This window comes from Trachypithecus francoisi, unplaced genomic scaffold (genome assembly GCF_009764315.1).
Source record: "Trachypithecus francoisi isolate TF-2019V2 unplaced genomic scaffold, Tfra_2.0 Contig00294, whole genome shotgun sequence".
NCBI lineage: Eukaryota > Metazoa > Chordata > Mammalia > Primates > Cercopithecidae > Trachypithecus > Trachypithecus francoisi.
Window position 1 is genome coordinate 1 of NW_022680550.1, and position 135650 is coordinate 135650.

Consider the following 135650-nt stretch of genomic DNA (forward strand, 5'->3'; position numbering starts at 1 on the left):
TCAGGTGATCGACCCATCTTGGCCTCCCAAAGTGCTAGGATTACAGGCGCGAGCTACCACACCTGGCCAGACTTTTTTTTTTTTTTTAATTAATCTTTGTAGTCTGTCTCTGTGTCAACGATCAGCCAAAGCTATAAACTTAAGGTCTTCTCAAGTCTTCTCTGAATCTGTGCCTTCCCTGGGGCACTCATGGTGACTCTCTAATTTCCCCCATATATGCAGTTGCTTTTGAATGTCCTGGTCTTCAATTTCTGCCTCCCAAGAGGGGAAGAAGAGAAATGTGAAATGGGTGGGGGCAGGCCCACACTCCTTAAATCCTCTGGAAGTCACTTCAGTCAGAGGGGGAAGGGCTTACAACATTGGGGGCAGGTGCAACTACAATAACCACCACCTCTTTGTCTGCACCTCAGTGATCAGAAGCAGCAATCTGTGAGCAGAGCACAGACCTCCCATATTTGAAGGAGAGGGTCCTTTTTGTTCACCCGGCTCCCACCCACCAGCTGTCTGCAAGCTGCTCTAGGAACGTGTGCACAGCTGCCTGCCAGGGGCATGGGATGGGGGATAGATGGCTGCTGCCTGCTGAAAGCTGAAATTGACCCAAATTAGCCACAATTGGAAGCCTTCAATAGGCTCCAGAGTTCCAAAATAGTTACATCAGACAGATTCTGCCAGCGCAATTGTAGTCTAGGTGAAGAGACAGATTTCTGGAACTTGCTACTCCACTGTCTTAGAATCTTCCTCTCCCCAATTTTTTATTTTGAAAAATTTTGGCCAGTAAGGTTTTTTCAAAGGAAAGAAATTGGCTGGAAGATACTCATATACTAACGTGCTTTGGGAGGAACTTTTCTCACTTCTGAGGCACTTGCTTGTCTCTCAGTAAAGACTGGCCTAAAGCAAGGTTGGGAAGTGACTTTCTCCCCGAGAAAATGTCAAGCTGGCGGGAAGTCTCCTCTCAGGAATGTCTGTGAGAAGAGGCAAATGACCACAAGCTGGTGGATGCATGAGGAGCTCTTGATCTCGGGAGTGGGAACGGACCACCCCCATCTGCACCTGGCGTCTCACTGTTTCCCTGGCTTGTAGCATGGAGATTTATGGGCATGTAACTTTTATGAAGTCACTTTTTTTTTTTTTTTTGAGACAGATTCTCACTCTTGGCCAAGCTGGAGTGCAGTGGCACAATCTCAGCTCACTGCAACCTCTGCCTCCTGGGTTCAAGTGATTCTCATGCCTCAGCCTCCTGACTAGCTGGGATTACAGGTGCGTGCCACCACGCCAGTCTAATTTTTGTAATTTTAGTGGAGACGGGGTTTTACCATGTTGGCCAGGCTGGTCTTGAACTCCTGACCTCAAGTGATCTGCCCACCTTGGCCTCCCAAAGTGCTGGGATTACAGGTGTGAGCCACTGCGCCCGGCCATGATGTCTCTTTTATAGTAAGAGGTCTCCTTGTCTGTATTCAAGTCGGGGGAGGTAGAATGGGGAGCAATAGGTATGACTAGAAAAGAGTCTCCCCACTCCGCCCTCCCATCTCTTTCTCCATCCCAGGAGGGTCCTCTGTGGCCTGTGGAGGGAACAGTGCCCCACACTGAGAACCCTTTTCCTCCCAGATCTGAGCCCCTTCTGAAGGGGTGGGAAAAGTTGAAGGGGAGCTGCTCTGGTATTTCAGGAGGTTGAAAAAGGAAAGTGACCCTACATCTTGTGCAGGATTTCCTGGGCCTGGAGAGGACAAAGGCCGTGGAATCCACAGGGACAAATGCTGGAGCCCACTCAGACCCTGCATTCTCGATGCAGGAGTCCCTTGGGGGTGTTTGTGCCCAGAAGGACTGGTGAAGCTGGCATTGTGTGTGGAACCATCCTATTCTAGAAGCTTATGCTGCTAGTGATGTCATTGCAAGCAGGAGGACAACCCTCAGTAGCAGAGCTTGGTGGCCCAAGCTCTGGTGGTCTGAGATGCGCTGGAGTTCTTCCCTACAGGACAGGAAATGTTCAGAGTACTTTCCTTCCTCCCTGCTTCTCTCCCATCCTCTCTCCCTCCTTCCACAAAACATTTCATATATACATCAAAGAATGAAGAGAGCAATAAACTCTCTTGTACCCATCAGGTAGCTATCAGCCAGCTACAGTGAGCATCTCAGGACCACGTGTTTCATCTTTTTTTTTTTTTTTTTGAGATGGAGTCTCACTCTGTCATCCAGACTGGAGTGTAGTGGCACAATCTTGGCTCACTGCAACCTCCGCCTCCCTGGTTCAAGCGATTCTCGTGCCTCAGCCTCCTGAGTAGCTGGGATTACAGGCGCCCACCGCCATGCCCAGCTAATTTTTATATTTTCAGTAGAGATGGGGTTTCACCATGTTGACCAAGCTTGTCTTGAACTCCTGACCTTAAGTGATGCACCTGCCTCAGCCTCCCAAAGTGCTGGGATTACAGCTATGAGCAACTGCGCCTGGCCTCTTGTTTCATCTTTATCCACTCACATGATCAAATTATTTAAAAGCAAACCCAGACATTATAGTATTTTATCCATAAATACTTTAGGCTGTATCTCTAAAGGATAAAATTTTCTTCTTAAGAGATGGGGTTGGCCACGTGCGGTGGCTCACGCCTGTAATCCCAGCACTTTGGGAGGCCGAGACGGGTGGATCACGAGGTCAGGAGATCGAGACCATCCTGGCTAACACGGTGAAACCCCCTCTCTACTAAAAAAATACAAAAATTAGCCGGGTGTGGTGGCGGGCGCCTGATGTCCCAGCTATACAGGAGGCTGAGGCAGGAGAATGGCTTGAACCCGGGAGGTGGAGCTTGCAGTGAATGGAGATGGTGCCACTGCACTCCAGCCTAGGCAACATAGCGAGACTCCGTCTCAAAAAAAAAAAAAAAAAAAAGAGATGGGGTCTCACTCTGTTGCCCAGGCTGGAGTGCAGTAGTGTGAGCTTGGCTCACTGCAGCCTCAAACTCCTGGGCTCAAGTGACCTCCTTGAGTCAGCCTCCCAAGTAGCTAAGACTACAGGCACACACCAGCATGCCTGGCTAATTTTTGTGTGTGTATATATGATCTTGCTATGTTGTCCAGGCTGGTCTTGAACTCCTGGCCTCAAGCAGTCTTCCCACCTCAGCTGGGACTACAGGCACATGCCACCATGAGGATAAGAATTTTTTTAAAAACCCAATCCCACTATCACACTTTGGCATCTTTTTTTTTTTTTTTCCTGACAGAGTCTTGCTCTGTCGGCCAAGCTGGAGTGCAGTGGCATGATCTCGGCTCACTGCAACGTCCATCTCCTAGGCTCAAGTGATTCTCCTGCCTCAGCCTCCCTAGTAGCTGGGATTACAGGCACCCACAACCATGCCCGGCTAATTTTTGCATTTTTAGTAGAGATGGGGTTTCACCATGTTGGCCTGGCTGGTTTCGAACTCCTGACCTCAGGTGATCCACCTGCCTTGGCCTCCCAAAGTTTTGGAATTACAGGCGTGAGCCACTGTGTCCAGCCACTTTAGCATCTTCTAATGCCCAATCCTTATTTGCATTTTCCTGATTTTCTCAAGTACGTTTTCTTATACAGCTGTCCCCACTTCTCCACGGGGTATATGTTCCAAGAGACTGTGGATGCTGTGAAACCACAGATAGTGCCGAGCCCTTCTATACTGTATTTTTTCCTATACATACACACTTATAGTAAAGTGTAATTATAAATGAGGCACAGGAAGAGTTTAACAACAATAATTGATAATATACTGTAATAAATGTTATGTGAAGGTGGTCTCTCTCCCTAAAAATATCTTATTGAATTGTACCACAGGCAACTGAAATGCTGGCAAGTGAAACCATGGATCAAGTGGGACTACCACAGTTGGTAGGTTTCAGTCAGAATCCACCTAAAGTCCACACTCCGCATTTGGTAGATGTGTCTCTTAGGTCTATTTTAACCTACAGTGACCTTCTCTGAACTGTGCAAGGCTGGGAGTCTCGGGATGAAGGTGTGCTGCTGAAGCTCTTCTCATGTAATTTCAGAAGGCAAGAGGAGTTCCGTGCTTTGCATCATGAGCATAGATTAGCTCATATGATTCTCACAATAACCCCATCAGGTAGTAATTAACTATGCCCATTTTTCAGATGAAGAAACTAAGTCTGAGGGCGGCTTTCCAAATAAATAGAAGTGAAGGTTTCGCTTATTTCATCTCACAGACCATATCTATTTCTCTTCGGAATTTCTGGTGACCCTGGGACAAGCCACAGAGGTTGGTGCCACCTCCAACAACACAGGGCCCTCTTGCTGGTGGGTCCCATTTGGGGAACTTCTGAGATCCGAAGGGTTTGATGACGTGCAGACGACAGGCAGTAATGGCTCGCGTGCTCCCCAGCTCTTCTGGAGCATCAACAAGAAAGCATTTTCATTTTTCATAACTGCTGCAGATACAGACAGCCCTCTTTTTGTTTAGATTAGATTTTTTTATGAGATTTTATTTTTCATATATATGAAGCATATATATTTCTACATGCATATACAAGGTGTGAAAAATAATGAAATGAGCCCTTATGCACCCAACAGGCTGCTTAAGAAATAGAATGCTGACTGGGTACAGTGGCTTACTCCTGGAATCCCAGCACTTTGGGAGCCTGAGGCAGGAGAATCGCTTGAGCCCAGGGATATGAGACCAGCCTGGGCAACATAGTGAGATCTTATCTCTACAAAAATTTTAAAATTAGGCTGGGCGCGGTGGCTCACGCCTGTAATCCCAGCACTGTCGGAGGCCGAGGCGGGAGGATCATGAGGTCAGGAGATCGAGACCACGGTGAAACCTCGTCTCTACTAAAAATATAAAAAATTAGCCGGGCGTGGTGGCAGGCGCTTGTAGTCCCAGCTACTCAGGAGGCTGAGGCCATTCGGCGTGAACCCAGGAAGTAGAGCTTGCAGTGAGCCAAGATCACGCCACTGCACTCCAGCCTGGGTGACAGGGCGAGACTCCGTCTGAAAAAAATAAAAATTAAAAAAAAATTTAGAAATTAGCTGGGTATGTTGGTGCATGCCTTTATCCCAGCTACTCAGGAGGCTGAGGTGGGAGGATTGCTTGAGCCCAGGAGGTCGAGGCTGCAATGAGCTATGATTGCATCACTGCACTCCAAACTGGGCAATGGAGCAACACCTTCTCTAGGAAGAAGAAAGGAGGAGGAGAGGGAGAGGGAGAGGGAGAAGGGAGGAGAGGGAGCGGGGAGGGGGAGGGGGAGGGGGAGGGAGAAGAAGATCTTTGAAGCTACTGTTAGCCCCTCCCAAATGCATCCTCTCCCTCCTTATCCCCCTAGTAATTTGCTCTGAGCTTTTATTGCTTCCTTGCTTTTCTTTATGTTTACCACATTTATGTATGCATGCATACATATTGTTGAAGAATATATTGGTTAGTTTTGCTTGTTTTTGAACTTTATACAAAGGTATTATATATTTTTTGTATTCTTCTGTGATTTGCTTGTTTTTTCCCTCAACATTATGTTGGAGGGTTCATTCATGTTGATGTGTGCACATATGCAGTTTCATTGGGTATTGCAATTTACTAATCCATCATCCCATTGGACACTTGGCTTGTTTCCTATTTTTATTTTTTCTTAATTACAAACAAGGTTACCTTGGGCCCTCCTACCTATCTGTGGAGCACATGAGTAAGAGTTTCTCTAGCATATATCATTAAGAGTGAAATGAAGGATATAAACGTGGCTAACACGCACAGGAGACTTCCAGTTGCTGTATGTCTTTACTGACACAGGATACTGTTGACTTTGAATTTCTGTCAATCTGTTGAGGATAAATTGGTATCTAATTATGTTTTTGAAATTTAATTTTATTTTTTTTGTAAGGTCTCATTATGTTCCCCAGGTTGGTCTCAAACTCCTGGGCTCAAGTGATCCTCCCAGCTCGGCCTCCTAAGTGCTGGGATGACAGGCATGAGCCACTGCGCCCGGCTTGCTTCTTATTATTTTCATGATTGTTTCCTATAAAGAGGGAAATTCTCTCTTTAAGTTGCCATGTTCAAATCAGAAACGTACTCCCTTTTCATCTCAGCTTTACATTGCCTTTTCCTTCTTCCCCCTTTGATTAGTGTTGCTAAAAAATGTGTCGATTTTATTAGTCTTTTCAAAGAGCCAATTTTTGGCTCTTTTGATTCTCTACTGCTTCTTTTTCTTCTCTTATTTTGCTGCTCTTATCTGTGTCTTCCTTCCTTCTACTTCTGTTCCTTCTTTTCTTTCTTTCTCTCCTTCTCTTTCCTTCTTTTCTATTTCTCTCTCTTTGTCTCTCTCTCTCTCACTCTCTTTCTTGTTTCTTCTTTCTTAACAGGGTCTCGCTCTGTCACCCAGGTTGGAGTGCAGTGGCACGACCACTGCTTACTGCAACCTCCACCTCTCAGGTTCAAGTGATTCTCATGCCTCGGCCTCTTGGGTAGCTGGAATTACAGGCGTGCACCACCACGCCCGGCTAATTTTTGTATTTTTAGTAGAGACAGGGTTTCTCCACGTAGGCCAGACTGATCTTGAATTCTTGACTTCAAGCGATCCACCTGCCTTGACCTCCTAATTTTTATATTTTTTGTAGAGACTGGGGCTCGCTTTTGTTGCCCAGGCTGGTCTTGAACTCTGGGTCTCCAGCAGTCCTCCCTCTATGGCCTCCCAAATAGCTGGCATTACAGGCATGAGCCACTGTGCCCAGCCAACTCTCAGATATTTTGTCGAAATGAGATAATGCATCATTGAAAAGCCATGATTGGTTAATGACAAAGAAACAGGAATATAGCAGGATCCTTTTGGACAGGAGGAAATGCTGAAGGATCTGATTAGTATTTCACCTGGGGACCTCCAAGAAAGGATCTTAAGGCACATAATTAGTTATTCTTTCCGTCTTGGACTTGTCCACCATTGTTTAACCACACAGGGGAAGTGCAGTAGGCTTTTCTACCAGCTCTGCATCTGCAGCAAAACTGTGGGCTGAGGTTCCCAGACACAAGTCCTAACAGCAGAGAGCAGTGTTGCGCACGATGGAGCCAGCGTTAAGTACAAAAAGGAGAATTCAAGCAAGTGTTATAAATAAATAAATAAATAAATATTTAGGCCAGGTGCGGTGGCTCACGCCTGTAATCCCAGCACTTTTTGAGGCCAAGGTGGGTAAATCACCTGAGATCAGGAGTTTGAGACAAGCCTGGCCAACATGGTGCAACTCCATCTCTACCAAAAATGCAAAAATTAGCCGGGTGTGGTGGTGGCAGGTACCTGTAATCCCAGCTATTCGGGAGGCTGAGGTGGGAGAATCACTTGAACCTAGGAGGCGGAGGTTGCAGTGAGCCAAGATCATCCCACTGCACTTCAGCCTGGGTGACAGAACAAGACCCTATCTCAAAAAATAATAATAAATAAATATTTAATAGTTGAAGCTGTCCTGATCACCACTTGAGGCAGTCGGGACATTAGCTGAGGAGCTTCAGACTGGAACCACACGTTATCCACATCTCCAGCTTTCCCCAGGCCACCCCCAGTCTCGCTGTCAAGGCCAATACACGGCTTCTCAACATGGAGAAGAAAAGCCACAAGGTGGCCGAGCACGGTGGCTCACGTCTGTAATCCCAGCACTTTGAGAGGCTGAGGCGGGCGGATTACCTGAGGTCAGGAGTTCGAGACCAGCCTTGCCAACATGGTGAAACGCCATCTCTACTAAAAATACAAAAATTAGCTGGGTGTGGTGGCACATGTCTCTAATCCCAGCTACTCAGGAGACTGAGGCAGGAGAAATGCTTGAGCCCAGGAGATGAAGGTTGCAGTGAGCTGAGATCACGCCACTGCACTCCAGCTTGGCTGACAGAGCAAGACTCTGTCTCAAAAAAAAAAAAAAGAAAAGAAAAGAAAAAAAAAGAAAAGCCACAAGGCTCTGAGTGAGTCCTAACGCTTGCCACTACAATCAGACATGCTCTGTAATCACTGTAAAGATGGATGGCAATCTAGACAGTATGAAGGAGCTGAAGGAGCTGGCTTGTGTATGACGTCAGGCAGACCCTGAAAGATAAGGAAGATAGGCTGAGCGTGGTGGCTCACGCCTGTAATCCCAGCACTTTGGGAGGCCGAGGCGGGTGGATCACGAGGTCAGGAGTTCGAGACCAACCTGGCCAAGATGGTGAAACCCCGTCCCTACTAAAAATACAAAAATTAGCTGCGTGCGGTGGCAGGTGCCTGTAATCCCAGCTACTTGGGAGGTTGAGGCAGGAGAATCGCTTAAACTCGGGATGCAGAGGTTACAGTGAGCTGAGATCAGGCCACTGCACTCTAGACTGGGCGACAGAGTGAGACTCTGTCTCAAAAAAAAAAAGAAAAAAAAAAAGGTAAGGAAGATAAGCCACTGCAGAGCGTCCAAACTGTTAAACACTACTCAGCAACAAAAAGGGATGGACTGTTATTAAATGCAACAACAGCTAGGGTAAATCTCAAGGGAATTATGCTGAGTGGAAAATGCCAATATTGTCTGAGCATGGTGGCTCATGCCTATAATCTCAGCACTTTGGGAAGCTGAGGCAGGAGGATCACTTGAGCCCAGGAGTTTGAGACCAGCCTGGGAAATATAGTGAGACCTTCCCTCTACAAAAAATTTTAAAAATTAGCTGGGCAAAGGCCGGGTGCGGTGGCTCACGCCTGTAATCCCAGCACTTTAGGAGGCCGAGGCAGACGGATCATGAGGTTAGGAGATGGAGACCATCCTGTCTAACACAGTGAAACCCCGTCTCTACTAAAAATACAAAAAATTGGCCGGGTGCGGTGGTGGTGCCTGTAGTCCCAGCTACGCAGGAGGCTGAGGCAGGAGAATGGCGTGAACCCGGGAGGCGGAGCTTGCAGTGAGCCGAGATCGCGCCACTGCACTCCGGCCTAGGCGACAAAGCGAGACTCCGTCTCAAAAAAAAAAAAAAAAAATTTAGTTGGGCGTGGTGGTAGGCCTCTGTAGTTCCATCTACTGGAGAGGTTGCGGTGGAAGGATCACTTGAGTCCAGGAGGCGGAGGCTGCAGTGGTGTTATGGAACCATGATGGAGCAAGACCCTGTCTCAAAAAACAAACAAACAAATAAATAAATAAATAAAGGCCAGGCCCGGTGGCTCACGCCTGTAATCCCAGCACTTTGGGAGGCTGAGGTGGGTGGATCATGAGGTCAGGAGTCCGAGACCAGCCTGGCCAAGATGGTGAAAGGACATCTCCACTAAAAATACAAAAATTAGCTGGGTGCGGTGGCAGGTGCTTGTAATCCCAGCTACTTGGGAGGCTGAGGCAGGAGAATCGCTTAAAAATGGGAGGCAGAGGTTGCAGTGAGCTGGGATCACACCACTGCACTCCAGCCTGGGCAACAAGAGTGAAAACTGCATGTCAAAAAAAAAAAAAAGGGGGGGGGTGGGGAGACAGAAGGCAAATATCAAAATGTTACAAACTCTGTGTGATTCCATTTATATCACATTCTTGAAAAGACAAAACTATAGTGATGGAGAACAGATCAGTGGTTGCCAGGAGGTGGGGGTGGGTGGGAGGTGACTGTGGAGGGAGGGCAGCATGAGGGAGATTATTGGGGTATGGTACTATGCTGTGTCCTGTTTGTGGTGGTGGTGGTTGCATGAATCTATACACTTGTTAAGATGCATTGAACTGTAAACATCCCCTAAAAATTCATTTTACTCTATGTTAATGTAGAAAAGAGAGCAGAGAGAGATAGCAATAACCGTTTTCCCAGAAATGGGATAATCTTTAAGCAAGAGTTTTTTTTTATAACTATGAATCTGATCAATGAATTGTGTGTCTCTTGCCTGTTACTGGCCTTTATTTATCTTTAATATTCACAGCAATTCTTGGCCCCTGTTTCACTCCATGTTTACCAGCTCCTCTATTCATGGTGTTCCCCAAATGTGCTAGAATTTACCTCCTATATCTAAATGTCCTAGACACAGCACATAAGGACAGAAATTAAGTCAATGAGTGACCAGGAAAGAAGATTTAGTAAATGCAACATTTTAGAAGTCATTTGAAGAAATCCAGGTTGCTAAGCCAAATATTTTAATTCTCTAAACACCACCAACATTTAGAGAGGACAGTATTTCAAAGTTTACTTCTACCATGTATCATGTCTTTTATTCTTTTAAGAGATTCTTTTTTTTTTTTTTTTTTTTTGAGATGGAATTTTGCTCTGTCATCCAGGCTGGAGTGGCACGATCTTGGCTCTCTGCAACCCCTGCGTCCCAGGTTCAAGCAATAAGAGACTTAAAATTCTGTTGGGGCATCACTGTAAAGTACCTACTCAATTTTAGCAAATGTTAAGGGAGTTAAGGAAGTGTCCAAATAGAATGATAAAAATAAAGCAGGTTCTGAGGTCAGGAGTTCAAGACCAGGCTGGCCAACATGGTGAAACCCTGTCTCTACTGAAAATACAAAAATTAGCTGGGAATGGTGGCGGGCGCCTGTAATCCCAGCTACTCAGGAGGTTGAGGCAGGAGAATTGCTTGAACCTGGGAGGCAGAGATTGCAGTGAGCGAAGATCGCACCATTGCACTCCAGCCTGGGCAACAGAGGAAGACTCTGTCCCAGAAAAGATTAAAAAAAAAAAAAAAAAAAAAGCAGGTTCAACAGGTTCATGTTCTAAAGTGGAAGCCCAAGCTGGCAGTCCAATGGGAGGATGAAGGAAATCTACCCGGTAGCTTCTCATATTTGATAGTCTCTTCTCCTTATTCCTACTTTTGATTGCTTCTTTGATATGTTTGTTTATTTATTTATTTAATTTATTTATTTAGTGACAGAGTCTCACTCTGCTGCCCAGGCTGGAGTGGAGTGGCATGATCTTGGCTCACTGCAGCCCCTGCCTCTCAGGTGCAAGATATTCTCCTGGTTCACGCCTGTAATCCCAACACTTTGGGAGGCTGAAGGGGGCGAAAAATTAGCTGGGCATGGTGGTGAGCACCCGTAATCCCAGCTACTCGAGAGGCTGAGGCAGGAAAATTGCTTGAACCCGGGAGGCGGAGGTTGCAGTAAACCGAGATCACGCCACTGCACTCCACCCTGGGCGACAAGACTCCATCTCAAAAAAAAAAAAAAAAAAGGAAGACCAGGTCTTGGAGGGCTGCATTCCAAGCAGGGGTAACAGTGGATGCCTCCTTTCTGTAATTCTCAGTTCCTGCCTGGACGACTTCACTCATTAGGGCACTTACTTGGCTCTTGTAGACAGTTGAGTTTGAGATGTTTGCTGTAGACAATGTTACCTCACATTTACCAGGAAGCAGATGCCAAGCGATCTCCAAAATATTTGATCACACCAGTGGATTGTCTGTGGTATCTTGTGGTCTTTCTGTTGCCTTTGACAGAAGGTCATGGAATACCAGGTGGCAGGGCCAGGTGAGCTCAGAGGGTAAGGAGGGTTCTGACACAGTAAAGGGAACTGTTTTGTGGCCCAGAATCAAAGATCCCAGATGCCTACCCCCTAACTAACATGGCAGTATTCCAAATACCCATTGACCAGAAGCATCTTATAGCAGGTGTAAGACCTGGGATAATTCATTTTATTCCACCCCCAGGAAACAGATACGCCCCACTCTGGCAACGTCACCAGGCACCCCTCTCATTCACAGAGCAGGTGCCTGTTTTCCCTGGGCCACTTGACATTGGAGATACAAAAGCGGAAAGAGAAAGCTCACGGCAGCAGGCTGAGCCCTGGCGGGGGAGGCCGCAGGCTTCAGTTTGCAAGTTCTTTCTCTCAAGGCCTCAGAGTCCTTCCAGGTAATGTAGACTTTCTTGAGGCTTTTCCAGGTTTTTATCTTGTGGCCTGTGGTCAGAGGGCGTCTTTTATAAGTTAACAGGCGAGTTAAGGTAGGATCCCCAGAGCCCCGGGCTTCCCCCAGCTCCGCTTCATGGCCCCAGAAGAGAGTCCACGGGTACACTTTGAATTACCTGGGCCAGATGATCCTTACAGCTTCCCTTCCCAGTTGAATAATCCAGGGCCCCTTGAGAAACAGGAAAAGGTCTTGTTAAGCCAGAATCCAAAGCAGATCTCAACTACCCAGGAAGTTTACATGGCCCTAATTAGACCCTCCAAGGGAGGGCAGCACAAGAGTGTGGACCTGGCGGTGGGCGTGAAGCGCTCCCCTCCTGCCTGTCCCTCACTGCATTTCCTCCTCGCCCAATCCCCATGCAGGCGGCTCCAGGACTTGGCTCATTGGCTGTCTCCCCCAAGGAAGATGCAGGCTCTTGAGGGCAGGGCATTTTCTGTTACTGCAGGCTGTGTCCCCACCACCTGTCCTGTGGCAGCATCGGCACAGCTCACAGCAAGTGCTGAATAAACGCTCGTGAACTTTGGAAACTCCTCACCATGCAGGATGAAAAACAGTCATCCTCTCTTCCAGAGACACGCATTTTCCTGTGTCACGGGGCCATGCAGTGAAACACAGAAGGCTGGCTTCTACAGGAGTGGGGATTCAACCTAAATGCCCATAATAGCTGACTGAATCAAGAAAATGTAGTTCATATGCTCCATGGAATACTATGCAGCCATAAAAAAGAAGGAGATCACGTCTTTTGCAGAAACATGGACAGACCTGGAGACCACTATCCTAAGTGAACTAACTCAGGAACAGAAAACCAAATACTGCACATTCTCACATATAAGTGGGAGCTAAATGACGAGAACACATGGACACAAAGAAAGGAACCACAGACACTGGGGGCTACTTTAGAGTAGAGGGTGGGAGGAGGGGGAGGAGCAGCAGAAATAACTATTGGGTGCTAGGCTCAGTATCTGGGTGATGAAATAATCTGTAAAACAAGCCCCATGACACGAGTTTACCTATATGATAAATTGCCTGGTTTAACTACTTATAAACCTGTGCATGTACCCCTGAACCTAAAACAAAAGTTTAAAAAAAAAGGTTTTGCAATAAGAAAAAGTTTATTTTTTTAATTCCCCTCCAGCTGTTAACTAATGGGGAGGCCTTCTTTCTCTTGGGGAAGTGCAGAGGAAAATTAAGGGCTTCCTAGTGACAAGGCAGTTTGTCAGCAAGTCATGAGCGAGCATGGCAGGGCTGTGAGGGAAGTGTGTGTTGGACAATATGACACACTGGCTTCTCATTGCTGCTGCCTCTGATCAATAATACATGTTTGCAGAAAGCCTTGTTTTCATGTACACAATGGGCTATAATTACTGCAAAGGTCCGCTGAGGCCTACTTTTAAAAGTGCATTTGTAAGAAGCTGACGAAGTCCACATTACAAAGCAGATGACGAAACTGTAAAAAGTGTTCAGGCCATCTCTGCTGGACACACAGGCAGAACAGGCTGGCTCAAGATCCCTGTTCTCCATGTTGCACAGGAGCCAGAACTGCCCTTCTCCAAGGCTCCATAAGAGGTACCCGGCGAGGCATGGGCAGGCCAGAGGCCTCGTCGCATACTAACCAGCCTCTGGCCAGCGGTGCCCTCGGGCTGGGGCCCTCTCATGTGAGCAAAGCCCCCAGGAGCTTGGGTGGACACAGGCATGAATCAACTCACCACTCCGAATGCATCATTACATGGTCAGAGGAGTGGTCCTCTGTAGCAAAGGGGCACTGGGGTCTCAGGCTCTTTCCCTCCAGCCCTAAGAAGGCTGTGGGTTCTCTGGGGAGAGCTAGAAGTCTATGGCTAAGCCAGGACACAGAAGGACACAGGACACAGGTGTGGCTCTGACAGGGCAGTCTCATGTTTGGCCACCAGCCCCACACAGCACACAGGTGCATGCTGTCACTGTTGTAACCAAGTGAGTTATAGAGAAACACCACACTTGGAGACAAATTATGGAGTCCTTTGTTAGCGGTGACCGAGAGACAGCTAGCGCTCAACATTCTCTCGGCCCTGAAGAAGGGGCTAGATTCTCCTTTATACTATGGTCTAATAGGGGAGGGGGGCTTCACTGAAGCAGTTTTACAGAAGCAGAATAGGCAAAATGTTAAAAAAATTAATTGGTTATAGAAGCAGTTACAAAAAAATCATAAACAGTTCCAGGTGCAGGGGCTTAAACTATCACTAAGAGACAAACGCAGGGGCTTTTAGGTACCTTCTGCCGAGCACATTCCCAGGAGCAGCTGATACAGCCTGCCTCAGTGTCTTATCAGCAGGTGCATTCCTAGATGTGCGTGGAGTCAGCTTGCACTGGTTATTCCCTTAAGGGGGATAAAAGGGGCTGCAAGTGAAGAAAGTAAAATGGAGTTTGTCTGGCTCTCTCTGCTAGGAGAGAGTCACACAGGTTAAAACAAGATATGGTATCACATCACCTGTGCAGATGGGAAGCCCAGACTTGGTCTAGGGCGTTGTGACTTTGTGTGCCACCTTTACACTGTACACTGGCCGCTTGGGCCTCATGGCCTCAGCTCCTCCAGCTGATGTGAGAGAGGCAGGACAGATGGGCCCTAAGGGGGTCACAGAGCCAAGCCAGGCAGTCAGCCTGTCCGGTGTCAGCTAAGGTCTGGCCAGAGTGGCCCCTGGCAGGTGTGGGGAGGGGGCCATTCAGGCTCACCCCTTCCCTCTTCATTCTCCTGAGGGACAGTCACAGGAGCTTGTTTTCGGTCCAAAGTCCCCCACAGCTCCTCCCTATCAGATCCCTTCCCTGGGCATAGGTCTGGGTGTGCAGCCTGGGTAGCTGCTAGCACCAGAGATGGGGCCTCTCTGTACCCAAGGGAGTCCCCTGTGGTCAGCTCCAGTTCCGTAAATCCTGGTGGGGGTGTGTGGCAAGCAGCAGAGGGTCATTGGTTTAGGGTACCTCTCTTGTGCTGCCTGCCCACGCCACCTACCTCTCAGCAGGCCGGCTCTGGACATAGCAGTTGGCCAAGTGCCAGCCATCCCATCTTGGCAACTCCTCCTCCTGCCTGCCAGGGTGACTTCACTTTTTGAGATCTGCTGAGTGATGGGCAGATCACTGATTCAGCCCTGAGCTCAGCCAGGACACAGGAGAAAGAGGAGGGGCTGGCTCCGGGGCACCCCAGGCCCAGCTTCCTGGGCTCTCCCACTCCAAGGCCCCATGGGCTTCCCTTCCTCCATCTCACGTGGCTGGGTGCAGGCCAGAACTCAAGAGGCAGCTGCGGATGGGGAGAGAACAGGGACTTTTTCCCCACGGAGGCCCAGAACCCACATCCAACCTCACCCCAGGGCCCCCAGCACAGGTCCATGGCTTCCCCTTGTTAGAGGTGAATGTGATCCCGGGCATCATTTCTTTGGGGGAAAATTGGATTCTTTGGGGCTCCAGTTCCTCTGTGTTGCTGGCTCTCCCAGGCTGCCAGTACCACATCTCACCTTATCCTGTGGAGAGGGGGGAAGGGCACCCCGTTCACACTTTCCTCATGAGGCTGATAGTGGCCAAATTCTCCCACAGAAGAAGTTTGCTGCTTCCTTGAATAAACATAGAAATTGACCCTCCCAGCCTTAAAGAAAGTTACATTTGTCTCCATTAATGGAGTTGGCTTCTCGGGAAACCTCCCAGAGAACAATAGGAGCTGAAACTTACCAGTTCGGGGCCTGACAGAGAGCCTGCCTCTCACCCCTCCCTCACCCCTCCAGAGTGCCTCCGCCACCTGATGCCTGTTGACCAACACCTCTACCTCCCTCCTCCCTAACTCTTTGTTTTTCCACAACTGGTTACCTTTCTTCCCGGCCAGGCCTCCAGGACCCCCATCCTCTGCACTGCTCTGGATGCTGACAAAGGTTCCTCTCCTCCTCCCTCCTCTGGCCATGCAGAGGCCAAGCTACACTGTGCCTCTCTGCCTCTGAGAAATGGCTGGGGGTGTGCTCTGCCGGGGACCCTGGAGCTGAGGTAGGGATGGGGGGTTAGGGAGAGGGTGGCGTTCTCAAGAGTCCTCTCTGTGGCAACCCCAGCAGAACCAGATCTTGCATTCCCACCTGGCTTTCCTGCCCGCTGTGCAGTGGAAAGGGCGCAAAACGCAGGGACTAGGTGGAAAGGGCGCACCTGGTGAAAGGAGTGGCTGTGCTTGCGGAGGTGCGCGGCCCCAGCTACTGGTGGCCTTTCCAGCACCTGCCCGTCTCCCACCTGTCTGGCTGCTACCGTGCTACACTCCTGCCCCTGTCCAGTGGCGCCCCGTTGCTACCGCGCCCTGTTGTGACCTCTGCCAGCCTGCGCCGCGCTCCCATCCGCGTCCCGCTCCTGCGCCCGTTCTGCACCTGGCCGCGCCCCGCTCCTACCTTGTTCCTACCCGTGCCCCGCTCCTAGCTAAGCCAGGCCCGTGCCCGCTCCCACCCGCCGCCTCGCGCTGCCCCTTCGGGCTCCTCCAGAGCAGCCGGCACCCGCCTGGCCCGACAGTGATCAGAGCAGGGCGTGCAGCCACTGAGTGCTCTGGAGTCCCTGCCTGGAGGTGCCATGCCCGTGTTGGCCACACCCGGGCAGGCAGGCGTGGGGCAGCCGGGCTTAGAGCCGTACCCCGCCGGCAAAAGCCACCGTCCCTTCAGCTGCGGCCCCAGCGCGCACTGGAGATGGCAAAAGCGACATCGGGTGCTGCGGCGGCTGCTGGCAAAAGCAAGTCTTGTTGGCTGCGGGTGCCCGCACCGGCCAGCGCAAAGGTGGCCCAGAGTGCGGACCGGCGGCCAAAGCTTTGAGAAGCGCCTTTCTGCTTGCGCTGGGCAGCAGGCTGCGTGTCACCGGCCACCCGGCCTCTGCTGGGAGCGCACTGGCAGTGGACGCGGGCAGGTCTCTGGCAGGAGCAGCGCCTGCAGGCAGCGGGGTCGGTGCCGAGAACCTAATGCAGCGGGAGTTAGGCGTTTTATTGGGTTTAGTAGGGCTGGATTATTTTCATTAATGTGGGTTGAGGCTGAAAATCGAGGTTGCCCTGTTAGTGCAAGAATAATAGTCCGAGTGCTGTAGGCGCTTGTTAGGGAAGTGGCGATGAGAGTGATAGATAGGGCTCAGGCGTTGGTATATGATGTGTTTGCAGTTTCGATGATAAGATCTTTGGAGTAGAAACCTGTGAGAAATGGTATACCTGTAAGTGCTAGATTACCAATGGTCAGGGAAGTTGATGTAAGGGGTATTGTTTTAAATAGTCCCCCTATTTTTCGAATGTCTTGTTCATTATTTAAGTTGTGAATAATAGATCCGGAGCAAATGAATAATATGGCTTTGAAGAAGGCATGGGTACAGATGTGTAGGAATGCCAGATATGGTTGGTTAATGCCGATGGTAACTACCATTAATCCTAGTTGGCTTGAAGTGGAGAAAGCTACGATTTTTTTGATATCATTTTGTGTTAAGGCGCAGATTGCTATAAATAGGGTGGTAATGGCTCCTAGACATAGTGCAAGGCTTTGGGCTAGTGTATTGTTTTCCATTATGGGGTGAAAGCGGATGAGTAAAAATACCCCGGCTACTACTATAGTGCTGGAATGAAGTAGCGCTGAAACCGGGGTTGGGCCTTCTATGGCAGAGGGTAGTCAAGGGTGGAGGCCAAGTTGAGCTGATTTTCCTGTTACTGCTAAAAGAAGGCCTACTAGTGGCAGAATATTTGGATTAGAGTCTAGGATGAATATTTGTTGAAAGTCTCATGAGTTATAATAAAGGAGAAACCATGTTATGGCAGGGACTAGGTGGAAAGGGCGCACCTGGTGAAAGGAGTGGCTGTGCTTGCGGAGGTGCGCGGCCCCAGTTACTGGTGGCCTTTCCAGCACCCACCCCTCTCCCACCTGTCTGGCTGCTACCGCGCTACACTCCTGCCCCTGCCCAGTGGCGCCCTGTTGTGACCTCTGCCAGCCTGCGCCGCGCTCCCATCCGCGTCCTGCTCCTGCCCCCGTTCTCCACCTGGCTGCGCCCCGCTCCTACCTTGTTCCTACCCGTGCCCCGCTCCTAGCTAAGCCAGGCCCGTGCCCGCTCCCACCCGCCGCCTCGCGCTGCCCCTTGGGCTCCTCCAGAGCAGCCGGCACCCGCCTGGCCCGACAGTGATCAGAGCAGGGCGTGCAGCTGCTGAGTGCTCTGGAGTCCCTGCCTGGAGGTGCCACGCCCGCGTTGGCCACACCCGGGCAGGCAGGCGTGGGGCGGCCGGGCTTAGAGCCCTACCCCGCCGGCCAAAGCCACCGTCCCTTCAGCTGCGGCCCCAGCGCGCACTGGAGATGGCAAAGGCGACATCGGGTGCTGCCGCGGCTGCTGGCAAAAAGCAAGTCTTGTTGGCTGCGGGTGCCCGCACCGGCCAGCGCAAAGGTGGCCCAGAGTGCCGACCGGCGGCCAAGGCTTTGAGAAGCGCCTTTCTGCTTGCGCTGGGCAGCAGGCTGCGTGTCACCGGCCACCCGGCCTCTGCTGGGAGCGCACTGGCAGCGGACGCGGGCAGGTGTCTGGCAGGAGCAGCGCCTGCAGGCAGCGGGGTCGGTGCCCAGAACCTACTGCAGCGGGAGTTCCCAGCGTGGTTGTCCCGAGCGCCAAAGCCGGTGTCCTGAAGCAAAGAGGACAGCCCTTTCCGGGCAGGTGTGGGAGAAGGGCCAGGGAGCCCAGGAAGCCACGACTGGCACGGGGTCTGCTGTTTTTGCAGGAGATGGCCTAGTTCTGGTTTCCTGTTTTACAATTTTATTTTATTATACTTGAAGTTCTAGGGTACCTGTGCAGAATGTGCAGTTTCGTTAATAGGTATACGTGTGCCATGGTGGTTTGCTGCACCCATCAACCGGTCATCAACATTAGGCATTTCTCCTAATGCTATCCCTCCCCCCACCCACAGCCCCCGACAGGCCCCAGTGTGTGATGTTCCCCTGTGTCCACGTATTCTCATTGTTCAAGTTCCACTTTTAAGTGAAACATGTGGTGTTTGGTTTTCTGTTCCTATGTTAGTTTGCTGAGAATGATGGTTTCCAGCTTCATCCATGTCCCTGCAAAGGATGTAAACTCATCCTTTTTTGTGGCTGCATAGTATTCCATGGTGTATATATGCCACATTTTCTTTATCCAGTCTATCATTGATGGGGTTTGGGTTGGTGCCAAGTATTTGCCATTGTGAACAGTGCTGCAATAAACATACGTGTGCCTATGTCTTTATAGTAGAATGATTTATAATCCTTTGGGTATATACCCAGTAATGGGATTGCTGGATCAAATGGTATTTCTCATTCTAGATCCTTGAGGATGTGGAGAAATAGGAATGCTTTTACACTGTTGGTAGGAGTGTAAATTAGTTCAACCATTGTGGAAGACAGTGTGGCAATTCCTGGTTTCCTTTTTGAGCTCTACCTTCCTCATTCCTCCTCCAGCTCTGCCGCTTTGGCTGGCAGAGGAGTGCAAAGGCTCTTTGGCAAGGTTGCTTTGCTCTCCTGCATTTTGGCCACCCTGGTCTTTAATAACCTAAAAGCCTGTGGTTTCTGGGGTGGCTCCCTCGGAGGGGTGCAGTGGGCTGAGACCCAGCCTGCAGCCTGGGAGTTCTGTGCCACTGTCTGGCAGGGCACCTGAAGATGTGGCTTTGGGGCCATGGAAGGCTCATGGCCAACACTTATGGGTGCAAGTTTTGGGGCTGGGTGTCAGGAGCCAGGGGTGCTGCTGCACTGAGGACTGGGTGCAGGGTGTGGCCCTGGGTGTCAGGGGCAGAGTTGCTGCAGTGCAGAGGACAGAGGTGGTGCAGGGCGGGGATCCTGGGCATCAAAAGGCAGGGGTGACAGAGCGGGAGCACCATCATCTCAGACAAACACCGCCACCTTAAGTTCCAGCTCCCTTTCCAGCCCCATGCATTTCAAGGAAATCACTTCACTTCTAACTACAAGCAGCAGCCAGAAAGAGCAGACAGGGAAACACAGCTAAGACAGCTCGGGCACAGAGGGAGGTGGGGGGAAAGTCTCTCAGGTAACTGCCAAACTTCACCCTCAGACAGTGGGCCCCAGTAAACCAGTGGGCCTTAATAAGCACAGTCCTTTCCCTTCAGGTGCACTAAGACAGGGAAGCTAAAAGCAGATTTGAGGGGTTATGCCTGCAGCCACAAAAAGATGTCTGGGAACAGACACACAACTCTCCCTCCCAGACAAGCACAACAAAGAGACACAGGAGCAGTGCAAGACTCCGATAAACTCTCCCACCCTGAATCCTTAAAAACTTAGTTTGTGAGGGAGTGCAGGTTCTGACCTAACTCGCTCAGAAGTCCCTCCCAGGTTTGAAATAAACCTGTTGACTGTTGAGCCACCCTTCGTGTTTCTCTCCTCTTTAATTATTACAGCTCCTCCTTCTGAGATGGAGATGTTTACAGCTGGGGAAGCTGAGGCTGAGAGTTGACTAAGGGAAGGCAAGAAAGGGAGGCAGAGCTCCCTGCAGGCCCTTCTCACTTGAGGAGCCAGGGCCAGGGTCTGCCTTGCACCCCACTCTGCCTCCACCTCCCCTTGTGGGACCTCAAGTGGTGGCCCCATTTCCCCTGTGCTGGGTGAGGAGCTCCTTTTTGCTGCCTGATGTTTTGGATCCTGAGCCCACACCCAGGCAGGGCTGTCTCCTCTCCCTGTAGTTGCCAAGGCCAGCGGGCCCCAGGCTTCACTTCTGTCCTCTACTGGGCCACCCTCTGGTCAGGTCCCTGGGTGTGCACGTGGAGGAAGGTGTGCATCTATGTGCATGTGTCCACACATGGGAACACAGGTGTATGCGTGTGTGCACGTATGCAAGTGTACAGGGGTGTGCCCACGTGAGGCTCGCCAAACCTTTTTCCCACTAGAAAACCATATCCTCCCTTGTGTCAGGTGTCCACTCAAGCCCCCCAAGGGTGGGGATGGGGAGAAGGGAAAAGTGCCTGAGATGCCAGGCAGGAGTGCAGGCTCAGATGGACCTTGAGGTGGTCACAGAGCGGAGCCAGGCATCCAGTCTGTGCAGCAGCCAAGATGTGGCCAGAGTGGTTCCTGAGAGGTGGGGGGGGCGGGGCGGGGGATGATATTCACGCCCACCCCCTTCCCTGTTCATTCTCCTGGGGGACTGTCACAGGAGCTTGTTGTTACCCAAAGTCCCCCTCAGCCCTCTCTACCTACAGTGTCCCCTCCCTGGGCATAGGCCTGAGTGTGAAGCCTGGGTAGCTGCTAGTAACAGAAACGGGGCTTGTATGCACCCAAGGGAGCTCCCTGTGGCCAAGTCCAGCTCTGTAAGGACTGGCGGGGTGGGTGGCAGTCAGTAGAGGGTCCAGTGGTTTAGGGTACCTCTCTTGGGCTGGCTGCCCACACCACCTACCCCTCAGCAGGCTGGCTCTGGACATAGCAGTTGGCCAAGTGCCAGCCATCCCATCTTGGCAACTCCTCCTCCTCCTGCCTGCCAGGGTGACTTCACTTTTTGAGATCTGCTGAGTGATGGGCAGATCACTGATTCAGCCCTGAGCTCAGCCAGGACACAGGAGAAAGAGGAGGGGCTGGCTCCGGGGCACCCCAGGCCCAGCTTCCTGGGCTCTCCCACTCCAAGGCCCCATGGGCTTCCCTTCCTCCATCTCACGTGGCTGGGTGCAGGCCAGAACTCAAGAGGCAGCTGCGGATGGGGAGAGAACAGGGACTTTTTATTATTATATTATTTATTACTATTTATTACTATATTATTTAAATTAACTGCCACCAACTCATCATAGTCTAGTACTCATAAAACCAACCCTACCTCCATTGCTAAACCACCAGAAGGCTACCCAAGACCTCAAACCTGAAACTCATGCTTCAGGATATTCTTCAATAGCCATTGCAGTAGTATAACCAAAAACAACCATCATATACCCCCCAGATAAATTAAAAACATTTTAACCTATATAGGTACCCCCACAATTTAAAATAATTATGCAACCAACAACACCACTAATAACCAATGCTAAACCCCCATAAATAGGAGAAGGCTTAGAATAAAAACCCACAAACTCTATAACTAACAATACACTCAGTATAATAAAATATATGACATCGTTTCCACATGGACTCCAACCATGACTAATGGTATGAAAAACCATCGTTGTACTTCAACTACAAAAACACTAATGACCCTTGCACGTAAATCTAATCTAATTATAAAAATAATTAATCACTCCCTTATTGATTTACCCACCCCATCAAACATCTCCACATGGTGAAATTTCGGCTCTCTCCTAGCAACTTGCTTAATTTTACAAATCACTACTGGCCTATTTCTAGCAATACACTACTCACAGATACCTCCTCTGCTTTCTCCTCCATCGCACATATTATCCGAGATGTAAACTATGGCTGAACCATCCGCTATCTCCACGCCAGTGGTGCCTCCATATTCTTTATCTGCCTATTCCTACACGTAGGCCGAGGTCTATATTACGGCTCATTTCTTCTCCTCGAAACCTGAAATATCGGCATTGCACTCTTACTTATAACCATGGCAACAGCCTTCACGGGCTACGTACTTCCATGGGGACAAATATCATTTTGAGGCGCCACGGTAATTACAAATTTATTATCTGCAATCCCATACATTGGCACTAACCTCGTTCAATGAGTTTGAGGCGGGTACTCCATCGACAATCCAACCCTTACACGATTATTTACCCTTCACTTTACCTTACCTTTCATTATCGCAGCCTTCATAATTTTACACCTGCTTTTCCTACACCAAACAGGATCAAACAATCCCTGTGGAATTCCCTCCGACTCCGACAAAATCCCCTTCCACCCCTATTATACAATCAAAGACATCCCAGGCATAACCCTCCTCCTTCTTATCCTAATACCGTTAGTATTATTTTCACCCGACACGAAGACCCAGACACAACAACACCCCAGCCAACCCACTAAGCACCCCACCACACATCCAACCAGAATGATATTTCCTATTTGCATACGCAATCCTACGATCAATCCCAAATAAACTAGGAGGAGTATTGGCACTTCTCCTATCCATTCTTATCCTAACAATCATTCCCTTACTCCACAAATCCAAACAACAAAGCATGACATTTCGCCCACTCAGCCAATTCCTACTATGACTCCTAGTTACAATTCTACTAACCCTGACCTGGATTGGGAGCCAACCAGTAAACCAACCCTTCATTATAATCGGACAAGTAGCATCCATAATATACTTTATCACAATTCTAATCTTAATACCACTAGTCTCCCTAACCGAAAACAACCTCCTCAAGTGAACCTGCCCTTGTAGTATAAGCCAATACACCAGTCTTGTAAACCGGAAATGGATAGTTTTCCCCAGGGTAACTCAGAAAGAAAGCACCTAACTTCGCCGCCAACACCCAAAATTGGTATTCTATTTAAACTACTTTCTGTATTCTAAGGGAGTACAACCCTTGAAGAACAATTTAAGTACAATCTAATTTTACATGCCCGTATGTAATTCGTGCATTACTGCTAGCCAACATGAATATTATATAGTACTATAAATGCTTTACCGTCCATAAAACATACATTTACATATTTACTAAAAATTCTTTCCAGCACATGCTTACAAGCAAAGATTCTACTAGAATTATTCAACTGTAATACATATTATCTAAATATCCAAAAGTCCCTAGCATAATCCATTAGAATATCAACTAACCCAATATTTCATTATCGTACATAGTACATTATATCCTTTGTCGTACATAGCACATTACAGCCGAGCACTCCCAAACATTTCTTGTCAACACGAATATTCTTGTCAGTTGGGTGTCCCTTGTTCACCATCCTCCGTGAAATCAATATCCCGCACAAGAGTGCTACTCTCCTCCCACCGGGCCCATAACTCGTGGGGGTAGCTATAGACAACGTCTAAAGGACATCTGGTTCTTACCTCAGGGCCATGCCACTATAACCGCTCACACGTTCCCCTTAAATAAGACATCTCGATGGATCACGGGTCTATCACCCTATTAACCAGTCACGGGAGCTCTCCATGCATTTGGTATCTTTTATCTCTGGTCTGCACGCGACCCCATTGCAGTATGCTGGTCTCGCCACAATCAATCCCGCAGCGCCTGTCTTTGATTCCTAGTCCATGCTATTATTAATCGCACCTACGTTCAATATTTTAGTCCCACATAATACCATACAAGGTGTTATTTAATTCATGCTTGTAAGACATATATATATATAATTAACCATACGCACACACCTGCCACACTGTTAACACAAACCACGCAAACTCTACTCAAATCCCCCCTCCCCCCATCTTCGACCACCCCCATATAATTTGCCTTTGCCAAACCCCAAAAACAAAAGCCTGTCGCCTAGTCGAAGTTTACATTTTTATCTTTAGGGTGTACACAACCCCAGCTGCCATTCCCCTAACTAATAAAAATTTATTTTGCTCACTATCCTTAACACCTCTATCCTCCCTTTATCAAACCCCTGGACAACCCCCAAAGATAGTATCCACAATATTCACTATTCCGTTTATGTAGCTTAACGTATACAAAGCAAGACACTGAAAATGCCTAGATGGGCTTACAGACCCCATAAACAAATAGGTTTGGTCCCGGCCTTTCTATTAACTTCTAGCAAGATTACACATGCAAGCATCCCCACTCCAGTGAAGATACCCTACAAATCACCACGATTAAAAGGAGTAAGTATCAAGCACGCTCAGTGCAGCTCAAGACACTTTGCTTAGCCACACCCCCACAGGAAACAGCAGTGACTAATATTCAGCAACAAACGAAAGTTTAACTAAGCTATGCTATTCTAGGGTTGGTTAATTTCGTGCCAGCCACCGCGGCCATACGATTGACCCGAGCTAATAGACATCGGCGTAAAGGGTGTTTTAGATAATTTCAACTAAATAAAGCTAAACTCTTTCTAAACTGTAAAATTCTAGCTAATGTAAAAAAACTACGAAAGTGGCTTTAAAAAATCTGAATACACAACAGCTAAGACTCAAACTGGGATTAGACACCCCACTATGCTTAGCCCTAAACCTTAATAGTTAAAATAACAAAACTACTCGCCAGAACAACAAGCAACAGCTTAAAACTCAAAGGACTTGGCGGTGCTTCATACCCCCCTAGAGGAGCCTGTTCTATAATCGATAAACCCCGATCTACCCCACCATCTCTTGCTCAGCCTATATACCGCCATCTTCAGCAAACCTCAACAAGAGACATAAAGTAAGCATAAACACCCACGCAAAAACGTTATGTCAAGGTGTAGCTTATGAGCTGGCCATAAACTTTATGTGGCCATAAAGACCAGGGTGGCCAAAATGCAGGAGAGCAAAGCAACCTTGCCAAAGAGCCTTTGCACTCCTCTGCCAGCCAAAGCGGCAGAGCTGGAGGAGGAATGAGGAAGGTAGAGCTCAAAAAGGAAACCAGGAATTGCCACACTGTCTTCCACAATGGTTGAACTAATTTACACTCCTACCAACAGTGTAAAAGCATTCCTATTTCTCCACATCCTCAAGGATCTAGAATGAGAAATACCATTTGATCCAGCAATCCCATTACTGGGTATATACCCAAAGGATTATAAATCATTCTACTATAAAGACATAGGCACACGTATGTTTATTGCAGCACTGTTCACAATGGCAAATACTTGGCACCAACCCAACCCCATCAATGATAGACTGGATAAAGAAAATGTGGCATATATACACCATGGAATACTATGCAGCCCAAAAAAGGATGAGTTCACATCCTTTGCAGGGACATGGATGAAGCTGGAAACCATCATTCTCAGCAAACTAACATAGGAACAGAAAACCAAACACCACATGTTTCACTTAAAAGTGGAACTTGAACAATGAGAATACGTGGACACAGGGGAACATCACACACTGGGGCCTGTCGGGGGCTGTGGGGGGGGAGGGATAGCATTAGGAGAAATGCCTAATGTTGATGACCGGTTGATGGGTGCAGCAAACCACCATGGCACACGTATACCTATTAACGAAACTGCACATTCTGCACATGTACCCTAGAACTTCAAGTATAATAAAATAAAATTGTAAAAATAAAATTGTAATTGTAAAAATAAAATAAAATTGTAAAACAGGAAACCAGAACTAGGCCATCTCCTGCAAAAACAAAAAAAATTTTGGTTTGTTTCTTTTCATTTCTAGGATAACAATTACTAAGATACCACAAACAAGAAACACTGAAACATCTCGTTCAACAAAACACAGTGGCCAGTGTATTGAGAGGAAATACTTAACACCCGTGTAACCGTGAACCAATTTTCTCTAGCACTATTCTGATAAGATAAAATTTTATATCCATGAATAAATATAATTTCATGTTTTTTACTCCTAATACCACTTAACAAAATATTATAATTTTAATATACATGTACATAAAATATTTAACATTGTTTATTTACATTTATTTATATATTTATTTTTGAGATGAAGTCTCGCTCTGTTGCCCAGGCTAGAGTGAAGTGGTGCAATCTCGGTTCACTGCCACCACTGACTCCCGGGTTCAAGTGATTCTCCTGCCTCAGCCTTCCGAGTAGCTGGGATTGCCGGTGCCTGCCACCACGCCTGGCTAATTTTTTGTATTTTTAGCAGAGATGGGGTTTCACTATGTTGGCCAGGCTGGTCTCGAATGGTTGACCTTTAGCGATCCACCCACCTCAGCCTCCCAAAGTGCTGGGATTACAGACGTGAGCCACCGCGCCTGGCCTATTTATTTATTTTGAAACAGAGTCTCACTCTGTTGCCCAGGCTGGACTGCAGTGGTGCGATCATGGCTCACTGCAGCCTTGAGCTCCTGGGCTCCAGCAATTCTCCCACCTCAGCCTCCCAAATAGCTGGGACCACAGGTGCATACCGCCATGGACAGCTATTTATTTTATTTTTTTATTTTTTTTTTGAGACACAGTTTCGCTCTGTCGCCCAGGCTGGAGTGCAATTGTGCAATCTCTGCTCACCGCAACTTCTGCCTCCTGGGTTCAAGAGATTTTCCTGCCTCAGTATCCCGAGTAGCTGGGATTACAGGCATGGACCACCACACCTGGCTAATTCTGTACTTTTAGTAGGGACGAGGTTTCTCCATGTTCATTAGGCTGGTCTTGAACTCTGGACCTCAGGTGATTCACCTGCCTCAGCCTCCCAAGTGCTGGGATTACAGGCGTGAGCCACCATGCCTGGCCTATTTTATTTTTTTGTAGAGACAGTGTCTCTCCATGTTGCCCAGGCTGGTCTTAAACTCTTGGGCTCAAGCAATTCACCCAAAGCATTTGGATTACAGGCATGAGTCACTGTGCAGCCATCCAGCAACAATATATTATTATTATTATTATTATTATTATTATAATTTTTTTCAGACAGAGTTTCGCTCTTGTTGCCCAGGCACTATAGTGCAACGGCACGATATTAGCTTACCGCAACCTCTGCCTCCCGTGTTCAAATGATTCTCCTGCCTCAGCCTCCCAAGTAGCTGGGATTACAGGTGCCTGCCACAACGCCTAGCTAATTTTTTGTATGTTTAGTAGAGATGGGGTTTCACCATGTTAGCCAGGCTTGTCTTGAACTTCTGACCTTGTGATCCGCCCACCTCAGCCTCCCAAAGTGTTGGGATTACAGGTGTGAACCACCGTGCCCGGACTATTTTTTTTATTATAATTTTTTTTCTTTTTCTCATCCTCTACTCTGAACAGAACTTGTAAACAAATTCTTTTAACATTCATTCTCTGTATTCACAATTATACATAAAGGGTTTGTGTCAGTAATGTTTTATCAGAAAAACTAACTTTTTGCAGTTGCTTTTTAGCAAAAAAGAAGAGAAAGTTTTCTATAATGTGCTACTGTTTGCTTAGCTGGTAATTCAAACCTTTTTTCTTTTCTCTTTTCTTTTCTGAGGTGGAGTCTCACTCTGTCGCCCAGGCTGGAGTGCAGGGCATGATCTCAGATCACAGCAACCTTTGCCTCCTGGGTTCAAACAATTCTCCTGCCTCAGCCTCCCAAGTAGCTGGGATTACAGGCATGTGCCACCACACCCAGCTAATTTTTGTATTTTTAGTAGAGTTGGGGGTTTCACCATGTTGTGCAGGCTGGTCTTGAACTCCTGACCTCAAGTGATCCGCCCACCTCAGCCTCCCAAAGTGCTGGGATTACAGACGGCAGTCACCATTCCCAGCCCCCTAATTCAGATTTGAAATGGGTTTTCTCTCCTTTTTGCCTTTCAAAACATGTCTCTGACTTGCATTTGAGATTTGACACAAATTCACAGTTGTAAACTTTGAAAATCTGTGGTTCCACATAACAAACTGTACAAAATGTTAAAAACCAAACGGGCTCAGTGGCTCAGGCCTGTAATCCCAGCAGTTTGGGAGGCCGAGGCAGGAGGATCACCTGAGGTCAGGAGTTTCAGACCAGCTTGGTCAACATGAGGAAACATCATCTCTAATAAAAATACAAAAATTAGTCGGGCTTGGTGGTGTGTGCCTGTAATCACAGCTACTTGGGAGGCTGAGACTGGAGAATCACTTGAACCTGGGAGGCGGAGGTGCAGTGAGCTGACATCGTGCCACTGTGCTCCAGCGTGGGCCACAGAGTGAGACTCTGTCTCAAAAATTTTTTGGGGGGTTGTTTATTCAAATATCAGGACAATACTGAATCAAGTGTTGAAGCTTAGAGTTTTAAGATAGACAATACTGAGCTAAGTTTGAAGCTTAGTTCAGTACTGTTCTGTCATCTGAATAAACAGCTGTTTATTACTGAACCTAACAATACAAGACTAATCCGAACGGTTTTGTGTTTAGAAATGTGAATAAATGTAAAAGAACAACTAATTCCCATTGTGCTTTACTACAGTGCACAATATCTGTGACTTGTACACTAATCGTAAAAAGAATGCCAGTAATATAAACTGGATTATAAAGTCTACTAATTTTAAGAATGTGTTTCATCATCCTTTAGTAAGAATAGCAGAGATTGATATGACTTTTTTTGTATATGCATTCTGGGAACTCCCATAATTGAATACAACTTCAAAAGGGCTAAAAAGCCCAGTGACCTCAAAACGAGGTTCACAGAAAAGTACACAATGATGAAACCTGAAGCAATAAAACACCAATGAACTGAAATATAAACATTCTTGCTCTTAGGACATGGCATTTTCATTTTTCATTTTGTTTTGGACTGTTACTGAGCTGTCCTCAGACACCTTCCTTTCATATCCTAAACTTTGTCTTTCCAGAAAAGCTTCTGGAATTTTTTTTTGTTTGTTTTTTGTTTTGGTCTCAAGGGCATTACAGGAGAACTTAACAGGCTGGGGACGAGCCCCACAGAGTTCAGCACACCGTTCCCAGCGGCGACACGCTACTTCTGAACACAAGAGCGACTGCCCGTCGGGCTTCCTCCGGGAGAATGGAGACAAACGTACATTCGAGGGGCTCAATACCTGGAGTGCGAAACGTCTCAGTTCCTCCGCCTCAGTCTCTTTTCCCGGGTTCTGAAGCCACCTATGCAGCAGGGCACACCTGCCAGTCTCAACGCCCTCGGAGCCGGCAACCCGTCGACAGCGAGCTCCAGCCCGGGGGAACAGGAGGATGCGCGGAAGGAAGGAGAGTCGGGAGCGCGGCCGCTCGCGGGCTGGCTCAGGGGACGCCAAGGGGAGGTGCCGGCGCGCGCTGGCGGGGTGCGCGCGCCGCCGCCGCCGCCGCGTCACCAGCGTGCGGCACGTGCCCGTGTTTACGTCCCTCGTGGAGCCGCCGACGTCAGCAGTCGAATGGCAACATTGTGGCGATGCTGAGGCGCAGAGTTTAGGAGAAGGGTTCATCAGTCTGACCCGCTGCCGGCTTTCTGCGGCAGCAGCAGGAGCGGGGGCGGGGAGCTTGACCTGGGCAAGCGACCGGGACGCACACAGCGCCGGCCTGACCCCGCAGGACCCGCGCCTCACCTCCGGAGCGCCGCAGACGCAGCTCCACGGCCTCGCGCTGGGGGCGGCGGGCGGCCGCGAGACGCTGCGGCAGCGCGGGGCTTGTAAACAGATCCGGCCGCACGTGACCATGTGAACTACCTGCTCCCGGGACGCGTATTGTCCTTCCCGCGAGCGGCGCCACAAAGGAGCTTGGCGGTCGTGGCGCGGAGCGACGGGCGAACGAGCGAGGATAGCCGGCCGGCGCACTAAGATGGCTGAAAGCGCCCGGCGAGGGTGAGCGGGGGGCGCGGCGCAGCCAGCGGGGAGTCCTCGAGCGGGCCGGGCCGGCGGCCCTTCCCCGCGTTAAGTCGGAGCCACCATGTCGTTCTCGCTGGAGGAGACGCTCGAGTCAGACTGGGTGGCTGTGCGGCCCCATGTGTTCGACGAGCGCGAGAAGCACAAATTCGTCTTTATTGTAGCCTGGAACGAGATTGAGGGCAAGTTTGCCATAACCTGCCACAACCGGACGGCCCAGAGGCAGAGGAGCGGCTCCCGGGAGCAGACGGGGGCGCGAGGGGGCGCCGAGGCCGGCGGAGCTGTGTCCGACGGGAGCCGCGGGCCTGGCAGCCCGGCGGGCAGGGGCCGGCCCGAGGCCACTGCGTCTGCAACTCTGGTTAGGAGCCCCGGGCCCCGGCGGAGCTCGGCCTGGGCGGAGGGCGGTTCTCCTCGGAGCACTGGCAGCCTTCTGGGGAACCCGCGGCTGCGAAGTCCTGGCAGCAAAGGGGCGGAGAGTCGTCTTAGGAGCCCAGTGCGGGCCAAACCCATCCCGGTTCAGAGAGCATCTGAAGCCAACGATGCGGCGGGGGGGGCTGCTGCTGCAGCAGCCAGACCGGCGCCGAAAGAGGCCCCGGTGTCCTCTGTACGGATAGTGAGCGCCTCTGGGACGGTCTCCGAGGAGATCGAGGTGCTGGAAATGGTGAAGGAGGACGAGGCGCCTCTGGCGATGTCGGACGCGGAGCAGCCGCCGCCAGCCGCCGAGCTGGAGTCTCCGGCCGAAGAGTGCAGCTGGGCCGGACTCTTCTCTTTCCAGGACCTGCGCGCCGTGCACCAGCAGCTGTGCTCGGTGAACTCGCAGTTGGAGTCGTGCCTGCCGGTGTTCCCGGAGGAACCTTCGGGCATGTGGACTGTGCTGTTTGGGGGCGCCCCCGAGATGACCGAGCAGGAAATCGACAGTCTGTGTTATCAGCTCCAGGTCTACCTGGGCCACGGCCTGGACACCTGCGGCTGGAAGATCCTCTCCCAGGTGCTCTTCACCGAGACCGACGATCCCGAGGAGTATTACGAAAGCCTCAGCGAACTGCGGCAGAAGGGCTACGAAGAAGTGCTTCAGCGGGCCAGGAAGCGCATCCAGGAGGTGAGTTGAGTGACCCGCTAGTCTGGGCTCTACTGGTCGCTTTTGGCTTACTGGCCAAAGCAAAGGCTGGAGCCTCGGTCTCGGGTGTGCGCAGGTAGTACGGTTGCTTTTCTGGTCAAGCGGAAACCAACAGGGATTCCTGATATACCTTCCCCTTCATCCCTCTCGGTGGCTGCTTAATTGACTCCCTGAAGGACCTTCGTCTTTATTTCCTCCCCCATTTATCAAATGCGCTCTGTGTACTACTCAGTACTGGTAATGCGCAATTAAAGCCACCCAGAAAAGTGTTCTGTAAGCATAGGCTACATGAGCATTTTTCTACCGCTAAAGCTCTTCCAGCAATAACTGCCCAGATATCAACTCTTCTTTGTCCGTGTCACCTTTATTTAAAATAGTTTGTCTTACCCAGCAAAGTTGATCTTCTGTTTTGATTCTTCTTTATGCAGTGTGGCAACCTACGTAAATTTTAAATTCATTTTTAAACGGGTGACCTGTCCAAGTGAAAAAGCACCTACTGACTATTGGATGCAAATTTATTTTTAAAAGATTTTTTGGAAGTGTTTTGTTTCTTCTTTTTTGTACTACCTCAGATCTTTACAGATGGCTCAGGTTTCACTCCTGTTTTAGGGAGAAATAAAGGCTGTGGGCAGGAATGTTCGTTGTATTTTTGTACTTACTGTAGAAGTACAAAAGCCTTTTCAAACTAATCCTTAAAGTAACAAAAAATAATGGAAAAAAGGGTCTGAATGGATATACATACGGGGGTCTAGAATGTGTAAGAAATATGTAATTCATGCCTGCTTACTGGCTTCTGCTGGAGGAACTTCACTAAAAAAAGTCTTTTAAAATATACTTAGTTTTCCCTAATGGATACTACACGTAGTTTCTCAAAGCCAGTTACTATTTTTACTATTAATGCAATTGAAATTGGTGGAGAAATGCACCAACCCCCACCTTTTTTTTTTTTTTTTTTTTTTTTGGAGACTGTTTCGCTCTGTCTCCCAGGCTGAATTGCAGTGGCACCATCTCGGCTCACTGCAACCTCCATCTCCTGGATTCAAGCGATTCTCCTGCCTCAGACTCCTCAGTAGCTGGGACTACAGGTGCACATCACACGTTATAACGCCCGGCTCCTTTTTTTTTCAGTAGAGATGGGGTTTCACCATCTTGGCCAGAATGGTCTTTATCTCCTGCTCGTGATCCGCCTGCCTCGGTCTCCTAAAGTGCTGGGATTACAGGCGTGAGCCACTGTGCCCGGCCTGAAATGCCCCTTTTTATGGTGTTTATATTCCTGAGATTGTGTTGTTATCTGCCTATGTATATATAATACTTGAACCCTGTTAGACTAGGGAGCTAGAGCGTCTTGTTTTTTTCGTAGAATATGAGATCTTTTTCTTTATTAGACTTGAGTATTTAAGAAATGTTTGTTTCTCTCTTATACAATAGTACTGTCTTACAACTTCCTGAATCCAGTTTTTCAGTCCTTCCTGTTGGTTTACTCTATGCCAAATGTCACCCACTATAACATGATCCCAGAGTTCCAGGTATCTGTTTGTATTTCCCTTTTTTATCACCTCACTTCGGGAGTCTGTTCTACCTTAAATTCTTTTGAAGGAAGTGACAAATCTTAAGTGACCACATATATTCTCAGAAGTGTTTGGTTAATATTGACCTGTATTTCTCTTAAACTGCAAGAACCAAGTTAGTGCTTCTTTCTTTTATTAGATTTACAGATATATTTTTTAAACTATATATTCTTTAAAAATCCCATAATGGGTAGGCCTGTCTGGTTTTGACTTTTTGGATACTCAGAAAAAGCGACTGTCAGGCCGGAAGCGGTGGCTCACGCTTGTAATCCTAGAACTTTGGGAGGCCGAGGCAGGCAGATCATGAGTTCAGGAGATGGAGACCATCCTGGCTAACACGGTGAAATCCCATCTGTACTAAAAATACAAAAAAAAATTTAGCCGGGTGTGGTGGCGGGCGCCTGTAGTCCCAGCTACTGGGGAGGCTGAGGCAGGAGAATTCCGGGAACCTGGGAGGCGGAGTGTGCAGTGAGACGAGATCCTGCCAGTGCACTCGAGCCTGGGCAACAGAGCGAGACTCTGTCTCAAAAAAAAAAAAGAAAGAGAGAGAAATAACGACTGTCTCTGGTTTTTTAATTCAAATGAGTCAAAAATAAGCTCTCAAAATATATAATTTTCTAGAACTCTTTAAAAAGGGGATTACATTAAAAAAAAATCTGTTCCCAATTAAGGTTCTCTTGACCATAATGATTTGTTTTCTTTAACAGAAAATTATACTTTTTTTTTTTTTTTTTTCTGAGACAGAATCTTGCTCTGTTGCCCAGGCTGGAGTGCAGTGGTGTGATCTTGGCTCACTGCAACCTTTGCCTCCCAGGTTCCACTGATTCTCCTGCCTCAGCCTCCTGAGTAGCTGGAATTATAGGCGCGTGCCACTTTGCCTGGCTAATTTTGTATTTTTAGTAGAGACGGGTTTTTACCATGTTGGTCAGGCTGGTCTCAAACTCCTGACCTCGTGATCCGCCTGCCTTGGCCTCCCAAAGTGCTGGAATTACAGGTGTGAGCCACTGCGCCCGACCTTTCTCCCCCACTGCCTCTCGAAACAGAGTTTCACACTGTTGTCCAGGCTGGACTGTACTGGTGCAATCTCAGCTCACTGCAGCGTCCACCTCTGGCGTTTAAGCATTTCTCCTTGCTCAGCCTCCCAGCCTCCCTGATTACAGGCGCCGGCCACCACGCCTGGCTAATTTTTGTATTTTTGTAGAGACAGGATTTCCCAATGTTGGCCAGGCTGGTTTTGAACTCCTGACCTCAGGTGATCTTGCCTGCCTCGGCCTCCCAAAGTGCTAGGATTACAGGCATGAACCACTGTACCCGGCAACTTCAATATTTGAAAAATAGCTATCAAGGACAACAAATAGGTTTGGTAATAATGCCTACCCTGACTTATACTGGAAGATTGTGTTCTTTGATTATGTTGGGGGTGGGGAGGGAGGGAAGTGTGGTGTGATTGGTTGGTGATGTCTGCCATGGACATGATAATGAAAGTGTATAGGATGCTAGCCATGTATTTGTCTTTAGCTAATTAAATTTAACTGCTTTCTTAAGAGTTTGCAGTAACATTTTTTAAGGTAACATTTTTATAGAAGTTGTGTCATGTTTGTTTTATTCTATTGACTTTGTGGAATTCGCTATGGCTTTTCAAGCTAGATTTATCTGATAAATCAAATACATTCTTGAGGATATGTTACTTAGAATACTTAGTCCTTTGGTCACTTGGAATGCTTAGTCCTTTTCCGTCTTTAATTTCTATGAATCTATTTTTTGGTCTTTTTTCCTACAATATTCCTTTCCTTGTCCATTTAAAGGTTTCGACTTAAAACCACCTGTTTTTGTTCAAAATAGTAAATTGTTGAAAGATTTGTTTGTTTTTAATAGAACACACTGTACAACTAGATTGTAAACTTTTCAAGGTCCTTGGCTTTGACAATACCTTGGAACTCTCTTCTTTGCCACCCCTAGTTCAGGACCACACATCTTGTGAGCACTCCTAATTAGTGGATAAAGGAAACTAGAGAAGTTTTTAAAATTAATTAATTTATTTTTACTATTGCAAGAATTTAAAGGACTTAGAAGATGTGTCCTTTTAATGTGAAGTTGTAAGTAGGATTTTTATAAATTGATAAGTGTAAATTTCTCAAAGGACAGTGTTTTTAAAACGAGGAGAAATTTTTTTTTAAATGTACCCAATAGTTCTTCAAAGGAAGATTTCTTAAAACGTAAATAAATTCCTCAATAAGAGGTTTTTACCTGGGAATGGTGAATTCCCTGTAAGAGGGGCTGTGGATGGGTTTTAATGGGGTGTCCTGCCGAGTTTTATATGTGTGGGCCTGTGTACATTTTAGAGAGAAAGGCAATAATGTCAGTCACAGGAATGTTTTGGTTTCACATTGCATTTAAAAGTTATGTTTATGTTGTAATGTACGTTATACTTAGGGGCTAAATCCAAATGAAAGGTGAAATTTGTTACTGGTGTGTTTGACTTCGGACTTTTACAAGGGTTTACTTTTGGAAGCACTATTTATACAGTAGGCACTGAATCAGTCCTTAAATGAATGCAGGTGCCACCAAGACCTCTATGAACAGTTTTCAGCAGTAGCCTTGGTTGTTGGTCAGAGCTGAGGTTTGTATTAGTGTGTGTGCGTTGGTGGTCCATACTGCAGCTTAGGTTTGACCTGGATTTTATAAATAATGGTTTCTGTATAAGGACAGCTATTCTCGAGATAATTAACTGTGATGCTTTAGATAGTAAACCTTAATTATGACGGTAGGCTTGATTAAGATCTAATCATCAGTGTTCATTTTGGAATTTATTATGTTTATAAGGATGTGCTCAATTCTGACTTCTCTTCAGTTGAAACCACTGTTTGGAAGTAGCGTGTGTTTTCAAAATTATCCGTGTAAGCCACGTAATAAATAGCCTATTGAGGGTTTGGAGTCAGAAAGACCTAGGTTGAAAATAGGACTCACCACTTCTGATGACCTGCTTAGTTATTTAACCTCTTTTAAAAAGGAAAGGGGGGAAAATAAAGGATGTCTTAAGATTTGAGTAAGACAGTATGAGAAAGGGCCTAGCAAAGTGCCTGGCACTTACAAAAAAGGCCTCCAGGAAGTATTATTTTCCCTTTTTTCGTGTAACAAGGATTATCCAGTTTTCCATTCAGCCCTTTTTGTGGGGATTGTAACTAATATTTATTAGCACTGTTTAGGTATTGGGCTCTTTACATTAGCTATCTCCTTCCATTAGCTTCACTATCTGTTGAGATCAGTGGGTGTTTTATACCTGTTTTACTGAAGCAGAAATTGAGACTTAAAGAGGTCCTGTGGACTTCACCAAGGCTAAACTAAGCTAAGTAACCAACCTCCGATGAAAGCCTAGATTTGTCTTAATCCAAATATGTGCCTTTTCTGCCATGCCTATGGCCTGTTGGAGTTCTTGATCCAAAGGACTATATTCCTTCCTTAAAGAGAAAGGACGTCAGTCTCTACTCTTGAGAATTGGGGAGTGGTGTTATCTGAAAATGCAGTCAGTTCAATGACTTTTTTTTTTTTTTTTTTTTTTTTAAGACAGTGTCTCGCTCTGTTGCCCAGGCTGGAGTACAGTGGCACAATTTCAGCTCACTGCAACCTCCGCCTCCCAAGTTCAAGCAATTCTTTTGCTTCAGCCTCCCAAGTAGCTGGGATTACACGTGCATGCTACCACTCAATAATTACTTTTAAATTAGGATAACTCATTTCAAATTAATTATGACAAACATGAGGTTGGGCAGTCTGAATGTTGTGTTTTAGAGAAAGGGGTTGCCTGGTGGTGCAAGGATAGGTTTATGTTAGAGAAGAGTGACCAATCGTGTGGAGGTTTTTTGTTTGTTTTGTTTTTATATCTTAATGGCTAAGCTGAAAGACAGCTCCTGACTTCTGAGGTTATGTAACTGAAGGGGCAAGGAGCTCTAGGGGGAAGTTTTGTTTAACAGGTGTCCTCCCAAGGATACCTTTGGGTCCTTAGAAAATAACTTTTCTAATTTTCTTGAAAATTAGGTTAGTTATAAAACTCAAGCCCTGCTGAAACCCCAACTATATACATTAGAGAAATGACAGTACTTTGGGAGTCTTGGGACGCCATCTGTCTTTCACTGGGCCAGCAAGCTTTGACCCATGATTACATATAAATAAATGGTGGGAGCAGGCTGCTGTTTGTAGGGAAGGATATAATATGATTGCAATGGAGAGGGCTGTTCTGTCTGGCAGTTCTTGACTGCATTGACTGGAAGTATTGAAAAATAGGATATTACATGTTGAGGACATATGGGAGCTGTAGACTTTTAGGACAAGGGGATATGTCAACATTGTAGCTTGATGCCTTGTCTAACCATGTTATACTCTCATGAAAATATTGCAGACTGCTCTTTTACTGTAAAATACAGTTAAAGAATAATGAAACTAAGTGAATTTGTGGGATTCTTAAAGTATTGATGAAAGACGAAAGTTGGAAGCATTTACAATATTTTGATGCTAATCATTTTCTTCAATCCTGTACCCAAATGTACTTTTAGACAGTTTTTTGCATCACTGAAAAAGATATAAGTATAGAAAAATGAATATATTCTAGGTTAGGGCTTCTATGAAACAAAAACATGGAGCCTGGTAGTAGGATGTCAGCCTTCTTGGTAATTTGTGTGATGGTTTCTCTGCTTGCCAGTTAACATCAGAAGATGCCCAGTCCACCAGATATTTCTTTGTTTTTTCTTTTTCTTTTTTTTTTTTTTGCTCTGTCACCCAGGCTGGAGTGCAGTAATATGATCTCGGCTCACTGCAGCCTCCACTGCCCGGCTTCCAGCGATTCTCCTGCCTCAGCCTCCCAAGTAACTGGTATTACAGGCATGTGCCACCACACCTGGCTCACTTTTGTATTTTTAGTAGAAATGGGCCACCATGTTGGCCAGGCTGGTCTCGAACTTCTGACCTCAGGTGATCCACCTGCCTCGGCCTCCCACGGTGCTAGGATTACAAGCTTGAGCCACCACCCCGGCCCAGATATTTAATAGACATGAAGTCTGGGGATGTTTCCTCCTTGCTAAAATGAGGTTAACTTAGACAACACTTCAGTAATGTTATTATAAGGGAGTGTGTATGTGTGTCTGAGAGAGATGGGAAGAGAAAGGAGAAGATGGTTGGGAAAATTGTTTTATCAAACATAGCAGCTGCTGTATTTGAAATAGCCATCTTATCTTTGCAAATTCTCACATGTAATTTTAATAGATCTGTTAACCTTCTCCATTGCTGCTTTATTTGACCTTTCTTTAACTGTAAAATATTTTTGACAGTAGGTCTTGAAAGCACAAGATGAGCCCTCTGTTGCTCCATTGATGGTTAAATGTATTTGTGCCTACCTTTTTTTTTTTTTGTAACGAGAAGTTTCCTGTGGCTCTTTTCACTGTCTAAAAGGCCAGGACCTGCTTCCTCTGAATCTGCCTGATTCACTCAGTTTTTGGTAGGAGAAAAATTATTAAGTTCTAAGGGTAAGAGACATAGGCACTGAAGGCTAAATAATAGTTCTTGTAACTATTTGGTTTTTTTTGGTAGAGATGGTGAAGTTCACTTGGTTTTTCAGGCTTCTTGTAGGGGACTTAATAATACCAAATAGCCTTAACATAGCATATCTAAGTTATTAAACTGCATAGGGGCAGAGAAGAACTTATTCAGCAAAAGGCCAGAAAATTTTGAATTGTTTTCCTAAATGTGGGGGATTGTCCTTGAATTTTAAATTAAATATACTTACAGTTCTATATAGTAGACTCTTTTTCAGACTGTAGCGAAGGTTCTGCAAAATGGGCTGTGAAATAAAAATAGGGCTGATGGGTTAGACATTTCACAGAGGAGAATTTTTAAGGATAAATGTATGAAGTTACTTGGGGTTTTATTTGTAACTTTCAGATTTGAGGGTAGTGTCTAGGGTCTTAGTTTGCTCAACAAATAGTAATATAGGCACTGGGAAAATGTAGTGATGAACACTTTCTTTGGGAAGAGATTTTAAATAAAATTGGTTACGAAGTCATCCTGGTGCTTGGAATTGGTTGAGGCAGGGTGCTTTTTCAGAAGCATCCCACTACACTGTCTTTAGGTGCTTCGTGGAAAAAAAAATTAAATGAATATGGCTCAGGAAAAATCTGTATTTTTGTCCTGATTGTGATACAAGTTGCTTGACCTTAGGCTGTTAACTGGCCTTTTTGGGCCTTAGTTTTTTGTTTGTAAAGTGAGGTAAGTATAGCCTCTTTTTAAAGGACCCACCGTAGTTGACAGGCACAGTGTGGCAAGGGTTGGGACCTGAGAAACTTGGTTTTTTCATTTTTTTGAGACGAGGCCCCGCTCTGTCACTCAGGCTGGAGTGCAGTGGCGTGATTTTGGCTGGCTGCAACCTCTGCCTCCCAGGTTCAAATGATTCTTCCGCTTAAGTCTCCTGAGTAGCTGGGATTACAGGCGTCTGCCACCATACCCAGCTATTTTTTTTTTTTTTTTTTTTTTTTGAGACGGAGTCTCACTCTGTGGCCCAGACTGGAGTGCAGTGGCACAGTCTCGGCTCACTGCAAGCTCCACCTCCTGGGTTCATGCAGTTCTCCTGCCTCAGCCTCCCAAGTTGCTGGGACTACAGGTGTCCGCCACCACACCTGGCTAATTTTTGTATTTTTAGTAGAGACGGGGTTTCACCGTGTTAGCCAGGATGGTCTCAATCTCCTGACCTCGTGATCCGCCCTCCTCGACCTCCCAAAGTGCTGGGATTACAGGTGTGAGCCACCACGCCCGGCCTAATTTTTGTATTTTTAGTAGAGACGAGTTTTTACTATGTTGACCAGGCTGGTCTCGAACTCCTAAACTCAGGTATCTGCCTGCCTCGGCCTCCCAAAGTTCTGGGATTACAAGTGTGAGCCACTGCGCCCGCCCTGTATCCAGGTTTAGATCTCCCTGCAGTAAGATGAATGTTGAAGTCACAGCACTTTTAATATTGCTTGTGTTTTTAGCCAATTTTAGCAATTAGGCTTTGAGAAAGCCTAAATTCACTTTGAAGTACAGAGGGCATTTGAATATGGCAATAGTGTTTCTTCTTGTGTGTGTTTATCCTTACATCATTCATTACCTATGCTTCAAATTTTCTGTTCTTTTTTCACTTCTCCCTGTGGTTTTTAGTATTAAAACTGCTTTTCCGATCAGTTTTTGATAACTGAAACTTATACTTGCAAAATGAATGCTTACTTATTAACATTATTTCTTTAAGCCTGTCTTTCTCCTTGCCATCCTATCTAGATGAGTTTCTATCCACACCTATGGGGCCATAGCTAGAGTGTGTATAAGGATGTATATAAGAAGTTTTAAATAGCAGCAATAGTTAGTTAACCTTTATTGAATGCTTACTGTGGGCCAAGCACTTTACAGAGATCTTTGTGTACATTATCTCAGTTAACACATAGATAGACAGTAAGAGGTAGGATGCAAGTGAGATTGAGACCTGACTTCTCTATGTTAATAGCTGTGATTTTGGGCAAGTTACCTGATGCAGTGCCTTAGCTTCTTCATCTGTAGAGAGATTAATACTGCTGCCTCATAGAGGGATTTAAAAATAGGTATGTTGGCCCGGCACAGTATCTCACGCCTGTAATCCCAGCACTTTGGGAGCCTAGGCAGGAGGCTGCAGTGAGCCATGATTGTGCCTCACTTCTACTTTCCACTAGCTTAACTCTTGGTAGTAACTGAGCTTTCTGCCCGTGGTTCCTCATCTCTAAAATGGCATAATAACTATATACCTACATCATAAGATTGTTAGGAAGAACAAAAATATATGTGAAGTGCCTAGAATGGTATCTGATATAGAAACCGTCATAAATGTCAGCTGCTATTGTGATACTTTTTCATCTACTTTTTCCTGAAGCAACTCATACTGATGCTGGGTTCCTCCTAAACCCAAACTTGTTTGTACTAAAAACCATGTTTGTAATGGAAGCTGGTGCTGTACAGGTAAAATATTTCCAAGCCAAAACGACGTCAAAACAACAAAAATGTTACAGGTTGATCTTCAGCCTCTTGTACCCTCCATAAGAATTCCTAGTACATGCTTTCCCAAGTCCCTTGTTGCTGCTTCGTGTACACATTATTATTTTCGTTGACGTCACAGGACAGGTGGTCCTTTTGATACAGTCAGTTAAAACGGTGATTCTAGTATTTTTTCTTGTCAGTTTTTTTGATAGCTCTTCCCCATTTTTTTCTGTATTCCCCTTCACTTTGTTTGTAAGTGTTCCAGACAACCCTGATCACCATTGATTTGCACATATTCCAGTTGAAATAACTATTAAAGAAATGGTAAGTGTTAACCTCTGGAAACATTAAAAATACCTTTAAATCTCCTTCAACAATTGTTTATTTAATAAACAGATCTTGGCTGGGTGTGGTGGCTCACACCTGTAATCCCAGCACTTTGGGAGGCCGAGGTGGATGGATCATGAGGTCAGGAGATCGAGACCATCCTGGTTAACGCGGTGAAACCCCGTCTCTACTAAAAATATAAAAAATTAGCTGGGCATGGTGGCGGGCGCCTGTACTCCCAGCTACTTGGGAGGCTAAGGCAGGAGAATGGCGTAACCTGGGAGGCGGAGTTTTCAGTGAGCCGAGATTGTGCCACTGCACTCCAGCCTGGGTGACAGTGAGATTCCATCTCAAAAAAAATAAATACATAAATAAATAGATCTTGTTAGGTATTTTTAAATTTTTAATTATTTTTCTTTTTTTTTTCTTTGGCCTTTGAAGTAAGGTCTGTCCAGGTGCTTTTAACAGCCCGTTACACTTCACTACAAATTTTATCCAACTGTTGTTTCCAATTGTACCTACTTTTTTTTAATGTTGGCATTTCTGATTAGTATTTTCATACTTACTCTAGCAAGATGTTGTATTTTAATATCTTTCATTGCACTTTTACATGTTTACCATGGTTTGGGGTAGCTTTGCAAAGTCTAACCATAACTTAAAATATTGTCTATGGGAAAAAATAAAGTTAAATGTGCCTTTAGGGTACAATATATTTAATAATTGAGAACTGCCTATATATAATTCTTCACTTTTATTTCATTAGTGTGGTTTTCAAAGGATCCAGATTTGTATTAAGAAGAGTGTGTAGGTATTTGTATATGCTGATTTTTTTTTTTAACAAGTCAATTTATTTGACTGTGGAGGGTGAGGAGGAAGATTGGAAAAGTCAGTTTATTTGAAAATGCACATTCCTGTTTGGTTGGGAAGGAGGGAAAAATGAATGTGATTTAAGATAGCTGAGCATATTTATAGTTATTTATTGTAAATATATTTTATTATACTTTGAGACAGAATATTCCTCCATCACCCAGGCTGGAGTGCAGTGGCACAATTATGGCTCATTGCAACCTCAACCTCCTAGGCTTAAGTGATCCTGCCATCTCAGCCTCCTGAGTTACTGGGACTACAGCCATGCGCCACCATGCCCAGCTAATTTTTAACTTAATTTTGGGGGGTACATAGTGGGTGTATATATTTATGGAGTACATAAGATGTTTTGATACAGACATGTAATGCATAGTAATCAAATCATGAAACATAGGGAATCCATCCCCTCAAGAATTTGTCCTTTGTTTTACAAACGATCCAATTACACCATTAAATTATTATTGACTGTTGTCACCCTGTTGTGCTATCAAATACTAGGTCTCATTCATTCTATTTTTTTTTTTAACCCATTAACCGCCCCTACCTCCCCTCAACTTCCTTCCTACCCTTCCCACACTCTGGTAACCATCATTCTACTCTCTCTTTCCATGAGTTCAATTGTTGTGATTTTTATTTTTGTATTTGTATTTTTATTTATTTATTTTTTGAGACAGAGTTTCACTCTTGTTGCCCAAGCTGGAGTGCAGTGGCAAGATCTCAGCTCACTGTAACCTCTGGCTCCCGGATTCAAGCAATTCTCCTGCCTCAGCCTCCCGAGTAGCTGGGATTACAGGCACGCGCCACCTCACCCAGCTACTTTTTGTGTTTTTAGTAGAGACGGGGTTTCTCCATGTTGGTCAGGCTGGTCTTGAACTCCCGACCTCAGGTGATCTACCTGCCTCGGCCTCCCAAAGTGCTGGGAATACAGGTGTGAGCCACTGCGCCAGTCTTTTTTTTTATTTTTTGAGACAGAGTCTCACTCTTGCCCAGGCTGGAGTGCAGTGGTGCGATCTTGGCTCTCTGCAACCTCCATCCACCTCCTGGGTTGCGATTCTTGTGCCTCAGCCTCCTGGGTAGCTGGGACTGCAGGCATGTACCACTGCACCCAGCTAGTTTTTGTATTTTTAGTAGAGATGAAGTTTCACCATGTTGGCCAGGCTGGTCTTGAACTCCTGATCTCGGGTGATCCACCCACCTCGGCCTCCCAAAGTGCTAGAATTACAGGCTTGAGCCACTGTGCCCAGCCTAGATATAAGCCATTTTAATTGGGAGTAAGATGATGTCCCATTGTACTTTTGACTTGCATTTCTCTGATTAATGATGTTGAGTACCTTTTCAAATGACTGTTTGACATTTGTGTGTCTTTTGAGAAATACCTATTCAAATCTTTGCCCATTTTTCCATCATATTATTAAGTTTTTTTTCCTAAAGAGTCGTTTGGGCTCCTATTTTTTGTTTTTTGTTTTTTGAGACAGAGTCTCACTCTGACACCCAGGCTGGAGTGCAGTGGTGCGATCTTGGCTTACTGCAACCTCAACCTCCTACGCTCAAGCAGTCCTTCTGCTTTCCCTCCCAAGCAGCTGGGACTACAGGCATGTACCACCACACCCAGCTAATTTTTTATTTTTAGTAGAGATGAGGTTTCACTATGTTGACCGGGTTGGTTTTGAACTCCTGAGCTCAAAATCCTCCCACCTCGGCCTCCTAGAGTATTGTATTACAGGTGTGAGCCACTGCACCCCACCTTTAATGTATTGTTGAATTTCGCCCACTAGTTTTTTGTTGAGTATTTTTGCATTCATATTTTTTTTTTTTTGAGACGGAGTCTCGCTCTGTCGCCCAGGCTGGAGTGCAGTGGCGCAATCTCGGCTCACTGCAAGCTCTGCCTCCCGGGTTCACGCCATTCTCCTGCCTCAGCCTCCTGAGTAGCTGGGACTACAGGCACGCGCCACCACACCCGGCTAATTTTTTTGTATTTTTAGTAGAGACAGGGTTTCACTGTATTAGCCAGGATGGTCTTGATCTCCTGACCTCGTGATCCGCCCGCCTTGGCCTCCCAAAGTGCTAGGATTACAGGCGTGAGCCACTGTGCCCAGCCTGCATCCGTATTTATCAGAGATACTGGCCCTATAGTTTTCTTTCTTTGATGTGTCTTTGATTTTGGTACCAGTGTAATACTGACTTTGTAGAGTGAATTTGGAAGTATTCCTTCTCCTCTATTCAGAATAGTTTGAGTAGGATTGGCGTTTGTTCTTCTTTAAATGTTTGGTGGAATTCAACAGTGAACGCCATCAGGACCCGGGCTTTTCTTTACTGGCAGGCTTTTTATTACGGCTTCAATCTCATTACTTGTTATTGGTGAGCTTACATTTGGATTTCTTCATTATTCAATCTTGGTAGGTAGTATGTTGTGTGTAGGAATTTGTCCATTTCTTCTAGACCAATTTATTGGTACATAGTTGCTCATATAAGCGACTAATGATCCTTTGAATTTCTGCAGGATCAGTTGTATTCTCTCCTTTTTCATCTCTGATTTTATTTGGATCTTCTCTGTTTTTAGTCTGGCTAAAGGTTCATCAATTTTAACTTTTCAAAAAAACAACATTTTGTTTCCTTGATCTTTTTATTTTCTTCATTTTATTTTCATTTATTTTTGCTCTGATCTTTAATATTTTCTTCTAATAATTTGAATTTGGGGTTTTGTTTGCTCTTGCTTTTCTAGTTCCTTTTTTTTTTTTTTGAGACAGAGTTTCGCTCTTGTTGCCTAGGCTGGAATGCAATGGCACAATCTTGGCTCACCGCAACCTCCTCCTCTCGGGTTCAAGTGATTCTCCTGCCTCGGCCTCTCGAGTAGCTGGAATTATAGGCATGCACCCCCACACCCGGCTGATTCTGTATTTTTAGTAGGGATGGGGTTTCTCCATGTTGGTCAGGCAAGTCTTGAACTCCCAACTTCAGGTGATCCACCAGCCTTGGCCTCCCAAAGTGCTGGGATTATAGGCGTAAGCCACCGCGCCTGGCCTCTAGTTCCTTAAGATGCATCATTAGGTTGTTTATTTGGAGTTCTTCTTCTTCTTTTTTTCTTTTGAGGCCGAGTCTCACTCTGTTGCCCATACTGGAGTGCAGTGGCACAATCTTGGCTCCCTGCAGCCTCCACCTCCTGGGTTCAAGCGATTGTCCTGCCTCAGCCTCCTTAGTAGCTAGAATCACAGGCACGTGCCACCACACCCAGCTGATTTTTTGTATTTTTGGTAGAGACGGGGTTTCACTGTGTTGGCCAGGCTGGTCTCAAACTCCTGACCTCAAATGATCCACCTGCCTCAGCCTCCCAAAGTGCTGGGATTACAGGCATGAGCCACCATGCCCAGCCTTTTCTTCTTTTTGATATAGGCACTTTTAGCTATAAGTTTCCCTCTTAGTACTGCTTTTGCTGTATCCCATAGGTTTTGGTATGTTGTGTTTCCATTATGATTTGTTTTAAGAAATTTTTCAGTTTCCTTCTTAATTTCTTCATTGACCCACTGGTCACTCAGGAGCATATTGTTTAATTTCCATGTATTTGTATAGTTTCCATAATTCCTCGTCAGTGATTTCTAGAGTATCCCATTTTGGTCAGAGAAAATGCTTGACATTCAGGGTTTTTTTTTTGTTTGTTTGTTTTTTGTGTGTTGGGGCTTGCTTTGTGACATAACATGGACTGTCCTTGAGAGTGATACATATGCTGAGGCAAAGAACATGTATCCTGTAGCCATTGGATGAAATGTTCTGTAAATTTTTGTTAGGTCCATTTGACCTATGGTGCCAATTAAGTCCAGTGTTTCTTGTTGATTTTCTGTCTGGACGATCTGTCCCGTGCTGAAAGTGGGGTGTTGAAGTCTCCAGCTATTATTGTATTGGGGCCTCTCTCTCTCTAGCTCTAATGTTTGCTTTGTATATCTGGGTGCTCCAGTGTTTGGTACATATATATTTAAAATTGCTATATCCTCTTGCTAAATTGACTCCTTTATCATTATATAATGACCTCCTTTGTCTCTAGTTTTTGTCTTGAAATCTATTTTGTTTAAGTATAGCTACTCCTGCTTTGTTTCCATTGACATGGAATATCTTTTTGTGTATGTCTTTATAGGTGAATGTGTTTCTTGTAGGTAACAGATCATTAGGTCTTGTTTTTTAATCCATTTGGTCCATCTGTCTGTTAATTGGAGAGTTTAGCCCATTTACAGTCAATGTTATTGGTAAGTACCTTATTCCTGCCATTTTGTTGTTTTCTGTTTGTTTTGTGGTCTTCTCTGTCTTCTTTTTTCATGTCTTTTATTGAAGATTTTCTTTGGTGATACTTGATTTTTTCTTCTTGCGAATCCATTGTGTGTTTTTTGGTTTGAGGTTACCATGAAGCTTGCAAATACTATCTCAGGACCCATTATTTTAAGCTGACAACAACTTACCACTGATTGCGTAAGCACACAAGCAAAAAGAAAACTAACAAAGACTCTAATCTTAACTTTGTCTTCCCACTTTTTAACTTTTTGTTTCTATATATCTTATTGTAAGTTGTCTAACAGTTATTTTTTGATTGGTTCATCATTATTTAATCTTTCTTTCTTTCTTTTTTTTTTTTTTTTTTTTTTTTTTGATGGCTTCTTGCTCTGTCGCCCAGGGTGGAGTGCAGTGGTGCAATCTCGGGTCACTGCAACCTCCACCTCCTAGGGTCAAGCAATTCTCCTGCCTCAGCCTCCTGAGTAGCTGGGATCACAGGCACCCGTCACCAAGCCTGGCCAATTTTTTGTAGTTTTAGTAGAGATGAGGTTTCACCGTGTTAGCCAGGATGGCCTTGATCTCTTGACCTCATGATCTGCCCACCTTGGCCTCCCAAAGTGCTGGGATTATAGGCGTGAGCCACCACCCAGCCTGGTTCATCATTTAATCTTTCTAAGATAAGAGTAACTTACACACCACAGTTACAGTGTTATAATCTGTTTTTCTGTTTACTTACTATTACCAGTGAGTTTTGTACCGTCAGATTTTTTTTTTTTTTTTTTTTTAAATTCAGGGTCTCTCTTTGTCTAGGCTGAAGTGTTGTGGCATGCAGTGGAGTGCAGGCTCAAGCAGTCCCCCCATCTCAACCTCCCTAGTAGCTGGGAACACAAGCGTGTCCCACCACTCTTTATTTTTATTTTTTTGTAGAGATGGGGTTTTGCCAATTGCCCAGGCTGGTCTTGAACTACTGGGCTCAAGTGGTCCACCCGTCCTGTCCCCTCAAAGTGCTGGTAGGTGACTTTTGTTTTTTAGAGTCTTGCTCTGTCGCACAGGCTGGAGTGCAGGGGCTTGATCTCGGCTCACTGCAACCTCCTCCTCCCGGGTTCAGATGATTCTCCTGCCTCAGCTTCCTGAGTAGCTGAGATTACAGGTGCCCACCACCACGCCCAGCTATTTTTTTTTTTTTTTTTTTTTTTTTGTATTTTTAGTTGAGACAGGATTTCACAATGTTGGGAAGGCTTGTCTCAAACTCCTGACCTCGTGATCCACCGACTCAACCTCCCAAAGGGATTATGGCATGAGCCATCTTGCCTGGCCTGGTAGATGACTTTTTTATTGCTCATTAATGGCCTTTTCTTTCTGATTGAAGTACTCCTTTAGCATTTCTTGTAGAGCAGGTCTAGTGTTAATGAAATTCCTCAGCTTTTGTCTGGGAAAGTCTTTATTTCTCCTTCAAGTTTGAAAGGATATTTTTGCTGGTATTCTAGGGTAAAAGATTTTTCTTTCAGCACTTTGTGTCATGCCACTGTCTCCTGGCCTGTAAGGCTTCTACTGAAAAGTCTGGTACCAGATGTATTGGAGCCGCATTGTATGTTGTTTCTTTTCTCTTGCTTCTTTTAGGATCTTTTCTTTATCTTTGACTGTTGGAAGTTTGCTTATTAAATGCCTTGTAGTCTTTAGTTAAGTCTTCTTGGTGTTCTTTAATAACCTTCTTTTACTTGGATATTGGTATCTTTCTCTAGGTTTGGGAAGTTCTCTGTTATTATCCCTTTGAATAAACTTTCTACCCCATCTCTCTCTCTCTGCCTCCTCATTAAGGCCAATAGCTCTTAGATTTGCCCTTTTGAGGCTATTTTCTAAATCCTGCAGGCATGCTTCTTTGTTTTCTCTCTTTTTTTTTTTTTTTCCTCTGGACTGCATTTTCAAATAGCCTATCTTCAAGCTCACTATTTCTTTCTTCTGCTTGATCAGTTCTGCCATTAAAAGCCTCTGATGCATTCTTCAATATGCCAGTTGTGTTTTTTAGCTCTGGAATTTCTGCTTGATTCTTATTTCAGTCTCTTTTAAAAAGTTTGTCTGACAGAAATCTGAATTCCTCCTCTGTGTTATCTTGAAATTCTTTGAGTTTCCCCCCCAAAAAGCTACTTTGAATTCTTTGTCTGAAAGGTCACATCTCTCTCTCTCCCTTTTTTTTTTTTTTTTTTGGAGACAGTCTTGCAGTGGTGCCATCTCGGCTCACTGCAACTTCCACCTCCTAGGTTCAAGGGATTCTCCTGCCTCTGCCTCCTGAGTAGCTGGGATTGCAGGCGCGCACCACCACGCCTGGCTAATTTTTGTAATTTTAGTAGAGGCGGGTTTTGCCATGTTGGCCAGGCTGGTCTGGAACTCCTGACCTCAAGTGATCAGTCTCCCTCGGCCTCCCAAAGTTCTGGTATTACAAGAGTGTGCCACTGCACCTGGCCACATATCTCTGTTTCTATAGGATTGGTTCCTGGTGGCTTATTTATTAATAGTTTATTTAGTGATGTCATGTTTTTCTAGAACATCTTGGTACTTGTAGATGTTCATCTGTGTCTGAGCATTGAAGAGTTAGGTATTTACTGTGGTCTGCACTGTCTGGGCTTGTTTGTACCCGTCCTTCTTGGGAAGGCTTTCCACATATTCAAAAGGACTCGGGTGTTGTGATGTAGGCTGTATCTGTTTTAGGGGACACCCCAAGCTCAATATTGCTGTGGTTGTTGCAGACTCATAGAGGTACCACCTTGATGGTCTTGGTCAAGATGTGAAAGAATTCACTGGATTACCAGGCAAAGACTCTTGTTCTCTTCCCTTACTTTCTCCTTAACAACAGAGTCTCTCTCTCTGTTCTGAGCCATCTAGACCTGGGGGTGGAGGGACACAAGCACTCCTGTGGCCACCACCACTGGGACTGTGCTGAGTCAGACCTGAAGCCAGCACAGCACTGGGTCTCACCCATGGCCTGCTATAACCACTCCCTGGCTACCGCCTACGTTCATTCGAGGCCCTAGGGCTCTACGATGAGCAAATGGCAAAGCTAGCCAACCAGGCCTCTGCCCTTCCCTTCAGAGGGATGAATTCCCCCAGGTCCCTGGTGGATCCTTTCTGGAAGCCAGGGACTAGAATCAGAAACCTTAGAAGTCTACCTGGTGTTCTGTTGTATGGCCGCTGAGCTGGCACTCACGCCACAAGGTGGAGTCCTTCCCAGTCTTCCCTCCCCTTCCCAATGGCAGAGGAACCTAATCCCAGAGCAACAAGCCCAGGGGGAGTACTGGCAGACTGCTGCTGGTGTTCCCTTTGGGCCCAAGGGCTCTTAAGTCAGTTTGTGGTGAATGTTGCCTGGCCTAGGACTCACCTTTCAACCACCCTTCAGGGCAGTAGCTTCTCCTGTAGCCCAGGGCAGGTTCAGAAATGCCATCCAAGAGTCAAGTCCTGGAATCAGGAACCCCACGAGCCCTCTTGGTGTTCTATGCACCCCCGTGACTGACCTGGTAGCTAACCTGGTACCAGGAATCAAGCAGAAGTAGTCTTGCCCCGCCCCATAGCTACCACAGATGAGAATGTGCTGAGTCTCGTAAAAGGTAATTCGTGTCATCTTGCTCTGTCTTATTCCCCTTAGCTAACTTAAAAATTTTTTTTTAGGGATATAGTCTAACTATGTTGTCCAGGCTGGTCTCGAACTGTTGGCCTCAAGTGCTTGTTCCTTTTTGACCTCCAAAAGTGCTGGGATTACAGGCCTGAGCCACTGCACCTGTCCTTTTTTCTTTCTTTCTGTGCCTGTTCCCATTGTGCTGACCTTCCTGCCTTCCTCCCTCCCCCACCCTTCCTTTCATTTCTTTCTTGCTCGACAGGTTCTCCATCACGTAGGGTTGCGATCATAGTTCACTGTAGTCTCAAGCTCTTGAGCTCAAGCCATCCTCCCACCTCAGCCTCCCTAGTAGCTAGCTCAGATTACAGGCATGAGCCACCAGGCCCAGCCATAGCCAAGCCTTTTAAATCCCATTATTTGCTGAAGTCACTATACACAGTCCTATTTTTGCTCCATTATACACACCATCACCACTGCACTGCCTTTTTTTTTTTGTGGGGGGGGGGGGTTATCTTAAGTTCCACATTTATTTTATTATTATTATTATTATTATTTGAGATAGAGTCTCACTCACTCTGTCACCCAGGCTGGAGTGCAGTGGTGCAATCTCGGCTCACTGCAACCTTTACTTCCCAGGTTTAAGCAATTCTCCTACCTCAGCCTCCCAAGTAGCCGTGATTACAGGTGTGAGCTACCATGCCTGGCTAAGTTCCATACTTCTTTCTAGGTGGGGCCAGATCAGGTCCCCCTCCTATAGAAAGTCATTTCTGACCACTGTAAGAAATCAGTGGCTGGATATGGTGGCTCATGTCTGTAATCCTGGTACTTTGGGAGGCTGAAGTGAGCAGATTGCTTGAGTCCAAGAGTTCGAGAGCAGCGTGGTAAACATGGTGAAACCCTGTCTCTACAAAAACCACAAAAATTTGCCGGGCGTGGTGAGGCTGGGGTGGGAGGATCACCTGAAACTGAGAAAGTTGAGGCTGCAGTAGGCCATGATTGCACCACTGCATGGTAGCGTGGGCAGCAGTGTGACCCTGTCTCAAAGAAACAAGGAAAAATCAGAAATTGTGTTAGAAATTCAGAAATCAAAGAGGCTTTATGTTGGCAGCTGATACCATCCGTAACTGCCACCCTGGTTTTTCTCTTTATGGACCACTTGTGCCCCTTAAAGTGCATTGTAAGTCCCTAAGAGATGAAGACAGATTTTCTTTCTTTTTTTTTTTTTGAGACGGAGTCTCACTTTTGTTGCCCAGGCTGGACTGCAGTGGTGCAATCTCGACTCACTGCAATTTCCGCCTCCTGGGTTCAAACAATTCTCCTGCCTCAGCCTTCTGAGTAGCTGGGATTATAGGCATGCACCCCAACACCTGGCTAATTTTGTATTTTTAGTAGAGACAGGGATTTACCACTTTGGCCAGGCTGGTCTTGAACTCCTAACCTCAAGTGATCCGCCCACCTCAGCCTCCCAAAGTGCTGGGATTACAGGCATGAGCCGCTGTGCCCTGCCTTTGGTTTGGTTTTTATATATAACATGTATGTATAGAGTGTGTTTGTACATTTTAATGAGAGGTGTGTATTTTCCCAGGAGTAGAATGCAGTCAATCAAATTTACTACTTATCTACAAAGCAAAGAATCTGAAAATCATTTTAAATATCAGTTTGTACAATATTTGTCTTTGAACGAAAAGAAATAAAAATACCAGTTTGGAGCATTACTTTCTAAATTCAGATATTAGGGCTTTTTCGTTGTTTTTTTTTTTAGACAGGGTCTCCCTCTGGCTGGAGTACAGTGGTGTTATGGGATCCTTGGGGTGTCACCTCACCAGCCAGAAACTTCTGTGACCAGTGGTGCCTTTGCCTGAGTTTTGCTCTGACCTGCTGGGCTCATTCTACCCGCTCAGCCTGGCAGGCTGTGCTCGGCTCCTGCTACCAGTCTGAGTCCCACACTTGCCAAGGGAGAGCCAGTCATGGAGCTGTGAGGGGTGTGTTAGTGAGCGTGGGGTCTGGCCACTGCGTACAACCAGGCACTCTGGCTGTGGTGGGGTGGGCAGCTCCAGGTGCCAGTACTGGCACCAGCTCCTGTGAGGCTGCAACTGAACCAGGGATATAATAAGCAGCTTCCATGGCTGACACCAGGGAACGCAGTGTGGTGCCTGGAAGCTTGGAGACTCCAGGAACTGCAGAGCCTTAAAAAGGGTGTCACAGCTCTGGCTTGGGGATTTCTTAGGTCTGGAGTCCCCAAAGGGCCACAGCTCTTCTATCCTCTTCTCTTGTTGCCTGTAACATTGTGGGCAAGGGTGTTTCAGCCCTGTTTGTGTTACAGCTCTTTTAGCTGTGCTATTCACTGGGTCTTGAGTTCTTGTTCTGCGTCCAGTAAGAATGAAGTACACAGATAAGAGACAAGAGGAGAGTGAGCAAGACAAAGAGGAGCTTTATTGAGCAATAGAAGAACTCAGAGGAGACATGTAGTGGGCAGCTCCTCTCTGTAGCCAGCGTGTCCCGATGAGTGTTCAGCTTTCAGCAAAGAAGGTAGCTCATCTCTGCAGCTGGTTGTCCCATCAGTTCTTTAGCTCTCAGTAGGGAGGGTAGCTTTTCTCTGCTAGGGAGGTCATCCTGATGAGTGTCCAGCTCTCAGCAGAGAGGGTAGTTCATCTCTGCAGCTGGTTGTCTGGTCATCTCTTCAGCCCTCAGCAGAGAGGAGACCTGGGGTGGGCAGCTCCTCTCTGCAGCTGGTCTCCCATCATCTGGCTGAATCTGAGGCTTTTATGGGCCTCAGGGGAGGAAGTGCATGTGAAATGGTCCATGGGCAAACATGGCGGGTGCCTGGAAAAGGCACCACAAGTTCCCACCCCAGTTGGCAGGATCAGCAGTCTGACACCCAGGCTTCAGGCCCTCCTTGACTTGAAGGTGGTGCTTCACCAAGGACTCACCCACTCATGCCTAGGAGCTTGTCTGCCTCCTGCTGCCGTTTATGGCGCCCAGGCTTTTTGTGCCAAGGAGTGTCTGTGGGCCAGCGCTGAGCTGCCCCCAGCACTCCCTTGGCCTCCCTTCTGTGCTCTTTGGCTGGGGGCTGGTATGTCAGCACTGCCCCGAGTGTGCGCACACGCAGCCGGGTTGTGACAGACCTGGGGTTGGCCTCAACTTTGCCCTGTGAGTGGAACAGGTGCTGACAGTGAGGAGAGGCCAGGCAGTGGGAGCAGACACCTCCGAGCCTGCAGGGGCAAAATGGGGCCTTCCCAGGCCCCCCGAGAGTGCGGAGATGCCTGGATCTGCAGCTGTAACTTGAGCAGCTGCAGGCCCTGGGAGGGTGAGACTCCTGCATACCCCTGGCTCCCACTGGCTCCGTGGAGCGTGGCATATGCACACCGTGGGCCCACCTCTGCCTCAGGGCGCCTCTCTGCCTGCCCCTCAGTGCCTGACTTTACTGCTACCCTGCTGGCAGGCAACTCAGCCTGGCCCCATTGCAGTGGCTCCCAGGACAATGGGCGAGGTACAGGTGGCATGGTGGCCCTGGCCAGCGCCACACAAATGAACCTGATGCACTCGGGGTTGGCCTCACAAGTCCCAGCTGTACCCTTCAGCCAGGTGCTTGCAGACCCTTAAGATGGGGCAGAGAGCAAGGCTGTGGCTGTGGCGGAGACTCCGGGCCTGGGAATGGTTCCTGCCTGGCCCTGTGAGGGTAGGGGTGGCTCAGTCGGGTGCCCCTGGGACATGGGGCACGGGGAACCCACTGACACCACTGCTGCTCCCACAGCCACTTTTGCCACTAACGCTCATGCCTCTCCACTGCAGCTGATGTGATGGCAGCAGTCACTCTAGATGGACCGCCACTGCCATGAGTGGCTTGATCTTGCCTCACTGCAGCCTCAACCTCCTGGGAGCAAGCGATCCTCCCACCTCAGCCTCCTGAATAACTGGGACTATGGGTGTGAATCACCATACCCAACTGATTTTTGTGGGTTTTTTTTGTAGAGATGGGTTTTCGCCATTTTGCCCAGGCTGGTCTCAAACTCTTGAGCTCAAGTGATCCACCCACGTTGGCCTCCCAAAGTGCTGGTATTACAGGCATGAGTGACCACACCTGGCCCCAGATTTTTTTTCTTTTTTGATTTTATGTTCCTTGAGTCATATTATTTTCTCAGATTTTAGTATTAACAAGTAATAATTAGCAGGAATAATTTTTAAATGATTCAGTAGTTTTACAAAGCAAGAACAGAGATGGGCAGTGTAAATGTGGAAATGTAAGGCACTTGTCCTTATTTGTCAGTAGGGGAAACAGACCAAATGGACCTAAAGGCAGTTCCCAGGGCCGCAGATGCAGTATCATTGCTGGGGTAGGCTCCCTCCATCCGAGTATCCTAAGTCACTCCCTTTCACAGTAATTATTTGCATGTTTTAATAATTAATGGTGAGGATATTACTTAGAGATTTTATGACAGGAAAATAAATCTAGGGACCCCAAACTCATTAAGCCAAAGGGAAAAGTTAAGTTAGGAACTGGGTCACACAAACCTGTCCCTTTTGGTTCCCAAATAAGATGGCTACAAGATGAAAAGCTACATGCGTCCCTGTATTTTGCCCACAAGCAGATTTCATAGTGAGCTCCAAGATCTTTACCCTGAGGTTTTTCTGCTAAAATTTCACTATGGCAAATGTAAATTGATAGCATATCCTTACAGGTGCGGTCACCCCCCTGCCCACCAGACACAAATGCATATCTGATTGTTCTCCTGCCCCAGTTCGTCTGTGTTATCTTATGTAAAAGTGCCATCTCTGCAAAAATAATAATAATAATAATAAAAATTTAGCCAGGTGTGGTGGCACATGCCTGTAGTCCCAGCTACGCAGGAGACTGAGGCAGGAAGATCACTTAAACCCAGGAGATTGAGGTTATAATGAGCCATGATGGAGCCACTGTACTCCAGCATGGGTGACAAAGCGAGAGGCTGTCTCTAAAAAAATAAATAAATAAAATGTTTCCTTAAAAAGTAAAAAAAGTGCAGATTCACTGGGCCAGACAAAGGCATGAATGACTATTTTCCCTAACTGTCCTTACATGAAAATTGTGTACTTCTCAGTAACCTGCCCTTTCCCCTTTACATTTGGAACTCTCAAAATTATCTTCAGAGAAAGGCGTAGACCTGTCCTCCGGGCACATTTCCTTAACTTTGGCAAATAAACCTGCTGAGATTACAGGTGTGCACTACCACGCCTGGCTAATTTTTGTATTTTTAGTAGAGACAGGGTTTCACCATGTTGGCCAAGCTGCTCTTGAACTCCTGGCCTCAAGTGATCCGCCCACCTAGACCTCCCAAAGTGCTGGGATTACAGGCCTGAGCCGCCACACCCAACCTCTGCTTCATGTCTCTTAAATGAATCAATAGAGCAAAATCATTTTCTAAAATCGTACAAGAGATACGTCAGATTTTGAAGCAGAAATTATCAAAGCTTTACTTTCCAGGCCGCTGCTCTTTGTCCTTCCTTTCTGCTGAGTCCTGCTGTGGCCGTTTTTATGTTGTGTTGGTTAAGCTTCAGCCCTTCTGAAACCCTTTGCAGTTGTATTCTCCATCTGCATTCTTATTCATTGTAGCTCTCAGTGAATCTTCTCAAATTTAGCAAACCTGCATCTTTCACATTTTAGGTGCATCTTCTGCATTTTAAATTAAGGTCTTCCCTCTTCATCCCAACTATCCTTAATCCTAAATAATTCGACTTTCTTTACAATCCTTTTAGTCTTTTATATGCATGATATATAGCACCTTGCACATTTTGCAGTTTATAACCTGCAAATGCCCATAGCTCAGTTTATTTATTCCCTGGACTTTGTCAGTTTTTAGTTAGCAAAATCAAAAATTAAGTTTTATAATTGTATCAGGTTAGTGGTTATGTTTTCACCTGTTGAATTCTTTTGTCATGAATTATAGAAAATGGTTTACAGTAAAGTCTACTGCTTAGTAAATTGCATCTTTTGAAATGAAGTTATAAAGTGCATTCCCTGTATTTTAAGATGATTTGCCAATACTTAGATTAAAGTAGATTGACCAATTGAAATTATAATTGTTTTTAAGGTAATCTAGTATTGGAAAGACATGAAACTTTATAGGAAAAAAAGCAGATTAATAAATTAATAGTGTTAGGTGAGATGCCCTGGGCTTCTCTGCAAGAGTATTAAGTTTAGTTGTGGCATAGTAGCTTTGTAAAGTATTATTCTGTCTGAGGACAAAAAGCATGTTGGAAATAATTGATAAAAATGTTAATGTTTGGATAGAGTAACTGATTTTCTGTCCTCAGTTATTGCACATATTTGTGTAGAGTGGTATTGTGACTAATTAATAATCATACAATGATTTGATGTTTTTGTGTTGGCAGAAAATAGTATCTAAACTTTGTATTACATTTACTTTATTGACCCTGTAAGAAGAGCCCAAAGAAGCCTAGTGTTTGAGGGTTCTCTTACTGTTGAATTGTGGCATATGATCACTTGTAAATGACTCGGGGATTTTACTATTGAAAGATGTTGGCACCATTTTTCCCCTTCATTCTTTTAACAATTTTGCTATTCCTAAAACCTGGTAGAAAACCATTATCTGGAAGAAAGTGTTCGTTTTCAAGTGAAGTATAAGATAAAGGGCTTCTTTGTATGTACATATTCTTGGAAGGAGGGAATTGTTGCCTTTGTTGACCTAAAAGGAAGAGGCTGAGGCACAAAATATAATTTGAAGAGTTTACTTGGGCCAAAGTAAGGACAGCTGCTGAGAAGACTCAGACCCAAGTATCCTTGAGTATGCACGGTCTTTGTTACAAACAGGTTTTTTGATTTTTTTTTTTTTTTTTTCCCTTTTCAGGCAGGATGTGCTCTGTCACCCAGACTAGAATGCAGTAGCGTGATCTCAGCTCACTGCAACCTCCGTCTCCCGGGCTCAAGTGATCCTCCAGCCTCAACTTCCTGAGTAGCTGGGTCAACAGGTGTGCGCCACTATGCCTGGCTGATTTTTCAATTTTTTGTGGAGACGGGATTTCACCATGTTTTCCAGGCTGGTCTTGAACTCCTGACCCCAAGGTGATCCAAAGTGCTGAGATTACAGGTGTATGCCACTGCCTGTGACCACTAAATTTTTTTTTATAGAGATGAGGTCTTTTTGCCTGGACTGGATTAGACCGGTGTAATCATGGCTTACTGCAGCCTCAACCTCCTACTTTGGCGTCTGGATGTGTGCCACCATGGGCGTCTTTTTTTTTTTGAAACAAAGTTTCACTCTCGTCGCCCAGGCTGGAGTGCAGTGGTATGATCTGGGCTCACTGCAACCTCCACCTCCTGGGTTCAAGCAGTTCTCCTTCCTCAGCCTCCTGAGTAGTTGGGATTACAGGTGCCTGCCACTACACCTGGCTAATTAGTAGAGACGGGGTTTCACCATGTTGGCCAGGCTGATCTCAAACTCCTGACCTCAGGTAATCTGCCGACCTCAGGTAATCAGCCTGCCTCAGCCTCCCGAAGTGCTGGGATTACAAGCGTGAGCCACCGTGCCTGGCCTTTTTGTTTTTTTTTTTTAAAGACAGGGTCTCACTCTGGGTGCCCAGGGTGGAGTCCAGTGACATGATCTTGGCTCACTGCAGCCTGGCCCTCCCGAGCTCAGGTCGTTCTTTCACCTCAGCCTCCTGAGTCCCAGGTCTACAGCCGTGTGCCACCATGCGTGGCTAATTTTTTGTATTTTTAGTAGAGATGGGGTTTCACTGTGTTACCCAGGCTGGTTTCGAACTCCTGGGCTTAAGCAATCCGCTGGCCTCAGCCTCCCAGAGTGCTGGGATTACAGGTGTGAGCCACTTCACCTGGCCATAATTTTTAATTTTTTTTTGTAGAGATGAGGTCTCACTATATTGCCCAGGCTGGTCTTGAACTCCTGAGCTCAAGTGATCCTCCCACCTCAGCCTGCCAAAGTGCTAGAATTACAGGTATGAGCCACTGCACGTGGCATAAATCATGATTTTTAAAAGCAAATAGTATCTCTTCAGAATGAAAAGAGTTAATACAATTTTAATGGCCATTGCATTAAGGCCAACTTTGTTGAATGACCCATTCACTGGAGATAAGACCCTGGCCAGTACTGGAGAAGAGACTAGGCTGATTTTGTCACTGTGTGCCTGCCTTCTAATGTTGAAGATCATTCTGTGATTCAGTAATAACAGTGTTTTTTCTTAGAATAACTAAAAATGCTTCAGTAGAGGAACTGAACCATAAGAAATGAGTTTTGGCTCAATTTAAGTTTAAATAGTAGTCATTGATCTAACACAGAATGACAGTAAATGCAGTGAGAGAAAGAGTGGAAAAATTGTTTTGTTTTATTTTATTTATTTATTTTTTTGAGATGGAATCTTGCACTGTCACTGTCACCCAGGCTGGAGTGAGTGGTGCAATCTCGGCTCACTGCAAGCTCCACCTCCCGGGTTCACACCATTCTCCTGCCTCAGCCTCCGAGTAGCTAGGACTACAGGTGCCTGCCACCACGCTCGGCTAATTTTTTGTATTTTTAGTAGAGTTTTGTTTCACCGTGTTAACCAGGATGGTCTCGATCTCCTAACCTTGTGATCCTCCCGCCTCGGCCTCTGAAAGTGCTGGGATTACAGGCGTGAGCAACTGTGCTTGGCCAAAAAGCTGTTTTCGATTCAAGAAAAATGTTACCTGTTTTAATTTTATAGATAAGTAAATTGACTACATAATTTATGTAACTTCACAGAGATACTTGCCTCACTAACTGATGGTTAATATGGGGATATTAAGATATTTATGATAGCAGTGCTTCTCAAAGTTTAATGTGTACACTTACCACTTGGCAGTCTTACTACAATTCAGATTCCCATTCTGTAGATCTAAAAGTGAGGTTCTGGTTTCATTTGTAACAAGTTCCTAGGTGATACCAGCGTTGCTGGTCCCAGACCATACTTTGAGTAGCAAGGTACCGTTGCTTTGATATGGTCGTTTAGTTAGATGAATTGAACTCTGTAGACTAAACGGGACAGATTGACCACATGCAATGTTCTATTTTCCCACTCTGTAGATGGGCTCACTGCTTATTAGAATGTGCTGCATTGTGTCCTTAGTGTCTGGTAGAATGTCTACCTAGTAGTAGAATCACAGAAGTTTTTGTCAGATAAATCAATGCTGGGCACAGAGTGGGCAGTCCACAAATATAGTTCTTTCTTGACTAGCTAAGTATGTAAATCATGTATTAATACTTGTTAAATGACCAATGTTCAAGGGGCGTTTTGTATTCTTAATTGATACAGTTGTACATATTTAGGTGGTACATGTGATATTTTGATATGCATATACAGTGTGTAATGATCAAGTCAGGGTAATTGCGATATCAATCACCTCAACCATTTATCATCTTTTTGTGTTGGGTACATTACAGTTCTTCCAACTGTTTTGAAATAAACAATAAATTACTGTTAACTATAATTTTTCCTACTATACTGTTGAATACCAGAATATATTCCTTCTAACTGTATTTTTGTATCCATTAATAACTTCTCTTCACCAAACGCCAGACTGATGTTTGAATTGCTTCTTTTTGCTCTAGGTGACTCTATTAAAAACAAATAATAGAACCAACCAAAAAACCACCTGCTAACAAAGTGGAAAGACAGACATAGCTTTGATCAGGTTATAAAAAATAGGTGTCAGCAGGTATGAAAATCAGTGTTAATTGGTTATTATGGCTTTATTTTGAATAATTTCTTTGTTTTACTTTTATAATAGTTTAACACATACTATGAAATATAACATTATGTCTTTAGGCTTGTGTCATCTGTTTTTAAAAATTAATAGACTTGAGTTTTTACATCAGTTTTACGTTTACAGAAAAATTGAGCAGATAGTACAGAGATTCCATACTTAATCCCTCTCTCCTGCCCTCAGTCTTCCCTATTATTAACATTTTGCATTGGTGTGGTACATTTATTATAATTTATGAACCAGTATCAATACATTATTGAATAATCCATAGTTTATATTAAAATTAATTTTTTGTACAGTTCTGGGTTTGTTTTCCTTTTTTATAAAATGTAGAACCCTGGAGTTTCTGCATTTTGACAAATGCATAATGTCCTGCTGTCCTGTATGCACCATTAGAATATCATACAAAATAGTTTAACTGCTCTGAAAATCCCCATCTGTTCATTGGAGTGCTCCGTCTGTTCATTGGAGTGCTCCATCTCTCCTCAGCCTCTGGCAACCAGTGATTTTTTTACTCTGGGTAGTTTGACATTTCCAGGATGTTATGTAGTTGGAATCGTATAATACATAGCCTTTTCAGATTAGTTGCTTCAGTTAGCAATATACATATAAAGTGTTCCATATCTTTTTGTGACTTGATAGTTCATTTCTTTTCCCTTTTAAAAAGTAATATTTATAGAGATGGGATCTCCTTGTGTTGCCTAGGGTGGTCTCAAACTCCCAGGGTCAAGCAATCCTCATGCCTTGCCCTCATGAAGTGCTGGAATTACAGGCCTAGGCCACAGTGCCCACCTGGCTCATTTCTTTTTCTTGCTGAACATTTCATTGTATGGATGTACTACAATTTGCGTATCCATTTACCTGTTGAAAGACATCTTGGTTGCATTCATGTTTTGGCAGTTTAATGCTATAAACTTTAGTGTGCAGGTTTTTGTATGGATAAAGGTTTCCAGCCGGGCACGGTGGCTCAAGCCTGTCATCCCAGCACTTTGGGAGGCCGAGACGGGCAGATCACGAGGTCAGGAGATTGAGACCATCCTGGCTAACACGGTGAAACATCGTCTCTACTAAAAAATACAAAAAAGAAAACTAGCCGGGCGAGGTGGCGGGCTCCTGTAGTCCCAGCTACTCAGGAGGCTGAGGCAGGAGAATGGCGTGAACCCGGGAGGCGGAGCTTGCAGTGAGCTGAGATCCGGCCACTGCACTCCAGCCTGGGCGACAGAGTGAGACTCTGTCTCAAAAAAAAAAAAAAAAAAAAAAAAAAGGTTTCCAACTCATTTGGATAAATATTAATGATCCACGATTGCTAGATTAGGTGGTAAGGTATGTGTAGTTTTCTAAGAAACTGTCAGAGTGGACTGTACATAGTGGCTCATGCCTGTAATACAAAGACTTTGGGAGAGACTGAGGTGGGAAGATTGATTGAAGCCAGGAGTTCAAGATGAGCCTGAGGCACATAGTGAGTCCCCATCGCTATAAAAACTTTAAAAAATTAATGAGTGTGGTGGTGCACACCTGTAGTTTCAGCTCCTCAGGAGGCTACGGTGGGAAGATCACTAGAGCCAGGAGTTGCAGGCTGCAGGGAGTTATGAATGTGCCACTGCACTGCAGCCTGGGCAACAGAGTGAGATCCTGACTGTCTCTCTCTCAGTCATTTATCAAAGTAAATAAAAAATAAGACTGTTACAGTGTCTCCCAATGTAGCTGTACAATTTTCCATTTCCATCAACAGTGAATGAGTTCTGGTTGTTCCACATCCTCTCTAGCATTTTCTGATGTCGGGGTTTTGGATTTTCACTATTTTAATAGGTATGTATTGGTATCTCATTTTAATTTATAATTCCCTAATGCTATATGATGTTGAGCATCTTTTCATATGCTTATTTGTCATCTGTATATTTTCAATGAGATATTTTCCCATTTGTAAACTGGGTCTTTTTTTTTTTACTGTTGAGCTTCAGGAACTCTTTGTATATTTTTGGTAACAGTCTTTTATCAGATGTCTTGTGCAAATGTTTTCTCTCTATCTGTAGCCTGTCTTTTCATTCTTAATAGTGTCTTGTGCAGAGCAGAAGTTAAATGAAGTCCCACTTACCAATTTTTTAATGGATTGTGTTTTTGGTGTCATATCTAAAGTCAGTGCCAAAGGCAGGGTCAGCTGGATTTTCTTCCATGTTATCTTCTAGAAGTTTTATAGTTTTGAGTTTCACATTTAATTCCATGATCAATTTTGAGTTAATTTTTGTGAAGAGTGCAAGGTCTGTGTCTAGATTCTTTTTTAAGACTCTTCTATTGAATTGTCTTTGCTCTCTGTCAAAAGATCAGTTAACTGTATTTGTGTGGATTTATTTTTGGACTCTGTTCCATTGGTCTACTTGCCTGTTCTTGCACAGATATCCTACTGTCTTGACTACTGTAGCTTTATAGTATCTAAAAGAGGTTGAGTAGTGTCAGACCTTCAACATTCTTCAATCTTGTATTAGCTATTGTGAGTCTTTTCACCTCTGTATAAACTTTAGAATTTATTTTTTGATTCCCACAAAATAACTTGCAGAGATTTTGATTAGGATTGCATTGAATTTATAGATCAAGTTAGGAAAAACTAATACCTTGTCAGTATTGAGTCTTCCTATGCATACACATGGAATATTTCCTTAGATCTACTTCGATTTCCTTCATCAGAGTTTTATAACTTTCTTGGTATAGATCTTGTAGATATATTGTTAGATTTATACCTAATTTTTGGTGTGCTAATATAAATAACATTTGGATTTTTTTTTTTTGAAACTAATTAATGTGTTTTATTATTTATTTATTTATTTTTCAAGAAACAGAGTATTGCCCTGTCACCCAGGCTGGAGTGCAGTGGCCCAATCATAGCTCACTACAACCTTGAACTCCTAGGTTCAAGTATTCCTGCCTCAGCCTCTGCCGTAGATAGGGCTGCAGGCACGTGCTACCATGAGGACTGCAGGCACGTGCTACCATGTCCAGCTAATTAAAAAAATTTTTTTTTGTATACATGATGTCCTACTATGTTGCCCAGGTTGGTCTTGAACTACTGGGCTGAAGTGATTCTCCTGCCTCTGCCTCCCAGAGTGCTGAGATTGCCAGACATGAGCCACTGCACCTGGCCTGGAGGGGTGAGTGGGTGTGTGTATATGAGTTCATTTTCTACGTGGACAAATATGTCATCTGCAAGCAGTGACAGTTTTACTTCGTTCTTCCCAGTCTACACATTTTGAATTTCCTTTTCTTTTGTTATTGTATTAGTTAGGACTTTCAGTACTATGTTAAATAGGAGTAGTAAAGGGGACATCCTTGCCTTTTGCCTCATCATAGTGAGAACACCACTATATATATATAAACTTATATATATTTATAGAAATACATTTATATAAATATTTCTGTTTATATATAAAAATATGTATTGTGTATATATATTTATATCTAATATATATATCATGTATTTTATATATATATAAATACTTTCTCACCATTAGGTATCATGTTAGCTCAAGGTTTTTTATCAAGGTAAAGGAGGTTTTCCATTCCTAGTTTGCTGAGAGTTTTATGAATTGAGTGTTGGATTTTGTGAAATGCATTTTCTGCATCTGTTGATATGATCATGTGATTTTTCTTGTTTAGCCTGTTTTTGTAATAGATGACATTAATCGATTATTGAATGTTGAACTAGTCTTTTGTATACTTGGAATAAATCACATTCAGTTGTGGTATATAATTCTTTTTACATATTGTTGGACTTGCTAAATATTTTGTGGAGGATTTTTGTGTTGGTGCTAATGGGAGATGTCAGTCTGTAGTTTTTTTAAGACAGGGCCTTGCTCTGTTGCCCAGGCTGGAGGGCAGTGGCACGATCAGGACTCACTGCAGCCTTGACTTCACAGGGTCAAGCAAGTCTCCCACCACACCTGGGTATTTAAGAGAGTCTCACTATGTTGCTTAGGCTGGCCTTGAATTCCTGAGTTCAAGTGATTCTCCCGCCTAGGCTTTCCAAAGTGCTGGGGTTACAGGTGCGAGCCACCATGCTCAGCCTGTAGTTTTTTCTTTCTTGTAATGTTTGTCTGTTTTTGCTATTAGGCTAAAGTTGGCCTCATAAAATGAGTTAGGAAGTATTCCGTCTACTTCTGTTTTCTGGAAGAGATTTGAGAGAACTGGCATAATTTCTCCCTTAAATATCTGGTAGAATTTACCCATGAACCTATCTGGGCCTGATGCATTCTGTTTTGGAAGAGTATTAATTATTGATTAAATTGCTTGCGTGGATATAGGTCGGTTCAGATTACCTGTTGTTTCTACTGAATTTTTTTGTACATTTGTGTTTCGTTTTCTTTTAGTCACCATTATACCAATGAGGATGTTGTGACTGAGGAGTGTTAAAATCACCAACTCTGTGAACTTGCTTCCTTCTTTTTAAAAATTCTTTCCACTATAACTTAATGTACTTTGAAGTTCTGTTAAGTATGTTGTACACATATTATTGTTGTGCCTTCCTGATGAATTGACTCTTTCGTCTTTATAAAATGTTCTGGGCTGGGCGCAGTGGCTCACGCCTGTAATCCTAAGTGCTTTGGGAGGCCGAGGCAGGCGGATTGTCTGAGCTCAGGAGTCCAAGACCACCCTGGGGGCAACATGGTGAAACCGTGTCTCTACTAAAATACAAAACAATTAGTGAGACTTGGTGGTGCACACCTGCAGCTGCTTGGGAGGCTGAGGCAGGAGAATTGCTTGAACCTGGGGGTGGAGATGGCAGTGAGCTGAGATCACACCACTGCACTCCAGCCTGCGTCATAGAGTGAGACTCTGTCTTAAAAAAAAAAAAAAAAGTTCTGCATTATCTCCAGTAATACTCTATATCTTACGGTCTACTCTTTGATATTAATATAGTCCCTCTACCCTTCTTACGCTTTACTGTTTGCTTTCAACTTATTTATGTCTTTGTTTTCAATATTCATCTCTTCTAGGCAGCATATAATTGTGGCTTCCTTTTTTATCCATTCCAACAACTCTACCTTTAAATTAAAGAGTTTAGTCCATTTATATTTCATATAATTCTTGACAAGGTTGGATTTAGGTCTCTTTGTTTTCTGTTTATATCTTCTGTTTTGGTTTCCTTTTATTTATTTTTTTTTTCTTTTCTTTTTTTTTTTTGACATAGAAGTTTGTATATGAAAATAGCCTGTGGTTTTTACTTCTTTTTTCTCCTCTTCCTTTCCTGATTTCTTTTGGGTTAATTTAATAACTTGAACATATTGGGGCTTATAGCATACCTTCTTAAATTATTATTCTTTTAGTGGTTGCCATAGAGATTAAACCATACTTGAAGTTAATATTATGCCACTTCATCTCTTTTCAAGAGACAGGGCTTTGCTCTTTCTCCCAGGTTAGAGTGCAGTGACTTAGTCATAGCTCACTACAACCTCAAACTCCCTGAGTTCAAGTGATTCCTGTGCCTCAGCTTCCCGAGTAGCTGGGATTGCAGGCATGTGCCGCCACAGTTGGCTAAATTTTGTATTTCTAGTAGAGACAGGGTTTTGCCATGTTGGCCAGGCTGGTCTCAAACTCCCAACCTCAAGTGATCCACCTCCACCTGCCTCGGCCTACCAAAGTGCTGGGATTACAGGCACGAGCCACTGCGCCCGGCCCATCTTATACTTAAGAACTCATATGTGTCTGTATAGATTCATCTCTATCCCTGTTTTTTATGCTGTAGGTTTCATATTTATTATAGTCAGATACACCTGTAATCTTTCCAGTAATCTTTATACCTTTATGAAAATCTGTATCATTTTCCTTCAATCTGAACACATTTTAAAGAACATTTCTTATGGTGTCCATCTGCTAGTAATGAGTTCTCTTAATTGAATTGTTTATTTTTTCTTTGTTCAGGAAGGATATTTTCTTGGAAATGGAATTCTGGGTTGACAGATGTTTTGTCGTGTTTTTTTTTTCCTCTTCTGTTCTCTGTTGTTTCTAGTTTGAAGTCAGCATTCACAGGTGTACTTGTTCCTCCTGTGTTATTTTTCTCTGGCTGTTTTCAGGAATTTCTCTTTTATTTTTGATTTCTAGTTGTTTGACTATAATATGGTAAACCTACTTGTGGGTAACTGCGTTTATCCCCTTGAGGCTATTAGAGCTTCATACATATGTAGATTCTTCTTTCACCAAATTTGGGATTTTTCTTGTAATATTTTGTTCTGAGTCATTTTCTCTCCTCTGGAACTTCAATTATGTTAAGACCTTTTGGCCAGGTACAATGGCTTACGCCTGTAATCCTAACACTTTGAGAGGCTGAGGCACTAGGATTGCTTGAATCCAAGAGTTTGAGACCAGCCTGGGCAATATAGTGAGACCTCATCTCAGGTTGTGGGAGAAAACCTTTTAATATTGCCTCATGAGTCCCTGAGGCTTTCTTTTTTTTCTTTTTTCTTTTTTTTTTTTTTTTTTTTGAGACGGAGTCTTGCTCTGTCGCCCGGGCTGGAGTGCAGTGGCCGGATCTCAGCTCACTGCAAGCTCCACCTCCCGGGTTTACGCCATTCTCCTGCCTCAGCCTCCCGAGTAGCTGGGACTACAGGCGCCAGCCACCTCGCCCGGCTAGCTTTTTGTATTTATTTTTTTAGTAGAGACAGGGTTTCACCGTGTTAGCCAGGGTGGTCTCAAACTCCTGACCTCGTGATCCGCCCGTCTCGGCCTCCGAAAGTGCTGGGATTACAGGCTTGAGCCACCGCGCCCGGCCGGCTCTCTTTTTTTTCTATAAGATTGGATAATTTATCTTTATTTATCTTCAAGTTCATTGACTGTAATTACAACCATACTTTATACCCATATAGTGAATTTTCTGTTCTGGAATTAGTTTCTATTTTTAGAGATTTCCTGTTTATGCTTGATGAGTGTATTTCTTTTATGTCCAGTTAGCATTATAATAGCTTCTTTGAAATATTTGTCTGTTAAATCCATACCTGTTTCATCTTGTGATTGGTCTTCATTGATTGCTTTTTTTTTAAAAAGTTTCTTAATTTTTTTTTTTTTTTTTTTTTTCTGAGACAGAGTTGCTCTATCACCCCAGGCTGTAGTGCAGTGGTACAATCTCAGTCTCAACTCATTGCAACCTCTGCCTCCTGGGTTCAAGTGATTCTCCTGCCTTGGCCTCCCAAGTAGCTGGGACTACAGGCATGCTCTGCCATACCTGGCTAATTTTTGTATGTTTAGTAGAAATGGTGTTTCACCATGTTGCCAAGGCTGGTCTCGAACTCCTGACCTCAAGTGATCTGCCTCCTTTGCCTCCCAAAGTGCTGGGATTATAGGCTTAATCCACCACACCTGCCCCATTGATTGCTTTTTGATGACTGAGTTTTGTTTTCCTATTTCTTTGCAGGTCTGTTCATCTTGGATTATATAATAGATATTGTGAATGATACATTGTAGAGCCTCTGGATTCTGTTATGTTCCCTCAGAGTGTTGATTTTTACAGTCTTGTTTTCATCAGTCAAGTTGATTGGATTCAGATGTCAATCAACAGAAGGCAGCAGATGAAATATTTATTGTTTTATCTGGATTGCTTAGTACCTGTCCTGTGCATGTATAGTTCCAGTGATCAGCCAGAAATTTGAGTAGAGTTTATATATGAATTTGGAGTTCCTTCTTCTTAGGCTGTGTCCCTTTCAGCATTGTCCTCTGGCTTTCTAGCTGCTGTGGTTGTCCTGAACTCTGTCCTCAGATTCTTCAGGCCAGCAAGACTGTGGGTTTCTGAGTTTTTAGCTGTACCTCTCCCCTTCTTTTGGCATCTACTGGGGCACACCCTCAGGCTGAAAGGCATGAATAAAAAAACCACCTAAGCCAGGCACGGTGGCTCACGCCTGTAATCCCAGCACTTTGGGAGGCTGAGGCGGGCAGATCACGAGGTCAGGAGATCGAGACCATCCTGGTTAACACGGTGAAACCCCGTCTCTACTAAAAATACAAAAAATTAGCCGGGTGTGGTGGCAGGTGCCTGTAGTCCCAGCTACTTGGGAGGCTGAGGCAGGAGAATGGCGTGAACCTGGGAGGCGGAGCTTGCGGTGAGCTGAGATCACGCCACTGCACTGCAGCCTGGGTGACAGAGCAAGACTCCATCTCAAAAAAACAAACAAACAACAAACAAACAAACAAACAAAAACCACCTAGAGCCCTCCCTGCTTCCAAGGTATTGTTGATGTCCCTTCCATTTTATAGCTATTTTGGTCACTTTGTAGTGCCTACAGGCAGTTGTTTTGTAGTATTTTGCCCCGCGGTTTGTTATTTTTATCAATAACAAAAGTTGGTCTGATAGAACTGCTCAGTTAATACTGGAGAAGTCGAAATTCTCCATATTAGCTTTAACAGCAGCCTTAAAAAAACAGGATGATAGCTAATATTTGGCACTTTTTTTGTTATAAAAGCACTTTAATGTAGATTGTCTGATTTATCATAATTGTTAATGATACAGTGCTGCTACATGTTGTGCCAAAAATCTGAACAGGAAATGAGTCTGAAGTCTCTTCAGCATGATTACACGTATGAACTGATACGAAGCTAAAACGCAAATAAGTGGGGAGAAAGATAGCAGTGCAAACTATAGGTATGAAAGGGAATAGAAGAATTTTGTGCCTTTGGGGAGATGATGGTAAATGATGTCCATGTATGCATATGTAAATTAATGTCTTTCTGTATTAGTTCTTTTCATTTGTTATTTTCATTTATTTACTTGCCTTTTGAGATGGAGTCTCACTCTGTCATCCAGGCTGGAGTGCAATGGCACAATCTTGGCTCACTGCAACCTCCGCCTCACTGGTTCAAGTGATTCTCCTGCCTCAGCCGCCTGAGGAGCTGGGATTATGGGTGCGTGCTACCACGCCCAGCTGATTTTTGTAATTTTAGTAGAGGTGGGGTTTTACCATGTTGACCAGGCTGCTCTCAAACTCCTGACCTCAAGTGATCTGCCTGCCTCGGCCTCCCAAAGTGCTGGGAGTACAGGCGTGAGCCACTGTGCCTAGCTGCTTTTTGTTTTGTTTTTTCTTTTTTTTTTTTGAGACAAGGTCTCGTTTTGTCACCTAGGCTACAGTTTTGTGGCACAATCACGGCTCACTGCAGATCTGTCCTTCTGGGCTCGATTCTCATGCCTCAGCCTCCCATAGCTGGGACTATGAGCTAATTTTTACATTTTTTCTCCCAAGAAATCATGCCTAAGATTAAATTATTGTTTTTTTGAGATGGAGTCTCGCTCTGTTGCCAGGCTAGAGTGTAGTGGCGCAGTCTCGGCTCACTGCAACCTCCACCTCAATTGATTCTCTTGCCTCAGCCTCCCAAGTAGCTGGTACTACAGGTACATGCCACTACGCCCAGCTAGTTTTTGTATTTTTAGTAGAGACGGGGTTTCACCACGTTGGCCAGGATCGTTTAGATTACTTGACCTTGTGATCTACCCTCCTTGGCCTCCCAAAGTGCTGGGATTACAGGCATGAGCCACCACGCCCAGCCAATTATACATACATACAAGGTCTCACTACATTGCCCAGGCCTGTCTCAAACTCTTGGCCTCAAGCAATCCTCTTACCTTGGCCTCCCAAAGTGTTGGGATTACAGGCATGAGCCTCTGCACCTGGCCTTATTCTTTTATAAAACTTTTATTTATAATTTTAATAATGTTTATCACAGTTTGGAATTCTTTGTCTCTAAAAGAACCATTGGGAAAAGAATAATTTTTTATAAAATTTAAATTATTTAAAAATTGTTTTCTGTTTATTCACTACACTATAAGCTCTGAGGACCAGGACCATGTTTTTGTATGTCCAGCTCCTAGGCCAGTGCCTGACATGATTTTGAAGGAGGTGACAGGTAGAAATTAAAGAAATTTATTGGAAATGTTCCAAATTCGGATGATTTTCATTCTACTAAATAGTAGAAACATTTTGGGACTGGGTACAGTGGCTCACACCTTTAATCCCAGCACTTTGGGAGGCCGAGGTGGGTGGATCTCTTGAGCCAAGGAGTTTGAGACCAGCCTGGGCAACATGGTGACACCCAGGCTCTACAAAAGAAAAAAAAAAAAATACAAAAACTAGCCAGGTGTGGTGGTGTGTGCCTGTAGTCCCAGCTACTTGGGAGGCTAATGCAGGAGAATCACTTGAGCCCAGGAGGTGGAGGTTGCAGTGAGCTGAGATCGCACCATTGTACTCCAGCCTGGGTGACAGGAGTAAAATCTGTCTGAAAAAACAAAAAAAGGAAAATAAAAAATTGGAAGAGTTAAGGCTGAGCTCAATACTTTGAGCCTCAAAAGAAATATTCAGGCAGTGGTCTTGAGTAGTGAGACACCTGAAGTATGGAGATAGTGATGAAAAGCAGTCAATGCTTTTCATTCCCTCTTGCTTCTGTGTTTTAGGGTTCCGAGGCCCTGACATGATAGGGAGAATTCAGAGCAAGTATTTATAGGTTATTAGAATTGATTTTCTTAGTTGTTGTGAAACTGTCTTGTTCCACAGCTCTTGGATAAGCACAAGAATACAGAGAGCATGGTGGAGCTTCTGGACTTGTATCAGATGGAGGATGAAGCCTACAGCAGCCTTGCAGAAGCTACAACTGAACTCTATCAGTATTTACTACAGCCATTCCGAGACATGAGAGAACTTGCCATGCTACGAAGACAGCAGATCAAGGTATTTTTTTTTTTTAATTAATCCTAACTAGTAGCCTGCCTGTTTCATAGTTCTCAGCCTGAAAGGCCATGCGTTATCCACTAGAGGAACTTAAAAAAAAAAAAATAAAGGTACCTGGTCCTATTTCTGTGAAGTTTCTTATTTGGTAGATTAGGGCTGTAGCGTGAGCATCCATTCTAAAGCACCTCAAAAGGCAATTCTGCTGAGTAGCCAGGGTTGAGGATAGCCCAGAAAGTAATGTGTTCAAGTTAGCACAAAGTTATAAATACATTGGGAGGATCCCTATTTTCTCCCTTTCCTGCAGTTTCGTTCCTTCTCTAGTCATGTCTCTTTAATGTTTTGGAGACTCTGTAGTCTTAGACTTCATTACCAGAAATTTTGGGCAGGCTGAGCGTGGTGCCTCACACCTATCGTCTCAACATTTTGGGATGCTGGGGCAAGGGGATCAGTTGAGCTCCGGAGCTTGAGACCAGCCTGGGCAACATAGGGAGAACCCGTCTCTACAGAAAAAAAAAAAAAAAAAAAAATCAAACTAGCTGGATGTGGTGGTGCATGCCTATAGTCCCAGCTACTCAGGAGGCTGAGGTGGGCGGATGATTGCTTGAACCCAGGAGGTCGAAGCTGCAGTGAGCCATGATTGGGCAATACCTCGTCTCCAAGGGGAAAAAAAGAAGTTTTGGAAACATTTATTTTTTTTTGAAATGGGACCTCGCCATGTTGCCCAGGCTGGTCTCTAACTCCTGGGCTCAAGTGATCTGCCCACCTCGGTCTTCCAAAGTTGTGGGACTACAGGCGTGTGAGCCACCACACCCATCTCGTTTTGGGAACATTTCTTTTAGAAGAACTTGTAAGGAAAGTTTTAAGTTTTTAATGACAGAACTTTAAATACATGATATTTTTTAGTAGTATGTGAAGAAGTACATTACAAAAAATTTTTTTCAGCAGCTGCAGATCATGCCTATAATCCCAGCACTTTGGAAGGCCGAGGCAGGCAGATCACCTGAGGTCAGGAGTTCAAGACCAGCCTAGTCAACATGGTGAAACCCCGTCTCTACTAAAAATACAAAAATTATTTGGGTGTGGTAGTGCATGCTTGTAGTCCCAGCTACTTGGGAGGCTGAGGCAGGAGAATCGCTTTAACCTGGGAAGTGGAGGTTGCAGTGAGCCGAGATTGCACCACTGCACTCCAGCCTGGATGACAGAGCAAGACTCTGTCTCAGAAATAAAAGTAATTTTTTCCCCCACAACATGGCTGAAAAAGCATTTTTTGAGGCAAGCATTTAAGGGTTTGATTTTATAGCTGACCTTAAATGTTATGTGTAATTCACATATAAATGTTGCTGGACTAGAACATTAAAATTGTCTTTTTACATAATAGGTTAAATTGGAATATCATTATGTAAGATTGAGTATTTGAGAAAATTAGCAGTTCCTTTGAGAACCTTATGCATGGGGACAGGGATGAGTATATTTGAGAATGTATGAGAAAATAAGGTTGTCTGTGTGTCTTATTTTCTCTTTACTAATGTATCAGGGTGGAGAGTAGGACAGTCACATGACTCAGACGTATTCCTTTATCAGTACCTTTGAAAAATACTGTGCTGTCATCTTTTTGCAGGGTGGGGGGGTGGTTTGTTTTGGTCAGTTTTATTGTAAACTTGGCATTTGGGTTAAAACGGCAACATGGAACAAATCATTTTTAGACGCCAGAAATTCCTGTTTCTTTCTTTCTTTTTTTTTTTTTTTTTTGAGATAGCGTCTTTGTCACCCGGGCTGGAGTACAGTGGCATGATGTCAGCTCACGGCAGTCTCGACGTCCTGGGCTCAAGCAGTCTTCCCACCTCAGCCCCACAAGTAGCTGGGACTATGGGTGCATGCCACCACGCCCAGCTGTTTTTTGTCGTAGTTTTTGCAGAGGTGGAGGTCTCCCTCTGTTGCCCAGGCTGGTCTTGAACTCTTGAGCTCAAGCAGTCTGCCCACCTTGGCTGCCCAAAGTGCTGGGATTATAGGCATGAGCTACTGCCCAGCCTGGAAATTCCTGTTTCTTTAAATGAATTATAGATGGTTGTCTGCTAAGAACTTGACTAGAAGGCCAGGAATAAACTGGATGATATGGACACTCACCTACTTTAGACTGCTACATTGTTTAACAGACATAATCTCTATAGCACAGCAGTGACTATTCGGAACCTGTACGCATTCTTTTATATAATTATATCATGATTTGCATTGAGTATTAATATTAGCAAATTGATTGACCCTACTTGTCAGCCTGTATTGTCCACTAGCATCACTTAACTGCTACATTTTTCCTGGGAAGTAGAGTGTAGAGGAACAGAAAACATATTTTGAAAATTTGTGTCTTTTCTGGTGGTAAAAATGGTATTTCACTGCATTTCTTTTTCTAAGACATTGAGAAAATGCCCCGTCAATCATGACTATTATTTTATTCTTGATCCTACTTGTGAACTGCAAATTTAAGTTTTTGTTAGTCAACAGCTAGATTTAGTTAGCAGCTCGTACATTGCATTAGATTGAGTGTGTTGTATTGCTTTTAAAAAGATCCGCTAATTTAATTATCACACAACCTTGCAAGTTGGGTACTCTTATTATTTGTATTTTCCTACTTCATAGATAAGAAAACTAATATTGGGATAATTATGTACTTGTTCACAGCTAATTTGTAAGTGGTAGAACTGATACAGTACTCAAATCAGGCATTTCTGATTCCAAAGATTTTTTTTTTTTAACTGCATTACTGGTTACTTGTTACTTTTAAGTTAAAAAAATCTACTCAGATTTTTTAGATCTGGAGGAGCTAAAAAAAAAAAAGCAATTATAATTGATTTAGCAAAGTAATTGCTTTAGTAATAGAAAAAAAAGAAAATAATTTTTATTTTTTTACCTTTAAAACCTTTTTGTTAAAAAGTGAAACACAATCACACATTAACCTAGGGCCTACCCAGGATCAGGATCATCGAGCTGTCACTAGACCAATCAAACAGATTTTTCAGCTCCAATGTAATTTTATCGAACCCCCATTGTATATGTTTCATTGTTGACTGAAACATCATTACGCAGCACGTGACTACAATAGAATAATTTTCAGCAATGCAAAGGAGTGAACTGATAGACACAGCATGGGTAAATCTTAAAATCATGCTAAGTCAAAGAAGCCAAATACAAAAGAATATATTATGTGTAAAGGGGGATGGACTTAGAAGGGGCACAAAGAATCTTTTGGAGTTGATGGAAATGGTCAGTATTTGATTAATGTTGTTTCAGAGCTGTATACAGCTGTCAAAACTCATTGAGTTGACCACTCCAAATGGATTCACTTGGTTGTATATAAATTAAGCGATATTAAAATTGCTTACAGGAAATATGCTGAGGAAAAGACGCCTAACACAAAGAGCATAAACTTTGTGATACCTTTATTTGAAATTCTAGGCCGCGCATGGTGGCTCACGCCTGTAATCACAGCACTTTGGGAGGCTGAGGCGGGCAGATCACGAGGTCAGGAGATGGAGACCATCCTGGCTAACACGGTGAAACCCCATCTCTACTAAAACTACAAAAAAATTAGCCAGGCATGGTGGCGGCTCCTATAGTCCCATCTACCCCGGGGACTGAAGTGGGAGAATGGCATGAACCTGGGAGGCGGAGCTTGCAGTGAGCCGAGATCAAGCCACTGCACTCCAACTTGGGAGACAGAGTGAGACACCATCTCAAAAAATAAAAATAAGAAAAAAAATAAGAAATTCTAGAAATGATCATTTTGATCTGTACTGAGAGAAAGCTAAATAATTGTTGCCTGGGTTTAGGGGAAATTAACAGGGAGCAGGCACCACAGACTTCTTTGGAGTGACTCTTTAAATCTAGATTTTAGTGGGAAAAATGAATGTATAAATTTGTCAAAATCGATCACAGTTTACACTCAAAATGTTGCCTTTTGTGTGCAACTTACATCTCAATAAAGGTGGTTTTTTAAAAAAAAAGTTAAATGTGAAGACTGTACACACTTAAATAAGAAGCACACAAAATGGGGTGATTAAAGATACGTAAGAAGAGGGACTATCTAGTGCTTCACTATTGAAGAATGAACAAGAATTTTCAGTAGGAAGTGGGTATGTTACAATCTCTGTCGGAGATTGGAATGGAGAATATTCCCAATGAAGAGATGTACAAAGAGGAATGGTTTAGTGCTTATACTTAGTGCTTGTGTTTTAACCAGGCAATGTGGTATTGGCACTAACTGAATTGAATCTTCACACCAATCCAGCACCGTTGATGGTTGCCAGAAAGTAGCATGGTTGGGATTGAACACACATGTTTGGTAGCAAAACCTGCTTTTATCCACAGGGTGTGAATTGTTTGGTATGTTTTTAGTCTAAGGATTTATAGGAGATAAGAGGAAAGACGGTTGGAATGTTATATCTATGGACAGTTGTGTCTGTTGGGTTCTAATCAAAATATCAAACCGGTTATTTCAACAGAGAATAATAATAATGACTATTATTATTTTGAGATGGAGTTTCACTCTTGTTGCCCAGTCTGGAGTGCAAGGGTGCGATCTCACCGCAACCTCCGCTTCCCAGGTTCGAGCAATTCTCCTGCCTCAGCCTCCCCGAGTTACTGGGATTACAGGCATGTGCCACTATGCCTGGTTAATTTTGTATTTTTTAGTAGAGAGTGGGTTTCTCCATGTTGGTCAGGCTGGTCTCGAACTCCTGACCTCAGGTGATCCACCCGCCTCTGCGTCCCAAAGTGTTGGGATTACAGGTGTGAGCCACTGCACCCAGCCGTCAACAAGGAGAATTTAATATAAAGAATTTGTTAACTAGGTATAAAGTTGTTAACCAAATCATTGACCTTTTCTCTTTATGAAGAGCTTGATTTCCAAGGGCTTCATTAACCTAGGTATTAAACTATGATAGGAAGGAAGAGAACTTGACATCCCAAGTGTATAATGTATTTATATTTGTTTTTACATTTAATGTTTATGATAGTAACATAATATCTCACCTGTTAAGCATTAAGCAGCTCCTGCCTACCCAGCATTATTTTAGGCCTGGAAGTCTTTCTGAGATAGACACCCCTTTAGGGAGCTCACAGATTCTAAGTCTCCCACATTGGGTCTCAAAAATGTGATCCCCTGACTAGCAGTATCAGTATAACCTGGAACCCTGTTAGAAATACAGATTCTTGGGCTTCACCTCAGATCTTCTCTACTGAAACTCTAGGAATGGACCTCAGCAATCTTTGTTCTGACAGACTTTCCAGGTGATTATGATACACACTTAAGTTTGAGAACCACTAGCCTAATAAAATAGGACTTGAAACAACTTAGGGATTTAGCATACTGAACTGAAGGTTACAATTTTTCTGGGTGTGAGTTTTTCTGGGTCTTACCAATTGACTGCAGTATTAAATCTATGAAACTTCAAAAGTCAGTTAAAAAATAGCATTAAAAAGCACAGAAAGCATGTTTGTGTTCTTTGTATTTGTAGCTATAAATACATTGTGAAGGTAAAGATTAAACTAATCCAACAACAAGGTACAAGTTACTTTCAAATGAAAGTAAAATGAAGTTGAACTAGATGAACCTTTAGATTTTTAAATCCAGTGTCTTTAGTGGGTCAGAGCCAGTTGGCCTGTACCCATCATCTTGATCAACCATAAGCACTTCAAACAGATTGTCCAATTTATTTTTAAACACTTCCTGAAAGTAAATAAGCTAGAAACTGGAAGGCACTTGCATTTTTTTCTCTTGTAGTGAGTCACCTCATTTTGCCAGTTGTCTCCTAGTGAATTCTTGAATGTGCATTTCATTCTTATCCTAGCCCCCAGGGCAAGTCTGTAGGTGCCTTTCTGTGAAATAGAAAACTGCACCCCCTCCCTTCCCCCACCCCCACCCGCCCACTGCCACTCGCCCATCAGACAAATTAGGAAAGAGCCCTTTTTCATCAAGTGTAGAAATGCACATGGCCTGCAAAACATGGGCTGCATTTCAGTATCTACTCTGCCCCCTTGGTCAGGTGCTATTTATTGTGCAGGGTGCAGTTTTTACCACTGTATGCATCCACTGCATGCACACTGTGAACTAGGTGGTGCCACCATTGTACATTAAGATACTCATATCTCACCTGAGCTATATTTTCCTTTAGTTCACTTGAGTTTCAATTTCTTTAATTTTTTTTTTTTTAAAGCATAGTGTTTCACACTTGTCTTGGCTATAAGAATCTCTTAATATTTGCTCTGAATATAAAAACCCATGAATAGATACTAAGCTAATCATGTTGTTAGATCATTCAAGAGTTATCTTCAGGCAACTCCAGGGTCCGGAAAATTTGCATTTTGGGTGCTGTTACATTAGTATATTCAGTTTTCTCCCCCCATCTTTGTGATGGTACGTTCACAGATTTATCTTGGCATTTGTTTTACCAAAGAATCTAAGGTGGATTTTCCCCCTACTATGTTTCTTACGTAAAAGCCAGTATCCAAGTACTATGCTTCATAATAATCCCATGCCAGGAAATTTGTATTTATAAACTAGTTTCACTATCGTAGCTGACACACGCTCTTTTTCCATGTTAAAAACAGGCACTGTTTTCTTTCTAGCACTGAAATTGAAAACAGAGGTGTCATTGTTTTTAGCACATGATCCAGCTACCCAGTGCTGCACATCTTCAAATTTGCCAAGTTAGGAAAAGTACTTAGTACCCTTGTTTAATGTCTTAGGTACAATAAACTATTAAACAAGTTCCTTACCAATTGGCTGCAACATTAAAGCTATGAAAAGTCAGTCAAAAGATAGCATTTAAAAGCATAGAAAGCATGTTTATGTTCTTTGTGTTTGTAGCTGTACTCATATTATAAAGGTAAAGACATTAATCCAACAACAAAGTACAAGTCACTTTCAAATAACTTGTCACAGGTTTTTAAGAAAATTTTTTTTCCTCTTCAAAAAGCCATAATAGGCTGGGCGCAGTGGCTCATGACTGTAATCCCAGCACTTTGGGAAGCCGAGGTGGGCCTGAGGTCAGGAGTTCAAGACCAGTCTGGCCAACATCGTGAAACCCCATCTCTACTAAAAATAAAAATAAAAATAATAAATTAGCCGGGTGTGGTGGCGTGCTCCTATAATCCCAACTACTTGGGAAGCTGAGGCAGGAGAATTGCTTGAGACTGGGATGTGGAGGTTGCGGTGAGCCGAGATTGCGCCACTGTACTCCAACATGGGCAACAGAGCAAGACTCCATCTAAAAAAAAAAAGAAGCCATAATGCAAGTTTTTACACTTTTTTTTCTTTCTTCTCTATCAATAAATGGTACATGGGCTTAACCATGCAAGTAAGAATGATTTTTGTATTAAGATTTTTGAATTCTGAACACTATTAAATTTCTGTTCCATAGTTGTGTCTGTTGAAAGCTAATCAGAAAAACTAGTTATTTCAACAGAGAGAATCTAATATAAAGAATTTGCTAACTAGGCCGGGCGCGGTGGCTCAAGCCTGTAATCCCAGCACTTTGGGAGGCCGAGACGGGAGGATCACGAGGTCAGAAGATCGAGACCATCCTGGCTAACACGGTGAAACCCCGTCTCTACTAAAAAAATACAAAAAATTAGCTGGGCGAGATGGCGGGCGCCTGTAGTCCTAGCTACTCGGGAGGCTGAGGCGAGAGAATGGCGTAAACCCAGGAGGCGGAGCTTGCAGTGAGCTGAGATCCGGCCACTGCACTACAGCCTGGGCGACAGAGCTAGACTCCGTCTCAAAACAAACAAACAAAAAAAGAATTTGCTAACTAGATATAAAGTTGTTAACCAGATAATTGAGAAGGCAAGAAAGTAACTCTAAGGTACCTCAGAGGAAGCAGCTGTAAAAACAGCTACCACTCCTTGGGTTGGAGAAACAAAGAGAAGGGGTTGGAATTATTAAAACTGAAGCATAGAGGAGGAACCCCGTGGAGCTGACCTGAAAAACAGGGCATTGCTTGCCTGGTGCTTAATGGAGAGACCTAGTTCTCAGAGGATTCAGTACTGAGGGATTGGTTTGTCTTGGTGTTGTACTATGAGCCTAGGGTTGAAAAAACTGCAAATTAGATTCTGTTATTGCTTCAGAAAGGAACTGCTGAGGCTGGGGTGAAATAAGGCTGGGGTGATGCTGACAGGAACAACAACCTGCTGAAGTCAAGGGATGCAGATAGAAGCATATCTCCTCCTTCTTCCAAACTCTCCTATTGGCAAAGGCTGAATGTGATTTGCACTCTCAAACCTAGCATCACAAGACAGAAGGATGAACTTGGAGATGAATAGACAGGAATGTACACACATCTTCAGACTTTGAAAGTTAAGGAGAACTAGCTTAAGGTTTTAGGTACAATCGACTAATTACAGATCTTTAACCTTTGGACAGATGTTGTAGCTGCTGAGTTTTAAAAGTCAGTTAAAGGCTGGGTATGGTGGTGTGCACTTGTACTCTCAGCTTGCTGGGAGACTGAGGCAGGAGAACACTTGAGGCTGAGAGTTTGAGGCTGCAGTGCGCTAATGATTGTGCCTGTGACTAGCCCCTGCACTCCAGCCGGGGCAACATAGTGAGACCCCCATCTCTAAAGAAAAGAAAAACTTAGTTAAACAGCAGCTTAAAAGAAAAGCATACTGGGCATTCGAGTATTTCATATTCCGTATATTTGAATATATTAAGGTGGCAAACTATGTTATCTTCACATAATTGTCCAAGGATTTAGACTTTTCAAAGAAGGTATAACTTCTCTAATTTCCATTTGTATTGTTAAATAAAGTGTAATCATGTCGTTGAAAAGAACTTCTATTATAATATCCTGAGTAAGGGATTTAAGTTTTGACTTGTAGCATTATTAAATTTCTATCCCATACTTGTAAATCCTAATTCTATGCTTTTAAACCTGTATGTTTTCAATTCAGAGGTAATTGCAATAAAAGAAAGCACACATGCTGATTTTGTTATAGCAAACAACTCCACTAGAATCCGTAAATCTAAGATGAAGTCTAAATATGTCACTTAGTGGGTAGAATCCCACAGTGGTTTCCTGTCAAATTAAATACACAATCCTTAGCCTGACATTTTAAATGCCTTTTAAGACAACCTCATATGATAACAACCTGCTTTCCTAATATCTCTCATTACTTTCATTTTTCTCTCCTGAAAGCAAGCAGGCTGGACTGCTTTCCATCCATTAGCAGGCACAGAAATTTTTAGGCTTTAGCTCAGATTGCTCCTCGCCTCTGGCATGCCGTTTCAGTGGTTTTTCTCTCCTTATGTGCCTGTCAAAATGCCACCCCTTCTTCAAAGCCATCTGCAATTTATCAGCCTCAACGAAGTTTGTCCTCATCTACACAACTGATATTCTTTCCCCACAGTACCATTTATTTTTCTCAAAGGTGTTTTACCCAGAGACACACTTAACCATCTGGCTAAAATTCTGTTAATATAAAATTCTCATTATTCCCAGATATTACTCATTATTCCCTTTAAAAAGTCTGCCGAGACTTTGCACCCAGATCTACACCTGATGCTCCCCTTGATGTCTTAGGCATGCTCACTCATGACTTTTTTTCATATTCTAATTCTTTTTTTTTTTTTTTTTTTAATTTTTAATTTTAGTTGAGATGGGGTCTTGCTACGGTACCCATGCTAGTCTCCAACTCCTGGTTGCAAGCAATCCTCCCTGTCTGTCTGGGAGCAAAAGGAAAGCAGTTTTTGCATGTCTCGGCTCCCAAGCTTATCTTGCCCTTTGATACAGTAAGTTTGGGGTCCTGAGATTTTATTTTCCTTTCACAGCATTGTTTAGAGACTATGTATGGGTTGTAGGCCGGGTGTGGTGGCTTACGCCTGTAATTCTAGCACTTTGGGAGGCTGTGGTAGGTGGATCATTTGAGGTCGGGAGTTCGAGATCAGCCTGGCCAACATGACAAAACCCAGTCTATACTAAAAATACAAAAATTAGCTGAGTGTGGTGGCGGGCATCTGTAATCCCAGCTATTCAGGAAGCTGAGGCAGGAGAATCACTTGAACCTGGGAAGCGGAGGTTGCAGCAAGCCAAGATCGCACTGCTGTACTCCAACCTGGACAACAAAGCGAGACTCTGTCTCAAAAAAAAAAAAAAAAAACAAGGCCGGGCGCGGTGACTCAAGCCTGTAATCCCAGCACTTTGGGAAGCCGAGACGGGTGGATCACGAGGTCAGGAGATCGAGACCATCCTGGCTAAAACGGTGAAACCCTGTCTCTACTAAAAGAATACAAAAAAACTAGCCAGGCGATGTGGCGGGTGCCTGTAGTCCCAGTTACTCGGGAGGCTGAGGCAGGAGAATGGCGTAAACCTGGGAGGCAGAGCTTGCAGTGAGCTGAGATCTGGCCACTGCACTCCAGCCCGGGCGACAGAGCGAGACTCCATCTCAAAAAAAAAAAAAAAAAAAAACAGGGAGAATATGGGTTGTCTTATTTCTACCTTCAAAATTCATTACTAGCTTTTTTGTGACTTAAGGATACTTGGTCAGTGTTTTTTTAAGTGTGTCATGGGTGGATTAACATTTTGCCTGTTTTTTTGTTGTTGTTGTTTTTTAATTTATCCTAATAAAGTTGTCATTGGCTTCATATATAACTTGCTGATAGCCATTTCTCTATATGTGGTAAAGCAAGATTGTATGTATAAGTGATCCATTGCAGTTCTTGATTGTACCTTTCTTCCATGTTAAAACATACATATGTAGTGTTTTGAAATATACTTTTAATATTATCACTTCTTTAAATTTTGTTTTAGCATTCACCCGGTTCATTCCTGTCTATCCTTTGATTTTCAGCTATCTGAGCCACTGTGCCTGGCCTTCCTCTGTTATCGTTATCTAAAGCCTTTTCAGTATGCATATAGGCTGGTTTTTATATTGTCAATGTTTTCTATTGTTTTATATAGTGGCTGTTAAGGAAATAAACAATTTAAATAATTTTGGGGGGGGAATAAATAAGTCTTAACCAAAAAAGATAGTTTATCATAGAGGAGGAAATAAATTCCTCATCGAGACACCTAAAAACAATCAGTCTTAACATATTGGTATATATCCTTTGCCTATGTATGGAGTGAGAGGGGGATGGAAGAAAGGGCAGAATGGGGAATAGTTTCTGTGTCAAATAGGTTCAGTATTATTGTTAATTCACTTGTTTTGTAAACTAATAGCTTCTCCTCTGGAGCAGGGAAGAACATGTATTCTTTCTGGTATATAAACTTTAAATGTTTGAGGAATGAGTAGAAGATGCGAACTTAATTTTTTCTTTTTCTCTCTGAAGATTTCCATGGAGAACGATTATCTGGGACCTCGAAGAATTGAGAGTCTACAAAAAGAAGATGCTGACTGGCAGCGGAAAGCTCACATGGCTGTACTGTCTATTCAAGATCTTACTGTCAAGTATTTTGAAATAACAGCTAAAGCTCAAAAAGGTAGGTTTCTCAGTAAATTTATCCTTCAGGTATTTTTGAAAATGAGTGGTTAAGTATTTTATGTTCAGAAAAATTACATACAAAAGTATGTAGGTAGGCGCGGTGGCTCACGCCTGTAATCCCAGCACTTTGGGAGGTGGAGGCAGGCGGATCACCTGAGGTCGGGAGTTCGAGACCAGCCTGACCAACATGGAGAAACCCCGTCTCTACTAAAAACACAAAATTGGCCAGGCGTGGTGGCACATGCCTATAATCCCAGCTACTAGGGAGGCTGAGGCAGGAGAATTGCTTGAACCTGGGAGGCAGAGGTTGTGGTGAACCATGATTGTGCCATTGCACTCCAGCCTGGGCAAACAAGAGTGAAACTCCGTCTAAAAAAAAAAAAAAAAAAGGAAAGTATGTAAAGATCACTCATAATCCCAGCAGTTACAGAAAACCACTATTAGCAAATTAAGGCACGTCTTATCAGTCTTTTCATAGATATATATATTTAAATATATATAATTTAAATATGAATAGTAAATATGTTTCTACTAAGATACTGAGGAAAAAAGCATAAAACCTCACAGAATTAATGTTTTCCTCGAAACTTTGAAAGTGAATAACACTGGACATGTGAGAGTATTTTTAAAGTTTCTGAAAGCTAATTTTACAAGTGTTTTAACTGCAGAATGTTATTTCTGAGGACAAATCAAAGACATTAGAATCTAAGATACTTTCAAATTATATTTTAGAAATGTTGGCTGGGCACCGTGGCTCATGCCTATAATCCCAGCACGTTGGGAGGCTGAGGCGGTGGATCACGAGGTCAAGAGTTCAGGACCAGCCTGGCCAAGATGGTGAAACCCCATCTCTACTAAAAATGCAAAAATTAGCCGGACATAGTGGCGGATGCCTATAATCCCAGCTACTCAGAAGGCTGAGGCAGAGAATTGCTTGAACCCGGGAGGCAGAGATTGCAGTGAGCCGAGATCACGCCATTGCACTCCAGCCTGGGCAACAGAGTGAGACTCCATCTCAAAAAAGAAAAAAAAAAGTTATAAGCAGTTTATCATGACAGCAGGATTTGTTTTTCTTTGGTCAGTGAAACTTTTTCAAATGCTTCAGTATTAAGTTGTTGTCTTAATTTCTCTTTTAAAAATTATTAATAGCTGTGTACGATCGAATGCGAGCTGATCAGAAGAAATTTGGTAAAGCATCATGGGCAGCGGCTGCTGAACGGATGGAAAAACTCCAGTATGCAGTTTCTAAGGAAACTTTGCAGATGATGAGAGCTAAAGAGATATGCTTGGAACAGCGGAAACATGCACTAAAGGAAGAGGTAACAAAAATCATCAGAAAAATAAAATCAGAAAAAGTTAACAATTTGTCATTTTAATCTTTGTACAAGACTTTTTTTTTATTCCATAGGCAGTACTTTTATGCCATCTCCATGAGATGAAAACACTTAGAATAGGTCCTGTGACTTAAGTTGTCATTAGAAGAGTTAGACGTATCATATTTCACAGCATCCCAGTGTGATGGTTGGCAGCACTGTACTGTTGATCAGAGGGGCCAGCATCAGAATTTCTTAGTTTCTGTAGTTTTTTGTACTGTAAAAACATAAAGCTTTCCAGCAATTATTTAAAAAGTTTCACTGACCAGAGAAATTTAGTAAAATTTCTTAGGCAGTGGCATTTTGTTAGGATTTATTATATAATGCTTTCATACCACTACATTTTGGAACTTCCCATTTTATTCCTACTGGAACACACCGGTCTCTCCGATCTCACACCTCCTCTCTACCCCCTACAGTCGTTGTCTATCCTTTTTTACTATTGACTTGGGTATAAATATTCATACTTACTTTGCGGGTTGTCCCTATTGGCTTGAAAACACTGAGTACATATTTATTAAAGTAGCACATTTTAGTGTCTAGAGAAAAACAAATCATCATCTCTGCTTTAGTTATAAGAATACAGCTTTATGTAAAATATGTATTTTTTTTTTTTTGGCTTAGGTTGTACAGCAAGATGATTCTCATTGACATTTTTGAAGTGCTTATGCTCATATACATGTGTTTAAAAAATAGTATATGAAGTAACCTATAAGGTATCATACCTGCAATCTAGAAATCTTTTTGTTGATGGATTTTTATCATTATTTCATTTTCCCCTTATTTTTATTTACTGGCTATTTGAAGGTAAAATTGGAACTTGGCTTATCCGGGAAATTGTTCACACTTTATATTCAGAATCTCTGTGCATGGATTTCATCCCCATCTCATGTTCCCCTGAGGCATTTCTACTGTAATATCCTTTTCTAATTAGCTTGTTCCTCTCATGTTACTAGCTCTCTGGAGTTGTCTTAAATTCTAGAACTTTTAAACTTAAGTCCCTCTTTTTGCTTGAAAAAGAGTACCACCTTTATCTTCATCTTTGTTGTTGTTGTTGAAACAGTGTCTTGTTCTGTCACCCAGGCTGGAGTGCGATCACAACTCACTGCAGCCCTGATCTCTTGGGGCTCAAGCAGTCCTCCTACTTCAGGTTCCCAAGTAGCAGGCATGCACCCCCCCCACACCTTGCAAATTTTTATTTATTTACTTATTTTTTGTAGAGATGAGGTCTGATATCAGTGTGCTTTCTTTCCCTGGCAGAGGATTTTAACAATTCCCTATCTATTTATAATTCCTTGATAATTTCTGTGAACATACATGATCTGCTAGAATATTGAGCTGAATACATAATAGTCTTAAAGATTAGCTACTTATTTTTGTCTTTCTCCTACAAGCATATAGCTAAATTATGATTAAGGTTATATTCCCCTCTTTCAGTTTTAATTCATCAGGTATTTATTGAGCATTGATTATATACCATGGTGGATTTGAGCTTAGGATTTGGACAGTACTGTCCAGCAGAACGCCCTGTAATCGTGGAAATGTTCTATGTTTACTCTCTCCAGTAGGGTAGTTTTCAGCAATATGTGGCTAATGAGCTTTTGAAATGAGGCTTATGCAACGGAGGAACAGCATTTTAAATTAAATTTAACCACATGTGGCTTGTGGCTACCTTACTGAACAGAGCACCTCTGTAGATCTCAGTTCTGCAAACTTAACTCCTTATGAAAGCTTCAGTGAGTTCCTTAACCTATGAAATGTGAATATTGTATACCTTCTAGGGGTGTTACGATTTCATGAGTTAATGCATATAAAGCATTTGCTGTAGCACTTGACATAGAGTAAGACCTGGATAAATATTAGTGATTATTACTTTAATTCTATGTTATGTTTTGTGCCAGTATCACAGAAGGGAATACAGAGAAGAAAAAGATACATAATTTCCATGCCTAAGATGTTTACTTGCCTCAACCAACATTTCAGGGTTCAGTAATACAGAGAAGAAAAAGATACATAATTTCCATGCTTAAGATGTTCACTTGCCTCAACCAACATTTCAGGGTTCACAAAGCGTGCAGTTGACTAGGTGATGTGGCATTTTGTATGGGCCTTGCCAGAAAGTTCTAATAGTAAGAAGCTGTGATGTGGTAGACACAGCCTGAGTCTGAGCTGAGGTGGGGTTTTTGAGGTCTTTGTCTAGGCAAGGAGATCGGTTTTTAGTTTTCATTTTATTTGTCAATAAGTAGATTATTCCATAGGTGCACACTATGTGTTTCAAAGAGTCTAAATACAAAAAGGTAGGTTCCACTGTAAAGGCCTTAGTTTATATTAAATTCTGTTTTCACCATATAAATTCTGTTTTGGCAGCAGTTAGAGAAAAGTTTAAAATGTTTTAGTCCCTGTCCTTAGTGCTTTATGTATATTATCTTGTTAAATTCTCAAACATAACCTTTTATGCTATAAGCCCAAAACCATTATCTGAATTCCCTGAAGACAGATATATTTCAGAATCCTAGGGTTTTTTTTAGATTTTAGAAAGGTAAGATAGAGCATATAACTTCAGACAAGTGTTATTAATCCACTAATGAAACACATGGTCACATTAAATGGAATAAGGATTAAAAATAGTTTATGAAAAATTCACATCATGTTTTTCCACAAATGGATTGTGAGATTTGGTTTGGCATTAAATTATGGGAATTTTCAGTTTTCCAGGATTTCTGACATGTGGAATTCAAATAATTCTGTCAACTTGTGTTACCCTTATTTGTGCATTTGTTACTGGTGAAACCTGTATTTATACTTGGGCTTGTCTTATGTTCGTTCTTTCTACATAATACGGCTAGGTTTAATTGAAAACTTGCCCTTAATGTCATTCCCCTTATGCTGTCCAAGGATTTTATGACCCTTTAAAAAGAAGATAGAGCCTTGCCCTGTCCCCAAAGCTGGAGTGCAGTGGCACAATCATAGCTCACCGCAAGCTCAAACTCCTGGGGCTCAGAGCCCCTACTGTCTCAGCCTCCTAAGTCACTAGGATTACAGGCACATGCCACTATGCCTGGCTGTGACTTATTTTCAAACCCTCATTTCATTTCTTGACTGCATATTTTCTGTAACTCAAACAGTGGTGGATGCTTAGTATTTTTCAAATGAATGATTCAGTCCACAGGTAGCTTTTTTAATAGTCCTCGAATGTCTTTGGAATTTTCTAGCACGGTAGGGTGAAAGGCACAACAAGGGCATAATTCATTTGCATAGTTTGCAAAAAGTGCCACCAGTCAAAATAGGTATACATGAAAACTACTTTATCATTATTACACATGGTGAGAATGATTGTGGAGTCAGCAGGGTATGTTGTACTTACCTGGATGTATGGACATGAATTGGTACTTCATCCCCTTACTAGATTTACTGTAAAACAGTAACAATAACACTTTGATATTTTTCCTTATTTTTTGGCTGATAATCCCTAATTTTTTCTAGTGGAAGGTGCACTCTCGTAGGAATCAGGAGAATTGAGTCTAGCTCAAACTTTGCTAGTCATTACCTGGATCACATTGGGAGGTTACAATTTGGTTTGGGGTACTGATATCCTGATACTTGAAGTATGTTTAGGAGAGTAAAAGTTGAGCTATTTTAAGGTAGCCAATTTTTCCTTTGAGTATTTAAACTACTTTCAGGGCTTCTTTCTTCTTGCCCAGGGAAGCACTCCTCTCGGGTATAAAAAAGACACCGCATTGTGGCACCCACCTTCCCTGCACTGCTCCATTATCTGGAATTAGTTCTCTTTTCACTCTGGTTTCTGTTCCCCTTAGTTCTGTGGCTGTCAGCTGAGGACAGGAAAACTCAGTCTGGAAATTTCAGATGTTAAAACAGGAAATTTGGAGCAGGGCGCCTATTCCATACCTCTTCATTTCTTATACTAAGGATTTTGCCTCCACGTTGAAGATTAGATAGACCTCAGAGTATTATTTTGCCCTCACAGATTCCTCTGAGTCATAGCACCCTTTCTCCTTTGCTGATCTCATAAAAGCCCTGTATGTTCTGGTTCTACAACCCTTTAGCTTTTCCCAAAGTCCACCACTGACCTATTGTTTGTCCTTTCAGAGGTTGGAATTTAACAGACTCCTTCACTGCTTGTCTGCCTCTGATGAGGTTTTGATTGTCTTTAGACCACAGCCCTTGGCAAATCCACCTCTGGACTCTTGGTCTAGAAAGAACTCACGGAACCAAAAAATTGAGGGTGAGGTCACTTCTTGTAAGAGAATACCCACTTCCTTTCTCAGTTTGATTTTTGATATTGAGTGTGTCCTAGTAGCATTGTGCTTCTCAAGTGCTTTTAAAGTACACTGGCCCTGGGCTGCAGTCAAAGTACTGTTCTCTTTGTGGTTGACACAGCTGATAGTGTAAAAGCATGTCACTGGGGGACTTTCAACCTTTTTCCTTAGCAAAGAGATTGGACAGGAGAGAGAAATTTACAGAGTGCTAGGGGAAGAACTTAGCAGAACATCATGCGCGTAGCAGAAAATGGTCACTTATTTGGGTAAAACCAGAGTAATGAAAATGAACTAACAGCCGGAATCTGAACAGTATCACTGGAAAGTAATCTTAGATTAAGGTTTTTAGACTGGTTTACACTAAGGTTTTAACCTAACGATTCCCCACTTGAGAATAAAACCTTCTAACATTAGATATCTTACCTGTTCGTATGCTGTGGTTATAGAGAGTGTGGGCGCAGATATTGGAACAATGTATATCCTACAGCTGTGTTTCCAGAGCTGGGCAAGAGCCCCAACACAGTATGAAAAGGGATGTTTATCATCTAAAGTGGCAAGTCCACGAGTCTCAGGGCAGACACTATTCCTTGGTTATTTGATGACTTAGGACAAAAACAAGAGTTCATATTGTTCACATTCCTCTCTCTAGCCGCTATAATTAAACCCACTTTGGTGGTGTTATATTCATTGTCACCCATAAAATATTCCCTAACGCAGCAGGATCATTCACAGTCTTACACTTAGATAATCTATTAAGTATCCGTTTATAAAATACTCATAAAACAAAGTACCACTGTATTTAATTCACCTGGTTATTTTTCAGTTTTTACCACTGCACATTTAGACTGGAGCCTAACCATTGCTTTTCAGTTCAAAATTCTTGTGAAAGGGATTTGAAATTATATTTTAAGAAAAAAAATTCTAGTTATTGGGTAAGACTGTGTAGATACCTAGACTGTAAAGCAAAAGCTGGAATTTTCTTTAAAACATATTCTTTTTATATGCTGACAGATTTTACCAACCTCACCAGACAAAAGGGATCATTTAGGAAAACAAGAATTCACTGTCTTTTTCCCTGTGGGTTGTCCCTGACAGTCAAGTATTTCTTTGGTATTCTGGGACCCCAGTGATGTCTCACATGACCTCGTAAACAATAATCTTAATAATTTTTCCTTTTGTTCCTCCTGTGTCCTCCTTTGAAGGTCACTCCTTGGGAAACCACTTGAATCCAGGGCTCCTCACCATTGCTCTGTTGGCTCTGAGGGCACACTGATGCCCATGTCGGGGCTTTCCTGGAGCTTCTAAGCATGAACCTTTAAACTACCAAAGCAGTGGTGCTGTGTTCTTGGGAGAATGCTTACTGTCTCTAGAGAACTAGGCTTGTCCTTCACACCTCACTGACTCCTGAAAAGCCATTCCTTTGGCTTCTTTTATCTGCCTTTCTCCATAGAGCCAAATAGAAAGCCATAGAAATAGTAGGGTTAGGAACCTGTTACCTAAAGTACACTTTCCCCTTGGTGGTTTCATTCAGATTCGTGTCAAAAATTTTCCCTCTCCAGGACCAAGAACCGACCAACCAAGCAAACCTCACAGAAGACCATCCACCACTTTATGAGCCATGCCCAGAAATTTCTGGATCTCACTTTAAGTTCAGCTTAGGATGCTGATTACATTTATCTAAAGTGATACCTTACGGATTGCAAGCATTTCTGTCTAAAGCAATTGTCTTCTGCTGTTCCACTCACGTATTCTCACCTCACTCTACAGTCAACAGATCCCAGAACCCAGCCAGTCTGTGACCATGAAACAAAGCAAAACCCCAGAAATGTGGCATTAACCAGCTTTTACCATTCTTGTAAATATCTGAGAATGGCCCCATCATTTTCATATATCTCTATGAAAAGAGCAACTACATAACTTAGCATCCACTTTTGAGAGGGAAAGCATTTATATCCAGATGATACATGTATTATCACCATAAATATCCATAAGTATAACATAAATATTAAAACCTTATTTTTACCTTATTTGCCTACTTCCACCATATAATGACTTGATTATTAATGTTTTATATATATATATATATATATATATATTTTTTTTTTTTTTTTTTTTTTTTTTTTTTTTAAAGTCTAGAGTCCATGCCTACAAGTTTCTTTCTTTTTTTTTTTTTGAGACGGAGTCTCGCTCTGTCGCCCCAGGCTGGAGTGCAGTGGCCAGATCTCAGCTCACTGCAAGCTCCGCCTCCCGGGTTTACGCCATTCTCCTGCCTCAGCCTCCCGAGTAGCTGGGACTACAGGCGCCTGCCACCTCACCTGGCTAGTTTTTTGTATTTTTTAGTAGAGACGGGGCTTCACCGTGTTAGCCAGGATGATCTCGATCTCCTGACCTCGTGATCCACCCGTCTCGGCCTCCCAAAGTGCTGGGATTACAGGCTTGAGCCACCGCGCCTGGCCTGCCTACAAGTTTCTTTCTGAGAGCAGTTACTTAGTAGGTTTATGCTATCTGATTAGTATTAATTTTTAATACTAACTTGATTTTTTTTTCTTGTCCCCACCAGCTAGAAATATTTTAATTTGTATTTTCAATGCAGATGCAGAGTTTGCGGGGTGGTACAGAAGCCATAGCCCGATTGGATCAGTTAGAAGCTGACTATTATGACCTGCAACTTCAGTTGTATGAAGTACAGTTTGAAATCTTGAAGTGTGAAGAGTTACTATTGACAGCGCAACTAGAAAGCATCAAAAGACTTATATCAGGTATGGCGTGCATTTAACCACTTAAGTTCACAAAAGATTGAATATGTGAGAAAATACATATGGACACCAGGTGTGTTTCTTCTGTTAAGACATTTAAAGAATTGTTTTCTATAGGGATAGTGTTGGAGGGGTGATTTCGAGCATTTATTGAGCACTTACTGTTTACCAGATACTGCTGAACACTTTGCATACATTCACTCTATGAGGTGTATTAAATAATCACCATTTACAAAGAAGCTTAAGAGGTAGTGGCTTTGCCTGAGGTTACAGAGCCAGTAATGAGATTAGAACCCTGTTCTGTCCAAACCCTAGCCCATATTCTTTACCACTACTCTTTTTTGCTGTTCTATAACAGAAAAAAGAGATGAAGTGGTGTACTATGACACTTACGAAAGCATGGAGGCAATGCTGGAGAAGGAAGAGATGGCAGCATCTGCATACTTACAGAGAGAAGAGCTGCAGAAACTTCAGCAGAAAGCACGCCAGCTGGAAGCAAGACGTGGACGGGTTTCCGCCAAGAAATCCTACCTCAGAAATAAAAAGGTATTTAAATATTGCTTTTGTTCATTATTTATTCTTTTATCCATATCTACTATTCTCATCTGTTTTGTCCTTAAAACGTGCATATGTTTTAAAACTAAGCGCAATCTCTTATCAGGGCTCAATGCATTTATAGTGCTCTGAGAATTGCCCTCTTAAACACATTGGAACAGCCAATAGTGTTCTCTTTACCTCAAGAAACACTAACACTGACTCTGCTAAAGGGCACGACTACAGGATCCCTAATAATGCGATTCCTGGCTCCCTTTTTGTTTAAGGAGGCCCAGGGATGTTTTTTACAAGCTGTAATTCTGACCTTAATCTTAAAGGAGTTTTATAGATTGTTATTTCTTTATTTAACTTTGATTACATTTCAAAATGTTTGATTCTTGGTATTTGGAATAGCTCATTTTGTGTAAATGTGATTCTTCCTGTGTCTTAAAAAATGTTTTGCACTCTAGTCCAGATGTTAACTATCATGGAGCTGTTTCTAGTCACTGTAAGTGCAGAGTTGAACTCTGGAACTAGCTCTCCAACCTAGACCAAACTGATGACTGTGTGGTACTGATTTGCTTTAAGCTCAAATATTATAAAATATGCCATGTTCTCTGAGAACCCACCTTCCTGCTCTTCACTGCATTCCAAGACTACCACTTCCTTATTCCACGGCTACCACTTCCTTATTCCACAGAAAATCAATACCTTTGCTTTTTGAAATAGATAGCTCTTGCACATTAAAGAAACTCAGGCAGACATGTCTCCATAGTAAGTCAGGAACCCAGGACCTTCTATCACATTGTCCATCAACAGAACAGTTACCTTGCCATCCAGAGCCATGACTTTCACATAATTATGTGCCTTTGCACATAATTTCCCCGTGATAATGGTAATTGAAACCCACTGCTGTATCAGCCCTAGTTGTGAGCTTCATTTCATGTTCCAGTCTGCACCAACCAGGTAAACATTGCAGGCTGAGCATGGTGGCTCATGCCTGTAATCTCAGCACTTTGGGAGGCTGGGACGGGTGGATCACCTGAGGTCAGGAGTTCGAGACCAGCCAACATGGTGAAACCCCATCTCTACTAAAAATACAAAAAATTAGCGAGGCATGGTGGCATGCGCCTGTAATCCCAGCTACTTGGGAGGCTGAGGCAGGAGAATCACTTGAACCCAGGAGACAGAGGTTGCAGTGAGCTGAGATGGCACCATTGCACTCCAGTCTGGGCAACAAGAGTGAAACTCCATCTAAGGCCGGGCGCGGTGGCTCAAGCCTGTAATCCCAGCACTTTGGGAGGCCGAGGCGGGCGGATCACGAGGTCAGGAGATCGAGACCATCCTGGCTAACACGGTGAAACCCCGTCTCTACTAAAAACTACAAAAAACTAGCCGGGCGAGGTAGCAGCGCCTGTAGTCCCAGCTACCCGGGAGGCGGAGCTTGCAGTGAGCTGAGATCCGGCCACAGCACTCCAGCCCGGGTGACAGACTGAGACTCCGTCTCAAAAAAAAAAAAAAAAAAAAAAGAAACTCCATCTAAAATAAAAAAAATTGCAAATTGCAGTGATTTCAGCAGGTCCTATAGAACAGTTTTAGGGGAGAATGAAAAGTAAATAAGATTTTAGAAGAGCACACTTTTTAGGAATATTAGTAGTATTTTATATATTACTTTTAGGTGTATAATGCAGTACTTTTGAGATTCGGAATTTGCAAACCTGCAAGTTTTTGAAAATGCTATGCAATTCAGACTTAATTGAAAGTCTGATTTCATTTTAATTCACCAGTATGCTAGGCACATTGTTAGACTTAGGATACAAAGATGAGCATAGCATAGTCCCTCCTCCTCCCAGTCTTGTAGAGAAGGCAAACCAGGTGAACAGATGAGTGTTCTGCTGGCCAAAAACAGAGCCAGAGCAGGGAGTGAGGAAAGGCTTCTCTGAAGAGATGACACTTGTATTGGCTTTTAACATCTGAATAAAAATTGGCCAGATTGATGGTGTTGGGGTAATTACAAGCAGGACAGAATAGTGCTTAGCAAAAACACTGAAGTGGAAAACAGGATGGTTTGTCAGAGCATTCTACATTGTAAGACATGCTGCAGGGCAGGGACCAGGTTACAGGAAATTTTACATACCACATTAACAAGCCTGAGCTTTGTCTGTAGTATAAGTTAAGCATAGGGGTAATATGAACAGATTCACATTTTAGCAAGATAAGGCAACATGAAAAATAGGTTAGAGGGAGAAGACATGGAAAGGTTCTGATTGGAAGGTGTCATTATCCTCCACCTCAATAACGTTGAGAGGTTAAGACTATGAAGTAAGTGAGTACCTGTGCAGGCTAAGAAATGGACAGATCTTGAACTGTCTAGATCTGACACTTTGCAGAAAAAGTTAGTAGGATTTAGTGATGTGGTGAAGGAGGGAGGAAGAGCCATTCTCTATCAGCTATCTGGTTTCTGGATTGGGCATTGAGATAGATGGTGGTGTCACCAACCAAGATGGAAAACCCAGAGGAGGAGCACATATGGGTGGGAGGTGATGAGCTGAGTTTTAGACTTGCATATAAGAGGTCTTGGGCATCCAGGTAGAGATGGCTGTAAAACAGTTGAGACAATTGGGCACCTGGGTCTTATAAGAGTGTATGAGATGGTCTCAGAAGAACACAGTGAGCAGGTGATTTTTAAAAATATTTTACTTAGTTTTTATAGAGACAGGAGCTCACTATGTTGCCCAGGCTGGTCTCAAACTCCTGAGCTCAAGCAATCCTCAGCCTCCCAAAGTGCTGGGATTGCAGGTGTGAGCCACTGTGCCCAGCCTGAGAAGGATATTCTTAGGAATGATGGGGTGGAGGTGGGAGGCTGATAGGAGAGAGCAAGGGAAGGTGGTGGAGCAGGGTAGATACATAGTTTGAGGAAGAAAAACCTTCATTATATTTAATATTTGTAATTCAGGAAGCAAAACGTTCTTGGCTAGGGGTGAGAAAACATTGTAAAGGGCACAGGTCATGAAAGACTGAGCTGCTATGATGTAGTGCAAGGTGAAAGGCTCTAAGGAAAGAACGCTGGGGAACATTTGAGAGTGTGTGCAGAAGAAAGGGATCAAAGAGAAAATAATCGCAGTTGGAAGAAGCAGGAGAGCTTGAAGTCACAGAAGTGAAGATGATGATTCCACACAACCGGGTGGTCAGCAGGCTTAGGTGTTCCAGAAAGGTAAAGGGAGAAAGAAATGACTCCATGACATCTAATATTGGTAGACTGTTGGGGCCTTATGTTGAGAGTTTTGAGAAAAGTTGGGGGCAAGAAGTAGATCTCAGTGGTCTGAGAAAGGAGTGCAGCAGAGGTCTAGAGCAGTGACTGATGGAATAGCAAAGGAAACTGTACAGGTGAGGGGTGAAGAGGAGCAACCTTGGTGACCATGTCCCACAAAGCTGTTGTACTCTTCTAGCAGCATTAAGAGCCTCAGGCTGAACTTAATACCAGCTTAATACCAGCTCTTCCCTTGTTGGTAAGTGTTAGCTCATATCAATTTAATCAGTATTCTTCAGTCTTCATTTCTATGTTAATCTAAATCTGAAGTAGGGAAACCCAGTACTGGAGAATCTCTCCATTTACACTTGTATGCTTGTACCCCAAGCCCAGCAACTGAGGTGGCAGAACTGCAGAGGGAAGGAGGAGTGAAATAAGGAAGGGTGGTGAAAAGATAGGGAATGAGAAACACTAAGTCCTAAAAGAAAAGCTACTGAGAAGATCAAATATACAAGGAAAAACAAATGCCTCCCCATGTAACATAATCCTATATTGCCTCGTTTACATGTTGACATGCCCAAGGGCACTGGCTTCTTGGTTTCTCTGGCACTCATCCTAAGATTGCATACACAGTTCATGTCCTGCCTCACCCCTTGAAAGAGTGGAGATAGGTGGTCTCCAGCTGTGCTGGTAAAGTCAATGCTTTGTGATTAAACATTTCAAGAAGAGTAGCAAAAATAACGATTTTCTTTGTTTTTTATCTTCTTTAATCCTCCCAGTAGTCAAATGAAATCTAGAGCGCTCAGAAAATTAGAATCATTTTCATACTTCACTTGGTGGCAAAACCAGACCTGTGCTATCATGAAGTTATTTATTGTCTTATTTTCACTTTGACAATTCATTTCACTATTATTACTTATTATGGGATATGGTTTCAGATCTTGGATATATATGGTATGTACAACTTACCACCATTCTGTAAATTATCAAAAAACTTTGAATTTCAAAACATGTCTGACCTCTGTTCTAGATAAGGGGTTGTGAACCTGTATCCTCATTTATAAGCAAGGGAACCAACGCTACTAGTAGTGACATAAATCACCTAAGGAAAAGCAGCTAATATGGAGCAGGGGTAAGATTCTGTCCTAGGTCTGTGACACTCAGAGACCTGAGTTACTGTATCACCTTGTCATGATGCTATCTAATGCGCCCTTTGTTTGCTGGATAGATTCTCGCTAGGCAACAGAGTGAACCAGACTGAGTAAAGAACGTGATGTAAAAAATGACATTTTGCTTTAAAATACAGTTTACTGACTTCAAAGGTTATTTTTTGACTTTCTCGGATTCAAAGAGTGATCATTTTAGGCTGAGCATGGTGGCTCACGCCTGTAATCCCAGCACTTTGGGAGGGCAAGGTAGGCGAATCACTTGAGGTCAGGAGTTCAAGAACAACCTGGCCAACATGGTGAAACCCCATTTCTACTAAAAATACAAAAATTAGCCAGGCATGGGAGCCTGAAGTGGGAGAATCTCTTGAACCTGGGAGGCGGAGGTTGCAGTAAGCCAGAGATTATGCCACCGCACTCCAGCCTGGGCAACAGAGTGAGACTCCATCTCAAAAAAAAAAAAAGACAGATCATTTTAGTATTGCTTTGGAATGTTGGAGACTAACCCTTTTATCTGGAAAACTTCTCCAAATCGTTTACTTAGGAAAGGACACAGGGTAATGAAGATTTAGCTTGGTGCTGGTAAAAAGTTGCCAGAATATAGTGCATTATTTTATAAAGTAGTGCATATCTCATAGTTATTGTAAAAATCTTGTTTTATATTGTGATTGGAAAATATATGCTTTTTAAAAATAGTTTCCAAATAATTTTGATAATTTTGACTTTCTAGTCTTCCAAGTCTCTTACAGCTCTTATGTCTGTGACCAAAAGATTCAGATCCCATACTGTTTAAGCCAGTCTGGACAAAAAATTCATGGTCTTTAAATTGTCAGAGAGAGCTTAACAATACATATTTTATATAAGTAAATACTTTGCTATTCTTTTTTGCCCAGACATGTTTAAAGAGTATAATGAAGCCAGGTGCCATGACTCATACCTGTAATCCCAGTAATTCAGGAGGCTGAGGCAAGGGGATTACTTGAGGCTCGGAGTTCAAGACCAGTCTGGGCAACATAGTGAGACCCCGTCTCTCAGAAAAAGTATAATGAGACATGGAATCTTCTAAAAGAGACCTTTTGGGACAACCCCCTTCAGTCCACGTTGCCCCACCTCTCCTTCTTCAAAAAAGAGAAACCAGGTGGTCTATAGAAGGTAACAGTTTAATAGAGGAGTCTTTTTGTAAGATCCTGATTACTTGGCTTTTACAGCTTCAGTAGTCCAGCTAAGAAACAAGAGGTGGTCAGTGTGATACTTTGTTCTGTAGGTGGTATATATTAAGATCAAAACTTAACCTTGGTGTGGTGTTCAGAGTCTTTCAAGTTTCACTTGTATTAAAACATATTTTATGTATTTACAGGAAATATGTATTGCAAAACACAATGAAAAAATCCAACAGCGCACTCGGATTGAAGATGAATATAGAACCCATCACACAGTACAGCTAGTAAGTTTGGACTCGAAAATTTTGAACAAAACTTTATTTTTTACATGTTTTAGAGTGGGTAAAATCTGTAAAGAATGATAAAAAGCTTATAACTGGACGTTAACATTAGTTCAGTTTATATAATGATACGTTTTTAGGCAAAACTGATTGGAGAGTACAGAGTTCCTGTACCCTCAACCCTCACACGTAGCCTCCCCTACTGTAGCATCTCATATACTCCTGTCCCCACATTTGATAGCCTTTCTACTGTCGACATCCCCCAGAGTGGCATATTTGTTAAAATCAGTGAAACATTGGACATCACCATTCCCCAAAGTCTGTTGCTTACATTAGGGTTCTTTCTTGGTGTTCTGTGTTCTGTTGGTTTTGACAGTGTATAGTGACATGGATCTGCTATTATAGTATCGTATGGAATAATTTCACTGCTCAAAAAATCCCTTTGTTCCACTACTCATCCCTCTCTCCCCAAGCCCCTGGCAAACACTGATCTTTTTATAGTCTTCATATTTTGCCTTTACCAATGTATAGTTGGAATGATACAGCATGTAACCTATTCAGTTGGCCTCTTTAACGTAGTAATGTGCATTTAAGGTTGCTCCATGTCATGGCTTGATAGCTCATTTTAGCACCAAATAATGTTCCACTGTGTGGATGTCCCACATTTTGTTTATCCATGAGCCTATTGAAGGACATCTTGGTTGCTTCTAAGCTTTGGCAGCAATTAATAAAGCTGCTATAAACATCCATGGAGGACTTTTTGTGCACGTAAATTTCAGCCAATTTGGGTAAATAACAAGGAGCATGAATGCTGGAGAGTATGGTAAGAGTGTATTTAGTTTTGTGAGAAACTGCAAAACTGTCTTTCATAGTGGCTGTTCCATTTTGAACTCCCACCAGCAATGAATGAGAGTTCAGGTTTTTCCACATCCTCTCTAGCATTTTACTGTTGTCACATTTTTGAATTGTAGCCATTCTGACAGGTGTATAGTGGTATATTTTGGTGTGTGTGGGTGTGTGTATGTTTAAGAGATGGAGTCTTGATAGGTTGCCCAGGTTAGCCTCAAACTCCTGGGCTCAAGCAGTTCTGCTTTTAACCTCCTGGGACTACTGGCATGGACTGCTGTGCCTGGCTTTTACTGTTGTTTTAATTTGCAAATCTCTAATGCAGATATATAGACATATAGATACATATACAGAGAGAGAAAGAGTGCATCTGTTCAGATGCTTACTTGCCCCTGTATATATCTCTAGTGAGGTGTCTGTTCAGATCTTTTGCTCTTTTTTTTTTGGAGTCTCATTCTGTTGCCGAGGCTGGAGTGCAGTGGCACGATCTCAGCTTACTGCAACTTCCATCTCCCGTGTTCAAGCAATTCTCCTGTCTCAGCCTCCTGTGTAGCTAGGACTACAGATGTGCATCACCACGCCCAGCTAATTTTTGTTTTTAGTAGAGACAGGGTTTCACCATGTTGGCCAGGCTGGTCTTGAACTCCTGACCTCAAGTGATCTGCCCTCCTTGGCCTCCAGAAGTGCTGGGATTACAGGCATGAGCCACCATGCCCAGCCTTTTTGCTCATTTTTTAAATTGGATTTTTATTTTCTTATTGTTGAATTTTAGGAGTTCTTCATTGTTTTGACTTACACTCCTTTATCAGATGTGTCCCTTTGTTTTGCAAATATTTTCTTATGATCTGTGGCTTGTTTTCTCATTCTTTTGACAGTGTCTGTTGCAGAACAGAAGTGTTTTACTTTTAACAAAATCCAGTTTACCAGCACTTTCTATCGTGGTTCATACCTTCAGTGTTGCATCTAAAAAGTTATTGCCAGTCCCCAAATCAGCTAGATTTGCTCCTGTGTTATCTTCTAGAAGTTTTATAGTTTTGTGTTTTATATTTAAGTCTGTGATCCATTTTGAGGTAATTTTTGTGAAGGGTATAAGGTTTGTGTCTAGATTTTTTTTTGGCATGTGGACTTCCTGTTGTTCCAGCACCATCTGTTTAAAAGACTATCCTTTCTCCATTGAATTGTCTTTGTTCCTTTATCAAAGATCAAATGATTCTGTCTCTTCAGTCTATTTTTGGGTGTCCTATTTTGTTTCGTTCATCTAGATCTTTTGCCTCTCCATATGAGCTTTAGGATCAGCTTGTCAGTAGCCACAAAAAAATAGCTGGGATTTTGATTGTGACAGTGTTGAATTTATAAGTCAAGTAGGGATGACCTAATATGTTTTTCGTTTTTTTCATTTTAAAATACTTTTCCTCTGGGTTTTTTTGCTTTTTAATTATTATTTTTATTTTAACCTCTACCTCCTTCTCCTATACCTAACATCTTAGTATTGAATATTCCTATCCACGAACAAACAATATGTTTCATCTATTTAATTCTTTGATTCTTTCATCAGAGTTTTATAATTTTCCTCATAAAGATCTCGTACACCTTTTGTAAGATTTATACCTAAGATACCTAAGTCTTTCTTCCTCTTCTTTGTCGGGGAGGTGGTAATATAAATAGTATTATGTTTTTAATTGAAAACTCCAATTGTTCATTGCTGGTGTGTTACAGAACAATTGACTTTTGTTAATCAAGCTTTTTCTTATAATCCAGATTTGTCAGTTTTCTTTCAGATTTTCTACATCTGTCCGCAAAGACAGTTTTATTTCTTCCTTCCCAATCTGTATAGCTTTTATTTCTCTTTCTTATTGCATTAGCTAGTACTTCAGTATAATGTTGAAAAGGAGTGGTAAGGGAGACATCTTTGTCTTGTTCCTGATCTTAGCAAGAAAGCTGTAGTTTCTCACCAGTAAGTATGATGTTACTTGTAGGTTTTGGGATGGATGCTCTTTATCAAGCAGAGGAAGTTCTCCCTCTATTCCTAGTTTGCTGAGAATATTAGTTCACTGTATATAAAATTACATTAGAAACCTTCTTCTACTCCCATATTGCCGTGCCTCATCCCACACAATATATTATCCTGACAGTCATCTTTTCAGATGTGTCTTAAATTATTTAACACCAGTGATTTGTACTTAAACATCGGAAATGCCAACATGACCATATCGCTATATTTGGATATTTTTAAAATTTTCTTTCTTTAGCATCATACTAAAGGCCAAAAGGCTTAAATTTGTCTCCATTACCCCTTAAGGCACATTCTTAGCTAATGCTGCCCCTTACTCTTCATTTTAGCCACATAAAATTAGCCAAACTACCCATAAACTGTAAGATTACCTTTCTCCTAGAATCTAGAAATAGCAAATTAATTAATGTACTTTTATTTTTCATTACTATTTCTGTGGGTCAGAAACTGCTTTGTAAGATTAGTCAGGGGACCAGCATGACACTGAGGTAAGTTGCTCCCTGCTGTAACCATTTGTACTTGCATTATCAGTTTAGTTATGAAGGTTCCACACTTCCAATATGTTTCTTTTTATAAAACATAAGATTTTGGTGGAGGGGAATAACTAATTAACTTTTTAGAATGAATGAGTATCAGATCTTTTTCCCAAATCTATTATTTTGGGGCAACAGGAATAAAAATTAGTAAATCGATTATTTTTCTTTTCCTTTTTTTTTTTTTTTTTTAATTTTTATTTTATTTTATTTTTTTTGAGATGGAGTCTCACTCTGCCCAGGCTGAAGTGCAGTGGCTCCATCTCTGCTCACTGCAACCTCTGCCTCGCGGGTTCGAGCCATTCTCCTGCCTCACCTCAGCCTCCCGTGTAGCTCGGATTACAGGCACGTGCCACCACACCTGGCTAATTTTTGTATTTTTAGTAGATGGGGTTTCACCATATTAGCCAGACTGGTCTCAAACTCCTGCCCTTGAGTTATCTGCCCGCCTTGCCCTCACAAAGTGCTGGGATTACAGGTGTGAGCCACCATGCCTGGCCAAGAAATTGATTCTTAAGGGAATCCCAAAGATAAATGTCATCTGCCTTAGAATTTTGCCTAATACCTTGGTTGGAATATATAATTGTCAGAGAATGAATCCATTAAATATTACTAGTCATCTTTAACACATACAGATAAAGCACAAGGAAAGTTAGCTTAGCTCAAAATAGATAATTGTTTTTCAATGCTAGATTTAAACCACCAGTGTCAGAACCTCTTTACGTGGTGGATTGTTTAAAATATAGATTCTTAGATGTTAACCTTATTATTGCAACAGTTTCCCCTGGACATCCTTGTGAATTAAATATGCAAGACTAAGGAAGTTTATTTTAATATTTGATAGTAAGCTCTCTGAAATAAAATGTGAGGATTTACTTATTAATACTACAATTTTAAATTATTATTAGCCTAGAGACAAATTGGATGAGAGAATTCTGTTTTCCCCATTAAAGAATGAACTCTTGTTTTTTATAAGCACACTCAAAACTCCAGGCTTTCATTCCAAGAAAACATACATGGTGGCTCATGCCTGTAATGCTAGCTTTTGGGAGGACGGGGCAGGAGGATCGCTTGAGCCCAGGAGTTCAAGACCAGGCTGACCCTATCTCTATAAAAAATTTTTGAAATAGCTGGGCATGGTGGCATATGCTTGTCTCGGCTATAAGCATGTGCAACATACAGGGAGGCTTATGCCTCTTTTTGGGCACATGCTCACTTATTTCAGGCTCTAAGAGCCCCCTTTGAATTGTGTTCATGTGTGGTGTACCTTTGTGTCCTTTTGTGTAAATTAGTAGTATATTACTAGATTGCATTTTATTCAGAATAATTAGCCTACCACACTCTTTTTTTTTTTTTTTTTTAATAGAGATAGGGTCTCACTCAGGTTGGTCTTCAACTCCTGGCCTCAAGCAGTCCTTCTGCCTCAGCCTCCCAAAGTGCTGGGATTACAGGCATGAGCCACCACACTTGGCTTTATTTTCCAGTTTCCTGTTGTCTCCCTGTCACTCTTATCTCCCCACTCATACCTTCTTCTTGGAGTTTATGATACAATCATCCAGTGCAAATGCAACTGTAATGAAAATAACCCATTTACCTATGTAGAAAGCCTTTTCATTTATTTAACTAACATTAATTTTACCAAATGAGATTTTATTATATAGCTTTTAGATGATTCAACTCTATAGGGAAGGTTAAGTTTGTTTAGATAACTGCCAGAAATAAGGTGTGATAGTAAACCAGATGATTCATGGATAATGCTTGAAGTATATTTTTCTAACTACTGGTTATATTGTTTAGAATAATGTACACTATCCAGATTACTGACCAAGTGATTGTTGATTTGATTGCTTTTGTTCATTTGTTTGTTTTTTTGAGACGGAGTCTTACTCTGTTGCCTAGGCTGGAGTACAGTGGCATGATCTCAGCTAACTGCAACCTCCGCCTCCCAGATTCAAGCAATTCTCCTGCCTCAGCCTCCCAAGTAGCTGGGATTACAGGCGTGCATCACCACGACCAGCTAATTTTTGTATTTTGGGTAGAGACGGGGTTTTACCATGTTGACCTGGCCGGTCTCAAACCCGTGACCTGAGGTAATCCACCTGCCTTGGCCTCCCAAAGTGCTAGGATTATAGGTGTGAGCCACCGTGACTGGCCGGTTGCTGATTTTATTTTTAAAGTCATCTACATTGAAGTTAGCATAATATAGTAGCTAGAAGTATTTTAACTAAAATTGTATATTAAAAATATTTTATGTTTCATGTTATAAAAATTTTGTTCAATGAATCATCCCCTTGGGCCCATATTAGGATAACTTCTCATCTTTTTTTCCTATTAATGATAAAAGTTGGGACACAGCATAATGGAATTATTATTAATTTTTTACCAGAAGAGAGAAAAATTACATGATGAAGAAGAAAGAAAAAGTGCCTGGGTTAGCCAAGAGAGACAGAGAACACTGGATAGACTTCGAACATTTAAACAGGTATTAAAAGTAATGGTCCATTTATTGTTTTTCATTGTTTTTAAAACAGAGCTACATATACACCTGTAGGATTTCTTTGTGGGAAAAACTTGGTTTTCCCTTATTTATAAACTATTATAACCATGGAAGTCCTTTTTAAAGTTGTTTTGATGGCATGGCTCCATTTCCTCTGGTGGTTTTCCGAATTAGTATTCTTGTGATCTTTGACCCACAGCTTCAGTAGTATAAGAGGAATGATCAAGGCCTCTGGGAAACCTAGATTCCTCTTGAGTTTAAAAAATTACTTAAATCACAACTGACTATCCAGCTCAAGCATCAACTTGTTATTTATTCCACATACATCAACCTGTGTCATTGGCAGAATTAGAGGTGGGGGGAGTAGCATATTTGAGAAATGCTTCAGCAGTTCTCTTGCCAGGGTAACCCATGACCACACACTGATACCACAGTATCCACACATCTCCTCAGAACTCTGCTGAAGCCTCATTTTTAAAGTACTCTGGAGCCTTACTTCAGTTGTGCATGCTGAAGGATCACTTTATAAGTGAAGTAGGCTTTTGAACAAGTGTTACAGTGGAAAAAAAGGAGGTGAGGCAGGGGATAAGCCTTGTTATTAAGTAAATGTTGCCCACGCCTGTAATCTCAGCACTTTAGGAGGCTGAGGCAGGTAGATTGCTTAAGCCAGGGAGTTCAAGACCAGCCTGGGCAACACGGCAAAACCCTGTCTCTATACAAATTAGCCTGGCATGGTGGAACACGCCTGTGGTTCTGGCCATTTGGGTGGCTGAAGTGGCAGGATTACCTGAGCCAGGGAGGTCATGGCTGCAGTGAGCTGTGATCGCACTACTGCACTCCAGTCTGGGCAATAGAGTGAGTCTCAAAAAAAAAAAAAAAAAAAGGTTTTACCATGGTGAAAGATGTATAAGAGTTCTACCAGTAAGTACTTCAAAAAATGTAATTCTCTCTTCTTCATTCTGTCATAAAATGGCTATATAGTTGTTGGAGCTTTTTAAAAATGCCAAGTAACCTGTTAAAGAATATTTTAATTTTCTCATGTGTGTGCATTTGAAAACATAGGAAACTAGTTTATTTTTGCATACCAGTAGCATTTATACATTTGACATAATTTATGTTTTGCATTTTACATGCTATTTGTTTTATACATTTAGTAGTTTTATTCACTAAAAATCTTTTTTTAATCATGATAATTTTGAATATTTGAATTAATCATGGATTTGATAGGCAAATAATAAATTCATAATTTTTTGTAAGTTATTAGGTACTTTTGGATTTTCTGTATAACTTTAAGAGTGAAATAACCAATAAGGCAACATAACATTTTTGAGATGGAATCTTGCTCTGTCACGCAGACTGGAGTGCAGTGGCACAATCTCAGCTCACTGAAACTTCCGCCTCCCAGGTTCAAGGAATTCTCCTGCCTCAGCTTCCCAAATAGCTGGGACTACAGGTGCCTGCCACCACACCCAGCTAATTTTTGTATTTATAGTAGAGACGGGGTTTTGCCATGTTGGCCAGGCTGGTCCGATCCACCCACCTTGGCCTCCCAAAGTGCTGGGATTACAGGCGTGAGCCACCATGCCTGGCCACGTAATATCTTTTATTTGAAGGATAAGATAAATAGGCATGTGCTTATAAATTGTTTCGATAACATTTAACCAGTTCCAATAACTTCTGATATTTTAGAGGTATCCTGGGCAAGTCATACTTAAATCAACCAGATTACGACTAGCTCATGCAAGAAGAAAAGGTGCAGCAAGTCCTGTTCTCCGAGAGGATAAGTGTGACTCTCTACCAAGTGTGTTACAGGTAGAAGAGAAAACTGAAGAGGTGGGAGAAGGAAGAGTCAAGCGTGGGCCATCACAGACAACAGAACCCGAGAGCCTTGTACAACTTGAAGATACTTCATTAACACAACTTGAAGCCACTTCATTACCTCTCAGTGGTGTTACCTCTGAACTGTCTCCCCCTATATCTCTTCCACTTTTGAATAATAACCTCGAACCATGTTCTGTTACCATAAATCCACTCCCACCCCCTCTTCCTCCAACACCACCACCTCCCCCACCTCCTCCCCCTCCCCCTCCACCACCACCACCTCTGCCTGTTGCTAAAGACAATGGCCCAGAGACACTGGAGAAAGATCTGCCTAGAAAGGAGGGGAATGAGAAGAGGATCCCAAAGTCAGCCAGTGCCCCCTCAGCACACCTCTTTGACAGCAGCCAGCTGGTCAGTGCACGGAAGAAGCTCAGAAAGACTGCTGAAGGTTTGCAGAGGAGGAGAGGTACGGCAAGATATTTTCATGGTCCATCTGTTGTATGACATCAGGCATAGTAAAAAACTATGTATTTTTTGACGTTGCAAAACTTAAAACATTTTATTTTTGAACATTATTTGATAGTAAACAGGTTTTCAAAGTCACACTAGAGGACAATTCTTATTAACTCACATCTGCAAATGCATAAAGTACACAGAAATGTATGCCTTCTTGAGCTGTTAGGCATGTTTTAAAAACATCTTCTAAAGTGATACATACATGTTTGGTAATGTATAATGGATGGCTCCTTTTGTGTTAGGGAAAAAAAATTTGATTTTAAACCTGAGATTTTTTAAAAATTACTCATCAGAAAGGGTAAGCTATCTGGTCAGGACTGTCACCACAGGGAAGACATTGGCAGGATCATGTAACATTTGTTGAGGACTTGTGTGTATTTGTATAAAGAAGCAGAGAAGAATAGGGAGTGATCTGTTCAGCTTACAACGTGACAGATGTACCTCAATAAGGTTACTATTTTTTTCTTCTTTTTTTTTTGTTATGAGATATTCAAGCACAAATAAAATTATTTCTAAAAAGAGCAGAGAATAACCCTTGCCTTTTGCCTTTAAGGAATTTGCATTTTGCACAGGGAGAACATTATATAAATGTTACATATTACTTGTCTATTACATTTTAATCTGAAGGACCATTCTATAAAACATTTCTTGATATAATCTGAGTAGGATTTCACATGTAAAACAACTAAATGAAAAAAGCACAGTCTCCATAATGAACAAAAATGTAATTTTTAAAAGTAAAACGTGTAACTGAATTTGGGTGGAGCAACTGCAATATGGAAATCCTTTGGGAGTCGCACCCATAATACTACTAAGACCACCTCCCAGTTCCCAGTCTGGTCACTTCTCTCATATAGGAAATGATAGGAATACCAATAGTACCGACCATGGATTGGGTCTTGGGATTTTCTAAAAAGAAGGCTAATTAGGATCCCTTGTGTTCTGGTCACCTTCTGCACACATTTCACGATCCATTTTGTAGATGGTGTTTCAGCGTCCTGTGCTTTCACAGTTGCAAACAGTAGAGGTTATACAGTTTCATTCTAATTAAGTGCAGTCCTAACTGTAATACTCTTCTGTTTCATTTTCCAAAGTGAGTTCACCAATGGATGAGGTGCTAGCCTCCTTGAAGCGTGGTAGTTTTCATCTGAAAAAGGTTGAACAGCGAACTCTGCCTCCTTTTCCTGATGAAGATGATAGTAATAATATCTTGGCACAAATAAGGAAAGGGGTAAAATTGAAGAAGGTACAGAAGGATGTTTTGAGAGAATCCTTCACACTTCTACCCGATACAGACCCTCTAACACGGAGCATCCATGAAGCTCTTAGAAGAATTAAAGAAGCATCCCCAGAGTCAGAGGATGAAGAGGAGGCTTTGCCTTGCACAGACTGGGAGAACTAACAAGTAAATGACCTTATTGTCTTTAGTACCATTCAGTAATACAGGTTTTAAATCGGATGATGAGGTTTGGGGTATTTTTTATTGAGCCTGAGGCATATCGTTTGTTTTATAGCCCAAATTTGTGAACTTCAGGTTTTACTTAATTCTGTAGTTTCTAGAAACGTAATGATTATTGCTATGTAAATACGATTTTTTAAAATGTCCTCCTCATTAAAAATTTCCGCCATACAGCTGTAATTACAAGTAAAGTGACAGTCTCATTCTTGCCCTAAAAAAAAAAAAAAAAGAAAAGGGCCTGGCACGATGGCTCATGCCTATAATCCTAGCACTTTGGGAGGCCGAAGCAGGCAGATCACTTGAGGTCAGGAGTTCAAGACTAGCCTGGCCAACATGGTGAAACCTCTTCTCTACTAAAAATACAAAAATTAGCCAGGTGTGGTGTCAGGAATCTGTAATCCCAGCTACTTGGGAGGCTGAGACAAGAGAATCCCTTGAACCCAGGAGGTGGAGGTTGCAGTGAGCTGAGATCGTACCACTGCCCTGGGCAACAGAAGTGAGACTCAGTCTGAAAAAAAAAAAAAGAACAGGCTTTCCAGGTTCAATGGTTCGCTTCTGTAGTCCCAGTTACTCAGAGGCTGAGGCATGAGGATCTCTTGAGCCCAGGCGTTCAAATCCAGCCTGGGCAATATAGCGATAACCCGTCTGTAAAAAGAAATCAATCTTTTTTTTTAAAGAAAAGGCTTTTCTGACAAAGTATTTCAGTAACAAACTGTTATGCATACTCAATTTTGATGTCATATTAGCTGATCTCAAAGGAGTTTTCTTTTTTTTTTTTTTTTTTTTTTTTGAGACAGAGTCTCGCTCTGCCCCCAGGCTGGAGTGCAGTGGCCGGATCTCAGCTCACTGCAAGCTCCACCTCCCGGGTTCACACCATTCTCCTGCCTCAGCCTCCCGAGTAGCTGGGACTACAGGCGCCCGCCACCTCGCCCAGCTAATTTTTTTGTATTTTTAGTAGAGACGGGGTTTCACCGTGTTAGCCAGGATGGTTTCGATCTCCTGACCTCGTGATTCGCCTGTCTCGGCCTCCCAAAGTGCTGGAATTACAGGCTTGAGCCACCGCGCCCGGCCCTCAAAGGAGTTTTCTAAGATCAATCTGGAAAAATTGTTGCATTGTCTGATTATTTAACTTTCTAAACCCTTAAAAAAACTACTTACACCTGTCACAGTTACTGTATTATCTAGATAAATTTGCAGGTATCATTATATAAAAATTACCTACATATCTAATGAATACTCCTGTACATATTAAGATTCTCTTTGGTTACACCTGTAGCATTCTCCTAATATAATAGAGAGCTATAGTCGACTACATTTTAATAAGCTAATTATAGGGTAATATGGCACAGATTATACCAAATATATAAATCAGTAAAGATAACATGGTATAAATTAAATAGTATATCGAATTTATAACGGTGGTAACTGAAATGTTGTAATTTGTATAAAATTTATAGAGTATACAAACATGTTCTATTAATTATTATACTTTCTTGATGGAATATGTTTCTCTGGGCTTCAAACATTCACCAAAGTGGGAAGACGAGTCCTAGAAGGGAATAAGTAAAGGAATAATTAATTTATGTGTTAGCCCTGTGAATTCTTTTTGTTGGATTTCTTTTTTTATTTTAGAGACACAGTCTCTCTCTGTTGCTCAGGCTGGAGTGCAGTGGCACGTTCATGGCTCACTGCAGCCTCAACCTTCTGGGCTCCAGCATCCCAAGTAGCTGGGACTCCAGACACATGCCACTGTGCTGGGCTAATTTTTTTATTTTTTTGTAGAGACAGGGTCTCCCTATGGTTGCCCCAATTAGCATAATAATTCTTAAAACATGTTTGATCATAAGAATTAACTTGGGGAGCTTATTAAAAATGGACATTCTGTCCTTAAGAATCCTGAGTAGAACAACAAAGAAAAAAAAATGTTTTTTTGACAGGGTCTCACTCTCTCACCCAGGCTAAAGTGTAGTGACACAATCTCGGCTCACTGCAAGCTCCGCCTCCTGGGTTCAAGTGAATCTTGTGCCTCAGCCTCCCGAGTAGCTGGGATTACAGGCGCCTGCCATGACGCCCGGCTCTTTTTTTGTATTTTTAGTAGAGATAGGGTTTCACCATCTTAGCCAGGCTGGTCTCAAACTCCTGACCTCAAATGATCTGCCCACCTCGGCCTCCCAAAATGCTGGGATTACAGGTGTGAGCCACCATGCCTGGCCCCAAAAAAAAGAATTCTGAGTAGATCTAATGTATATGCAAGTACACATCTAGATTTTGAAGACATAATACAAAAATGTAATGTATGTCACGTTTTAAACAATTGATTACATATTGAAAAATTCTATTAGTTATATTAGGTAAAATATTACTGAAAGCAGTTTCACCTGTTCCTTTGGGTTTGGGTTCATTCCTCTAGTACCTCTCCACTGTACCCCTCCCCATCAGCATCTGCATCAATCAGTCACTTAAAAAGGGTAATATTACATTTACCATGATTCAGCCAACATTCAGTAGTAGCATTATCCTGCCTTTTTTCCATTATGTATATAGTTACATGTAACACTCACTTTGTATGACTTCCTGTTTTTGGATCCCAAAGTAACTTCGAGTTATTTTTGCTTATACATATGTCCACTATGCTTTGTAAAGGGATAGATAGATAGATAGACACACACACACACACATATAAGTGTGTGAATGTCTAGACTCTCAGGTGTGTCTGACTGGGAATCTCTTCCATAGTGGATATTTGTAGGTTGTCTCCCACTTTACAGTTCTTGCTACTATGTGTTGTCTTCTTCTGCTGTAGCTTCTCAGGAAGCTGCTTAAGCTCGTGCCTAAAACTGCCATCTTTGCACTAATTCCACAGCTGGACCTTCACATAAATGTGTGTTTAGCTGTTTCATTACAGATGGTCCACAGTGGCCCATTCACAGCACACCAGCTGCTCAAGTCAGCCTATCCTTGACTGTCTTCTCCCATTCCACCATATCCTGCCTAACCCTAGACATTGCATCAGCATTTTGTATACTCAAGTGACTGGGATGTTACTCATAGCTTCTGGCTACTAATTTAGCCTTAGTATCAGATGTTAAGAACATGGTGCATGGTGTATACCACTTTGAAAATTGCTTAAAACTTTTTTCGGGTATGTGGGAGACTGTTGATGGCTGGAATATGTGGTACAATGTTGAGAGAGAAATAGTGAAACACTTATATGAGCTTGGAAATCTGCAAAGTCACCCTTTACTAAATGTGTGCTACCCCAGAAGCAAACCATAGACTAGTATGAACTGATTAGGCAGTGATGAAGTAGCTGTGTATTACTACTTTGTGATCGTGGAGACTGAAAGGCTGTGAACTTTTTATCTATAAATAGCTAAAAAGGCTTTACTGCAATTTGTATTTCCCATTAATTTATTAGATCTCTCTTTTTTTTTTTTTTTCTTTTTTTCTTTCTTCGAGATGGAATTTCACTCTTGTTGCCCAAGCTGGAGTGCAATGGTGTGATCTCAACTCACTGCAGCCTCCACCTCACGATTCAAGCAATTCTCCTGCCTCAACCTCCTGAGTAGCTGGGATTATAGGCGCGTGTTACTACTCCCAGATAATTTTTATATTTTTGTAGAGACGGGGTTTCACCATGTTGGCCAGGCTGGTCTCGAACTCCTGATCTCGGGTGATCTGCCTGCTTCTGCCTCCCTAAGTGCTGGGATTAACAGGCTTCTGTGCCTGGCCAGATTTCTTGATTGTAATTTTGTCATTAATGTACTTATATACTTTTGTTTTAGGAGGTAATTTCTTGCATATTCATAAAGTAGGTAATGAAGGTCCCTTGTTTTGCCCTGTTCATTCCTCTCTGAAACTCTTCTCTTTCCAGAGATAGCCATAGTCGTGTTCAAGGAAATTTCTTAAAATGTGTGTAATTACATAGAGATTTAAAATAAGTTTCAGGCTGGGTGTGGACTTTTAAGTTGCAGGCCTGTAATTCTGCAGCACTTTGGGAGGCTGGGGGTGGGTGGATGACTTCAGCCCAGGAGTTCAAGACTAGCCTGGCAACATGACAAAACACATCTCCACCAAAAACACAAAAAGTAGCTGGGCATGGTGGCTCACACCTGTAGTCCCAACTACTTGGGAGGATGAGGCAGGAGGAAACCTGTCTCAATAAATAAATAAGCTTCTAGTTTGTTTCCTGTGAGAGTCTTCTTTTTTTTTTTTTCCGAGATGGAGTCTCACTGTGTCAGCCAGGTTGGAGTGCAGTGAAGCCATATCGGCTCACTGCAATCTCCATCTCCCAGGTTCAAGCTGGGATTACAGGCGCACCACCGTGCCCAGCTAATTTTTTTGAAGTTTTAGTAGAGACGAGTTTCACCATGTTGGCCAGACTGGTTTCGAACTCCTGACCTCAACTGATCCACCCTCCTCAGCTTCCCAAAGTGCTGGGATTACAGGCCTGAGCCACTGTGCTGGGCCCCTGTAGGAGTCTTCTTTTTTTTTTTTTTTTTTTTTTTTTGAGACGGAGTCTAGCAGACTCTGTCACCCAGGCTGGAGTGCAGTGGCGCGATCTCGGCTCACTGCAAGCTCCGCCTCCTGGGTTTACGCCATTCTCCTGCCTCAGCCTCCCGAGTAGCTGGGACTACAGGCGCCCGCCACCTCACCCGGCTAGTTTTTTGTATTTTTTAGTAGAGACGGGGTTTCACCGTGTAGACCAGGATGGTCTCCATCTCCTGACCTCGTGATCCACCCGTCTCGGCCTCCCAAAGTGCTGGGATTACAGGCTTGAGCCACCGCGCCCGGCCAGGAGTCTTCTAAAGTAACTATAGCAGTGCAGTTCAAAAGAAATATAGTTTGAGACATGTAATTTTAAAATGTCCACTAGTCACATCAAAAATGAAAAGGAACATGTGAAACTGATGTTTGTAATATTTTATTTGACACAATGTAGCCAAAGTAATATCCTTCAACACACAATCAACATTAAAAACCTAGGACATGGCTTTCTATTTCTTTTTTTTCATATTAAATCTTCAAAATTCAGTGTATTTTTTGTATATACTAGTAGCACATCTCAATTTGAATGCTAAGTATTTGATTCTTAACGAGAAATGTCCTACCAAAACAGTAAAATTGTATTTAATGGAAAAATACTATTTACTGTTTTAGATTTTTAAATCAAACTGGATTTAAATCAAACTAAATCAGTCACACTAGACACATATCAAGTGCTCATTAGCCACATGTAGCTACAGTATTAGAAAGGCAGAGCTGTATTAAGTTGGTACTTTATTCATGTTCCTGTCAGCTTTTATCTGATGAGTGTGTCTTTTATATAAATGCTCCTGTACTGTGGATAAGCCCCATAGATCTTAAGCACAACACTTTTCAATAAAATGCCCAAGTGAAGTATCCATTTAAAGACTGGTATTAATCCTGTCCTATAAATGTCAGTCTAACAAAAACAGTTTCTACTGCATTTTAAAGACACCATTTAATTGTTCTTACTCTACTAGCAGTTTATGAGGCAAATAGTTTAGACTGAATTTACCTTTTTAGTATATAGTTTTGATACAGTGTTAGAGTAAAAAGAATAAAAATGAAAATCTAAGAGTCTTTTAAACGTGATCAAAATCTGTATTTAGATTATTTTGTTTTCATTTTTGCTGCTTTAAGAATACAGTCATGGCCTTTTGTAAAAAATGTCTTTTGTACACTTTTTGAGGGAACGTAAACACACTGTATCTTTAAAGGGTCATCTTTTTTTAATGGTCTGTATTATTTTGTTTGTAAACAGGTGACATAACAGAAGAAAAATATCATTCAAGATTGGTTCTGATTCTTTTGGAAAATAACAGTTTAAGCACTTGGTTCCTCAGTTGGATAACATTAGATCCAAAGTGCATTGGTTCAGTGGTGTGAAGAAAGGAAGCACAATTGGCAGGTTATCACTTTCCAGTCATTCCAATAGATGATGGTTAACATGAATTTTACATGTGCAATGTTCCTGACTGCAATGAAGAAAAGGCCTTCTGGAGATTTCTGTTTTTTAAGCACATTCTCCTTCCATCCACCTATTTACATCCATGTAATGGCCAGTTAAGCTAGGGCTTAGTTGGAAGAACACTGGGTTGAGATCTACGGTGAGCTGTATTGGGACTGCTTTGCGAACCATCTTTCGGTGCACTGAAAAGTCATCTGAAAAAATAGCTTCTTCCATATCAGCTTATGTTAAATACTGTGACACTCTGAAAAAGTTAATCATGATAGCTGTAAGTCAGGAATTAAAATCAGATGGAAATACACCTGAAATGTCCACATTACTCATTTCCAAAGGATTTTTCATAAAGATGTTCAGCAATATCTGAAAAGCTGCATGGAGATACATCTATTAATATGTTCACAACATGATACATTTAACATGGCATATTTTTAGGAGACTTATACTTTGTAAGGTTTTGAAGTTTCCATGCTTTTAAATCACTCTTCATATTTCTGAATTTATAATAGTTTGAATTTTATGTGCATCCTTGCTTATGGGAGGCAATACTTTGATAATATTTCAAATTATTTTTATTTTGTGTGAACTATTGCTTGATTGCTATGACTGACATGACTTTCCTATTGAGAATCAAAAATCAAGGTTCAGTAATAGGGATACAGATCTTAACTCTTTTTACAAACCACCATTTTAAGTTTTTATTTTTATGCTCCACAGTGAAAAGCATGTGCTCTACAAAGATAGAAAGTAGACAAGCAGGCCGGGCGCGGTGGCTCAAGCCTGTAATCCCAGCACTTTGGGAGGCCGAGACGGGCGGATCACGAGGTCAGGAGATCGAGACCATCCTGGCTAACACGGTGAAACCCCGTCTCTACTAAAAAAACACAAAAAACTAGCCGGGCGCGGTGGCGGGCGCCTGTAGTCCCAGCTACTCCGGAGGCTGAGGCAGGAGAATGGCGTTAACCCGGGAGGCGGAGCTTGCAGTGAGCTGAGATCCGGCCACTGCACTCCAGCCTGGGCGACAGAGCGAGACTCCGTCTCAAAAAAAAAAAAGAAAGTAGACAAGCAGACAAGTCTCCATGGCTGGCATTTCACCATCTTCACATGCACTGAATGGAATTTTGGGAGAATGCCTTTGTTATTGTCACTAAAATTTTACACTTATACACAGCTTTAGGTGCTGATTTTGGCTGCGATGGAGTCCTGAAGGACACACTGATATGTTCCGGATTGTCAGCAGGATTGTCGTGGACTTGAATACATGTAGATCGTTGGACTCAGTGTGCAGTACCCTGTACATACAATTGTGCATAAGCAGATCTTAGCCTGTCTGTGGAGGGAGTTAAGAAATAAAATACCAAAAAGAACTTTATTTCTTTTAAGACAATTCTCGGGCCTAAACCCAGAAAGCAGTACTGGAGCAAAAGCCCAGACTGTATATGAATTGGTATTCCTGGAGAAAAAAGAAATGCTCACACCTTTGTTATTTTAAAGTGTTTTCTTGAAAATAATTAGGGAGAAAATTTTCTGGCAACAGGTTATGTAAGGCAAAATTTTTTTATTATTTCAAAACAAAACAGGCACATGCCACCATGACCCAGCTAATTTTTGTATTTTTTGTAGAGACAGGGTTTTGCCACGTTGCCCACGCTGGTCTTGAACTTCTGAAATCAAGCAAGCTGCCGGCCTCGGCCTCCTAAAGTGCTAGGATTACAGGCGTGAGCCTCTGTGCCCAGCCTGACAAAATCTTTTATTTAAATGTTAGTAATACGTTTATTGATGAGACTAGGAGCTTCTCTGCAGCATCTTCGTAATACATTGGTTTTAGTTCCCACACTATTCCCACATCTTGTCTGGAAAGATTAGAAATACAGATGTAATATGGAAACTTCAACATCATGGGAGTGGTGATAGTGTCCTGTTTGCCCTTGGTAAAATATTAAAACATATTTCTTAACCCAAAGAGTGACTGGTTATATTAATATATTTGAAAAAGTTAAAGCAAATTTGCAAACCTTTACAAAATCATGTATCAATTTTATGCTGTCCAATTTTTACGTACCCATGTGTCAACATTTCATATATCCAGTTCTTTGGGTGCTTGTTCATTACTTTTTTTCATTTATTCAAATTCAGAAAAATATAGACACATGTAGTGTTAATTTAACCAAAAACCCTGGAACGTTCATATCTTGAGAGGGAATTTGCTACCCTTTTAGTTTTGGGATTCTATTATAAAATAGGCCCATTTATACATGTGTCCTGTGGTCTGTCTTCCAGAGTGTGCTGTAATAGTAGGTCTCTAGCAAAGACTGGAGGGTGGAGGGTGTACAGAACTCCACTCAGCCTCATGGATGCATCTACAATTCTCTCAACCCATCCTGTTACAGTGCTCCATGAGAGTCACCTCACACTTGGAAGAGAAGGAGGTTAAAGCAGAGTATCGTTGGCAGCCAGCTATGCCCATTCTCTAGTAAATAACTTTCCAACACACCCATTTCCTTGCCTTAAGGTGCAGGTTCCTGCTTCTACACAATTTCAAATGATTGCAGGTCAGAAACCTTTGGAGTTACGAATGATAATAAAATTTCAAATAACTAGAGTCTACTTGTCCATCAAGATGACATTACCAGTGGAACCCTCCTGTTAATCTTAAAGTAGCTTCAGAACCTAACAAAAATTATGTAAACCTGGTTAAATGCCCTTTTTTCTTGCCTCTAATAAAATGAGGATCTTCGGCCTTAATACTACATATGTGTATATTTAGTTATGATGGTACTTTAGATGCTCACATTTCCAGTTCCAAACTCGTCCATACTTTTTATGTGCTTCAAAATATTTGACACTTACATTTCTGTTAATATATGATTTCTATATCCACAAGCAGCTGTTGGCTTATGCTGAATCAATTTAGAAGTTAATTTGCCTATCTGGTCTCAACTGCAATGCATTTAAAATAGGGAAAACAAGTAAATGAGTTTGGAATGTTTTGAGATTGTTACTGCCCACTTGACTGTCAATTTCAAATGGCTCCTAATGCACCCAAAATTATAACCAATGTAGCATGTGTAGGAAAGGTATTCTTAATGATTGCAAATCCTTGTGTAGATTACAGCAGTATGAGGAATGCCTGGCTAAAAAGGATCTTTTAAAAGATGAATAATGGTTTTGCTTGTATTGTATAGGCTTATTGAGTTTGTGAGCAGCATAAAAACAATCATTCCTTAATTCTTCATTGTGGAACTGAAATATTTCTGTAATGCATTTTTTAAAAGGAGACTCCTAGACACAGCTGTAATAGTGAGAATAGAAATACAGAGCTTTTCTCATAACACGAAACCAGAACATAATTTTCGGCACTTTTACTTTATGTAATGAGGAAAAACAATTGTTTCCACAAAGTTGAACTATGTAGTAATATTTGGTAACACATGGCATGGCTACTTTGTCACAGAATGTGTGTCAAGTTGCAAAGCATACTTGGTCCATTGTAGACACTAAGAATTAAAATTCTTAAATCAGTGGAACAAAAACTAATGGGCAGCATTCTCTGGGATGCGATCAGTATACAATTAATACAATTTAATTTTACACATTCCCTAAGACACCATTTTTAAGTTACAGTCACGTGAGTGTGTTTGTATAAATTTAAGTCAATGCTTTTAGCCTAGGCAAAGCTTTTTGTTCACTAAATACAAGGTTTTTTGGGTTTTCTTTTTTCAGCTTTATTATTGAAGTATTACAAACTTAACATCAGATACCAGTGTGTAAAAAGTACTATTGGGTCCTTAAGGCCTCTATCAGGGAGTTGAAATTTCATACACTTTACCAGGTTACTTGTAAAAAATGAACAGCTGTAAGACATTTCAAAACTGTTGCAGACACATTGTTAAAATGCAGCCATTTGATAATGAAAGCAGAAACCTTAAGTTTTACCTAATTATTGCACTAAATGTAAATGGTAACAAAAAATTAAGTGTGCATTTTAAACAGATTCTATTTCCCACTTACTGTTGAGCATAGAAAAAGAGCTATGCTTAGAGGAGTGGCCAGCAAGATGTATTTCAGATGGAAGAGGGGTGAGAAAGTGGAAGCACCTTACTGTTAGAGCGTGTTGCATCTATTAGTGCTACTGAACAATTCAGTAATTTCTGAACTTTGCTGCAAAGTGCTCTTTAGTTAAAGCACATTAAGAAGGGTCACTGCTTAATTGCTTTGTAAAATGAAGCAATGGTATTTTTTATCTGATATAGTGTAATTTAAAAGTTTTCCTACAAAGTGAGTTTATATTGCTGCCTAAACTGTGTTATGTAAGCAAAGGGTTTGTAAAGGTGGGAGGGAGTCTGGATTCGGCGAGTGTGTGCATTTGTGTGTGTGAATGTATGAAAAGTTTCCTCATTGGGTTATTCTCAAGATGTGTTTATTGTAAAGTTTTCTGTGTTTTGCCCACAGTAAATGTACAACTTGGCAATTGTAGGATTTAATTGATTGAATTCCAAATTTATACTGTCTCTCCCCTTCTGCAGAGACATTATGCCACTGTAAGGGGCATGTACAGAAAATACCTCTGAGGTTGACTTGTTAAATAATTGATGAATGTTATTTCACACTGAATCTCAAAGCAGTCATTTGTTTTGCGGGTTAGGGGAAAGTTTTGTTTTTAGCTGGTGTTTTTTGTTGTTTTTAATTAGGTACACTAAGAGTGGCTAAATTTGGGGGAGTTGGTGGGTAGGAAAGACCTTGAAAGGGAAATTTGGGGATTTTTTTTTTTTACTTGCATGTTCTATGGGTAGCTATCAAAGGGTGTAACAAGTTATTCCAGCTTTTCCCAATACTAATGGTATTGGTTTTAAGAAGTCTGCAAAATCACTAGGTGGCATTTTTCCTTCATTTGTGAACCAAGAGGGGTAAATGATGCAACCCATACAATGACTTCTGACTTTTTTAGCTTTGACAGAATCTCCATTGTCTCATTGAAGTTCTCATTGTATTGTATGTCTTTCCAAGTATGAAACCATACTATGTAGTTAATGAAAAATGGAAGGCTGCACATTATTTTGCATGAATAATTAATTGCCCGTTAGGGCTAAGGAGACTGCCATGATTTTTATCGGTTCTGGGTAAATGAAAATTTTAATGGAAAACTGATTCAACATTTACTAGCTTTGTGCAATATAATAAAAGGTAGAAGCAAAACACTAGCACTTGTGCTTGGCTTGTAAGGATGGCTTTAATACCATTACATTAAATGGACAGTGTGCACAGTGTATTGTAAATGCCACCTCTTGCAAATTTACAATACTTAAATATGTTCAATTAACATTCTAAAGTATTAAAAGTACAAAGGAAAAAACCAAGCATTTATAGCAATACCATGAAATCTCCAGTAATTGTTTTGACCATTGCCTTTTGCTCTTTAGCGCAACTTTTCTGCATTGTAATTGTATTGCTTTGTATTTCATGTTTTTTACACATGACTTCAGAGTTAAGTACTTGTACACCAAGTATTGCAATCACCTTTCTCTTGTACATGCAATGTAACAACCTACAGTTTTGGTGCTTTTAACAATATTCCTCTTTTTCTTTAATAAAGGATATTTATTTGAATTAAACCTGATTTTGTTTGTTTAAAATTTCAGTGGTACATATTTTCACTTCATTTGAAATAGAAGGACCATAGCAAGTTGTATGTCTGTTATAACAAGTTATAACATGGAGAACAGGATCCAGAGACTATCCATGCCTGTATTTCTGCCGCTTCCTGAGTGCTGTTTGTTATGACGTTATTTTGATGGCAACCTTCTTTGTGCTATTAATGAACTTTCTTAGTTTGTAAATATTCACAAAGTTTGGAAGTGCTGACTTCCAAATTGGAAAATTTTTAAATGGGGGTGGGGAGAGGCAGGGATTAGGCTTTACACTGAAACATGGAAGTAGATTAACTAGAGCCCAGCAGATAGCCTTACCTGATGTTGACTTGATACACCCCCCCATAACACACAAGAAACACACATTCAAGTCATTTAAGTCAGGGTCCTCAATCCCTGGGCCACGGACCTGTACCAGTCCATGGCCTGTTAGGACCCAGGCCACACAGCAGGAGGTGAGCAGCGGCTAGCGAGCATTACCACCTGAACTTCACCTCCTGTCACATCAGCAGGGCATTAGCATCTCAGAGGAGCATGAACCCTGTTGTGACCTGTGCCCGTGAGGCATCCAAGTTGCGTCCTCCTTAGGAGACTAACACCTGATTATCTGAGGTAGGACAGTTTCATCCCAAAACCACTCCCCACCCCAGCCTTGTCCTGTTGACAAATTGTCTTCCACAAAACCAGTCCCTGGTGCCAAAAAGGTTGGGGGCCACTGCTTTAAGGGACTTAGTTCCCAAAGGAAGGGAATCTGGAAGGGCTCCAGTTCCCGTCTCTACCCTGGGCAGTCCTGGCCAGTTTTTTTCCCCTTAGTTAATGAAACTTTTGTTGCCAATTTAAAAATTATCATGACTGTCTAGTCCCTACATGACTAATTTGTTTCGTTTTGACATTAGCTAAGCCCTTTGAACAGCCTGTACCATGAACCAAGGAGGTATGTGCCTGGATGTAGTCATTTACAAAATGATGGGTTGGCCGGGCATGATGGCTCATGCCTGTAATCCCAACACTTCGGGAGCTGAGGCGGGCTGATCACCTGAGCTCAGGAGTTTGAGATCAGTCTGGCCAACATGGTGAAACCCCAACACTACTAATAACACAAAAATTAGCCAGGCCCTGGTGGTGCATGCCTGTGGTCCCAGCTATTCAAGGAGGCTGAGGTGGGAGGATTACTTGAGCCCTGGAGTCAGGTTGGAGTGAGCCAAGATTGCACCACTGCACTCCAACCTGGGTGGCAGAGCGAGACTCTGTGTCAAAACAAAAAAAAAAACACGATGGGTTTAACAGGATGAGCTTTGAAACTTTCTTCCAGCTCCTGGATTAGGTGATAAGATATGAGAACTTTCTTCCAAGGAAGGGCCTTCTGATGTGTATTCCCTCTACAAATGTAAATTTGAAATTAACCAGAGGTTTCTGATGACTAGACGGCCTGAAGAATGGGCTCAATAGAGGAACTTTAGCCAAACTGATATAGAATAACATCTACCTCTTGAATTAAACTTAGGTACAGGACTGTAGAATAATCTTTGTGGAACCACGATACAGTTGGCTTAGGAAAGGACTTTCTGCAAAATGTCTCAGGTTATTCACCTTTACTAAGACAGGTGAAAACCTATTTTGGAAATAACAGGCCTCGCTGAAATTTCTTAGTTCTTTGTGACTCTGTCCATTATCCTGAGCTTGCTGAGTTCCATAAGCTGGGTACAATCCTTGTGAATTCTTTGGCACAGGAAGCTATTTGGAGATGTTTAAAATCCTTTGGTGCAAACATACCAATATGCAATTACATTCCTACTGCTAAACGGATTGATAACAAAGTTTAACCATATTTCATAGCCCTCTATCCCTCTGCCAAGTTACTACATGGATACATAAGAGACTACCCTTCCACAGAGACCTCAACACTTGCTCACCAGGAACTTTGTTCTTCACTGTTAACATTTTCAAATCTCTACCAATAAATTTGCCCATTCACAAGATCCTTTTGCTCACAAGGTGTGTGCTGTCATGATTCTCTGAAGTTGGCTAATCGTCAACTGCTTAACCTGGCCCATTAATTCATCTACGTTGGCCATACATATCTATCATCTAACCACATCTTCCTCTTACCTTTTTCCTGCCACCTCAATCTGCTATTGACTATTGCTGTGAATGATTCCATATACTCAGTCCACTGAGCACCTTTCTGATTTCAAGCTCTTCCCTGTCACTACTTCCATGGCTAGTCCTTGCCCTGCATTCAGTAGTGTCCTAGACTTCCTGCCTCCACACTGGCTAAGAGAAATGTGCCGATGCTACAGGGCTTTTTGTGGGTATACATTGGTCTCCTTTCCAATCTTTTCCCCCAGTATCTGCATTTCACTTGCTCATCCCATTCTTTCCACCTGCACATGTCTCCCTGAAATGCCTCTCTTCCCTATCTCAACAATGTCTCACTTCTACCCATTGAGTATTAATGTGGAAAGCACATGGGCAGTGTGTGTCTGACCCTCCCTGTCTATGTTCTTAATGAGAACATTATAAGAATAAGAGCTAAGATGGGAAAGGAAGTATTACAGCATCTTCTTTAATCTTCACAAAAATTCTATAAATGTTACTAATCCTCATTTGAGGGAGGAGAAAAGCAGTTGGTGATGAAATTGTCCAAGGAGACAACTATGAAATGGCAGAGAGCTATGCCTCAAAGCCTCTCCATGACTTCCCATGGCATTGTCAACTTCACTCTTAACCTGTAAGGTCCAACTAGTGCTCAGCTTTCCAAGTTCAGATTGTTTTGAGAAGAGCTCTTGATTCTAGGCTAAAACCTGACTTGAGTTTTTTGAGATGGATTATAGAAACTCTTGGTCAACAAAAATGTTCAGGAAGGATAGAACAAAAGGATAAAAGGCATCAAGATGTGACTTCAAGTAAAATTTAAATTCAGTCACAAAAAAAAGGCAAGTCCAAATCTTTTCAGAGGCAACTAGAAGTGTTTTGGGCTCAACCATTGGCCCCCATCCAGATTTGAGATCCTGTCCCCACAACGTAATTTCTGCAGGGAGAGTCAGAAACATATATCCCAGCCAGGTGTGGTGGCTCACGCCTGTAATCCCAGCACTTTGGGAGGTCAAGGCGGGCAGATCACGAGGTCAGGAGTTTTGAGACCAGCCCGGCCAACATGGTGAAACCCCATCTCTACTAACAATACAAAAATTAGCCAGGTGTGGTGGCACACGCCTGTAATCCCAGCTATTTGGGAGGCTGAGGCAGGAGAATTGCTGGGACCTGGGAGGTGGAGGTTGCAGTGAGCCAAGATTGCACCACTGTACTCCAGCCTGGGCGACAGAGCAAGACTCTATCTCAAAAAAAGAAGAAAAGAAAAGGGTAGGGGTGGGGAGGGACAGAGGGGAAGGGAAAGGAGGGGAGGGAGAAGGGAAGGGAGAAGGGAAGGGAGAAGAGAAGGGAACGGAAGGGAAGGGATATATCCCCATCAATGCCTCAGCAGTTATTTGTCTCACTTCCAGTGATACCTCTGAAAACTGTAGTATCTGAAATTTTCCCTTAGTCTTAGGAATTTCTATTTACATGCTTCTAGAGCTAGAACATTCCAGTGACCGCAGCCAGTTTGATCTCTTTCCATCCTCAGTAAATGTCTTGCCATATTCCTCTGGTGATCTGGAGCCCTTTATATTGAAATGAGAAATAATGCTTTTACCAAGTCATTGCAAGTTTATGAGGAAAATATGGTTTTAAGGAAAAGCCTTAAGCAATTACATATACTGGCCAACTTCTGTCAGAAAGAACTGTTTAATACCAAGAACAACTGAAAGGTTATTCATCCCCAAGTGCATCAACAGATGTTTTGTGTAATAAGACTGGCAAGAGATTGGAAAACTCCACAAGAAACCTTATATTGTTTGTAAACGTTTTTCAATGGAAGGGACGTATAGCAGGAATTAATCATATGGTTATTCTTAAAACTTTTTATAGGCCAGGTGCGGTGGCTTACACCTGTAATCCCAGCACTCTGGGAGGCTGAGGCGAGCCGATCACCTGAGGTCAGGAGTTCGAGACCAGCCTGGCCAACATGGTGAAACCCCATCTCTACTAAAAAATGTAAGAATTAGCTGGATGTGGTGGTGTGCCTGTAATCCCAGCTACTCAGGAGGCTGAAGCTGGAGAATCGCTTGAACCTGGGAGGCGGAGGTTGCAGTAAGCCAAGATCACACCACTGCACTCCAGCCTGGGCAACTGAGCGAGACTCCGTCTCAAAAAATTTAAAAAAAAAAAAAAAAACCCTACTGTGAACTGTTTTGCAGATATTGTACAGTATGTAAGCGTACATTTAAGCCAGATGAATAAATGCCATTAAGTAGATCACTTCTAAAGTCATGGGAGAGGAGTAAGGGGAGGCAGGGGGACTTATAATCTAGCCATCCTAGGCATATTATTTTGTGATATGCCTAGGACATGTGACATTATCTATATATGTATTCAAAATTACATTATACAGATGCCACACAATGGTTCTCTGAGATGAAGTAGTCCAGGTGGCAACAACATTCCATGTTTTAGACCAAAATGATCTTTTTCATGCTTAAAGACCCTAACTTCTGGGATCTTATTTGAGTAGGTATTCAAGTTATTCTGGTGGCTCAAATATCCTTTTAGAGGAATTATTTGGTCTTCCCTACAGGCCATTTTGTGACCCACCTCTTTTCAGAAACAGGATGCCTTACCTGTGCAACAAGCTCACGGGTCAGTCCCACACTTTTTGAAACACAGGATTAACTCTGGAACTTCCAACAACTGTCAGAAAATGCAACCAAACATTTATTGTGACCCAACATTTGCTGAAAGGTTTTCTAATGCCAGTTCCAACTTTGCCTGCCGTTGTCTAACTTCTGTCATTGCATCAAGTTGATTTATCAGAAGGCAGTACTTCAGCATTATCTCAACCCCAGTCATGCTTTCCCACTGTTACGCAGAAGCGTGATGATTTGGCTTTCATGGATGGTTGAAACAAAAAATATCTAAGTATTTCTAGGCTTCTTTCATAACTTTTCCCTCCCTGCCTAGTTACTCTTTCCCATGGTTCCAGATACTATATCTCTCATAATGTCCTCGCCTCTTCTCAGTTCACTGTACCTACGCAGGTCCATATGTGTTCAGCTGCCTAGTGACCTCTTTCTTTGGAAGTCTCACACATATCTGAAATATAACATGCCCCAGTTTCCTTGACCCTATCACCACTAAAACCCGAACCCAAATTTTCCCACTTCTCCCCACCTTTCACAATTCCTCCAGTTCTGCCATTCAGAATTTAGAAGTTATCCTTGATACCTTTCTCAACCTCACTTCCCAGCCCCCATCCAATTCTCCAAGTCCTGTCATACCTAACTCTAATATACACCTGGTACACACTCACTTCTTTCTCTGTCCCCTGCCACCCTTGGGTCCCAGTCTACTTCATCCATCCACTAGACGCTTCACTGGCTTCCTACCCTGTCTTCCCACTGCTACTCTTGTCTGCCTGCAACTCATTCTACACCCACAACGTGGTGAGATCATGTCTCTCCCCTGCATAAAGCTCTCCAATTTCCACTGCAGTTAGAATAAAGTCATAAATGTCCTTCCCATAAACTACAAGGAGATGTGATTTGGCCCCTGCTATCCACCCCACTGCTTACTGGGCTCCAGTCACATGTGTAATCTCTTTCTCACCTTAGGACCTGTGTGCAAACTCTGTCCTCTCCCTAGAATTGTTCACCTCCTTCCCTTTTGTAAGTATGGCCAACTTGGTGTCTCCCAAAATTCATATGTTCAAGTTCTAACCCCTAGTACCTCAGAACATGTCCTTATTTGGAGATACAGAGTCTTTACAGAGATAGTCAAGTTAAAGTGAGGTCATTAGGGTAGACGCTAATCTAATATGACTGATGTCTTTATGAAAATGGAAATTTGGACACAGATATTTATAGAAGAAGGAAGAGACACAAGAAGAGGTGATCCATAAGCCAAGGAGAGAGGCCTGGAACAGACCCCTCCCTCACAGCCCTTAGAAGGAACCAATCCTGCTGACAACTTGATTTTGGACTTCTGAGTTCCAGAACAGTGAGACAGGGATTCCTGTTGGTTAGCCAGCCAGTCTGTGCCCTGTGTTACAGCAGCCCTGGAAGCTAATGCATCATCATTGAGCTTTCCTCTGAGATACCAGCTCCTCATAGAGGACTTCCTGCTCTTCCTCAAGTCCATCCCTCGTTATCCTCTATGTCGGCCCCTTGTGTGGCAGAGCCTGCTCACCAGATATCCCATCAACTGCCCCCTACATCTGCTAGCACCATTGCAGACAGAAGAGCCTTGTAACTAATTCTACCCGGTGAGATGAAAAAGCAGATAATGTGCATCACTTTCAGTCTGAGATAGGAAAGTCCATGATTGCACCAATCTTTCTCTTCTTTTGTGGCAAATGAAGAGGGCTTGTACACTGCCAGGTAGTATAGCCTCCTCTGAGATTGCAGCAAAGGGTGCCCTCTGTCACTATTTTGTTTCACCATCGTATTAGAGGTACTAACATTGCAGTTAGGCAAGAAATATATAAAAGGCATAAGAATTGGAGGGAAAGACAGAGAAATGGACATTTTGGGGGCATATATAATGGTTACGTATGTAGAAAATCCAAGAGTATCAATAGATAAATTACTAGGACTAAGAGGTTTAGTAAGGTTGCTTAATAAAATTATTTTTTATTTTTAAATGTAATAAAAGTAAATATCAACTGAGGCTGGGCACAGTGGCTCACATCTGTAATCCCAGCACTTTGGAAGGTCAAGGCGGACAGATCACTTGAGATCAAGAGTTTGAGACCAGCCTGGCCAACATGGTGAAACCCTGTCTCTACTAAAAATACAAAAATTAGCCAGGTGTGGTGGCAGTTGACTGTAATCCCAGCTACTTGGGAGGCTGAGGCAGGAGAGCTGCTTGAACCCAGGAGGTGGAGGTTGCAGTGAGCAGAGATCATGCCACTGCCCTTAAGCCTGGGCAACAGAGCAAGACTCTGTGTCAATAAATAAATAAATAAATAAATATGAACTGAATTTCTATATATTAGTATCATTGTTTTGAAAAGTTAAATCAATGGAAAGAAGACAGACAATGCAGTGGAAACACGGGCATGAGACTTGAGTAGGCAATTCATAAAAGAAGAAATACAAATGGCCAAATGTACATACAAAAAAGTAACAAAAAATAATTAAAACCAAATTTAACCCCAAGACTGGTTAAAATTTTTAAAATTGACAATTTTAAGTATGGGCAAGTATTTGGAAAACAACATTCATATACTACTGATGGTCATGTACAGTGGAACAACTATTTGGAAAGCTGGTAGGCATTATCTACAAAAGTTCAATACATGCTCACTCTGTGGTCCAACACATCTTTATGCAGCTGAAATACGTGGATGTCTGAACTGGGAGACATAGACAAGAATGTTTATAACAGCATGATTCTCAGTAGCCAACACCTGAAAATAACCCAAATGTCTATCAACAGGTGAATGGGCAAATTGAGGTATATTCCTAAAATGTAATCTAGTCATGCAATGGAGTAAGATAGAGCAAAACGAATACAGCTACATGCGACAATTTGGATGAATCTCACTGATAAAAAGTTGAGCAAAAGGAGCTGAAGAGAATATATAAAATATGATTCTAGTCATGTAAAGTTTCAAAATAGGCAAAACTAAACTGTAGTGTTTTAGGGGTATTATTCAGGCAATAAAACTATAAAGAAAAGCAAGGGGGTGATGACCATAAAAAAATCAGAACAGTGGTCACCTTTGCAGGAGAGGAGAGCTTTATGACTGAGACACACCAAGGACTGCTGTGGGGCTGTCACGTTTCTACTTCTGGGCCAGGCTGGTGGTGAGGTGTTTTGCTTTGTTTTGTTTTGAGACGGAGTCTCGCACTGTCGCCCGGGCTGGAGTGCAGTGGCGTGATCTTGGCTCACCGCAACCTCCACCTCCCAGGTTCAAGCAGTTCTCCTGCCTCAGCCTCCCAAGTAGCTGGGATTACAGGCACCTGCCACCATGTCCAGCTAATTTTTTGTATTTTTAGTAGAGTCGGGGTTTCTCTATGTTGGCCAGGCTGGTCTCGAACGCCTGACCTCATGATCCACCCACCTCGGCCTCCAAAGAGCTAGGATTACAGGCGTGAGCCACTGCACCCGGCCGGTTGTAAGGTTTAATTTACAATAATTCAGTAACCTGTACTACATTGATGTTTACACATTTTTCTAAAGTATTACATCTCACAATATAAAAAGTTTTTCAAAACCTCTAACACCGGGCTTTTTATTAAAATTCTAGAAATTACTTCTAGAATTCAGTTGCCAAAAAGTTTTTTCTCCACAAAATAATTAGTGTTCTTACGTTACAAAACAACGAGAACCATATAATCTAACATGCTTCACTTTTTTTTATTAGCTGGCAAGAATTACGAGCTAAATTTAGTGCTCCAATGGAAAAGCCAACTCATCTCAGACTTCTGGGTTACACAGTTCTCTGCTCCCTTTAATTGGCTGTGTGTGTGTGTGTGTTTTGTAAACTCTCCTGCTCTAGGTATTTTAACATTTTAAATGTTCTCCTTTAAGAAGTGGGTGTGCTTTGGGAGGCCGAGACGGGCGGATCACGAGGTCAGGAGATAGAGACCATCCTGGCTAACACAGTGAAACCCCGTCTCTACTAAAAACTACAAAAAAACTAGCCGGGCGAGGTGGCGGGCGCCTGTAGTCCCAGCTACTCGGGAGGCTGAGGCGAGAGAATGGCGTAAACCCGGGAGGCGGAGCTTGCAGTGAGCTGAGATCCGGCCACTGCACTCCAGCCTGGGCGACAGAGCGAGACTCCGTCTCAAAAAAAAAAAAAAAAAAAAAAAAAAAAAAAAGAAGTGGGTGTGCATTTTTTAAAGTTAATTTGAAAAAAGCTGCTTCAAAATAGCACAGTGGTTAAGAGCAAGGGTTCTGGTGCTGCCTACTAGCTGTATGAGGCTGGGCAAGTCACTTCTCTGCTTCTCATTCATCTGTAAATTGAAGGCAGTAATGAGATCGACCTCATGGTTGCTGTATGGGTTAAGTGAGTATATTTAAAGTGCATAGAAGAGTGCCTGGCACATTATATAAGTGTTGGCTATTATTGTTCTCCTGAAGATGTGATGCCAAAATTATTCACAAACGACTTACAAAGATCTGAGTAATTTAGAAGCAAAAACCTCTGAGGCTAAAATAGATGCTCCTGGACAGATCTGAAAAAGCATCAGTAATCATCTACATGTCCTTATATAAGAGAAATGGGAATTGCTTCATTCACATGTCACAAAATGAATGTTATTTAATAGGGAGCACTTTAAGTCAACAATAAAAAACAGAGAAATATCCCTACTTTCTTGTCTGCTCTTTGTAGAACTGGGTGCAATTGAAGAATGTGGAATTTCTATTTTCTGACTGACTTTCTGTGGAACTGGATCCTAAACATCACCGATGGTTCTCACCTGTGATCCCAGCACTTCCAGAGGCCGAGGTAGATCACCTGAGTCCAGGAGTTCAAGACCAGCCTGGGCAACGTGGCGAGACCCCATCTCTATTTAAAAAAAAAAGAATCAAACTATTCTAAAAATATAATGAACACAAAAGAACTTGGAGTTAAATACAGTGAATTGAAACATGATTTTCATAAAGCAAGTCCTTAGAGACCTACAAAGAGACTTAGACTCCCATACAATAATAATGGGAGACTTCAACACTCCACTGTCAACATTAGACAGATCAACCAGACAGAAAGTTAACAAGGATATCCAGGAATTGAACTCATCTCTGCACCAAGCGGACCTAATAGACATCTATAGAACTCTCCACCCCAAATCAACAGAATATACATTCTTCTCAGCACCACATCGCACTTATTCCAAAATTGACCACATAATTGGAAGTAAAGCACTCCTCAGCAAATGTACAAGAACTGAAATTATAACAAACTGTCTCTCAGACCACAGTGCAATCAAACTAGAACTCAGGACTAAGAAACTCAATCAAAACCGCTCAACTACATGGAAACTGAACAACCTGCTCCTGAATGACTACTGGGTACATAACGAAATGAAAGCAGAAATAAAGATGTTCTTTGAAACCAATGAGAACAAAGATACAACATACCAGAATCTCTGGGACACATTTAAAGCAGTGTGTAGAGGGAAATTTATAGCACTAAATGCCCACAAGAGAAAGCAGGAGAGATCTAAAATTGACACTCTAACATCACAATTAAAAGAACTAGAGAGGCAAGAGCAAACACATTCAAAAGCTAGCAGAAGGCAAGAAATAACTAAGATCAGAGCAGAACTGAAGGAGATAGAGACACAAAAAACCCTCCAAAAAATCAATGAATCCAGGAGTTGGTTTTTTGAAAAGATCAACAAAATTGACAGACCGCTAGCTAGACTAATAAAGAAGAAAAGAGAGAAGAATCAAATAGACGCAATAAAAAATGATAAAGGGGATATCACCACCGACCCCACAGAAATACAAACAACCATCAGAGAATACTATAAATGCCTCTACGCAAATCAACTAGAAAATCTAGAAGAAATGGATAATTTCCTGGACACTTACACTCTTCCAAGACTAAACCAGGAAGAAGTTGAATCCCTGAATAGACCAATAGCAGGCTCTGAAATTGAGGCAACAATTAATAGCCTACCCACCAAAAAAAGTCCAGGACCAGATGGATTCACAGCTGAATTCTACCAGAGGTACAAGGAGGAGCTGGTACCATTCCTTCTGAAACTATTTCAATCAATAGAAAAAGAGGGAATCCTCCCTAACTCTTTTTATGAGGCCAACATCATCCTGATACCAAAGCCTGGCAGAGACACAACAAAAAAAGAGAATTTTAGACCAATATCCCTGATGAACATCGATGCAAAAATCCTCAATAAAATACTGGCAAACCGGATTCAGCAGCACATCAAAAAGCTTATCCACCATGATCAAGTGGGCTTCATCCCTGGGATGCAAGGCTGGTTCAACATTCGCAAATCAATAAACGTAATCCAGCATATAAACAGAACCAAAGACAAGAACCACATAATTATCTCAATAGATGCAGAAAAGGCTTTTGACAAAATTCAACAGCCCTTTATGCTAAAAACGCTCAATAAATTTGGTATTGATGGAACGTACCTCAAAATAATAAGAGCTATTTATGACAAACCCACAGCTAATATCATACTGAATGGGCAAAAACTGGAAAAATTCCCTTTGAAAACTGGCACAAGACAGGGATGCCCTCTCTCACCACTCCTATTCAACATAGTGTTGGAAGTTCTGGCTAGGGCAATCAGGCAAGAGAAAGAAATCAAGGGTATCCAGTTAGGAAAAGAAGAAGTCAAATTGTCCCTGTTTGCAGATGACATGATTGTATATTTAGAAAACCCCATCGTCTCAGCCCAAAATCTCCTTAAGCTGATAAGCAACTTCAGCAAAGTCTCAGGATACAAAATTAATGTGCAAAAATCACAAGCATTCTTATACACCAGTAACAGACAAGCAGAGAGCCAAATCAGGAATGAACTTCCATTCACAATTGCTTCAAAGAGAATAAAATACCTGGGAATCCAGCTTACAAGGGATGTAAAGGACCTCTTCAAGGAGAACTACAAACCACTGCTCAGTGAAATCAAAGAGGACACAAACAAATGGAAGAACATACCATGCTCATGGATAGGAAGAATCAATATCGTGAAAATGGCCATACTGCCCAAGGTTATTTATAGATTTAATGCCATCCCCATCAAGCTACCAATGACTTTCTTCACAGAATTGGAAAAAACTGCTTTAAAGTTCATATGGAACCAAAAAAGAGCCCGCATTGCCAAGACAATCCTAAGTCAAAAGGACAAAGCTGGAGGCGTCACGCTACCTGACTTCAAACTATACTACAAGGCTACAGTAACCAAAACAGCATGGTACTGGTACCACAACAGAGATATAGACCAATGGAACAGAACAGAGTCCTCAGAAATAATACCACACATCTACAGCCATCTGATCTTTGACAAACCTGAGAGAAACAAGAAATGGGGAAAGGATTCCCTATTTAATAAATGGTGCTGGGAAAATTGGCTAGCCATAAGTAGAAAGCTGAAACTGGATCCTCTCCTTACCCCTTATACGAAAATTAATTCAAGATGGATTAGAGACTTAAATGTTAGACCTAATACCATAAAAACCCTAGAAGAAAATCTAGGTAGTACCATTCAGGACATAGGCATGGGCAAGGACTTCATGTCTAAAACACCAAAAGCAACGGCAGCAAAAGCAAAAATTGACACATGGGATCTAATTAAACTAAAGAGCTTTTGCACAGCTAAAGAAACTACCATCAGAGTGAACAGGCAACCTACAGAATGGGAAAAAATTTTTGCAACCTACTCATCTGACAAAGGGCTAATATCCAGAATCTACAAAGAACTCAAACAAATATACAAGAAAAAAACAAACAACCCCATCAAAAAGTGGGGAAAGGATATGAACAGACATTTCTCAAAAGAAGACATCCATACAGCCAACAGACACATGAAAAAATGCTCGTCATCACTCGCCATCAGAGAAATGCAAATCAAAACTACAATGAGATACCATCTCACACCAGTTAGAATGGCAATCATTAAGAAGTCAGGAAACAACAGGTGTTGGAGAGGATGTGGAGAAATAGGAACACTTTTACACTGTTGGTGGGATTGTAAACTAGTTCAACCATTATGGAAAACAGTATGGCGTTTCCTCAAGGATCTAGAACTAGATGTACCATATGACCCAGCCATCCCACTACTGGGTATATACCCAAAGGATTATAAATTACTCTACTACAAAGACACATGCACACGTATGTTTATTGCGGCACTATTCACAATAGCAAAGACTTGGAATCAACCCAAATGTCCATCTGTGACAGACTGGATTAAGAAAATGTGGCACATATACACCATGGAATACTATGCAGCCATAAAAAAGGATGAGTTTGCATCCTTTGTAGGGACATGGATGCAGCTGGAAACCATCATTCTTAGCAAACTATCACAAGAAGAGAAAACCAAACACCGCATGTTCTCACTCATAGGTGGGAACTGAACAATGAGATCACTTGGACTCGGGAAGGGGAACATCACACACTGGGGCCTATCATGGGGAGGGGGGAGGAGGGAGGGATTGCATGGGGGAGTTATACATGATATAAACGTCATGCACATGTACCCTAGAACTTAAAGTATAATAAAAAAAAAAAAAAAAAAAAAAAGAAACATGATTTTCTTGATTCTCCTAAGGCCCTAACATGGCAGCAGAGAGACAAAGAACAAAGGGGAGAAAGTGACGGATGAGAAATGCCAACAAATGCTTGAAAGATGCACGAAGGGGAAATGACTTAGCTGACTGGAGGCGGCTGACCTGAGGGTCTGCAGTGCAGCTCTGCAGCCCAGCACTCAGAGGCACTGTGTTCTTTGGAAGGTGGGGTTGAAGGAAAAAGTTGAAAAAAGGGACTGGTGGAAAGTTTGAAGCAGGAGCAGTTAGCCCCTTCCCCTCTTCCATGCCCTCCCTTCCCACTGCAAGATACTAGAGTTCATTTTCTGTACAAAATGAGCCAGAGAAGATCTGGACTCAACCAGCAGGAACAAGAGGAGGTCGAAAGCAACACGGAACACTGGAGGACTCCGTTATTAATAAAGTCGGCTGCCAGAACCGTGAGACTCCTGGCTGCCTTCTCCTGCCTGGTTCTCAGAGGGCAGTCAGCCAAGCACACACCACCCAGTGGGTCTGGAAGACCCTCCCTGGAAAAACTAAATGACCCCAGAAGAGACCTCCATATGTTGTTTGTGTTGGGGGTGAGGGGAAGGTTTGGCATATGACACAGCTGGCATCCCACCCAATCTCCCTGAAGATGTTGATCCCCAAAGCCACCAGTCAGCCAGCGTCCCCACCCCAGAGCTCCAGCATCTCACTGTAGAACAGAAACAGACCACTTACAGTCACAGCGGCATTTTCAGAAAGTGTCCACAGCATGGACACAAACAGACTGAAGAAAGCAATTCTGAGAAAACAAAGACATTCAGAAACTAGGGAAAAAAAGTTTAATTAAAATTATTTTTTAATCAGAAAAAAATAAGGTGAGATACTGTATCTATGAAACAAGAATGTGTTGCAATAAAAAGGAATATTCTGAGAACAAGGAACCACACTTAGAAACTAAAACTATGAGAGCTAAAATTACAAATTCAACACAAAGTTTAAAAGTAGAGCAAGAAACTCCTAAAGCCGAATAAGCAACCAAAGAACTGAACAATAGAAAAGACCACCAGAGGATGAGTTCCCAAACCCACACCAATTACTGCCCCAGGGAGAGGAAAATAGAGGGGAGAAAATTATTAAAGAAATGATGTGAGAAACTCACAGTTCTGCTTGCAGCAGTTGGAGTTGGGCTTCCTTTCACAGGCAGCAGAAGATTCCCTGATGGTCATGAGGAGCATTCCAGTAAGATGAGGACTCAGGAGTGCTCCTGGAGTGGGCAACTTGGAGGTCACTGGGTAACTTGGTGAGAGCAATTTTGGCAGAGTAGTGGGGCTGAATCCAGAGGGAAGTCTGAGGAGCGAATGGAAGGAAGCAGAGACAATGTGTGAGCACACACAAGTTTTACAGCGAGAAAGAAAATCAACCGACAGCTACAAGAAGGATTTTTTTTTTTTTTGACGAAGTCTTGCTCTGTCGCCCAGGCTGGAGTACAGTGGTGCGATCTCGGCTCACTGCAAGGTCCGCCTCCCGGGTTCACACCGTTCTCCTGCCTCAGCCTCCTGAGTAGCTGGGACTACAGGTGCCTACCACCACGCCCAGCTAATTTTTTGTATTTTTAGTGGAGATGGAGTTTCACCGTGTTAGCCAGGATGGTCTCAATCTCCTGACCTCATGATCCACCTGCCTCCGCCTCTCAAAGTGCTGGGATTACAGCTGTGAGCCACCGCACCTGGCCATAGGATTTTTTTTTTTTTTTTAATTTATTCTTGAGACGGAGTTTTGCTCTTGTTGCCCAGGCTGGAGTTCAGTGGTGTAATCTTGGCTCACCGCAACCTCTGCCTCCCAGGTTCAAGCAATTCGAGGAGGATTTTTTTCTTTTTTTCTTTTTTTTGTATTATACTTTAAGTTCTAGGGTAGATGTACACAATGTGCAGGTTTGTTACATATGTATACATGTGCCATGTTGGTGTGCTGCAACCATTAATTCATCATTTACATTAGGTATTTCTCCTAATGCTATCCCTCCCCCTGCCCCCAACCCATGACAGGCCCCCATGTGTGATGTTCCCCGCCCTGTGTCCAAGTGATCTCATTGTTCAATTCCCATCTACGAGTGAGAACATGCGGTGTTTGGTTTTCTGTCCTTGTGATAGTTTGCTCAGAATGATAGTTTCCAGTTTCATCCATGTCGCTGCAAAGGACATGAACTCATCCTTTTTCATGGCTGCATAGTATTCCATGGTGTATATGCATCACATTTGCTTAATCCAGTCTATCATTGACGGACATTTGGGTTCCAAGTTTTTGCTATTGTAAATAGTGACACAATAAACATATGTGCATGTATCTTTATAGTAGCATGATTTATAATCCTTCGGGTATATACTCAGTAACAGGATGGCTGGGTCAAATGGTATTTCTAGTTCTAGATCCTTGAGGAATTGCCACACTGTCTTCCACAATGGTTGAACTAATTTACACTCCCGCCAACAGTGTGAAAGCATTCCTATTTCTCCACATCCTCTCCAGCATCTGTTGTTTCCTGACTTTTTAATGATCACCATTCTAACTGGTGTGAGATGGTATCTCACTGTGCTTTTGATTTGCATTTCTCTGATGACTAGTGATGACTATTTTTTAATGTGTTTGTTGGCTGCATAAATGTCTTCTTTTGAGAAGTGTCTGTTCAGATCCTTTGCTCACTTTTTGATGGGGTTGATTTTTTCTTGTAAATTTGTTTAAGTTCTTTGTAGATTCTGGATATTAGCCCTTTGTCAGATGGGTAGACTGCAAAAATTTTCTCCCATTCTGTAGATTGTCTGTTCACTCTGATGGTAGTTTTTTTTTTTTTTTTTTCTTTTTTCTGTGCAGAAACTCTTTGGTTTAATTAGATCCCATTTGTCTATTTCAGCTTTTGTTGCCATTGCTTTTGGTGTTTCAGTCATGAAGTCCTTGCCCATGCCTATGTCCTGAATGGTATTGCCTATGTTTTCTTCTAGAGTTTTTATGGTTTTAGGTCTAACATTTAAGTATTTAATCCATCTTGAATTAAATTTTGTATAAAGTGTAAAGAAAGGATCCAGTTTCAGCTATCCACATATGCCTAGCCAGTTTTCCCAGCACCATTTATGAAACAGGGAATCCTTTCCCCATTTCTTCTTTCTGTCAGGTTTTTCAAAGATCAGATGGTTGTAGATGTGTGGTGTTATTTCTGAGGCCTCTGTTCTGCTCCATTGGTCTATATATCTGTTTGGTACCAGTACCATGCTGTTTTGGTTACTGTAGCCTTGTAGTATAGTTTGAAGTCAGGTAGCATGATGTCTCCAGCTTTGTTCTTTTTGCTTAGGATTGTCTTGGCAATGAGGGCTCTTTTTTGGTTCCATAAGAACTTTGAAGTAGTTTTTTCCAATTCTGTGAAGAAAGTCATTGGTAGCTTGATGGGGATGGCACTGAATCTATAAATTACCTTGGGCAGTATGGCCATTTTCACGATATTGATTCTTCCTATCCATGAGCATGGAACGTTCTTTCATTTGTTTGTGTCCTCTTTTATTTTGCTGAGCAGTGGTTTGTAGTTCTCCTTGAAGAGGTCCTTCACATCCCTTGTAAGTTGGATTCCTAGGTATTTTATTCTCTTTGTAGCAGTTGTGAATGGAAGTTCACTCATGGTTTGGCTCTCTGTCTGTTACTGGTATACAGGAATGCTTGTGATTTTTGCACATTGATTTTGTATCCTGAGACTTTGCTGAAGTTGCTTATGAGACTTTGCTGAAGTTGCTTATCAGCTTAAGGAAATTTTGGGCTGAGACGATGGGGTTTTCTAAATATACAGTCATGTCATCTGCAAACAGGGACAATTTGACTTCCTCTTTTCCTGAATACCCTTTATTTCTTTCTCTTGTCTGATTGTCCTGGCCAGAACTTCCAACACTATGTTGAATAGGAGTGGTGAGAGAGGGCATCCCTGTCTTGCGCCAGCTTTCAAAGGGAATGCTTCCAGTTTTTGCCCATTCAGTATGATATTGGCTGTGGGTTTGTCATAAATAGTTCTTATTATTTTGAGATGCATTCCATCAATACCTAGTTTATTGAGTTTTTAGCATGAAGGGATGTTGAATTTTATCAAAGGTCTTTTCTGCATCTGTTGAGATAATCATATGTTTTTTCATTGGTTCTGTTAATGTGATGGATTGCATTTATTGATTTGCATATGTTGAACCAGACTTGCATCCCAGGGAGGAAGTTGACTTGATTGTGGTGGATAAGCTTTTTGATGTGATGCTGGATTCAGTTTCCCAGTATTTTATTGAAGATTTTTGCATCGATGTTCATCAGGGATACTGGTCTAAAATTCTCTTTTTTTGTCCCTGCCGGGCTTTGATATCAGGATGATGCTGGCCTCATAAAATGAGGTAGGGAGGAATCCCTCTTTTCCTATGGATTGGAATAGTTTCAGAAGGAATAGTACCAGCTCCTCTTTGTAGCTCTGGTAGAATCTGGCTGTG

The 135650-nt window shown here is 42.6% G+C and overlaps 2 protein-coding genes across 3 annotated transcripts; one reads left to right on the forward strand and one right to left on the reverse strand.

Moving 5' to 3' along the window:
- Window positions 1–11514: 11514 nt before the first annotated feature.
- LOC117083158 lies at window positions 11515–30094 on the reverse strand. Its single transcript, XM_033210484.1, has 4 exons — window positions 29279–30094; window positions 14065–14170; window positions 11936–11988; window positions 11515–11810 (listed from the first exon to the last, which is right to left on the reverse strand). The coding sequence occupies exons 1-2, from the start codon at window positions 29885–29887 to the stop codon at window positions 14150–14152; spliced, it is 630 nt and encodes a 209-aa protein (XP_033066375.1). The 5' UTR covers window positions 29888–30094; the 3' UTR covers window positions 11515–11810; window positions 11936–11988; window positions 14065–14149.
- On the forward strand, window positions 29576–117795 carry LOC117083145 (junction-mediating and -regulatory protein). Of its 2 annotated transcripts, XR_004436971.1 has the most exons (12): window positions 29576–31151; window positions 70065–70238; window positions 81559–81709; window positions 82861–83030; window positions 89955–90120; window positions 90476–90663; window positions 96425–96511; window positions 102285–102380; window positions 104085–104682; window positions 105827–106137; window positions 111980–112930; window positions 113242–117795. XR_004436971.1 is itself a non-coding variant. In XM_033210474.1 (10 exons), exons 1-10 carry the CDS (start codon window positions 30117–30119, stop codon window positions 106132–106134), a joined length of 2973 nt encoding a protein of 990 aa, XP_033066365.1. In that variant the 5' UTR covers window positions 29576–30116; the 3' UTR covers window positions 106135–106420. The 2 variants fall into 2 exon arrangements, 1 of the variants encoding a protein (XP_033066365.1); XM_033210474.1 differs by lacking the exons at window positions 111980–112930; window positions 113242–117795 and having other exon boundaries at window positions 105827–106420.
- Window positions 117796–135650: the final 17855 nt, after the last annotated feature.

Bases quoted from the DNA above. Each gene is read 5' to 3' on its own strand.
- LOC117083145 (XM_033210474.1), top strand. From the start codon at position 30,117: ATGTCGTTCTCGCTGGAGGAGACGCTCGAGTCAGACTGGGTGGCTGTG. The intron at 83,031-89,954 runs GTAACAAAAATC...TTTTCAATGCAG, and splicing joins AACATGCACTAAAGGAAGAG to ATGCAGAGTTTGCGGGGTGG. The intron at 90,121-90,475 runs GTATGGCGTGCA...GTTCTATAACAG, and splicing joins CATCAAAAGACTTATATCAG to AAAAAAGAGATGAAGTGGTG.
- LOC117083158 (XM_033210484.1), bottom strand. From the start codon at position 29,887: ATGGTCACGTGCGGCCGGATCTGTTTACAAGCCCCGCGCTGCCGCAGC. The intron at 14,171-29,278 runs GTATTGAGCCCC...ATCCCCCTTAAG, and splicing joins TGAGACGTTTCGCACTCCAG to GGAATAACCAGTGCAAGCTG.